Source organism: Fringilla coelebs (genome assembly GCF_963513975.1).
Source record: "Fringilla coelebs genome assembly, chromosome: 2".
NCBI lineage: Eukaryota > Metazoa > Chordata > Aves > Passeriformes > Fringillidae > Fringilla > Fringilla coelebs.
Window position 1 is genome coordinate 28,808,810 of NC_140029.1, and position 126,051 is coordinate 28,934,860.

A 126,051-nucleotide genomic window follows, 5' to 3' on the forward strand; every position below is an offset into this window, starting at 1 on the left:
TCCCATTAATTCCTATTAACACAGTTTTAAAGGATGAGCCCAGGCAAGCGTGTGTTGTAGGGAGACTCCTCGACACAGCTCAGGTAAGCTGTATGCTTTATAAATTCTGCTTTTAGTGCCTTTTTTTCAGATTCTCCTAACCTAGCAAATAAATCACATTTTTTAATATAAGTGAAATTGAGATTTGTTCAAACTAGATAATGCTTGGAAATTCAGGTTTTGATTATTATTTTTCCTCTGTACTCCAAATTAAGAGTGGGCTATTAATGGCAACACGGAAGTTCCTGCATAATGCAGTTTAAGCTGGGTGCTTTAAACCATTTAAACATAGAGGATCACATTCACCTTTATACAAAGGCACTAAAGTGATAGGAAATAATATTTAAATCCTTTTTCAGACCTAAACATTTTCATTAAAATTATTATTGTATGTGTCTAAGCCAAACTAATCTTGCAAAAAATGACTGAGTACTCTGTATTCAGTACAGAGTATTTACATGGTAACAGATAAAGTGAATGCATCATTTTGCTAGCTATTAAAAATACTTAATAATTCCAGTTGGAGCACTCAGCTGTGAGAGCTGTTTTCCATTTCAGTGAACTTTATGCTGTGGAGAGGAAAGAAATGATTTCTCCACATGGCTGAGCATCAGGTTTCTTTGAGCACGGAGGCAGGCTTGTAAAGGGTAGGTGTTTATTCTTGCTTGTTTCCATCGGGAGTGTTCTCTGACATGCAAATGACCTGCCAGCCGCTAGCAGGCTTTAAGCAGATCTCCTTTAAAGCCTCCTGCTGCAATCCCATGTCAGCTCAGAGCAGCATGTGCATGGATTAGCTTTGCTTTAGCAGGCAGAGTTTAGTTTCTTTAGTGCTGTGCTGCCACAGCTGGGTGAAAAGCACTGAGTGGCAAAAGGGGAAAACTATAAGTTATTTGTGGATCATGGGTTCTCTTGCCCTTTTCCCTCTCTGAATCCAGCTCCACCAGGGATGATTTCCACTTGAAGGTTGAGTTGGAGCAACACTTTCTGAAGTAGTCTTTATAGTTTATATCTGGGAGGTTTTGTCTTGTTTTCTTTAGCAGTGCTCGCTGTCTAAAATAGTGAGAATATATTTAAAAAGTGAGGATGTCCCTACACTTTCAGGCAAGCTGAATGGTGCTTTGGGCTCCATGGGCCTAAGGTGATTCACTCAGCCAAAAACCAAACACATTTTTGAAAACAAAATTTATTTCAGCTAGCAAGAGAGGTAGTTTGTGGGTAAGAATGAGCAGCCAAGACCAGGACAAGGCAGTATTTATCTAAGCCACCTGATAATAGTTAGCTAAAAGGTGCCTGGCAGGTGTCATGTTAAAACTGACCAGAGTATAATCTGGAGTGAAGAGAGAAGGAAGAGAGAAAAACCAAAAGGAAGAGCAGGAGGAAGAAGACTTCTACCCATCTGGAATTTCAGCCAGGATGGCTGAGACACTCATTTTTGGGCAGCTACACATGTTCCTGCTTTATGGAGTCTCTGAGGTGTAACATGAGGTACCTGGGGAGCACAGGGAGCCACTCCCAAGTGCCCTCCACTCCAGTCACACCTGCACAACAAATAGCACTCCTGTCATGTCACCACTCATCTATGCAAAAATGACTGAGTGTTGTGTTGAGGGGCAGCTAATGTTGCAGTGCATTTCTGAAAGGAAATCTGTCCATGACAGCATTGCATAGTTGAACACCAGGCTTCCATAAATAATTAGGAAGGCAAATCTTTGCCTTTTATCTTTGTCACAGTGACTGGAATGCACCTCACTACCCTCAGTGATTGCAATTCATGCAGCACTAAAAACACAAGGTATGCTTTTTACATGCCTGATGTACACCCTTCCACCCACCAGCACTGCTCTTAAATATCCTTTTTTTCTTTCCAAAGATGCCAGGACCCACTGGCAAAACCTGGAGACTGACCAAGTATTTGCTTGAAATAGCAATCTATTGTTAAAAAAGAAGCTCTTCACAAAAGACACGTCTGACATTTCCAAGGAGTGACTGGTGAACTAAAATATTTGGAAAGTGTCTGTTGTGAGCATGATGGAAAAAGGGGTTCAGAATGATATTTTGTAGGCAGGAAGAAGTTTCAGCAAGGACCTTACTCCTCTAAAAAGGGAGGTGCTGATAGAAGCCAATCTAAACCAGGTGCTATATTTATTGTTAGCAGTTTTTATAATAATACCAATAATCATAACAATAATAATAGTAATAATTAATCAATGTGAGATGGGCTGCCCATAGCAGGGAAGTGAAGATGTAAGGATTGAGGATGAGCCCTAGTCCACTCTCATTGTCTTGTGGTGTGTGTGTATGTGAAACTTTCAAAATAACTGGTACCAAGAAGAGGAATTTTGACAATGGCTGCCAGCTTTCATGGGGAAAAAAAATAAATCTTTCTTATCTTTGCATGTTTCCACCTATGGTGCCACCACTGTTTGTTCTCTCTGAGTACCTACAACACAGCTGGCCAGATGTTCTGCACCCCTTTGGCCTTTACCACGACACGGGGGGTGAGAGGAAAACCTTGCAAGAGTTTTATTCCAAATCAGCAGGGCACATTATGGAAATGCACATAGCAGGGTGTCCACGCTGTCCAACCTAACCTGCCCAGGGCACCTCTGCCCCTCCTTGAGCTGCCTCTGTTCCACCTTCTGGAGGCCTCCACTGACTGCAGAAGGACTCATGAAGTTTTATTGATGGATTGAGCTAAAGATCTGAGTCAGGCATGAGCAGAGGAGGCTGACAGAGTTCAGAAAGGCTGTTGAATAAGAGCAAGATAACATTTTGTCAGGACATGTGTCAGAAATTGTATGTCTGCAGCTGATCTTGCCCAGGGGCAGAAGATCCAACTTAGTTTTTCTGTGAATCTGTGGTGTTCAGCGAGTCCCATGGTCAGGAGGAGGAAAGCTGGAGGAAATCACACAGAACTTGAATTTCTCAGGGAGTTGTAACAGCTTAGGAAAAAAAAAAAAAAGATAGCTTTGGGAAAATGTGAAGAGTAGCAGAAATTCAAATTTTGAAATTTGCCTGAGGCATCACTTCTGGAAAAACCAAGCTGATACAGCAAGTAGTGGCTTGATATGAGGTTATCCTTACAACTCTGTGATGTTCATTTTCACTAGAAGATGGTGCTAAGTGAGGAGGGGAGTGTGTATTTTTTGCTACAAAATTCAATGTCTTTATGATAGACCCTCATGAGATGCTTTTGCAAACTTTGTCCTTGTGCCTGACACAAACTGTGCTGAGCAGAGCTTTTGAAGTCACAGGTAAGTTTTTTGCATTCACCTCAGCTATTTGCAAGCAGAGTTGATCTAACACACAGCAATTTGGATGAATTAGAGGGTTTAAAATGCTTCCCATCACCTTATCCTTTACTGCTCTGTCTCTCTGCCTGTGGAACTATTTTTATGGCCAGATGCTTACCTGTCCTCTTTAAAAACCTTGCTGCAAGGGGTCAGACTGGTAGGCACTCAGGTCTGCAGAAGTTTATCTGCTTGTGGCATCAGCCAGTGTCTCATCCCTTAGGCTGCCCCTGAAATTGTGCTATCTAGGGCTGTTTGCTGATTGGAGAATGTAACTTAAAGGCTGGCTGTTTAAAACAGAGATGGCCTGGGCCATGTGGACAGTTTGGTGACTATTCAGAGATCGTGCACAATTCTTCAGCCTGACCAGAGGCAGGGGGTTACTATTCAGAGACCTACAGTGTTACCAGGTAAAGTGTCTCACATGGACACAAAATGACTGAAACAGGGCTTTGTGTGAAATCATGCAATCAAGGACCAGGAGAAGGAGCACTCCTGCGATGTGCAGCTCCACTGCCAATAGCAATTTCACTGCCAGAAGGGAGCCAGTCCTGTCCTCCTTTCTGAGAAGAGGTTCATCTACTGTATCAGAGCCATTTGCTCATGCACTGGAGAAACAGGGAAAGGGAAAGTATTATTTACTGAGCCCTGATGTTTGGCACTTGTAGAATGTGTGTATTCTCACCTGCAGTATAAGGCAGGATACTCACACTTTTAACCACCTTGCATTTGGGGCTTGATTCAGAGACCTTGGAAACTTTTCACCGACTTCAGGGGGCTTTGGATCTTGCCCAAAAGCTACCCAACAGCCTGGAAGGGCAAAAAGATAAACTGACTCTTTCTGCTGGAGAGATCCAGGAAAAGAGTTCAACAGAGATAATTAAGGGCATTAAGGGAATTTTGGGATTTTTGTTGTTGTTGTTTGGTTGGATTTCGATTCCCCATAGCAACTCATATCTAATGCCTGGATTATTTTTGCTGTTGCATTTCTCTTCCTGTTTTGATTGTAAGGAGGACAGCCCTCGGGGCCATTGGCTGCAGGCTCCATCAGGCAGCTGAAATGGAGCAGCAGGAGCTCCTGCAGAGAAATGAGGTCCCTGACCCAGCTGTCAGCCCGGGCTCCTGAAGGGCCAGGGAAAGCAGGAGGCCCTGGGGCAGGATGGGGTTGCAGAGCTGTCTCAGATGCCCCCTCCCCAGAGCCACGCTGGGCAGATGCTGCCATGAGGGGCAGGAGGGGACCAGCAGCTGGTTCAGCAGCATGAGAATGGGGTGACCCCTGAGCCCGCAGACTCACGGGGAGTCACAAACCCATGGCAGCCCTTGTGACTGTCCCAGGAGCTGGTGAGCAAATCCCAGGAAAGGCTTGATTTGGGCTAATGAGAGCTGTGATTTGTTTTAGTCTGGGTCTGGTCCAAAGTCAGTCTTTTATAATCTGGGTTGTGCAGCCTCCCACTGTGAAAGCCCTATGAGCCAAGCTGCTGATGTGAAACAAGTCTCACATTTGTTTCCTTCCACATCTTTTAGTTTAGAAGCACACAGATGCACTTAACACACACTCTAAAAATAAAATCCTCAGAAGAGTAGGAAAATCAAGATTTTTACTTTTTAATGATTGCCTCTAGCGGCCTGCTTTATGATCTTGCCTTAGAACTGACAGCACACAACTGATCAGCCTTAAAAACAAAACCGAGTTTTCACACCTTGCTACTTTTAAGATAAAATGCCTTTTAATGGCTTTCCTACTAATTAGCTGTCATGACTTCCCAGTCTCTTGGCAGAGGCTCTTTTTAATGTATGTCAATATAATCAACAAGGATTAGGGTCTTTTATTCAAAGTGTTTTGATAAGGGATAAGCAAACATAGTGGTGCTGCTTTCCCCCCACTGACAGCCACCCCCAGCTGTGCTACTTCAAATATCAGATCTGCTGTGTCACCCACCTGCCTGGGCAGGAGCTGCCAGGAGGCACTGAGGATGAGGAGAGCTGAAGTGGCCTGGAAGGTGGAGCAGAAGGTTATTGCTTCAGCCCTGTCACAGAATTCTCTGCTGCTAAAGCACAGTGGAAAGCTCAGTGAAAACCACACAGCACAGCTTGCCACCTGGGATACGGGGGATTGATCAACCTTTCTCAGAGGTGGAGAGTATTGTGCAACTGCCACCATGTCCCTTACAGCTCTCCTCTTTCTCACAGGATAGCCCTTCAGCTTGAGTGAGGTGAAAATAAACATAATGCCAGTAAAGAAAAAAGCCACCTGAGTATAAATTAAAGGGGCCAAAGCCTCCCTAGTTGTTGTTAGTTTCTAAGAATCTCCCTGATCTAGATGTTGCCAACAGTGAGCCCTGGTTTTGTGCTTTCCCCCTTACAAATGGCTTTGCTCATGCAGTATCAAGCACTGGCTGGGCTGATATCTACAATGGTTATTGAGGGAATACACATAACCTCAGTAAGGAGTAACAACTCATGTGGAACACATCCTTGGATGCCCATTTTAAAATAAACATTTACAGCCTCAGTTCTTCAGCAGTCCACAACAGGACCAGCCTAATGCCATAGCCTCAGGATTTGTCAGCTTGGATAACATTTAATGTCAGCCTCTTCTTACTCTGCAAGCTGTTTGATTATTTCTAGCTAACACAATTATCTGTGCTCATATTTTCCATTCAGTCTCAATACAACACTCAGACGTTTCAAACTGATAGTTTAATTAAATTATGGCAATTAGGGTTATTTTAGCTCCAGGAGTATGTGAGGCAAAGATGCTGAGGATAAAGACAGCACTTGTGCTTCCCGGGGAGTGGAGGGATTCTGTTCTGTGGGAATATGAAGCTTTCAGAGGACTGAATTTCATCAGCATTTGAATTCTCTAGAAATCATGCTTCTTTTATGTATTTCAAGTTGGATATTCCAAGATTGAATCCATCAAGATTACTCATGGAAACCTGTTCTTACACATGCAAGCAGAATTGGAGATCCAGCTATTTCTATTTTACTGTGTTTAGGTATCCTCTGTGGAGCCAGCACTGCCAAGACAGCATGCAGCATGGCTCCTTTAGTGCTGCTCCATGTAACCAGCAAGGTGCATTTGGTGTGCATGTGTGTGTCTGCCCATCAGGAACACATGCTCAGCCTCACTACAGGCTGGGCCCATGCACACAGAGCTGCAGCAGCCTCACCTGCATCCTAAAGGTCATGAAGTTCAGCCAACTCTAGCACCCTCACCTTGATGGAGATCCTTGCTGAAGCACTTCTCCAGCTTTTCAGAGATAAAGACTGTGTCCCAAGAAGACTTCCTTTACAAGCCTCATTATCAAATTTCACAATGTCTCATGCAACTTGTGAGGAAGCATCTGTATACTTCTGGCTTTGTATCTTTTGTAGGAGAACAGTCCACCCCTTTACTGAATTGTGGCTTACATAGGAATGGAATGACGGTGGCTTGCCAGTTACACTTAAATCACCCCTACCACCAGACAGGCTTGAAGATAAAGTAAGGAATGAATTTATTCAGGAATCCAAAGATCAGCATTACAATCTCCTTATTTAGAGGCAGCTGTGCATAAATAAAAGTAAGCTTAGAGCTGCAGACAGATTATTCTGTTATCTGTTTTACGCTGTTGAAATGCTCTCAGTCTGCTTACATACCTTTCAGCTTGAAACTTGTCTTTAAGCAAGACCTGGTTCACAGCATGTATTTTATTGAAGGGATGTTTATTAAGGGGTATGCATGTCCTTGCACACCCCTTTTCTCCCCTGGGCTATTTCACTCCCACACATGCCATTGCTTGAACTGGGAAGCATTTGTGCCTGCTGGATAGGTGGGTTCTTCTGCCCAGACAAAATATCTTGGTGCTTACCTTCATGCATGCTGATTGTGAAGGAGAGCTTCTCCTGAAAGGCAGAGCAAGATTCAGGCCTCCTTGTATTAATTTTTTTTTATAGTGAAAACACCAGCTAGTATATATGAATCAGCAAAAATTATTGTAGATATAAACATGTAGTTAATTAGATCTTGACTGTATTGAGACAAGAATTAATGGCAATCTAATTATTTCAGGGTGAAAATGACATGAACATGCTTGGCATGAATTATGCCCATGCAATACCCCAAGATGGCATGCTCTCCTTCAAAGGTGTTGAAGTACTGGATGAGAGACTTCTGGAAAACATTTAAACCAAAAGTAATTCATATTCCATATACTCCATATACTCCATGTGCTATTAACACAATTTTATTTTTCATCTGGTCCCCAAAATCCTGAATTCACATTAGCCAATGCATCAAGCAGTCTCTGTGTTTCATTTTCATATGAGGCAGTGGCAAAAATCCTCACTTCCGAAGTTTCAAAACTGGTCTCAGATGGTAAAAGTTTTTACTTCTTTTGTGAGTACTGCAGGTACCCTTGAAATGTTCACAGGAACAGAAGGAATAATCTTGGGTTGTTTGACATTAGCATGATCACATCTCTGCGAAAAATGGTTGTGACTTAGAAAATAACTGGGTTTTTTTTGCACAAGTAATGCTGGCTGGACAGTATTATACAGAATGGTTGTCCTCAATAAGATCCTGGCATTCCTATTTACAGAGCTACCAAGAAAAAGGTGGGCAATTTGAGCTGCTGACATGTTTAAAAAGGAGCAGAACTGCTCTAGTCACATTGAGAGATGACGCAAGTCATTTTTCATCATGGCAGCAAAGGTCCCACATGTGAAAGGATTCTCAATTCACTCCTCTAACACAACTGTGCCAGAAAGGGAACTTTGAGAGCTGTGCTTCTGGGATCCCTGGCCTTTCTCTACCACACTTTCTCCTTCCTTTCCTCTTACTCTTTGTCCTCCTGCTCATGATATCAATATCATCATCAATATCTGTCAATAGCCAATATCTGTGTTTCTTAAAATTCAATATCCAGAAGGCAAAGTTGTCTCCAGAGCCCTTCCTGACACAAAAGATCAAGACCAGAGCAGGATCAGAGTCAGAGTCCTCAGGTCTGGGATCCAGTCTTACTTTAGGATTTGATGAAATGAAATGCAGAACTGAATGCTCTAAATGCATTTCAGCATGCAAGGCATAGAAAACAGCTTCTCTTTCTTTCTACTTGTTAATCTCTCTTAGTTCTAGACTCATCAATGCCAGGAGGTCTTTCTTTCCATATTTCTTTAGATTTGGCAACTACTGAATATGCTCAGGCCCAAGTTCAATTTAAAATGAAAGGTGATGCCCATGTAGAGACTCTCTCTCTAGAAAATCTCTCAGAAAATCTCTGCTCTTTTGCTAGAGTGTTTTGAGCATCTTTGCCAGATGCTCAATACACTCTAGCAAAAGAGCAGATTCTTCCTAAAACACAGAAAGAAGCAGTGCTGTCTGCTTAGCAGGAGCCAAGTTTAGCATGATCACAGACCAAAGAGAGCTGTGAACTTCTCATCTCTATCTCTGCAGGGTGCTGTCCAGAATGTTTAATATTTGTGCCCAAAAATTCAATGGCAGATTTGTTTACAGAAGAGTTTTCCAAGAGGCGCTTGGGTTGCGCTGAGCAGCTGCCCTGACTGCTGTGACTGGGCATACCTGGCGTGTCTGGGTGATTTATGGATTTCAACTGCTCTCTGCAGCCCTCCTGCCTGAGAGACAGGGGCTGCTCCAGCACGGCAAGGAGCCAGGAAACTACAGCTGCAACAGATGGATGGCCACGGCTCCTGCCCTGGTTTGGATGGCCACAGCTCCTGCCCTGGTTTGGCACACCCTGCCAAAACAGGTCCAGATGTGATGCTTGTGCAGGGTTGGATAGATGGGGAATACCACAAGGACATTTGTCAATGGCAAAGAAAGAGTAATAAAGTGCTCTAGGGAAATAAGGTTAAATGGAGAGGTGAGGGGAATGAGGGGAAGGTGAGAAACGGCAGATGTTTTGAGGAAACATCTGTTAATCCTTGAGGGGAAAGAAGTGGTGGCAAGAATGCTAAGGAGGCATAAATTCAAAGGATTACCTTGCATTTTTCATGGCTTGAGTGGAGAGGGGAGGTTGGAAGGCCACACTGCTGATACTGCAGATGTCTGGGGCAGAAAGGAAGCAGGGGAGACATGTGGTGTGCCAGCCATAACATGTAGGAGGAAAAGAGGTGGTGAAACGTGGAAAGAAATGCACAGAAAATTATGGTAATACTAAGGTGGTCTTGTATTACATTGGATGATGGCTTTCTGAGGTATGCATACACGTAGCATCAGAAAAAGGTCAGCAAATTCATAGTCAGAGTATGTGCAAAAACAAAATCCAGATTGTGCACGATAAAGACTCTAATCTCACTGTCCTTCAGTCCTACTGAATGCAAATGTATCTTTTTAAAGCATTAAAAAAAAGGCACTGTAGGTTTTTTCCCCAAAAATTTAATATCAGAGAGTTATTTGTGCATTTTGATCAGTGTGTAAAAATGTAGCTAGTCTTGGCTGAGAAGGCCTATGTAGCAGAGACATGTCATGTTTTTGCTCAGCATGATACGGTTTTGATTTCTGCACCCCAACAACTTAATAGCTGTACATGTCTGTCAGGTCTTTCAAATTAATGCATGTCCATAGAGCTGATAATTTGTCTTTGAGTTGTTTTTGAAAAATCTGAGCAGCCCCAATGATGTCAGAAGTAGCTATTGTTTAACTCAGGCGCCATAAAGAGCTGTCCTCCTGGTAAATGTGATGTTCTCTGTTAAACTCCACCATAAAATTAATGGCAGTTATAACATTTGTAACTTTTTTAATCTGCCAGTGAAATCACTATGAGCTCTCACAAAAGGCATCACTGAAACACATGAAGCATTAATTCAATCATCTTCAGAGGTTTTTATGTCGTGGAGGAGAAAATGGGGGACCCAACATAAAGAGAAAAGAAGCATTTGAGCTTTTCTGCAGTCCCGTGCAGGATCAGGGTGAGGGGCAGTGTCAGGTGGCAGGTTGGACATTAATCTGAGCACTCGCATCCAGGCTAATCTGGGCTCTACAGTGAAATTCTTCCCATTGTGCTAAATAGCCTAAGAGGTACACGGCAGCCCAAGGCTGCACCTCTGTCAGCAAAGCTCTAGCAAAGATTGAGTTACCTGTTGATTATGTGGTCGGGGGAAGAATATATTCTGTAACAACAACAGCTGCTCTTTGTAAACACAGCTTTTTAATATCGCTGGGCTTGTTTCAAATCACACATGATGGCCTTCAGCAGGCTGACCTGAGCCACCAGGCTTGCATTAAAGCAATATCCAAAAAGGGGATTACTGCCAGACTCCACAATGTGCCGGCACAATACACGGCTTAAACAGTTTTGTGCAAGACTTTAGATTTGTCATCATTTCCAGCTGCATTATCCTAGTTTTTATTTGCATGCTGTTTTGGGAAGTGCCTTTGAAGGTAGTAGAATGTCATAGAATTTTACATTTGAAGTCCTACCTTATAAAGCCTAAGAACATCTCTTGATTACAACGTAGTCATGGGTGCAGACAGGATGATTTTGAGGTGCTGAAGCACCTCTATTTGTGAACCCCTTGCTCAGCATGAGACTTGAGTCAAAGGTGAGGAAAGAGCTATCACAGCTGGTCTTGCGAGATTTTGTTGGGAAATGGGCTCCAGACAGAAAGATCCTTTTACTGGCTGTGGAGGTGTGGAAAGCTCTAAGTCTGCTGGGGGCTGGGGTTTTTTTATTGTCTCAGTGTATTTTTCAGATCTTGCTCCTGAGCAAGATTTCTCTCATAGTTTCCCCTACAAGTGGGAAACCTGAGCCTTTGGGAGAGTAATTTGATTTTTTTTCCAAAGTGTTTGGCACTTGCACCATCTCTGTCTGTCACTGGGACTTGCATTTACTTGCCAGGTTGGATAACATGGATGTGGGCATCATGTCCAAGGTCACACCATGAATTAATGTCAGAGATGGGATTATTATTATTTATTATGGGCAGGCTTGTGATTACACCTATGCTTAAGGCAATCTACAGTTTCTATTACAAAAGTCTGCTTTTGTGTTTGTCCATGCCAAAATAAAACTGCTTAGCGTAAAATTCCTGATCCATACAAGCAGCCTCATACTTGGAGGCAGGTGAAGCAGGCTAGGTTCTTGATTTCTTCATTTTGCTAGTGGCAGCTCCTAACTCCTGCTGCTGGGGTCACAGAACTGTACTTCTCTGAAATAAGAGTTACCTCAGGAGAAAATTCCTCTCTTCTAATAGGAGTCCTGAAAGAATTTTTTGCACATATACTCACTGGTGGAGTTAGGTAGAGTGGGGCAAAGGCATTAGTTCAAACAGGCAGGTAAGTGGGCAAACAGGGCACCAAATTCAGTGTTACCAGGACTGCATATCTCATCTGCTTCAAACTCAGGCAATCACTTGGATCCTTTTGTCACTACAAACCGCAAAAGGTTTTATTGTTGTTAAGTGAAGCCTGCTTAGCTTTGTAAGGACTTATTTTGGTGGATTATGAGAGTAGATTTAGTTTTGGGCTGAAGAAGCCTTAGCATGATCCAAACCCAGCAGCTAAAGCATACTGAGCGAGTATTTCAGCCAAAATGGGAAAGGGCAGAGATGGGGCCATGAGACAGCTGCTGAGAGCCCTGGCCTTTTGTGAGCCATGATATTTGCTTGGCATATAAGTGGAGGAGTGAAGAAGAAATGATTTCTGCTTTTCCAACTTTGTTTGTACTCTGAAAATACATCCAGCACTCCCTCTGGCTTAAGAGTCACCACTTAGTTACTCTTCACTCAGGGCACTTCATTTGTCAGTGCTGTGTCATCAGGTCTGCAAAGCAAACCCTAAGACGTGGGACCATTAAGCAGGCACAGAAAGGCAGCCTGGGGACTGGATACATCTCCCTCAGTGTGAGTGGGACCCAGGATAGAGAGGGGGAGAAATGGAAAATCTTCCTAGGTTTTCCATGCAAAGTTTGGTTTTAGAGGTTTTTGAGAGAGTTGAGAGTCTGAATTTTCAAACTCAGGCTCATCTGCATCATTTACCCAAATGTGGCATTGTTTGTTAGGGGAAGAACTCCCGCCTGTGCTCTGAGCTCTGACAGCCACCATGCCCAAGGGGGGCAAGCTGTGGAGCCTGGGCATGGGACAGAACACACGCCTCAAGCACTTGGGATAAGAAACAGCAGGAAATTCACGGAAAGAAAAGAGAAAGAAATGCATCAAGGTCATTAAATATAATTTGCTTCTGTCTCAGAGAGTTCCCAACCCAAAGCCCGTGGGAATTCAGAAAACTGTTCTGGGATATATATATATATTCACAAGCACAAACTGCTGGCTAGGGGCAAGAAAATAGGCTAGGTCAACTTACATCTCACCCAACAGAGGCATTTTGTGGCACACTACTCAAAGCAAGGGCATCTCATGCTCAGTGAGGCACAGTTCACATAAATTCAGCGACCAGAAATTAGCTGGTGATAAAATTTATTTGAAGGAAAATCTGGTGTGAGCCATCTTCTCTCACCAGGTAGTCAGCAGCAGGAGACAGGCACCTCCAGCCCCCATAGAAAGCACACAGATAACTGGCTTACAGCACATGCCAGCTTTTGATGGCAAAACCTGCGAGAGGTGAACTGCTGATGAGAGCATCCATGGAAAACACACATGTCACAGGGCTCTGGGTGCTTCAACCTGCTCTCAAGCCTGAGCATATCTTTGCAGCAATGACATCTTCTTGGAGCTTCAGCTCAAAACACAGAGCAGAAGGAGAAATCAGGCACAGATGAGGCCTTTGGAAATCACCCTGCTTTGCTGCTTCAAATGAAAGCACCTATGTCTCACCTGTGCTCCACAGTCTGGCACAACAGTGTCAATGAGGACAGCTGCCCACCAGGAGGGAGGTGTGGTTGGGATCCTCCAGGTATTCCCCAGGTGTGGGGAGGGCTGAGCGTGGAGTTTTATGTGCAGGTGTCTAATTTGGAAGGCACTGGTGCGACCTGTGGCTGTGAAGGGCTAGAAGAAGCCAGCAGGCTGACATTTGCTAGCACAGCCAAATCCCCTGCTCATACCAGCAAATGCTTGTTCCATCTTTCTCACTGTGAGAACCTGACTTTGAATGGTTGGCAAAATATTGATTACCAGCACAATCTCCACAGGTGCCCTCTTCCCCTCTGGCTCTGCTGCTAAGTTTCTGGCAGTCAATATCATATGTACAGAACTCACATCTAAATCCCCCAAATTAGATTAAAGGCTCAATAACATCATAACACAGTTTTAATCACTGTGCTACCAGCATGAACCCAAATGTCAGAACAGCAAGGACAGATTCCCATGAATATCTGTTAGTAGAGCTCTTCTTTCAATAAACACACTGCCATTGCAAGCTGGTTAGATTTTGGTTTGTTAAACCTATCCTGAACATTTACATTCTTCTTGGATGCCCACATTTCTGGCATCTTCTGTGACTTGCAGGGAATGGCAGGGCAAATCCTGATTGTGAGGGATTAGTGGTAAAACCTCTAACCTCACTGGAATGGATAGCTAGTGGCACCTTGGTATGGTTTCCAAGTGAGCTGTGCTTTACAGCTTGCAGCATTTCCTTTCCATTTCTAAAGCACATTTGGACTCAATGATCTTAAAGATCTTTTCCAATCTAAAGGATTCTGTGATTATAAAGCAGCTCTTATTGTACATGCACATCCCATTGCCTTGGAATAGGGAATTGGTTGAAATTCTTTCTTTGCTTCCTGCTGTGCCTCAGTCGAGGAAGCAGCAGGGCTGCCCGGGGGCTCCAGCTCTGTGGACATGACAAGGGGGTCTGTGCCACGCAATGCCATCACTGCTGTGGGATAGAGAGCCTCAGCCCCCATTATTTTTCATAAAGTCTATGCCTCTGCTTCTGACAACATCCAGGAATACCTCTCCTGTTGGCCTGCCACCCTTCTGTGCCCTGGAAGTGCTGGTCCCCTAAGAGTGGGGGCATTCCCCTGCCTGTGCCGAGGAAGTGGCTCAGCTGTCACCTGCTGCCAGGAGCACAGGATCAAGGCCTGACACCTTTAGCTTTCTGGCAGCATCCTTCTTCAAGGAGTCCTTTCCCTGGTGAGGGTCCTCGAGAGTAAAGCAACACCCAAAATGAAACTGGGACAGTTTAACCAGCAGGACAATGTGGGGTGACCAGCTTTAGAGAACATTTGCTCTTATCAGAGAGAAAAGCAGTAAAGTTTGCCTTCACAGACCTGTAATCCACCTTCTCAAGTTTTTAGGTTAGGTGTTCTGGAAGGCACCATTTACCCAAGCTGGTCCCTGGTTGCTGGATGTGCACACCAGATGCAAAAATGTCCTGCAGTCGGACTGACACCTGGGGATTAGAGATGTCATTAGTGCCCAGAACATCCTGGACAGGGGCAGGGGACAACCATAATTTACCCAGGTTGTTTCTACAACATCAGCCATACCTTTGAATCATGCAAACAAAAAAATTGGCTAACATGAAGAAGTTGAGGCTTTCCAGAGCTGTCAAAACATACGTCTTAACTTCCCCCTTTTTGCTGCATAAACAGCTTTTCATAACTGTTTATTGTTCTGGGAAATGTGAAAGGGCTGTTTACATGGTAGCTAAAGAAGTATGAGGCAAAAGGCCACTAGATCTAGGACAAACAATACTTTCCCCCGGAATTCTGTGGTATATTTCTCTTATCTCCCTAACCCAAGTTTCTAGGCCATGCTCCTCACCCATGGTGCTTGAAAGCTAGGCATTTCTGCAGGGATAAAAGGAGATGTGTGAAAGCCATTTTCTGCCAGAGGCTTGAATCAGTCTGTCAAACCATGTTGCTTGGCAGAGGCTGAGGACATGCTGTTGCTAGCTTTTTAATGGTAGGATGAATGCCTCAGATGCCCACTTCTCATTGGTTTGGAGTTAAAACCATAAAACTTCACTGGGCTCCATGTCAAGCCATAAATCAGTTTGTCATGACAAAAAGCCTGGCACACAGTTTGTGTTAGCAACCAGCCTCTGCAACTTGACCTACACTTGTTGTCCAAACTGCTCAGAGACAAGCTGGGAGGTGATGCTCTGTCCTGAGGACTATTGCTCTATCAGAGTTCTGAAGAAAAGAGAGAGAAATGGGAGATGAAGGGAATGATGTGTTCTTCAGGACTGTGGAAGTAATAAATTAATCAGCAAAGGAATTGAATCCCTTGTCAAGTACTGCTGTTCAGCCAGGGGGAGGAACAACTTGCAACCTCACTTCAACAGCACAGCACTTCTTCAGATAAGTATGTTGCTGTAGAGAGTCATTTGCCTGCACACAGAATCTGCCTGAGGTTATTTCTTCACCACACCATCTTACGGAGAGGTTTTCCTTTTCCTGCCCTTAAAATACTCCAACTTTGTACCAAGGACCATGTCTCTGCTACACCTTTCTCTGCAGAAGCACATTGAAATGCAGAGATGGATCCAATATTGGCAAGGAGGTAGGCAGGTTGTAACCCCACCTCTACACTGAGCCTTGCTTAGACAGGTTTTCCTCCCCAGCCAGCAAGATTGTCCCCATGGGAGCTACTAGAGGAGCTTTTTCCCACCTCAAATATCTTGTTGGATTGGTTTTTTTTGTTTTGGTTTTTTTTTTTTTTTTTTTTTTTAATGCACCAGTGTCCCTTTCACCCAACACCACACTTACCTTGCAGCAGGAAGGGTATGACAAGCCCTGAGCAGAAAGTTCACCCCTGAGTTACAGTCCTGCTGCTGACACAGACTTATTTTGTGATCTCAGGCTAATCTCTAAAGCTGCTTTCTTTTGTAGTGAGGTGGCACTACAGCTTCCTGCAGGAGGAGGTGCAGGGCAAAAACAAGGCAGGTCACAAGACACAAACTACCCTGCAACAGGGCTGCACACCTGGGGTGGACAGATGGACGGATGAAGGAGTGTTGGAGTTTGTGATAGCCACAGAGCAGTCAGCCTTTCTTAAGGTGTTTCTGTCAATCCCAAAGGCCTGACAAATAATCTGATTGATAAATTAGAGTTGCTCATATCTCAGACAAAATACTGAGCCCTGAAATATCGCCATCTCCTCGGGGTGCCTTGCAGCACCTCCTGAAGGCACTCCCAAATGCAGCTAAGTGATGGGCTGGCACAAGAGCCCTTTCCAGAGGGGCCCTCATGCAGCTCTAGCTGTGATGCCTTAAAAGGCTGGCGAGCACAGAGGTCCTTATCTCCTGCCCATGGCTGCTGCTTTGGAGATATTATATTTATAGCTCCCCCGCAGCGCAGATGCCCAACTGTCTAATTACGAAACACATCGTTTGGGCAGTCCAATAACGAGGCAAGGCTGTCCTGTCCTCTCTTGTTCACAGACTCATGAGCAGAGGCAGCACTGGGCTGTAGCAAGGTAAGACAGTGCCTTGTTTTGGTTTTCACTGTCTTTTGAGCCCTTTTCTCCTTTCCACCTGCAATTTGCCATCACTTCTCAGGGCTCTGCGTTGACCTCTTGAGGGGAGTGCTGCTTTCTCGGGGGAAGAGTGGGCTTTAAGATGTTTGCTCCTCTCTTGCTGCCAGGGCACACACAGAGAGTCTCTCTTTGTATTCCCAGTCTGCTGTTGAGAACCAGGTGCTAACTAACAGCTGCTCTTTAGTTCCTTCACTAATAATACACTGTCATATTTTCATGTTCTCAAGGAACACAACCATATCTGACTATAGTATAGACATAGTTTGAATAGCAAACTGAATTACTTCAGGCAGAAAGCTTTTCATTAGCTTTTGGAGGCTTTTTCCCCTCTATCAGCATCTTCTTCTCAATGTTGAATGTTTGGAAAATGAATAGATAGTGGGGAAAAAAAAAAAAGTGGACAGGCAAAAGGAACATTTTAATTTTTTCTTATCTTTTAGACCAATTTCTAGAGGCCATGAAAGAAAAAAAGGAAAATTGCAGGTGATGGTTGCTGATTTCATGTTTTAAACAATTACTTGCTATGAATTACAGCAGCTGAGGGAAAAGGAAAAAGAAAGTAAAGCACTGAATCTTAACTGTGTGTCAAAGCAGGAATTCATCAAAACTAGCCTGTAAAATAGCAGTAGCAATAACTGCCAAATGCCAATTATCAGGATATTGTTATATTAAATTACTTATAACCTCATCTCATGAGAGCATTAATTTTCAAATGAAGCCAATAAGAGAACATCTCTTTGGAAAAATAAGATTATTTGTGCATGTGCGTGCATTTGTTTGGATGCATTTACAGATACATTTTTTATTATAAATATTCTTATAAGCAATAGCTTTTTAATCCAAGGACCACAAAATATGACAAAAAGGTAAGAAATATTAATTTATTTTCAGCCTTAAAGGTAAAGCTATCACACATTGCACTGGAGTTTGTTTAGTATTCCATTATTTAAGAACTTAAATGAAAGAAAGGTTTTTCTAGATCCTGAGTCCTTCACAGCCTTTGACAGGATCTCAGGTCCCTGGTACCCTGAGGAGCAGGACTCCTTATACCTGACCCAAAGCCAGCGCTTGTAGGAAAGGACAGCCCACTTCAAAGCGCTTGGGATTGAGGCCAGATCTTAGGTGAGGATTTCAAGGGCAGGAGGTCAGATGATTACTTGGTCTAAAGCTGCTGGAGATGCACTGACTGAAGATGAGAGGTGTGTTCACATTGGTGCAATTGGTGCAGCACTTTGGTCTGGTGCCAGGGCTGTCCCTTGGGCTCTGCCATGCCAAGATGTGCCTGGCAGTGCTCCTGCAGGAAACGCAGCCCTGGGACTGTGCCCAGGCCATTACACACTCATGGCCTCTGAAATCAAGTGATCACATCCAAAACACTTCCTAGGGACAGGATTTGCCCTTAGGCCATGCCCAGGAGGGGCAGCCCTACACGTCTGGTCAGCAGACCAGCATGGGTGAGTGGATCTCAGAGCTGGAGAGCAGCCTGGTGTCCTCTTTGATTTATGAGTACAGATATGGCCTCTGGGGTTGTCCCCATGTATCCAGCCTCACCTGTGACAGGCACTCAGTGCCAGCCTTGATGTCCTCAGGTAATATGTCATGTCTGGGTTATGCTGGTGTGGGCTGTGACAGTCAGTGTAGAAGTGCTGAGACAACATGCACAGGGACAGGTTTGCTCCAACTTTCATGTCAAGAACAGCACATAGCTTAAGTGGAAGAATAAAGAAATGTAAAATACCAAATTATCTGCACATGTGCTTTCCTTGGAGCTTTGTGGGTGCCTTGGAAGGCTCCAGACACTGCAGCCAGCCCTTCACACATCTCCCTGTTCCCAGCCATGGCCATCTGGACACTGCACTGTGCGCTGGTCAGATCTGCACAGAGCTCCACCTTCTGCTGCCCAGCCCTGGTGAGATGAGTTTCCTGTTACCTGGAGCCCAAAGGCAACATGTCCCACCAAAGATTGCAAAGATTTAGAGGGACACCAGTGGGACATGGGGCTGCCTTCACTCATCTGGTTATTACAAGGTCTTGCTATTAAGCTAAGCGGATGTGCTTCCGCAGTAAATTCTGCAGTAAAGAAATCGTGTACAAATCTAGTATTTTTTAATAGAGTAGTCTCACTTCTTGCATGCCAGAAATTTTTCCATGTCCTCAAATTCTTTGCCTATCTTCCAAGCCTCAGGCTAAAACAATAAAAATGAGAAAATCATCCTGGTTGGGCACTTAGTGTTAAAATATTGCAGCCACTGGTGTATTGACAGTGTTCTCTTTTAAAAACAAGGAACAGAAGCAGCATTCCAACCATGTACAGCAAAGCATTAGCTTTGAAAAAAAACTGTGTTGGCCAAAAGTCTTTAGCTGGAACAAAATACAGGAACATACATACTAATGCTGTGATTTTCTACAGGATTTGAATTTAAAAGTGAAATTAAACAAAAAGACCCAAAGCCTGTTTCCAAAGTGAAGCCATTCTAAAGGCAATCTCCAACAATGATACTTTGTTCTTACCTAGCATTTAAAAATATGATTAATGGATGAATAACTTTACTTTTTCCCTTGCAAACACCAAGCCATCAGAACAAGGCAGACCTTTGACTGCAGCTGGCAAGAGGCTGTGAGGGGGCAGCCTCATTCAAACTCTTCTTTAATACAGAAAATGTAAAAGGTTATTTTACAAAGGAAAAAACCAGAGAAGGAAGCGGATGTGGATACTGACTTGGGAGTGTAATCATGGCCCCATAGATATCAATGGGAGTTCTCTCAGATGCATCCACAGATTATTTTAACAAAACCCAGATCTCTTTCTTTTCCTCCTAATTTTAATAGTACCAAACTCGTGTAGATTTGTACCAAAAAATTGCATTTGCATATTTTTCCTTACCATTTTTCCTTCTTTGTATGTTGTCTAACCAAACCACAGACATTCTGACACAGTTGTTTTTCAGTGAGATGAATTATTACTGTCTGCAATGTTTTATCTTTGGCTTTATAACACAGTGAGTACAGTTCCATGCTAATAAATCTCAGGCTGTTTCAACAATGTTCATCATCTAACAGTGATCAGCTTTGAGAAGCATAGGTCATATTGCACAGAGTCCTAGTTTTTCCAAAAGCAGCTGGAGCAATTTTGCCTGGTTTTGCTCAACTCCCTCTGACCAACATAGAAGGAGGAGTACCACAGATATTTCAAAGGGATCCATCAACTTCAGAAAACTCAAAAAGTTTCTGCTGCAGGTTGATTTACTGGCTGCTGTTAAAACATGATTACCAAGAATTAGTGACACTGAAAGAGCAAGAAGAAAAAATATTTTCCCTCAATTTCACTTTACATTTTCAGTAATATTTTTTATGAAGCCATTTATGCAAGTTTTCTTTTATAATATGCTTTCTTTTTCCTGCAGTGTCTGTGGAACTCCCATATCACAACAAATTAGAGTAAAACTCTCCTTTAAAAAGGAAAAATAAGTGCTTTGTCATGAGAATAAAATGGGCACATAAGTGGGGACAGAAGCTCTCTCACACACTCCATAAACAAAGCCAGTGGGCTTTCAGATCAGCGTATTCCCTGTCAAGCTGGACAGATTTTCACCAAGATCTTCCTAGAAATTTCCATGCTTTCTGTAGGAAGGAAGCGTTGACAGCATTGACTAGTGCCCCTTTTTGGTAGTCTGTGGTAGGGAAGCAAAGCCCAACATGCCCAGAGAATACCATATGAAAACAGAAATACCTGCAAGTCACAGATGCCATCTCACAGAAGCCCATTATTCTGTTATTTATCCCATTTTTTAAATGCTTGGTATCCTAATTCCCTATGCATGGTTTCCATTGCAACACATCTCCCTGCCTCCAGCCCTGGGTGTAGAAGGCAGCAGGACACTCAGGGGCTTAGAGCACCAATTATAACGCAGAGAGAGATGCAGCAGGGCACTTTTGGTACAGAACAAAACCAGAGGAAGTTCTCAGAACAAATTGTGTTGTACTTTTCAGCTCCAGCACATGAGCCCCAGTCAGGAATTTGGGTGAGCACAGGTTGAACACGCTGTGTGTCATGCCTGGCCTGCAATTCACTGGTATTTCTTCTCTCAACATCCTTTTTGGGGAGAGAAATAGCACTTTTTCCTAATTCAGAAAAAATAAATAAGGGTCTTTTCAGAACCAGGTCTGAGGGCAGCCATGCTTCTTTTCTGCCTTTTTGCCCTGTGTTTACTGGTGCAAATGTAGGGTGGATCTGCAGCTTACTGAAGGAAAAAGCAAAGAGTGTGGGGTGCAGAGCATGCTCACAGAGAAAGCTGGCAGGAGGGCAGTGGGGGCATGCTGGGGAAGTGCTGCAGGCACTCAGGCAGAGCAGTCTGCCTTCCTCACAGGTCTTCTGCCCTCTTCTGCAAGTGAAGTTCCTACTGCCTGCCAGCGCTGTGTTTGCTGCCAGACAAGCCAGCCTTCCCCACATTTTTTTCTGGATGTCCAAGTGTTAGAAACTCTTCCTTGCAAATATGGAGTCTGGCTTCCTGGAAATCCTTCTGAATACAAGGAAGAGTCAGCATCATTGTGGACAGGCTCTTCAGGGACACACAGATGGGCAGTGCTCAGTCATGCCAGGCATTTCCATTGTAGCAGCCCAGCCAGGACTCACTGGACTTTATGGTTAGACATTACGGATAAGCAAAAGGATAAGCATTAGGGATAAGCACTGCTTCATAATGTCAGTTCTGACTCCTCTCTAATGATTCATAAAAGTTACCTATCTTCCAGATAAGTACTCATCTTCAAGACAAGCCATTGGTACAAGTTTTTCTTTCGTTTTACTCACAACATTTGAATTTCATTCACACTGAGACAGCAACTCCACTAGACAGCCATGGGAACATGAACTTGGCAGGAACAAACACAATCCATATTGCTATCAGGCTGACAATAGTTGGTATATTTTTTCAGCTCTGTGTGAAGTGATAGACATAAAATTCACATCAGCAATTAAAGGTTTACTTTAATCCTATTATTTAAAGGGCCTGAGCACTTATAGGGTTCAAAGTAAGCACAGGCCTAAGAAGATCAACAGCAAGGACTCTACTTCAAAGTGCACAATCTAAGCTCGTGTACTCAATCATAATACATGTCTGAGCCTACCTCTCAGACCCTCTCAGTTTATCTGTAGTATATACAAACAGTAGCTGAGAAGAAAAATAATTGTTGCCATACAGAAGGATCTTTCTACAAAACAGGGTGTCCCCAGTCATGGTCAGAATGGAGAGGGTGACTGTTTCTACTTACATCAAAATATTATGAGTCTGAAGTAATTTGGGAGGTGATTTGCAACTGTATGCTTCTTTTGAATATTAGGCAAGTTGAAGGGCTTGGGGAATGATAACCAGTCCTTGGGCAAGAGATGGCTGTAACAGAAGAGGCAAAATGATCTTTTTTTTTGCTCCTGCATTCATTGGGAGGAACTTGGAGAGCTTCCTGCAGCAGAATGCTTCCTTACGGGTATTTCCAGAGGATCTATTTCAAGCTGAAGTGTCTGTAGAAGAGGTATGGAGCAAATAAACAAAATGAATAGGAAGAAAATTTTAGGACCAGATGGTGTTCATCCAACAGATTTAAAGGGACTGAAGGATTAATTAGCTGAAATAATAATAACACTCCATGGCTTCTTATATTAAACGGATTTAGAACTGAGCACCTGAATGTATCCAATACAGCATCAGCCTTTTCAAATGCTTCCAAGAGAAAATGGGAGAAATAGAGCCTGGTAAGACTGACAAATTTAGTAGAAATCACTGCGCAGGGTAGAGAAGATGGGTAAATATGATACATTGGCAGAAATTCAATATACTTTGGTAAGGAGAAATCATGTTCTACAAATCTGCCAGGTTCCTGTAAGATGATAAACAGCATGGAGATACAGGAGGTCTTTGGTTGACAGCATCTGCCTATTTGTCCTTTTCTATGTATTCAATAAGGGCTCTCACCACAAAACCTGAAAAACACCTAAGCAGTAATAGGGTAAGAGGGAAGATATTTGCATGTATGGCATAAAACCAATTGAAAGATAGGTTTTACAGTAAAGAGATTAATAGGACATTATTAGTGAGAATTCTTCTAAGACTGAGAAACCAGATGAGAGAAAAGGATCTTAAGCAAAAAGATGAGTGGGCACCAGAACAGCATCTCATAATGAATGTAGATGAACATAAAACAGTGAACATGGGGGGGAAATGGAACTTTAGCTATAAAGTAGTGGTTCTGAGATGTTTAGCTGGGTGTGAAATTTAGAGGTTATGTAAGTTGACAAAAAAAACCAAACGAAAACAACAGAACACATGCAGCCAAAACGCATACTGAATGTTAAAAGTTTTGGCCACATCACCTGAAAAACTAAATTGTCATATTGAAAAAGTTTGAGAAGGAGTGATAAAACACGAGAAGTACCTTTCATACAGACTGAACAGGCAGACTGGGACTCCCTGTCCTAGGAGAGATGGCTGAGGGGAAATATGATAAAGATTGACAAAGACATGAACAGCCTCTAGCATGTGAATAAAGTTTCTCGTTATATGTCCAAACGTAAGACCTAGGAGCCCTCCTATTAAACTAGTAGGTAAAATGTTCAAAATCAACACAAGGAAGATGGTTCTTCAGCTACACCGAGTAGAGCTACCTACTCATCAGCTTTGATCTTAGCCTGCTGGAAACTGTGAATTCCCTTTCAGGCAATCAGGAGGGAACTGCAAGTTCATGAAAGTGATATGCAGTATGAATGCTGCCCCCAGGTTAAGAAATCCCCAAGCCAAAAGTTGCTGGAGGCTGACAGAGTATTATGGAGAGAGGTCATTACATTCTCTTCTCACTTTCTTCACAAGATATTTCCCTAGAGCAGCCTAACAAATTGGAGGGACCCTGCTTTCAGTGATTCTCATATTGCTGGGGTGTGATCTGAATAACTACAAATGACAAGTTCTCCTGACACTATTCATCCTTTACAGGCATGAATGTTAGACTGAAAACTTCTGTCTAAATCTTCCTTCCTTCTTTCCTTCCTTCCCTCCTTCCTTCCCTCCCTCCTTCCTTTCCTCCTTCCTTCCCTCCTTCCCTCCTTCCTTTGTCACTTCCTTTGTCATTTCTGCCTTTGAAATTAGTTAGGTAAGTTCTTAAGGTGTCTGCCAGCTACTCAGTTTTTCAAACCTGTCTTTGCTCAGAAGTTCCTGAGGCTGTCTGATAAAGAGAAATGGTACTCAAATGTTGCTGCTGGTTATTTCCAGAGGGTGATAACAGTGCAGGGTGATCAGGGGTGCAGGCAGAAAAAGTGCTAAGGGGAGCAGAAGCAAATTATACACCCAGAAGGTTTTGGAGAAGAAGCCATGAGCAGTGGGGCAGTGGGAGGGAGAAAGACTATGGAAAGGGGATTTTGCCTAAAAATGCTGAAGTGTGCTGCTGGGAACACCACAGGTAATGGGAGCTATTTTTTACCAAATAGCAGGTCTCCAGTGCGTTCAGAAACACAGAGTCATTAATTTCTTGGAACAATCACAGTGTGTTTGTTTCATGCATCTAGAATAGGGAAAGATAAATCATGATTATATGAAAATTAATAAATCCTAAATTAAGGGGTAATATTTGCCAGCTCAGAAGACCAGCAGTTACTGCAGCCTCTGCAGTAATTTGACATCCCAGATTCCATCTGCAGGGGCAGGAAACCCAAAAGGCTCTTCCCATCAGTCATATTCAGGCCCCAGATGGCACTCAAGTTGAATCCAGAGGAAAGGAAAGAAGCACTATTATCTGCACTATTATGATTTAGAGTCATATGAAGACCCCTCACCTGTTGTTGAGGTTCTCTCTCTGTCCCTTCTGCAGACATGCCACCAAGGTCTCTACCCTTGGTTACAGATGAACAAACTGTGGAGCTGAGGGGTTCAGTAAACACTTAGAAGCCAAAGAAGTGTGAAGATGGCAAAGACCAAAATGTTTCACTATGGTTTCCTTAAAAGGAAAGGCCCTCCTTAGTGAGGGGAAAGAATGAGAAAGAATGCTAGGGAAAGTAGGGAAAAGACTGTATTCCATAAGGATTATTGTCTTCCACTCTCTTTGTTGTAAATCTTCATGATTTCTGCACGCAGTTCACAGCCTGGTGAGGGCTGTTCAGGGTGGCTGCCCCACATGGCACAGGCAGCTACTGCCTGGGGAGTTGTTTGCTGGGCTGCCCTTATCCTGCAATGGCCTGTATGCATTGTTTTTAATCCATGAGGTCCTGGGAGAGATTTTCTGACGATGCTTGTCCAGTGAATGACCTGTCAATCCTGCAACAGTGCCTCAGCTTTCCAAGCTTTTGGAAACTCATCTTGCAACAAGAGGGATTTTCCTTAGCAGATACCCTTCCTTTAAGCCCTGGGTTGATCCTTGAAGCTTCCTCTGGTATTCTGTCTGGTTCTTCAAGCACTGCTGCACTTCTCCATGATCAGGTTGTGTTCCTCTGCACATCAGTGATAAAAGCTGTTTGTCTGCTCAGCTGGGAGAAAGGCAAGCAGCAGAAAAAGGGACACGGCTGTCTTTCTGTTCGGGTCATCCATTGCAAGCTCTCTCCATCTCCATTGTCCACAGAGAGAAGGCTATGGGAGCAATTATACAGAAAGTGACAGACCACAGGTGTCTCACTGCCATATTCACTTTGGGACACCTCTTTCAGGAGAGAGATTTTCCTGAATGAAACTGGGGCTAACTGGATCAAAAATTCTGACTAACTTTAAAAAATTAATGAAATCTTTGTCCAAACTGACCATAATGGTCTAAAATGCTTTCATCTCTATCCCAGACTGTGCTATCACAGAGGCACACTTGTATTTGAGTCTCAGTCATCCGTCTTATCACATAGCATCATCTTGTCCTTTTAAAGAAAACTTTTCCTATGAAAAACAGGAGTTCTTTGATGCTACTAAATCATGGCACCTTTCTCTAAATTGCTGAAGAAAATTGTTTAACACTGCATGTGAAAACTATAACATATTAAGAAATTAAACATGGAAGTAATTTTTAAACTTTTTTTACAGATTAGATTGGAGTTTCTAAATTGCTGAAGTTTCCTCATTGATTTAGGCTAAACATCAATAGTAGAAGTCTTACATCATCCAAAAGCAGGCAGACTTTCTCTATCTGCCTTGGCTGGGGTGGTTTTAATGGGTTGTGCAAAGATGTCTGTAATTCCCTCATCAGAATCTGTGAAATTCTGATATTACTTACCTGATGTGTCTTTCTACTTGAGGTTTGAGTCTCCTTAGGGGAAGAAAGGAAGATCAGAATATTGCACAAAATCCTGTGATTTGGAAATTGAATTGGGAAAGTAAATACATGCTGAAAATATCTTTTTATCCTTTGCAAATTCCTCATAATCTTAGGGAAAATACATTTCTGTGAGCATTTTACGAGTATGAAATTTCAGGAAGATTTAATATTGCCTCGCTGTTATTTTAGGTTTAATGAACTAAAACACAACCTCTGCATTAGTCCACACTCCTTCCTAAGTCAGAGTGTTAAAAATAGCAGCTCTCCTAAATGCACCCTCTCATATTCTATTGAAGCTTGTGTTACACAGATTCGAGCATCAGAAAGGGGATTAGTTGAATTCTGATAAAGGAACTCAACAGTTTCCAGGATAAATTGGTAGAGTAAGGAATCAGCCAGTACCTTAGCCATTTTCAAACCTAAAAGTGTATATTTTCCCCTCCCCTGCTCTCTCAGAGACATTCTATTTCTCATGTCTCAAACTGGGGGAAATAAAAATATTCCACTTCCAGCTGTCTCTTTCCACTACTTTTCTTTGTTCATTCTTTTCAGCCAGAAAAGGAGATAAGTGCTGAAATTACAGTTATTCCAGCTTCAGCCCAGTAGCTGGAAGTCTTAGTAAAATCATTGAGAAATCCTGCTATGAGAATGGTACTATTTCCACCTTTTTTACCCATGTGGATGTACAGCATTCTATACATAGAATTAACCTGTTAAGCACACAGACCACTGAAGAACAAGCAGCAAATGCTATGTAAATGCTATACACATGAGGAAAATATAAACCATAGGATAAGTCTCTAAATCACTGCATGGAACTTGCATTTCCACTCTTGGTTTAGGGCCCCTTTTGGAAACACTGCCCCTGTTTTCATTGCCATGACCCCTCTGAAGCCTTGAAGATGCCTGATCTCTGCTGGGTTCTTCAGAGAACCAATGAACTAAAAATAAAATATAAAATATATCTATTGAAAAAGAAATGGCTTACATCATAAATTTGTTAGTGTAGGGGCCTTTTCTCCCCATCTCTCTGAAAATTAATGAAATTTATGGATCTCCCACCCACCCACACCTGTTTGAATTGAGTCTGGTGGGAAAGAGGCTGGGGAGGGCTGCCAATCAGTGATGAATATTTGTTTGCCAGATAAATGTGGAATGAGTGATCCTGAAGGGGAGTAAGGGGTCTGAATTCCCTTCACCTTCCCTGGTAGTGTTTGATGGAGTGCATACACCTCATCGTGGGATGAGGGAAGGTGCTGCCTGGTCACCTTCCTCATCTCTTTCACAGCCCCACACAGTCTTGATGGGGCTGCTGAGTGTCCCATAGTGAGCCCACACATGGGTTTTAAATCAGCAGAGGCTCTTCTGCCTTCAAGGAGCCAGAGGTATTATATTGAAATATGCAAAAATTCCCTTATCTTCCTTGAGTCGACCCTGACCTGCAACAGATAAACTAAATCGTTTCAGCTGTAGCCAGTATATATTTAAACTTATAATTGTGAGAAACACTTGTCTTGTATGACCACAGGGATCATCAAAAAAATCTCTGTCAGACTTGCTGCAGTAGCTGTCAATGGACAGATGGGGAATAAAAATATCATGGAAATTGAAAGAAATCAACGCATTCAGAATATTTAGTTTGTTTAGAAAAGTTTGGGACCAAATAGCCCAATTCTAATTAGGTCTTTTTCCTTTTTTATGTGCACTACTAAATCAGAGCTGAGGTAAGAACAGTAACTAAGATGGAAATAAATTATTATTGTCACCACTGTGCAATAGTTTAACCTAAAAGAGAGAAACTATTGCTGCTATTATATTTATGCTCTAGCTAGTCCTTGGTAAAATTCCTAGCAATTTACAGATGAGTTTGGATGTCCTGAGATTTATATTTACAGGCAATGAAACTAACAAACAGAGAGATGAAATCTCCTGTGCAAGGGCATCCAGGAACTCACTGATGGGACTGGAAACCCAACCAATAGTTCTCCCAAGATATAGGGGCAGATCCAAGGTAGCTCATGGGTTCAATGAAATTTTTTCACTCCCTGGTTTAATTCATTTTACAGTGCTGTTGTAAATTCAAGGGAAGAGTCAGGGACTCCCCATGTGGCTGGGGAGTGCAGCAGCTTTGATTTAAATGAGATTTAATTGCCATGGCATCCTTAAGCCTGTATGCTCATTGTCAGCCCTCCAGGGCATGATGCCTGTTTTGAAATCTCAACAGCAAAGGCTGGATCAACTGACAAACAGATCATTGCTGGCCATCAAAATAACCCACATCTGTAAAGGAGAGTTGCCTTCGGATAGAAGAACTAGGAATGGCCCTTCCCACCATTTTAAAGCCATTCCTTTTCTAGATTTGGAGTAACACTGAGACCAACTAGCACATTTCACCCCCATTCCAAATCTGACTACATCTGGCTGCATAAGAGGACAGCAAGTACGGGGCAGGGTTCTGGCACAAGTTTGTCTTGCAGGAGAAACTGTGATCTAACCCATGGGCACATCTACACCACTGCTCAGGCACGTGCCAGAGCCCAGTACCCAAAACTGGACTGCCTGGCATCTTCTGGATGCAAAACAACAGCAAGGCTCTCTTGGGACAATGGGCTTTACATCTTTATCCTTCTGGTTTCCCTTAAAGTTGAAAGCATTCATATTAAAGCACCTCCCTTTGGCAAGCACCAGTCATTACTGAAGAATTACCCTGAAATGCCTCCCCAGCCTACCCCTGGAGCTGCAGACAGCAGCTCTCCCACGTGCTTCTGATCCAAAGTCTTCCCTCTGGGAGGTTTCCCAGGACCCTCATTGTTTTCATCGGCAGAATGTGTCTCTGCTAGAATGGTTGATAAATGAAATTGGATTTTGTAGCAGAAAAAGTGGTTCCTGATACAGTAGGATTAATAGTTCCCCCTCTTCTTACCATGTGCACGCTGGCAAGGCTCTCAGCTGAGTACTGAGCATGTGCTGAGACAATCTGTTCCTTTGGCTTTCTCTTAGAAAAAGATGGTTGGTTTTGGTTTCATTAATTTCCCTTGCTTTTGTTCATTCTCCTCCTGATTATGGGGAAGCTTAGCAAGAAAGAAGGGTGGAGAGAAATTAGACAGGGGTCTGAATGCTCATAAAGAAATACCTGCACACCTGGTCTTGGTAAAAATGTGCACCTCTCCACAAAGAAGGAGAGACAGGTCGTTTCACTCTTCTTTGGCAAGACACTCAGCAGGCAAAATGACCAAAGCAAATAAAGCCTCATACTGATTTTAACCAAGGACTTTATTCTCTCAGCCAGGTGAAGAGCCTTCCAAATGCTTGGGCTTGAGTTGCTGTAAAACCTCTCCTTCTGCAAAGAGCGAGCTCTCGGATTTAGCAAAGCCGTGTTATTAATAAGCATCAGGGGTTTAGAGAAACAAAGGCTGGAGGAGGGGAGAGGGAGCCTTATTTTAGGAAGAGGGCCAAGAAAGACAAGATGTCTAGGAGGGGGAAGTATTGACACCCTTGGAATAGAGAAAGTGTCGAATGCCAGCTGCAGAGCGCCTCAAAGAACGAGAGTCTCCGATGCTTTTGTCTCCTTATATGGTAAAATGATAGCGAGGGGTTTCACTAGGCTGGGGAAGGCAGCAGCCTCTTTCCACACACGCTGACTGCAGAGCTGCGCTCGGCAGAGCCGCTCTTTGCAGCAGAAAGCCCCGGTGGCTGCACAGCTCCCGGCTGCGGGCAGGCCGGTGTGCTCTTTGCACTTTGTTAATGGATGTGAGCCCCTGTCCCCGGTCCAGGAGGTGGCATTAACTGCCCGCTGCTGCTCTGTAAGTAAATATCCCTTTTTTCCCCTTCCCCCCCACTACCCACAGAACACATCTTTGGAGGTGTCGCTTTAAACAAAGGGTGCAGAGAGGACGAGAGGGCTGTTTAACATCCCTGGGGGTTGTTGGGGAAGGATGCGAAGAGAGAGACTGCCGGGTCCCCCTTTCTCCTGAGCGCACGGGCAGGGGTGTGAAGAGGACAAAAAGACAAATTTCTTATCGCAGCAATTACCGCTGCATGTCCGTCAGTAAAGTGACACATCAGCGAGCTGATGAGGCACTGGGTCTTTTCATGTGTAACTATTTTTAATGACTGTATTGTGCTGCGTGTGTAATCCACCGGGAAGGTGATAAAAAGTAGAAGATGGGGTCTTAGATTCCTTACACCTCCGTGCACTCCTGCTGCCGAGCTCAACAAAGGAGCATTTTGGTACTGTAGCAGATGCACATGAAACAAAGGTAGCCTCTCCTCTTTGCAGGCAAAGACCGTGGGTGGATTGTGTATGGGAAAAACGGGGAATCAGCATTGTATTTCTCCTTTTTATGTGGAGAGAATAAATTAGAATACAAATCCCAGTTATTAGCTCTGCATTCCTTCTTTTTGTGCTTCTCTCTGTGTGCATGTGTGTGCAGCCACAATAACCCAGTCCTTACTGTATGCTAACGTGGATTTCTCTGTGTACGTAAGAAAGGAAATACTAACTTTTGTCTGCATTGATGGCTGTCCCAAACTTTTTACTCCCCCCAGGGGATATGGCTTTTATTTAGTTGACCAAATACCTGCATATTCCAGCTTCGCTCTGTATGGAGACACACAGAGCTTTGCTGAGTACAACAAATGTCAGAAAAATATAGATACCAGCAAATCGGTCTGTGATTGCCACTCCCCTGACTCCACTCTAAGAGAGATTGCTAATTGACATTGAGATTGTCAGAGTCAGTGACTGTAACGTTTATTGATGGTTATGTGTATTTGTATGTTGTCTTGAATAGGAATTGTTCTAAAAGGGACCAACATCTGTCTGTTGGTACCATCTATGTTATTAGATACACAAATTCATCCAAATGTGCAAGAATGCTACAATTAAGGTTGTCTCTGGGTTTCTGCTGTGAACCCTATTTTCATCAGTTCATAAATTTATGGGACTCCCAGCTTTCTGGCCAAAATCTTCTGTGTCTTTTATGAGCCAGATGGTAAACTTTGAACATGATTGCTTCAGGCATTTGGATATGGAAGGCCAAAAAAAAAACCAAAAAAAAAAGTGTTTGTTTATTTTACAAGAATTTAAGTCTGTTTTGTGCACCTGTAGACATAACTGGGAAAGGATGGATTCTAAATGTTGCTTTTTCAATAAAACCTGACCAATTCTTGGGGACATATGGAGAAAATTTTTTTTAAAAGGATATGAGTTGCTGTATTGAAAACTCAGTTCCTGACACAGCATAGCATTGCTATCAAAATCTGATCAGAGCACCAATAAAACTGTCTTTTACCCTAGCCATAGGGTAAAATGATCTCTGGCTTGTGAACCAACATGTGGTTGAGGTGAGTGGGGCAGCTGAAAAGACATAAAATGATGTTGTTGAGGAATCAAATTTGTAAAAGTTACTTGGGGTTCCCCCCTGACATCTCCATCTAACTAACACACCTGAGGCTAGGGTGTGGACCAGTTCTTGTGGTCTTTTGAAAAAGCCCAAGAATGGCAAAAGTGCTGGGATAAAATACAGTTGTTTTTGGTTCTCACCATTCTGCTGAATGTGCTCCCACAGAAAGCAGCAGTGCTACATATGCAAGCACCAAGTGGTTTGGATTTACAGGAAAAATACTAGTAGTTTTTGTGAAATCACTGTTATCTCCCAGCAGTGGCTATATTGTGTCAGATACTGTTTGTCCATGTGAAGTTCCTACCACACAGAGCATGTAATGGCAATTCCCAGCTGAAGAACTCAGGAACAAATCATGATCTGTTTCCCACTCCTTAGAGAAGTCTAGGGATAGCACTTTCCCTGAAATCACATCTTTCCTGTCCACACAGGCATCAGCTCTCCCAGATGGCACACCTTGCGTTAGAAGAGAGATCAGATAACTCCTGTGATCACACACAACACAGTCTGCCAGGATTCCATCATGCTTTGAGTGTCAGAAGCCAAAAAAAAGAAAACAACCTCAGAAAATTGGTGACAAAGTACAACTCCCATAACTGTAAGGGTTAATGACAGTTTCTGCTGTGCTGCACTGCAAATTCAAGCTTTCATTCCGAAAGAAAGGGATGAGGAGGGTTGCAAAGACCTACATTCATGAGACACCCTGGCTTAGTTCTCCAGGGCACTGAGCTCTGAGCCTCAGAGCCAAGCAATGTGATACTTGCTGATGTCCTCACCTCCCTGCCTTGCCTCATCTCACAGGGGCCAGAATATTCAGTTAGAGGAAGGTCAGATAAGTGTTAACACCATCAGCCACAAGCAATTCCTGTTGCTGCTGGCCAGCATGCTCACAGTCTTTCAGGGTCCCCAGGGACCGGGAACATTCAGTCTCATCCATGTTTCTCTGATGGGTAAATCCATCCTGAGCATCTCTGGACAAACTCCAAATGGTGTAGTGTTGTAGGCAATCATCTTCCCTCACTTGGGTACTGCTTCAGAGACTGGGGGAATCTCATAATTTGCATTTTTAGACTGATTAATTCTAATGGTGTAGTTTTAATATTTAATTTACATATGCACAGTTATTTGTGATGCAGATTCACCACAAGTGAGAGTGTGAAATGGCAGGGTAATGACAGGTTTCATGAAAATAAATCTTGGATACATTGACAGCCACTGAAGCATTAACATTTCAACAATATTAATTAGCTATATATAGACAGAATGTGATTATAAACCAGTAGAGCCTTCTCCTAAGGATGAACATCCAAATACTCATGCCAGGTGATAAAGTTAATTTTGTTCCTTTCCACATACCCTTCTATATTATACTGGATTATATCAACTAGAATGCTGAATGGTTACTGTACATATAATAATATACCATAAGAAGAATGCAGGTGAGCATAACACTGACATAAGCATATTCACCATTCCCTAAAATTCCTGAATTTAAAGTTTCAAATATGTCAACCACTGCAGAGAAAGGTCTAAGGTATCACTCTGATGGTGTTAGTTCTAGATCCACAGCAAGCATAAATGTAAGGGCTCAAAACCCACCACTGTTTCTTCACTTCATCTTGCATAATAAAGGCAGCAAATTGCATAAAGCCATGAAATACCTGCAATCATTTACATAGATGTGTTTTGTCATTGTTCTGAAGCACCCTTGAGATTTAGAGCAGAAGTGTCTTCAGAGACCAGGATCTTGCCTTTGGTGAATTCCACCTTGCCATGCAGCTCTCCATGGTGGATTCAACATCTTCCTTCTTCAGCTGGAAATAATCTTGCTCACAAAAAGATTGCCTATGTCCATGTCATCAAGCTCTCTATGTCTTTGTGCTTTCTTCTGTACCTCTCACACACCACAGGTGCTTTGGCTCAACCTTAGCAGATGTTCTCTCTGCTCTCCATGTCCAGTTTTGCTCGCTGTGTCCTGGCTGGGCTGGACTGGACACAGTCCTCAGCCACAACCCCCCAAACTGGGCCTCACTGTTTTCACACAGGTGCAATCAATCTGGTTTGCTAAGATGTGCCCAGCTGGATGGGTGTCCCCAAGGTTTATGTAGCCTCCTTTGTCACATTGTGGAAGGCCATGGGCACGGCAGCTGGGCAGGGAAGTTTGGGTACCTGACAGCCCTGAAGCATTCAGTGCCGCAGCAGTTTCATCCAGCAGCTGTAAGATGTGCATTAACCAGTCCCCCAAACCAGGCATGCCAATCATCTTACACACAAGGGGCTTTGTGGTCTCACCTCAGTAAACAGAACCAGAGCCATGCTGCTAGAGGACAGAACAAAAACAAAGCATACTTCTTCCACAGAATCATCCCAACTTTTCTTCTATCTTTTCTTTAAAGAGGGAAACACAGGCTATTTGGGACATTATTCTGTCTAATTTCTCTGAGATTAGCAGTGTTCTTGACAATAAGAGAAAGCTATCCTTTTCTGGAAAAACAAACCTTCATTGGAGTTTAGTGTCTGCAGACATTTAGCTTATACGCTACTTTTGCAGGATAGAGCCAGAAATAATAAAAAGTTTATTAATCTTATACTGTTTTTCTCCACTATAATTTTCTGTTATCTGCTTAAATGCTGTTATTAGAAATGTAAATTTTTATGCTTAAGCAGGATCAAGTACTTGACCTTTCCTCTGAACAAGCATTTGCTTATTTTGCAAGAGAAAGAAGGAGGACAGCAATTACAAAAGGCTTTAAAATAGAAAATAAAAGCAGGCCTTTCCACTTGAACTGTGCTCCTCCTTGCTGTGGGACATTTAAGTCATGTTCCATGTTATTTCAACACTCTTCTTTTGCAACTGAACTGTGTGCAGGAATATGGGTAAGACCATGGACCCTCCAGTCATTTCAGCATCAGCCTGAGATAACTGTACAGCAAACTCTGTGGGGTACAACTTCAAAGTGTCAGTGCTCAGTTCTTCTGTGGCATTTGTAGATATTACTACTGGCCCTTGCTCTACCACTGCTGGAGTTGCTCTAGACTGTAGCAGATCTTTATTGACTGCCAAACACAACAACCCACACAGAAACCACAAGTGGAGAGTTCCTTCTCCGCTGCTGTAACTGGGATTACTTTAGCCAGATGCATGAGGAACCGTGCCACACAAGAAACATTTGCTATTTCTTTTTTTTATTATTATTATTCATGTTCTGCTAAGGAATACAATCTTACCCAACACACTATCCACTTTCCAGTTCATGGCAGGCTGACTGTGCAATCCAGACAGGAGCCAGGTACGCTTTGGTTATCCGCATTTGTTAATGCAGTCTGTCTGGTCAGAAAATTGCACTACAGAGATTTAAAAAAACTCTAAAAACGAGATCAGAATGTTATACCACACACAAAGTAAGTCAGCCATTTCCAAGGAAGGTGAGTCCTTGGAAAAATCCAAATGTAATTTTGAAGAAAATTGCATGGTAACTTTATTAAAAATGAATTTTTTTTTCTTTAAACACCTTTTAAAATTTGGCATCTAAAGGCATGACTGGGATATTTTACTGGGGGTCAATATTTTATTATTTTATGTTATTCTTACTATTATTTTCTATGCTATTTATGTTTCTATGTTATTTATGCATTTTCTATGTTCTATTTATGTTACTATTACTATTATTACTAAACCAATTTTCCTGGGTTTTGATGAAGAAAAAATGGTCATTCCTGGTTTTTCTAAAGTAAATTAAAAATAAATCAAATTAGGTTTCCCTCTTTTCCCCTTGCATGGCCTTATGGTCTGGTTTGGAAAGATTCTTAGGTCTTCCAAGAGTGTTTTCCTGTTGCTGCAACAAGATGATAGATAATCAATGTGGTAAGAGCAGCTGAGCTGCAGGGAAAAAAAATCACCTCTTGCCAGAAAGACCAGCATAGTTTGAACTGTCAGTTCATGGTTGCAAATAAATCTTTTCATTTTAGCCTTTGGAGCATTAACATAAATTGTTTCCAAATGCTCTAGACCTGCATGGCTCATGTCACTGGAGTTGCCAGACACAAATCTTCCTTCCTCAGGGGAAGAGAAATAAACAGACAGAAAATTCTCCATGTGTACTGTTCTTCTGGAAAAATAGTCAGGTGGGAGAAATGCCTGTATATCTTGAAGGAAGACTTTTTGTTTGCTGTGCAGGTGGCTAACACAACACAACACAACACAACACAACACAACACAACACAACACAACACAACACAACACACTGATCCAGGGGCACGGGGAAAGCCCCAGCACTGCTCAGCTGATTCAGACAACAGCAAGGCCCCCTTTGGCACCTACAGGGGCTTAATTCTCTGTCTCCAGATGCTGCTACAACAAGAGCTCAGAACTTCACTGAATAAACTAAACTCCTACATGGTTTAGACAGTTTCCCTTGGCCTCTTTTTCTCTCTCTTGAGCGTGTGCATCTGCACATCTCCGTGCTCAACACCCCCCATGAAAAGTTTAAATAAGAGATGGACACAACAGCATTTATTAGGCTTTCAGACATAGCTGAAGAAGCAGGCAAGGTTTGCTTTCTCAGTAGTCAGTAGTGTCATGGGATGGGGGAACACTGGATAATTTTTTAATGGCATGATGAGCCTTAATACTTATGTAATTATATGACAACTTTAGGAATTGCTGCCAGTAAAATGAGACTGACCCAATGAGGAAAGAAGAGGAAAGAAACATAGATTTTGAGTCAGTCTACTAACTTTTTGTTAATTTTCCTGCCAATTCTCTCTTCCTGTGAGACACAGTGTGGGTAGTACCAACATTTGGCATAAGCTGCAGCTTCTCTTTTGGGCAGGCAACAGAAAGCTCTTTTCCTTTTGGAGATGTACTTGCTATATCTGATGCTGTAGGAGGAAAACTGAATGGCAGAAAAAATCAATTTCTTCATCATGATTATGTTGAGAGCAATCTGAAAAAGCATAAGTATAGAATGACTACGGTAATAAAATGTAAAGATCTTTAACCACAAAGAGCTGTAATAATGATGAGCCTCTGTCCCACAACGCTTTATGGTCAACAAGTATCAAACACAAGAGAAAGAAATAGATCAATGGCAAGGAGGTTGAATTGCAACTTGTGTTCATCCATAGCTGTGCAAGTCTCCTGTTTTGGTTTTTTTCCACGTAAAGTCCAAAACAGTGCATAAAGCCTGCACTAAGCTAAACAGGAGGGGATTTTATATAACAGGAATTAATGGACTGGCAATGTAAAGGACCATGTGTACAAAGTGACAGGCAAAAATACTGCTCAGTATGATTTTACATTCCTTGATTGTAAGACAACGGTGAAATTATTTGTTTGAAATTCCTTCTAGTATTTAGTAGATAGGACCCATTTGTACCTCACACTTAATTCTCTCTGGAGGAGAAAAAACTCTGTACATTATGCTCAAAATACCACATAGTAGATCATGAGATTCAGTCCAAGACCTGGATTTAAACAGCCTGGAATTTTGGGATGCTTCAACCTAAATTCCAGCTTACTGAATGAAACCACACAAACCTGAATTCCTAACTTTAAAAGATATTGGATCCAAAATTGGTCCCAGATCTAATAAAAGATTCACGTAACTAAAGCCAAAATGCAGATCTTGCCTTTCAGTTTCCCAGATCTCTAGAGCTGTTCCTTAAATCTCACCCAGAGCTGTCCCTGCATTGTCTTCATAGACCAGAGTTCATCCCTAAATCTGTTTGAGATGTAGAAATGAGGACTGCCTCTCCCTGCTCAGGGTGAGGGGGACAATCCCCTGGGATGGTCTTAGAGCACATTTAACAAAACTAAATCTCTTTCAGGATGGCAGGGCTGTGCCCAGGTATGTTCTGAAATAGTGGCAGCAACTATTGAATAATTGCTGAATTATTTTGAATTGTTGAATTATTACATTATTATATGAATTATTAAATGCATCTATTACATGATGCTTGCCTCTGCTCCAGTGAAATGCACCCAGAAGACGATACAGCACTCAAGAGGGGAAGTCCTGTGACCAAGAGACAGGAATGCCCACTTCTAAGGAAACAGTCCTCCTTCCAATCACAAAGCTCTTCTGTATTTTACATTCAGCAGCTTTGGATGAAATGGTATAAACCTGTAAAGGAATCACACTCTATAGTTTTTGCTTTTACACATCAAGACTGCAGAGAAAATTTTCACTCTTCAGTATCTCACATCTACTTTTAAATCAGGGTTAGAAAGAAATAATTCTGAAGAAGGGTGACAAATGCAAGTTCATAAGTGGCTTCTGCTCACATTTTAACTTAGCAATAATGGACATTAAATGGGCAATAAAATCCTATCATTTGGAAAATAAAATACCTAATATAGTCAAGTAAAAAGTACATATTTTTGTCCTAAATACAGATTATTTGAACAAAAGCTATCACTCCTCTCAGACTTAGTCATACATCTGCACATATAACTCAGTGTACATTGGCCTGACTGCATTTTGCTGAGATTACTCCAGAAGGAAATTAAGTCCTGACTAGTTCTTTCCTGGGAAGTCCAAACCTATTATGTAGGTTAGGGGTGTAAACAGGCTCAAAACAGAGAGGAAAATCCGTGATCATGCATTAAATGTTCTGGTAAAGACTGCAGGTGCACTTCAAGAGAAGACTAACTTGCTGGAAGTAATTGTTAAGGAAATGTAACAATTTTTGTATTGTATTGTCCCTATTCTCCTGCCTTATACTTCCATTGCTAGCTGCTGCTGCTGGAAATGGGCTGCAGGGCAGCTTTGGGTGGTCATTGCACTTCTCTCTCCAGCACATCTTCTTACTTTCTGTCTTCTCATCAGTCCTATGATCCTCTCTACTCTTTAAGCACAAAGAGCACCCCACATACTCCCAGTTCCCCTCTGGGATAAGAAAGTTAGTTAGTTCCTAGATCATTCTGAAGGCCAAAGCAAGTTGCCCTGCTAGTCCTGGGTGGTCAGAAGCACTGATAACCAGCTGCCAGGATTTGTGCTTCCTCCAGGCACATTTTGAGGCTTGCTAGGTTGTCTCTCTTCTTTAGCAGTTACTTGGAATTCATAAGACTTTTCAGCAGTTGAGACATCACTTACCTACTTCACACAGTCACCCCTCAGTCTGTGCCAGTCACCACAAAATTCAGCAGTGGATTGGCCATTTAAAAAAAAAAAAGTACCTAGTCATCAAAATAAAGTTTGTCCATTCAGACCCCCCTAAAGCCTTGATCACATCCCAGCTAGACAGAATGAAAGATAATAGTAAAAACTGAAATCCTGGAGGAGAACTCAGGATTTCAGAATGCCCTATGGGTGGATCCCACTGCCAGAGGGAGAGGACAAACTCCAGAAATAATCAACCTGTGCCAAGAACACTAAGCAAGTAACATTTTGTTTAAAACTGAGAGCTCAAGTTGGCAAAAGGACAGCAGATGCTGTAAATGTCACTTATGCATGAAAGACAGAGGTAGCTACTTAAGCTATTAGTACTCAAAACATTTAAGAATTTATAGATCAGATGTGCCTTAAAGAGGAGATGCAGCCTGGCAGGCAGTTAAGATCGTGCAGTCCAGGTGGCATGTACTTTCTGCTTGGGAAATTCCCTTTCCTAAGCAGGCAGCCATGCCCTGCTCCAGCTGTAACTTCCAAACAGATTTCAGGTACAACACATGCTTCAAGCCTCAGGTTAAGAAAGAAGGTGATGACTGTAATGAAGCCCAAAATAAATTGTCCCAGGCAATAATAAATATTCATCAAAGGCATTTGTGTCCTCTTTTCTTGTGTGTGCATCCAGAATATGATAGAGATGTAACAAGACCTGAGGATCAAACATCAATCGCCCCTAATTCAGACAAGATGAAACATCATATTTAGTTTCTTCCACTTGATTTTTCCCTTCCATAATAATTTTTTTACATTTGTCTGAGCCAGCTCCCATTTGTGTCCCAATACACTACAGCTGATGGATAACTTCTTCAGGTGCATCAGAGGAGAATGAGATACACAGTCACCTATCACCCCCACAGTCCCACGCACAAACAGGGATGGAGGGTTGGTGTCTGCCCTGGGGGAATGATTGCCAGACACTGGCCTACTGAAGATGCAGAGAAGGAAGGTGCAGAAGCACATAACTGTGGTGCCTGATAGTCTGTGCAAGACTGAAGTCTGCTAGCAATGTAAACCTTTCTCTTGCCTTATACAGGAGGTGTTGCTTCTGAAGGAAGATTAGCTGGCTCATCCTCTTAATGGACTTGACTCCCTCCATCCCCTAGAGAAACACCTTCTTGTTGCAGACCTGTAGGTCAAATTCCATTTACAAATCCCACGAGAATTCTTCACACTCAGAGTTTAATCCTTCCTCTCATCTGTAGCACTAGGTCTGGCCAAAGATGGGTCAACAGATGGCTAATTTAGATGGGCAGCACTGCAAATTTATAGCCTAGTTTTTTCTTATTGCGTTCATTTATTTGACTGAAAGTCAGATTAAAACTGAGGTACAATGTGAAAAACAAGAATTGCTAAACCTTTCTTGGGGGATTGGGTCAAGTGTAGCTCAGTCTGACATGTGCCTGTTCCTGTCTTTGTGGCAGGATAGCTGGACTCCAGACACCAACATGACAGAACGCTTTGACTGCCACTACTGCAAAGAGTCTCTGTTTGGTAAGAAGTACATCCTGAAGGAGGACAGCCCCTACTGTGTGAAATGTTATGAAAATCTTTTTTCCAACACCTGTGAGGAATGCAAAAAACCTATTGGTGCTGACTGCAAGGTATGTCGGATTTGTGTCTTGTTAGAGAAATCTTGGCAGAGCAGCCTGGATGCAGAGCTCTAAGATCTAGAAGGATCCAGCCTAACAGCTACACAGGAGTTTCTTTTGATGGGAGAGCATGTTTTCTGGACCTCTGTATCTGTTTTGTATCTTTTCACTTGGCAAACCCTTCTTTACCCAGCATGGTAATAGAAATGCACTCCTGTAAAGCACAGAATGATCCGATGCTCTGATGTAAGAAATTCTCTTTAATTCATTGGGTGAGCCTTTCCTCAGGGCCAGCTGGGATCTGAAAGGGTGACAGAACCTGATTGTCCCTACTTTTGGGTCAGAGGGAGCTAAGCCTTTGCTGGCTTTGCAGTGACCACACTTCTGTGGTCATCAAGGGACACACACTCAAGGGGCTAACTTGGAGGTCACAGAAATCCAGCTAATGCTGACACAAGCAATTAATCAGATAGAGTTAGAAAAATTAGCCTTTTAAATACAGAATGATGATAGTGGAGTCTAATTAAAGAATGGGATGGCCAGAGCAGAGGCCTTGCTTGCTTGAATTATGCACTGCTACAACTCTTGGAAACTGGTACAGATTGGTTGTGACCACCTGTAATTCTTTTAAATTAATTAAAACAACTGGAGTTCATACCAGTTTCAACCTGCCTGCATGAGGACAGAGGAGCCATCTAGTGAAGTGTCTACTACACAGCTACCAACAGACTTCATCTGATATACATCTTCTTTGCATAAAATTGGCCTGTTCAAATTTTCACTGACAGAATGATATTGCAGTAGAACTGCAATTTGTATTGCATGGCCATAGGATTCTTCACTGACCCAAGGAGATCTGCTGATCCATACTTCTACAAAGATAAACCAATTCCCATTAGTGATACTACCACCCAATCACTAGTTCAGAGATATAAAAATATCTGCTTACTCATATTGGAAAAAATAGTCTCATACCTTCCAAATTGATCTACAACACCCTATTGGCAAATCAGTAGGAAAGTCCCTTTCAGAAGCCTTAAAAAGGTAAAAATTTTTCACCACCAAGACAGGGAACTGGCAATAATCTGTAAGAAGGTATAAAATTGCCAGCTTTCCTACAGCTCATAAATATTCAGGTTAGAGATGAGATACAGCTGGCCTGGCCTGACCTGAAAAAGCAAAATATTCCTGCCCCGTTCCAGAATGTGCTTTTGTTTTAAGGTCTCTTTCTAATCCCCTGAGAAGATATTTCCATGTGTTGATAGTCAAGAATTTAAAAACTTGGACCAGCTTCAACAAATCTTGGTCAAAGTATTCAGGAATTAATCAGGCTGAACTTTTCAACCCAGATTTATGTATTTAGGGAGTGTGGGTGTTATCCGATATACTGCTTTTCTTTACTTTTAAGTGAAGCACACTCTAAAAACAGATAGAAAAAAAAGAAAAAGCCCCAACTGTCTGCAATCTAAGAATATTTTATCTATGTAAAAACCAGAACTATATGTGAAAAACACAACTAAGAGATAGTAAATAAAGATTTCTTAAAGAGCTATAAAGGGTGCCAGAAAGAAACATGTCCTTTTTTTTGTTTCTGTGACTGCTGTTTGTGCCTGTTCATGCTGTAGCTTTTAAAGCTGTCGAGCAATTTTAGCAAATTCTGATAGATGGATAAAAGTTGAAATTTAAATTCCTGCAAGTTTCCTGAAAAAAATGTGTTTGGGTAGAAAAAGAGATCTTATGAATGTTCTCACTGAGAAGAAAACTAAAGTAGTTTTTCAATGACAGTAATAGACACTAGAGAACACATTTGAGAGGGCCCTTACAAGTGCCTCAGCAACAAGATAAGTTTCAGATGAAGTGTGTGCACGGTGACTGAGCATAATTCAGCCGTGAAACAGTCACAAAAAAAATCAGGCTTCTCCTCATTAAACTGTATGAATATGTAGGTATATAAATACATAAGAAATACACATACACACACATAAATATATGCATTTTTACATAAATCTTTTTACACATAGCATTTACTTTTTCACCTGAACAAAGAAGACAAATTGTACTGTTTGGGAATGAAACCAGTGTGTTTACTGCATGTACCAAATGGACTCCAATTTGTTTGTATGCTCGACATAACCTAAAACTGTAAAATTTGGAATAAAAAATATAACGGGGCGACAGTGTCATGAGAAAAGGTCACATCCAGGCCTCTGCATCGGGCTGCAGTGCCCACACTTACATCCACACTACAACCTGGAAAGTCCCACAGAGTTCTCACAGCAGATTTTCCTTCACAAGTCCCTTCTTGGCCACCATTATTTCTCTTCACTAAGAAAAGCTGCACTGAGAACCAGATGCTCTTAATTTTCTTCTTTCCCACCCTCCCAATTACAAACAAACCTCCTATAACAGACAGGGTTACAACAAAGTGAAAGTACCGGTGCTGAGAAGAGGACACTTGTAATGCTTGAATTCCGACAGCACTGGACTCTGAGAGGATGAAATTGATGCTGGATTTTCACATTGGGTGTTAGCTGTAGCTGTAGCCCAGAAGACAACAATTCTGTAGTGAAACTTACCTTGAACTCAAGTCAGGGGAGAAATTTCTTCACTATCTTTCTAGTTTTTCAGGTAGTTTATGGGTAACTGTGAACTTAACCGAGTAATAACTAATTTGTTCCTTGTTTTAAAGGAACAAGTCTTTGCCACCAGAAAATCCCAAAATGACCACCTATGTCTGAATGACATCTTTGAACATAAGCCATTTCATTAACTGTAAACACTTTAGCTGTTGCTTACAAAGCTTTCACAGACAAATTAAAAGCTTCATATACTGACTGGTAGGAGGCACCAGCAGGCAGTACGAAATACATTTCTCTCACACCTATTACACATTATCCATATGCCAACAGGTTATGGGAGAAATTTACTTTTCTAGAAAAAAATTGGCATTTTAATGGCTAAGTCTCTAGTGAATTCTCACCACACCTACAGTTTCAGGCTTATTTCTGTAAATCCATACATCTTGCACCCATTTGCTTAACTGCTGAAGGGTTACTTTTGGTTAACTCTGGCTTCTTCAATACTTTCCTTGCAGATCCTATGGTATGGAAACCATTGCAAATACAGGAAATACCTTCAGTAATCCTGTGTTTAATGCAGTCCACAAGTTGGCCTTGGCAGGCAGAAGGGGGTGAAAACTCTCTGTGAAATGTGCAAATTAAATTATGAGTGGATTGTGAGATACAGCTACTGTGTCAGCACACAGGCCAAAAATGGCTCAAAAGGTTCATTCTCACACATAAACTAAACAAAACAAAAAAAACCAAAATTAAAACAAAACAAAACAAAACACTAGTAATGAGGACCAGGAAAGAGGAAAAAAATTTATTTTCCTTGTTTTTAATATTTAAACCCTGTCCCAACATGCAGCACTTTTTCAGCTCATTATTGAATCTCAGGCTATTTTTTATAAAGTGAAATGGTAAAAGAGGTGGATACCTTAATATCTTCTCATACATGTAAAGGGCTGAGTACAGCACAATATCACTTGGTTTTACCTCTTCTCAACATACTTTTATAGGTATGTGCCAGTCTAACACACTTAAGTGTTTTGCTACAGGGTATGTGTAGCTAAAACCTGCACAACATTTAGTTGGCATAGCCCATTTCTTACATTCAACCTTCTGAAAAGACCATTGTGGTAAAAAAAAAGCCATGAACAACATACACAGTTATTGTTCTGGTAATAAGCTCTCTAATCTCCTTCTTCCTGCTGGGTCCCTGTTGAAACCCAGAGAAGTTGAAACCCTGTTGTTCAAGAGAAATGGGACTGTATAATGGCTTCAGTTTGCATAGGCTTAAAAAGTCTGAGGAGAGGACAATATAAATGCAGGGTATGAGCAGCCCAGGCTTAACCCAGTAACTGGTAACCCTAGTCTAAGGGGGTCTTCTGGTTTTTTTTTTTAAACACACTTTTCTAAGTCACATGCAGTCCCACCCTAGAGGCCAAATAAACCATGCTGGAGCAAAACTATACAGAGCTGTGGAGAAGCTGTAAAACTTGATCTTTCCAATGTTAATGCCAGTTATCTTGTCAAAGTTTTCTTTGTGGGTGTCATAATGAAAATAAGTGAAAATACAAGAGGAATTAGTTGTATATCACTTGTACCTTCTGCTGGAACAGATTTATTTGGGTTACAATCAGCTAGCATAAACTAGAATTCACATGCCTAAATCTGATGTTCTTTCAGCTTTACAGAGGAGCAGCCTGACATTCAGAAAGCTTAAATGCATAAATGGTTTCACCAGTACCTTGGACTTCCTTGCTTTCCAGATGTGACAGATTCAGAGAGACAAAGCAATATCCATTTCATCGGTCTAATATTCTACCATCAAAGTCAGACATCTTAGACTCTCTCTTCATTCAATGTAGAGTTATAGTAATCCAGACTAGCTAAAGAATATTCAATCCACTTTTTATCTTGGGTACTTTCTGTTGTTTTGCTTCATGACTTCATCCTGATGAAATATCTGCTACTGTCACCTACCCAGCTACTGCCTATAAAATCTTGCCATCATAACTGACTCAGGGATCAAATCTTTCATCTTTGACACCTAATCTTTGTCTTCATTACTCCTCTTCTAAAAGGCATGCACCATCTTCAGGGTATCATTTCATTGATAAAATATGCATACATCACCGCATGAATTTTGGATATTAAAAAATAGCTTGCTGAAAATTGCAAAAACAGGAAATGACAGGTAGTGAGGAACAATAATTGAATACACCATGTTACAAGAGACAGAAGATCAGATCTGTTGTTCTACTTTCTAAAAGGCAAATTTCAGTTATTTTTAGAAAGCACTGTATATTGTACTTTTCTGTTGAAAATATCTGAGACCAGATTTAGGCTATTAGACTTCTCCCAAAGAGAAGAAAAAAAAATTAAGTAACTTCTGAAGAAGATTGGTTTGCATTTGCTATTAGAAAAGACTAAAATATTACAGTAGGAATGTGTGTTGTTTCAAAAGGTTTTAGCTGAGATGAGTAGATGAGCTGAATAAACAACTGTCTGAAAGCTGTGAAGTGGAAGCCTAAGATATTCTACCACAGAGTGCAATCTCAGAGATGAAAATTGTTACTCACAATGATTCAAAAAAATTAGGTGAGTGGCACAGATGTCCAAACAGAAATGTTTAATTGCATAGTCAAATTTTGACACAAATTACTAAAGTTTAACAAGCTACTGCATATCAGGTGAGCTAGATGAAACTGTTTCAGTGTTTCCACCTAGCTGTTTATGAGAACAAGGCTCCCAAAGACAAACTGTTATTTTAGGTTAACCTAAATCTGTGATTTCTTGCTCTGGCCTAAGTCTGCATTGGAGTTACCTGTGACTGTACTGACTGATATAGTACAGCTTATGCCAGATCAGGTATGAACCCTTTGTGATGCTTCACACAACTGCAAAATTGGAATTCATTATTCTACCACTCACTCTTTTCCTTCAGTTAATCTGATTAGTTTAGTGCCTGCAATAAATACACAGTAGATCTTGAGCCAGAACCTGAGAACTTATTTCAGTTGAACTTTTATACTCCCTATTCGTGACAGTTCCAGCCTTACACACTGCCAGCCCAAACCAGAGCCTCTATATTTTGGGGTAGACACCATTTCTAGTAATCATCCAGGCTCTATTTTGTTTGAAGTCCAAAAACACTGTTCAAGTCTTACATGTACAGGCCACCTTAATTTAAATTTTAAAAAGCACAATCCATTGTTTTAGGTCTCAATTTTGAGAAGGACTGTTCCTTTTAAATAATAAAAGGAACTACTGTGAAGAGTATTTTAAACACTGACATGCCCACACTAATCCCTTGGCCAGTACCCTGGATCAAGGGATGCAGGTACAATGTGGTCTTGTATCTTTCAGTACAATCCACATCTGAAATATAGGTAAACCAAAACACAAGAGTCAGTAAAAATTTTTTTGTAATGGAAAAAAAACCCAAAAGAGATCAGACTCATTCCACTCTTAGTGTAAATCTGTCAAAAAAATACCAGAATGCAAGTGGGAAAAAATATTTCTCTTCAGGAGCAAATATCTATGAAATGAGCTAGAAATCAGCAATAGATAAAGCAGATAGGGGAAGTCTATCATACCTATCAGGTTAACAAGTTTTAATCCAACTCAGAAGTGGGGCTTTATTCTCAAAGGAAATACCTAAGTGAAATTAGCTGCTCCTCTGTCACAAACAAAAAGGGTTACCTTTAACTTAAAAAGGGTTGATAGTTGTCACGAGCTACTCTTGGTTATTGCAGAAAAATGAGTTCACCTTTTACAGAACATTTTGTTTTCCTCAAAGCAGCCCCAGCTCCTGGCTGGAGTTCAGATTTGGATGTGTTTGCATTCTCTGAGCTTCCTGTTGTGCAAACTATTCCTTCCACTTACTCTGTGCTTTTGGATTTCTACAGGATCTGTCTTATAAGGACCGCCACTGGCATGAAACCTGCTTCCACTGCTTCCAGTGCAAGAATTCCTTGGTGGACAAACCTTTTGCTGCAAAAGAGGAACATCTGCTTTGTACTGACTGCTACTCCAATGAATACTCTTCCAAATGTAATGAGTGCAAGAAGACTATTATGCCAGGTTGGAATGCTTGCTTTTTGGATTTAATATCTAGCCCAAACCCAGCAATATTTGTGTGAAATGTCTGTCCTTGACTATCTCTACCAGGTCATGCTGAACTATGTAAAAGACTGGTGATGGTGCATTCTAGTCCACTTCCATGACCAAAGCATGTTATGTCTATAAAGGCTGATGGAAGAACCTTCATTCACGTGAAAATTTTGTCTAATTACGCAAAATTTAGCTTTTCTCAGACAGATGAAACATTGGCCAAAGTGCCTGTGAGGTCTTCCTTGAGCACAAAGATATGAAGGAACACAAAAGAGCTGTTTTTTATTTTTAACATGAAACATGAGGTTATAGTATTAGATTGCTAAAACCTGTTCTTCTTACAATACTATAGCATTCTGTGATGATTTGAGGGGTTTAATGTTGAAGTGTTATCAGTGCAGAAATAAAATATTAAAAGGCAATTTGAAGAATCCTAATACACACTCCATTACTAGTTACTTTTTCAGCTGGTTCTGACATTGGTCATCTCAGATAAAAAGAGGAAACCACAACATTTTGCTCCTTGGGTGTAAAAATGAAGGCTTGATGATGAAACAGAACAATATTTAAAAGCAGATTACTATTTTTAAAGTAAAAGAGGGTTGATTTAGATAGATTAGTATAAAGAATAAGTTTTCTACAATGAGGGGGTAAGGTAAAACACTGAAATGGGTTGCCCACAGAGATGGTGGATTCCCCATGCCTGGAAAAATTGAAGGTCAGTTTGGATGGTGTTCTGAGCAACTTGATCAAGTTGAAGATGTCCCTGCTTACTGCAAGGGCCTTGGACTAGATGATCTTTAAAGGTTTCTTTCAACCAAAACTGTTCTATAAATCTATGATTCTATAATATTATGTGTATATATTTTTAGTACCCCTCATCAGATTCATTGCCATTATCAGTGATTTACTGAACACATCTCTTTTTGTCTATTATGCCAGCTATACATTGATATGTAGTAATGGAGGCTGGATTCAGTGACACAGAATCCCTGCTTCTCTTATAATCCAAAAGAGAAGAAATTAATTTTTGTAAGCTTTTCAACTACCCACTGGATAACTTTTGTGGAGACTCTTAGTGCTAAACTTGCCCTCTGCTTTGAGCCACTAAATGCAAAATGTAGATCACAGAATCACAGATTCAGTAGGTTGGAAGAGATCTTCAAGATCATCAAGTCCAACCCATGCCTTAACACCTCAACTAAACCATGGCACCCAGTGCCACATCCAGTCTTTTAAACACATCCAGGGATGGTGATTCCACCACCTTCCTGGACAGACAACTCCAGTACTTTATCATTCTGCATGAAAAACTTTTTCCTAATATCCAACCTGTATTTCCCTTGGTGCAGCTTAAGGCTGTGCCCTCTCCTTCTGCCTGGAGAAAGAGACCAACCCCCACCTGACTACAGCCACCTTTCAGTTGTACAGAGTGATAGGGTCACCCCCAAGTCTCCTTTTCTCCAGGCTAAACACCCCCAGCTCCCTCAGCCATTCCTCACAGGGTTTGTGTTCCAAGCCCCTCTCCAGCCCTGTCACCCTCCTCTGGATGCACTCAAGTGTCTCAATGTCCTTCCCAAACTGAGGGCCCAGAACTGGACACAGCACTCAAGGTGTGGCCTCACCAGTGCCGAGTACAGGGAAGGATGACCTCCCTGCTCCTGCTGGCCACACTGCTCCTGATCCAGGCCAGGATGCCCTTGGCCTTCTTGGCCACCAGGACACACTGCTGGCTCATGTTCAGCCGGCTGTCAATCAGCACCCCCAGGTCCCTTTCCACCTGAGCGCTGTCCAGCCACACCATCCCCAGCCTGTAACACTGCAGGGGGTTATTGTGGCCAAAGTGCAGGACTCGGCACTTGGACTTATTGAACTTCATCCCATTGGATGCTGCCCATCCATCCAACTGTTCCAAGTCCCTCTGCAAAGCCCTCTGTCCCTCTAACAGATCGACACATGCTCCCAACTTAGTGCCATCTGCAAATTTACTAATGAAAGACTCAATCCCCTCATCCATGTCATCAATAATAATATTGAACAGAGCTGGCCCCAGCACAGAGCCCTGAGGACACCACTGGTGCCTGGCCCCAGCTGGATGCAGCACCGTTCACCACCACCCTGGGCCCGGCCATGCAGCCAGTTCCTAACCCAGCAAAGGGTGCTCCTGTCCAAGCCGTGGAAACTTTACTATGATGTGTCCATTTAAGTGATTACAAGCTTGTTCTTTCAGTCCTTCTGCAAACCCAACTCACACTGACTTCAGTCTAGCTGCTAGCAAAACAGGGTTCTCCCTGCTTTGAGTTTCAATGACAACACCATCCCAAAGACAGCGCAGCTGCAAATGTAAAAATAAATTTCTAGACTATTTAAAAAAATTATCCACATCTTCTTTTTCCAGAATTTTATTCTTTCAAGGACTGATTTCTTTGCTCCTTGACACGGTACAGGAAGTTACCAGCATAGAGAGGGCACATTTTTTAGAAGGTGTCTGTTAATAAAATAGAACAAAAATATTCAAGAATGTAAGCATCAGAAAGATGCTTACAATTCACTTACTACTGATGCAAGTCAATTTAAAAGAAAAAAAAAACACCAAACAAATCCTGAACTATGCCTCTCAGCAGAATTTAATGAGATCATAAAAGAAGAAAAATATGCAACTAGTAAACAAAGATGAATTAATGCTTGAGAAGGGGGAAAATGGTTAAACTTCACCCTGCAGTAATAGAGGCAGAGAGAATTGGCATCAAAGGCATTAGTATGGTTCTTTATCATTAGCCAACTCAATCAGCTTGTCAGTCTTCCAAGTATTTGACTTCATGTTTGCAGTTACAGGCTCCAAGAGTGATGCAGAACTGTAGGAACAACATTTGTTTGTTTACCCTTCTGGCCAGTATCAAATATTCTGACTCAAACTGGTACATAGAAATCATACTGTGTGCAAATAAATTTATCTATATAATCAGGCATCTCCAATTTCCTGGAAGGGCTGAGTCCACCTGCCATGCAGTGGACTGAATCTCCAAAGAACACTATCTGAACCCTAAAACTTTGTTCAAAAGAAGTGCATTTATTTCCTAACTACCATTCCACTTTTCTGCTTTCCAATAAAAGGATTGTTTAAATTCCACATTTCAACCATATTTTCAATTCAACTGAAAACAGAGAGAAAGCTTTTTTCTTATTGGAAGGTTCAAGAGAAAGAAAAAATTTAGGATAGGTTCTGTTGAGCTGGAAACAATTGCAAACTTATAATACACCTCAATGAGAACAAGAAAAAGGCTCCTGAGCAGATATGAAATAATCCTTTGTCTCAGACAGAGACTGTATGTCATTGGGAAAGGGAGGCAAGGTGCTTGCCAGGAATTGCATGCCCCATCCTTGACAGTGTTCAAAGCCAAGCTGGATCAGGCCCTGAGAACGTGGTCTAGTGAGAGGTGCCCCTGTCCATGGCAGGGAGTTTAAAACTAGATGATCTTTGAGATGTGTTTCAGCCCAAATCATTCTATGAGTCTGTAATTAACCAGGTACCTTGCTGCTATTTGAAAAAGATATAAAACAGATGTGGAATGAATGAAGTCAGTCTTTAATGAGGAATGGCCTGACCTCCACTCAGCACTAACAGCAACTTATATTGGTGTCTGTCCAATTCCCTTGAATCTTCCTGTGCATTGAAATTCATCATTTGCCTAATAATACCATAAAAAGCCGTTCTAGGCTGTAGCTATTTGCAATAAACCTTTCTCTTCTTTGCAGGAGAAGAGATCTCCAAAAACCTAAAATGGTACCAAATGTCATGCAAAGCTGGTAGGAACATTAAAGGGCCTCTAGCTGACAGCTGCAATGCTTCCTGACTGACAGACAGCAGCCAGGCAAACCAGAGCTGTGAACTGCAGCTATCTCATCCAGAAGTTCACTTGGTGCCCTTCTCTCATTACAGGTACTCGGAAGATGGAATACAAGGGCAACAGCTGGCACGAGACCTGCTTTATCTGCTACCGCTGCCAGCAGCCTATTGGGACAAAGAGCTTCATCCCTAAGGACAATCAAAACTTCTGTGTACCCTGCTATGAAAAGCAGTTTGCCATGCAATGTGTCCAGTGCAAGAAGGTAGTGCTCTTATTTTGCTTATGTGAAACTTAAGGGATTGAAGTCCATCCCATTTTATATCCAAGTAGGCAGAGTATCTCATTTTTGCATGTGTAAAAAGATTAAGAATGAACTGGTTTTAAGAGGTGATATCATTTCAGTTCCACTTACTTGTAAAAGAAAACTCCCTGACAAAGTCAGGAGAAGCAGAAAGTAAATACTTCATCTAAAACATGAAATAAACCAGTCTTTCCCAAAGAAAGGAAGTTGAAACACATCAGGTAATTCCTCCACCATGAAGAAAGGGACAGGTGAAGGAACAGTGATGAGACAAACTCTGGTACATGCATATGAAAAGCAACATACAAAGAGTAGCTTGAAAAACAGTACAATTGAGAGTGAGATTTTACAATATATGCAGAATAAAGTACTTTTAGCATGGGAGCTCTTTTTATAAGTAAGGAAATTACAAAAAAGCACTTCCATGATTTTCTCAAGGTCAACACAAAGAAAAATGATAATCTTGCTGTTACTAAGCCTTCTTCCCCTCCTGCCACCAACAAAAATCTCGTCAACCTTCCTCTTTATCAAATCAAGATACAAACTTGCCACTCTTAAGGAAACACTTGTCTTTTTTTGTTCCTGAAACAGGCTATCACCACAGGAGGTGTTACCTACCGGGAGCAACCATGGCATAAGGAGTGCTTCGTGTGTACCGCGTGCAAGAAGCAGTTGTCTGGACAGCGCTTTACCTCCAGGGATGAGTTTGCATACTGCTTGAGCTGCTTCTGCAACCTCTACGCCAAAAAGTGTGCTGGATGCACAAACCCAATCAGTGGTAGGTCCCTCATGGCTGGTGCTTTTACATTTTGTGGCTGTTTTGTGTGTTGAGTTGCTGCTAAAGGCAAAACTAAAAAAGTCTGACCTGGCACAAGAGATGCTCAACTAAATCTTTTCATGGAACTCCAGCTAGTCATTTTTGAGGTTAAGCAAAAGACAATTACTACTAAGAGAAGTTTTTCTTTTTTTTTTTTTTATTTGTACAACTTCAATACACCTGATGATAACTTCCATAGCCTCAAACCATGCTTTTTTACTAACCTGCTTCTTTTCCTGAGGCCTTCTACCTTCAGAGCTATGAATCAAGTCATGACACATGACAGACTTCTTTTTTAATTATCAAAAATACACCTCTACAAAACATAAATTAACATACTCAGGTGCCATAAAACATTCTGTAAAAAACTACCAGAATTCTGTTGGGTGGCAGGTGCTTTGCTTTTCTTCTGCTGCATGTTGTAGGGCCATTCCTTGGAAGTCCATTTCTGCCGTTATCACTAGGGATAACAGCCTTTCTCATTAACTTTCCTGAAAGAAACAGAAGTATTTGAGGATGAAAATATTAGTCACTACAGAATAAGGGTGGCAAAATTAGCACAGCAACAAACAGATTTGTCACAATAGCATTTTTTCACTGCTGTGTGTCAGATCTCCATGTCAGTCTGCATGACCTGATGGCTGACCTGCTATTGTTTTCTTGTAACAGAACAATTTTTCTTTTCAAACAGGACTTGGAGGAACCAAGTACATCTCTTTTGAAGAACGGCAGTGGCATAATGATTGCTTTAACTGTAAGAAGTGCTCCCTTTCATTGGTGGGTCGTGGCTTCCTCACAGAAAGGGATGACATCCTTTGCCCTGAATGTGGAAAGGATATTTAAAGCTTAAACTAAGCGGTGAGGAAGAAGGGAGGAAGGCCGTGCTTGCAATATATAGCCTGAAACACATGGATGTTCAGAGCTAGCTTTGCCACTCTGTGTTTCACTGTACTATTAACATTTCTTAACCTTTTTCTTTATACTCTCCAAATCTGGAGGGAAAACAGCTTGTGAATCTCTAATATCAGTGTCGGTGTTTAAGATTTCTACCAATAACAAAAACTAATGCAAAACCCATGATGTAAAATTATTTGGCTGGTTTTGACATATCGTACCATTTTAAAGATTTTTTTTTCCTAAAAAATATTCCAGTTACAAGTAAGTGATACAGTTCAAGGATAACGATGGCCACACACAATACATTAATAGGTGGATATCCAGGGTGAAGCCTCCTACCCACTAAAATCAATGGCAAAGGCCCTTCAATTCCAATAAGGCTGGTGTGACCCCAGTGTTCTTGAGCTATGTGACAAGTGTGTGCTGTTAAGTCTATAGAAAGACTGCAAGAGTAGAGTGTGTTTCAATGTACATGGATTTGTGACATGCCATAAAAAGATAATGATGAAACAGTGGAAGTGGGAGTGCTTCATGACAGGTACATATCTTATTGCATGTCTAGCTGGTCATTGTGTCAAGTACAAGTTCTGATCGACAGTGTCAGTATTACAGTTAGTTTGCATTACACTGCACATTGTATTTTTCAAAATAAAACTGTTTAAAACAAAACTGCAATTGTGGTTTAATTGTATTTACATAATATTTACAAAAGTGATTTCACATTCTGAAGAAACACAATGCATACAAACACAACCCTTTTTGGACCCAATTTTTGGGAGTGTGAAGTAAGTTTAGACAATTCTCAGAAGGGTTCTGCTGTACAACATAGTCTTTTAGTAATCGAAGTCAGTGGGAAAACTACCAGCAAAAATGAACAAGCGTGTGAAAACACACACTGTACTGACTGCAGTTGATAAAAATGTGTTTATAGGCTCTAAACTCAAGCCCAAAATATTTTTCTTCTCAGCAAGCAAGGAGGTCAAGACAACTCAAAAGACATCCATCTATCTTTGCAGAACTCAGAAGTTTAACTTCTATAGTAGGGCATGCTTTAATTTTGTTCTCTCTATTGGGATACATAATGCTCTTTGTAGTAGTATAATTTCTGCTACGTTTGCCACAGCAGCAACTGTCATCAACAGCATGCTGGCAGGACAGTAACATCAAAAAGAAATAATACAAAGGAAGATAAAACTTTTCCCAAAGTAAACTGCAAGAAGTATGGCTATGTTATGTGATGCACAGTCCCAGTACACCTTCCAGATGGAATTCATTTGTGTTCAGAAAAAGGAGGAAAGAAATATGCCACACCTCCAACAGAAATCTTCAGATGTGAAATTAAGATTTAGGAATATACTTACTCTGTGTGCTACTGGGTAGGGAAAGTTTGTTCCTTGAGTTTGTCACTTAGTACCAAGTGCAAAGTGCTCACAGGTCATTCCCCTCTTATTAATTCAACCATCTAAATAGATGTATCAGATCAGATTTAGTTTACACCATTTGTAGAACTTGGCTGGCTGACATTTTTGAAGTGCACACTGTGCTAATCAGAACTCAGTGAATGACTAAATTCTATTCCTTGGTGATTTCATTCTATGATGAAAACTGTAGCAACAGCCACAAAAATCCCTCTTTATCCACACCTCTGAAAGGAGGGCAAACACCTCACTTTCTCCTCAGGGGTCTGCCAATCCCCCAGCATACTGCAGCTCTGTTCTAGTGCTTTGCTGAGAGAAGAAAGATTCATTTGAGCAAAAGAGCTAGTGGCCCTGTACTTGGCACTGATGAGAAGCCACATCTTGAGTCATGTGCCCAGCTTTAGGCCCCTCACTACAAGCAGGACAGAGGTGCTGGAGTGTGTCCCACGGAAGGGCAATGGAAAGGGCTGGAAGTTGCTTAGCCTGTAGAAAAGAAGGCTGAGGTGAGACCTTACTGCTCTCTACAACTGCCTGAAAGATCATAGCAAGATCTCTCAGGCAGCTTGTGATAAGACAAGGGGAAACAGCCTCCAATTTTGACAAGGGAAGTTCAGGCCATGTATTAAGAAAATTTTCTTTACTGGATGTGGTAAAGCAGTGGAACAGACACCCAGGGAATGGTGGAGTCACCCACCATCCCTGGAAGTGTTCAAAAAACACAGACATGGTGCTTTGTGACACAATTAGTGCGCATGTGGAATTCAGTTGAAGGTTGGACTTCATGATCTTACAAGTTTTTCCCAGCCTTGATGATTGTAAGAAGGCAGTAGGAGCAGCACAGCTTGCACCTTACCTCCCAAGTGCTACAACAGACAGCCAAATGGCCCAGCTTTGGGGAAAGGTAGGAAACAGGACTGCTACCATGCAAGAGCAGCATGATGCTATTATTCCAGTGCAGTTCTGCATATCCCTCCTTAACACTTACCAACACACACATGCTCCTAGCAACTGGAACTAACAAAATACATCCTAGACTCTAGACCACTGACAGGAAGCCAGCCACAAAACAGAATTCCCATCAGACTGCTATACAAGTGCAAAAACCAGCGTTTTATGTGATACTAACTGCTGCTACAGCTGCAAAGCAGCTACTGACCCTGTCAACCTTAAAATGCTGATTACGTCAAGTCCACTGAAATACAACTGTAAAAAATGAATAAGCTTAATTACATCACAAAAAACAAGGCAGCACTGTTTAGTTTGCTTTTAATTTAATTTAAATAGGATAAGGCTACTTAAAAGACAAGTCTTTACATAAAAAAATGTACATTACATTAAAGTTTGCTGTACTCAAGTACAAAAACTGCACAAGTGTTTAGTAAAAGGGAGAGAACACACCATTTCAAAACACACATTCTTACCATTTTACAGCATTTGAGAAGTGCCTTTTACATCATAACAGTGAATGGAGAACTTCTGTAAAGAACTAAGCTACAGTTTTTGGTTTCAATATAAACCTATGTTAAAACTGTAAACAAGCTTTCTGATCACTACCAAACTTCTTTTACTGGGTTAACTAAGTGAATTCAGAAGCTGATTCTTTTTTTGTTTTACCAAGCCTGGGAGCATTCTTATTATTCTTATTTACCATCTGTATCTAAAACTGATCTAAACTGGCTTCACCCTGAGCCAGTGAGTTTTAATAAAAGTATTTCCATCAACGTAATTAGATTTTTGCCCTGTGAGGCACTACCAATAATCCAGATGAAACACCAAATTTCACTGAATACCAAAATCCATCTTAAATTATCAAAGGAAGGGAAAACAGGTTTGTGGGGTTTTTTTCTAGAGTGCAATCACATGTGTTAATGCTCTCAAGGTATTTCTGTCTTCCCATCCACACCCCTCTTCAACTGTCTGTAGGCTGAGAAAGCACTGGTCTGCATTCCATTGGTTTTCCCCATATTTTATAAATAAGCATGATTGTAACCAGGAAAATAATCAAATTTCCTACACTGGCACATTTTTACACTTATGCATGTAAAAAATATGCCTGTGTACTTAAGAGAACATGGCACTAATCCATTCACTACTTCCTCTCGAAGTTTCATATCAGTCTAGTCACGTATTTCCATCTGTGCATTCCTTGTTTCATGTATCAAGAGAAACTTCAATTTGAAGTAATGCTGTTAAAATAGTTCATCTCTTATTACCACCCTAACTTGCACTGCAAATTCTACACTCCTGTGCAACAAAAAGGAAAAAAAAATTCTGTAGATTATCTTATCAGCAGAATGGTTAGTTTTCTGACCTAAACTAATTACCTTTTTAAAGCCAAGAAGGCTCTAGGGATCACTCTAAATTTCAATAGCTATTTTAACTATTTAATCAGATGTGGAATAAAACTGAATCTTAGTGAAACAATGTGTGAATCACAGTGACATGGAGGAGATGAACTATAATAATCTTGAAAACTAGGAGTGGAGGGTTTAGTGTAGTGTAATATCACCACCTTTTAAAGAAGTAATTAACTACTTGGTGTACAACAGTGGATACTTTTAAGGTGACTGGTGATAGTAACTCCAGCTTTACAACAGGGAGTTGTTAAACTTGTTAAAACTTCACAGCAATCTGAATCTCTGTAAGTCTGTAAATTTTAAAATAATTTTATTTCAACTGTTTAAATGTGACCTATCTATTTGAAAATACAGAAGTAATATTTATGTTTTGAGCACCATTAGCTACTTCATGGCCATGTAACATGCTGGATTTTCTTCTTTGCTTCCGAAGGCTTTAGGTCATTCTGGAATACAAGAAAATATATAATTATTCTTAGAGATACTGTGCAAACAGGAGTCAGTCATTAATCTGGCATATTTCAATCTGGTAGTATTACAGTGTTCAGCTGCAGGCTACTACAACAGCTTTCTATTGCCATCTTGTGGAGAAAGCTAAATATCACAAAATTTCTCTGTTGAAGATAAAAACAGAGCCAATGAATTTAACTACCTGTAAATCATACATGTGTTTTGGTTTTCAGCAACCTACAATTAAATATTCTGAAATATTCAAAAATTTCTTTCAGTTATGCAGCTTAGAAACAGGTACATACTGGAGTCTCAAAACATACTTCTGAAGTTATTTCAGGTTGTCTTCTTAAAATACTTGTTGAAATGGAATTGTATAAGGAAAATTCCCCAAATACACAACTAGTAAAACAATTTACTTTTGTCAAAGAGTAAAACACATTAAAAAAAGAAAAAGAAAATTTGGTCTTCCTTTGTAATGACCTGGATAAAAAGAAGAGGAATAATTGCCAAAGCCTCAGATGAGCTCATCTTTCAAGTCCCCCTGCCCAAAAAAAACTTGTAAAAATCAAGAAAGCCCAAAGCAAAGAAATGGCAGATAAAGTGGAAAAATAATTCCCTTTCATCATCTAAAGTAATAATTTTAAAAAATGTGAGAAATTAGAGTTTTAAAGGTTCACATAAACAGAGAAAATACAGATATATGAGTTTTCAAGAGCATACTGCAACACACTGGTTCAGGGAGCACAATCTAGAGATCATTCCTCTCTTTAAGAGAGATACTGTAAATATCTCTTTTTTTTATTCCTGTAAATAAAATAAAAATTTTTAAACTAACACTTCCAGTGTTAGTTTATTTACAGGAATACTGTGGACTGCAACCATTGACAGGTTTAAGGGAATTAGACCCAGAGACAATGGGGATAGTTCTGTGCTATTCATTACATTTTTCTTGAACGTCAAGGAACAATCACTTGCTTGGAGACACAATTGTCTTTACTGTCATTACACTAAAAATAGATCAGGCTTTACAGCTATCTGCCAAGTACACTGATTCTTCCTGACAGCATCACTTTGTATTCAATAGCACATTTAAATTAAATACAAAGAAGCTGTGAGGTATACTAAACAAGTTTCAAAAGCTCAGTATGTTCACATCTGACCACTACTTGGAAGAGTTCTAAATCCTGAAAGAAGTTAGTAATACTGGTAGTAGAAAACACACCTCTTAAGCATAAATTCCATTCAGAGCCTCAGCCATGATGCTTTTAAAAGCTGCTAAAGCTGTCTTTCACAACAGCCATGTGTTTTGGTACTCATGTTTAATAAAAGTCTGATGGAACATACCAATCCATACAGCAGAATATTACCTGCATTCTTTCATTAAAGGATTTTTAAAAAATATGTTAATATTTTAATATATTATTATTATTAATATGAATGCTTTATTGCATCTCATGAGGCAATATTGAGAAAACAAAGTTCAGTGTCATGTCTTAGGAAAATGCTAATCAATGTAACTGCACAGAGTATATCTAAAGCTCCCTCTGCAGTTCAACTGAGAACAGATATTTCTATTACCTCCTTTGAAGCCCAGATTTATGCCAGATATTCCCGTATTACAGTGGAAATGTGAAAACTCCTTTATTTGTATCATGAAGGAATACAACACAAGTGTTAAGACCTATGTCTGTATTGTGGCATGTTTTTAAGAGATGGGCCATTGCTCCTTACTCATTGACAAGCCCTGTAATCACACCATTGCCAAAACTAACCACTGTTCTTTGTCCCCATCAGGCAGCTACACTACACCATTATCTACACAGAAGCTTCCTACTGACAAGTACAAATTTCTTTCACTCTGGTATTTCCCAAACTAGCTACACTTTACTAATACTCGCTGTTTCCAAATACTCTACCATTACTCCAAAATAAAATAATCCTGAAAACTCTTACAAGGCTCTAACTTTGGTTCCTGTAAATCTCAATAAAAAAAAGAAAAAGCTGCAAAACAAGATACTGCACAAACATACCGGCAAATCAGATTCGTCTTTTGGAACAGACCTCTTTAACTTCACAACAGTAGTTCCTGCTATTGGAGATAAAGGGTAAACCTTCAGACCAGTCAACACACTGCTCTCAGTCTTTGAAACATTGTTCTGCTGAGCCTCATTATTCCTTATTCCCAGCTTAGTGTCCTCTGACAAACTGGAGGCTGAAAGGTATGTTGAGGCATTGGAAGGAGCTGATAATCTCCTAACTGTGTTGGTGGTGCTTCCAGCTGGAGGAGGCTTCAGGCGATCGGCAGCTCCGTTCTCCGTCTTTTTCACCTTTATGCTTGTACTTGTCGAATTGCCATCAAACACAATTAATGGTCGTTTCCTTAAACCTTCCACTGCTGTAACACTGAAAACACAAATCATAAAATTCACAGAAACATAGGTTAGATGATCAAAAAATAGCATATCCATGACATGAGTAGCAGAAATTAATTTTATCCTCCCTGAAGAAAACATATATCCTAAAATACTAATACTAAACTCTGAGATGCTCCAAACTTTAATAAAAATAAATATACTTATATACACTTACATATACTTAAATAAAAATAAAAAGCAATAAAAGTTACTTCCAAAATATAAAGTCACAGGGGCTGTGTGAGGACCAGTGCTCCTCAGCAAGAAGAGTTGTGTGAGGAACTGTGTAGGCAGACAATTATAGCTGTACAACCAAAGGCACTACGCTTCTACCACTGCAGTTACTCTAGAGTAACTACAGAGATAATAAATGGGGAGTATTTCAAAAGATGAGTATTTAAGGAAGGGTGTGCTGCCTTACCTGCAGGAACAGCATCTCATATTCTGATACTTCTAAATTTCCCTGTTTCCACTCTTATTCAAATTCATAATGTTAAGTCCAAAAGATTGTTAGCTAAGGAATAAAAACACTAAGCAAAAAACCCACACCTTTTAAAAGTAAGTCTTCTTTGAACAGAAACTTTAAGTGGATTTAATAACATTTTAATAGTTTGTGCCTTTAAGCTTATGTGTAGTCAGAGCAGACCAGTTTAGTAACCACTGATTCATTAAAAGGAATATTATCAAGCTAATACCAAAACAGTATTATCAGAAAATATCTTGACTGAGAAAAAAATAAAGTACAAAGTCAATATAACTCACACTATATGAATTCAGAGTTTTAAAAATGCAATGCTCAAGAATGACAAAGAGAAAGTGTTTGGAAAGTGCAGATTTAACAAATAAAAAACCCAAACCACCATTAAGAGATATAATATTCCTGTTTAAAAATTTCAATTTTCAGTTTTGATAAAAAGCTCTTTTGCACCTATTTCAGCACACTTACAGTTTCCTATCCAAACACTAACCTCACGCTTCCATCCTCAAGTCCACAGAAGTAAACAAACTGAGGTACTCCAACCTCTTATGCACATGGAAAATAAACTGAACAAAAGACAGCTCGGTGTTTTAGCCACTGCTACAGTTTCAAAAAACACCTAAAAACTGAAAAAACACCTAAAAAAATCCAAATTACTTGACAGAATTTGTTTAGCTCTTCGCAGTTAGAAACCTCAGCAAAGCTAAAAGAGACTCAAGACATCAACAAGCTGTAACACTGAAAAACTATAGGAATTTCCATCCACCTTTCCTTACTATTTACTGCTGAACATATCAGAATACCACTCATGCGTATCACATGTCAAAGTCTTGGGTAGGTGGAAGGTAGAGTGAAGAGATTCAGTAAAACAAACTTTTGAAGAAGATTTTGCTTTCTGAGCAAACAGAAACAGAAAGATTTTTAAAACAAGACAGAGTATTTATTTCAGAAAGCAAATACTATTTTTGAAACAGACACACAAAACTGCTGCAGCATGCACCCCTCACTCTAGATAGAGTAGGCCACCCCTGTCCAGAAGAAAGCATAGTTATATATGCTTTTAGCACTTTCCTTAAACACTGCAAACACCACCATTAATTAGCAATTATACAGTGAAACAAAAAATATTTCCTTTCTCCTCATTCCTTGAAATCTACCAGTAACTCATCATCAACACACACTGGGGGACAGAGGAACAATACCAATTCTCTGGATCAATACAGACTGGGAGTGAAGGGATTGAGAGTAGCCCTGCTGAGAAGGACTTGGGGATGCTGGTGGATGAGAGGCTGGACACAAGTCAGCAACGTGTGCTTGCAGCCCAGAAAGCCAAACATGTCCAAAGCAGCATGGCCAGTAGGTCAAAGGAAGTGATTCTGCACCCCCTACTCTGCTCTGGTGAGACCTCAATTGGAGTGCTGCATCCAGATCTGGAGCCTCCGGAGGAAGCACATGGAGCAGCCCCAGAGGATGGTCATAAAAATGATCATAAGGAAAGACTTGAGAGAGTGGAGGCTGCTCATCCTGGAGAAGAGAAGGCCCCAGGAAGACCTTATTGCAGCCTTTCAGTACTTAAAGGGGAGGTATAAGAAAGACAGTTCTGTGAAAAGAAGCTCTATAAGCTAGATTGCATTAATAACATTTAAATGACAAAAGAAAAAAAATTATCTTTCCCTTTTTTCTGTTTTTGCAGTAGTAGAATCTAACACTTCTGACACAGGCAAGCCAATGTGGCATTCTCTGTAAACTGTAACAATATCCAAAAGCTGTACAAGCTTCACTAATCAGAAAAAGATTAAACAAAATGCATTGTCCTAAATTGTCCAAGTCTGTCCCAATAAATGTAAATTACCTTTTCTTCTCACTTTTCAAGTCATTTTGCTGTCTTTTCTTTTCCATCATTCTCCCCCATCTACTTTTTGGCAAGTCACGCTGAGGCAGGGGAATGGCATGCTGAATATAGAGATCAGTGAGCCCATCTTTGTCCATCTTTACATCATTTTCACCTAATATATTTTTCTGTGGGAACAGAAAAAGAGATGTTATTTTTATGACAAATTCAACATTCAACCATCTGAGTGGCATAATTTCTTATGTCAAAATCCAATGTGAAGTATTGCATTGGGCCAGGGTTCCAGAAGTAAAGGGCTGGCTGGGATGATCAGTTTGGAGAGGCCATGAACTGCTCAGTGCCAACAACAGCCTGGTCTCCTACCTTCCTACTGTTAACTTCCTTCATTTTCTGTGTGGATTACACTCAGCCTATCCCTTCAGTGAGGCAATGGGAAACACAAGTTGTTTTGGTCAGTGCATAGCGGTTTCTTTTTCCTTGCAAGTGCATTTCTTCACATGTCTCCTCATGTGCCTCTTCCTGTGTGTCCTTTGGAGTTCCCTGCCCCCAGTGTCTGCTGCTCTTTAAGTGCATTTGAGCACAGGTGCCATGAGCAACGCTGCTTCAAATTCTTGGGTGTGATGGGCTGCTTTCTTCAACAGTGTGGGAGACATGGACCCAGCTGTGACCAGCACTGGGCAGTTATTCACCTTTACCTACAGAGGTCAACCCTGCAGGCCTGCTCCACCCAAAATACTGCAAGTTTTCCTAAGGAAAATAGCAGGCAAAAAAGGGAAAAGTTATGACAGACATATTGTTGTTGATGGCTGATGTTTTCATGCACTCTTAAACATGCTTCCCTGAATCCAACTACAATACCAGAGCTCTTTTTCACATGACTAGAAAACAGACAACTAGAATGTAATGCAAGTCAGACTTTTGGATGTAGAACCGTGTTATCTTCCCCAGTTCCTAAGGAATAATGGAGATCACTTTCATCCCAACATGAGGAAGAAGTTCCTTAGATTACAGATGGCAGAGCACTGGAACAAGCTCCCCAGGGAGGTCGTGGACTCTCCCTCTCTGGAGACATTCAAAACCCACCTGGATGTGTTCTTGTGTTACCTGCTCTAGGTGACCCTCCCTTGGCAAGGGGCTGGACAAAATGATCTCCAGAGGTCCCTTCCAACCCTAACTATTCAGTGATTCTAGGAACCACCAATTAGAACATCAGTTCTTTCTAATCATGTATTGGGTTGTGAATATTGAATTTTTTGGTACCTCATGCCAAATTTATGAAAAACTCCACTAACATCCTACAAATCGAGGTCATTGAGAGCAGGTCAAGCCTCTGTGACCACTGATTCTGGCAACACTTCATGACTTCTGATGTTGGCCTGAAACCTGTCCATATAGAGCAAAAGTATATGAAAATTCTTTGAGCTTATAGAAAACCCTGAAACTTTGATTACTATTGTTTCCTGCACCTGAAATTTTCAGCCAAGGCAGTAACTAGTATTCCAAACAACATCAACTAAATCTTTTAATGGTCCTAAACTGCTTATAACCCACTTTCAAACTCAATTATTTTCCAAGTATCAAGTATCAATATTTACGCATTAGCTTGACTGATTACATATGCTGCATTTCTTTAACTCACAGAACTATTAGGGTTGGAAGGGACCTCCGGAGATGCTCTAGTCCAACCGACCTACCCAGAGAGGGTCACCTAGAGCAGGATACACCGGGTATGGACGTGGCAATTTTAACAGTGTAAAGCTCATCCTTCCACAGCCAATTTTGCTGTATGCAGACACTGTCTCGATTTGGGCAAATTGCTTTTTAGCAGCCTCGGTGTTGAAGCACAGCCCCTTTGCAAACACGGAGACATCTCCCGTGCCAGAGCCTCCTCTCTGCAAGTTCGTGGTGTCCAGAGCACCGACTTGGTGCCTGCTCTCCCCTGAGCGCCGTGACTCTCTTCGTCCTGCCTCATGGACAGCCGCTCCGCCCGGCCCGGCTCCCCGGACGCACCTGCTCCAGGGTGAGCCGCAGGAATTCCTCCGAGAGCAGCTCCGGATGCAGTAACAGCAGCTCCGACTCCGAACGCCCAGACCCGCACTCCTCCTCTCCACCGCCGCCGCCAGCCCGGGCTCTTCCCTGCGCCGCCATCTTCTTCCCCCGGCGGCCCCTTCCCGGACTCCCACAATCCCGCGCGCGGAGGGAAACGCGTCTCCAGAGCAGCCGCGCGCCGCGGTGGCGTCACGGGCCGGAGCGGGGCCGGAGCGGAGCAGCGGGAGCCGGGCCTGCGCCCCGCCGGGGCGGCATCGCTCCGCGGGGCAGCCGGGCCAGGGCAACCATACAAAATCCCACAGAATCACAGAATATCCTGAGTTGGAAGAGGCCCACAAGGATCGTCGAAGTCCAGCTCCTGGCCTTACACAGGACAGCCCCAAGTATTATACCCCATGTCTTGGAGTATTTTCCGAATGCTTGAGCTCTGTCAGGCTTGGTCCTGTGACCACTTCCCTGGGGAGCCTGTTCAGTGCCTGACCACCCTTTGGTGAAGAACTTTTTTCTGATATCCAACTTAAACCTCTCCTGATATGGCTTCAGGCCATTCCCTTGTGTCCTGTCCCTGGTCAGCAGAGAGAAGGGATCAGTGCCTGCCCTTCATGAGAAACCTGTAGAACCATGATAAGGCCTTTTCTCAGTCTCCTCCGCTTGGACAGACCAAGTGTCCTCAGCCGCTCCTCACACGGCTTCCCCTCAAGGCCCTTCACCCTCGTGGCCCTACTTTGGATGCTTTCCAATAGCTTTATGTCTTTTTTTATGTTGTGGCACCCCAAACTGCCCCCTGCACTTGAGGTGAAGCCTCCCCAGCTCAGAGCAGAGCAGGACAATGTCCAGCTGGCAATGCCATCCCTGATGCCCCCCAGGACAGGACTGGCCCTCCTGGCTGCCAATGCACTGCTGGCTCATGTTCAACTTGCTATTGACCCCTGGGTCCCTTTCCATGGCACTGCTCTCCAGCCTCCTGTTCCCCAGTCTTTCCATACATCCAGGGTTTCCCATTCCAGGTGCAGCATGCAGCATTGGCCCTTGTTAAATGTCATACAGCTGGTGATTGCACAGCTCTAATTTGTCTGGGTTTCTTTGCAAGGCCTCTCTGTCCTTGAGGGAGTTAGGTGTTGCTGATAAGGTGAGGTCATCCCCCAGCTGATAGCATAGAACCAACGGGGAGAACATCTGTTTTATTGTCACTCTGTCAGCACACCAGAGTATGAACGCCAGAACTGTGCTATGGAGTTAAACACAACCTCCGTCCTGCCCCTAGCTGCGACACCACTGGTTAACACTGCTTGATAGGCAGCAACAAAAGTCACTTTGTAATTCCGAAGTACAATAGCTGCCTGCCCATTGGAGTCTGTCCCCCACTTACATGTTTAAAAGCAGAATAGAGAATTACAAATGGTTACATGTGTAAATAACCGTGTAGTTTTACAATATAAAATTACAAGGTAATTTGAAGTACTTGATCCGTTTTACAGAATTGCAAGGTACAGACAACAATGTAACGCACGGGGAAGGAGTTGAAGATGCATGCCTATGTACGCTGCTAGAGCCTACATATATGCAGCGCTTCAAAAGGCATAAATTCAAATTTTCAATATTTAAAAATCATTTAAGTGTACAAGGAAGTAGTAACATTATATCATATGGCTTCCTCAAAATTGTCTTCTGGCAGTATATACAATTTGTTCCCTTGCGCTTTTTCTCTTCAGGGAAGTGGCATCCAAGGGGAAGCACAGGCTGGGTGCCAGAGCTGCCCAAAGCCTAACTTTATCCTTCTGTGCCCAGCAGGCACACAGATATAGACTATTCTATTTTCATTTTCTCATTCATTTCTCACTTCAGCCAATTATGTCACAAAATCAATTGAACTCAAGTAATCTTGAAAATGAATATAGCTTCTAGGGTGAATGTTCAGCCTGGATTTTGGTGTTTATTTCAATGAATGAAATTACTTTCTTGTAAATTACATGGATCACCTCCCTCTTCCTAAAGAACTTGTAAGTTCTGCCTCACAGAAACATATCCTTGCTAACTGAATTAGTGGTGCTGATCAAGATTTTTACCCTGTGATTTTCTTATGTTACTATTTACTTTGTAGGCATTTATACCCAAAATTATAGTTCCTCTTTGATTAACCAAAGCATGTTCTCTCACAATAAAGTTTTGAAAGAGATTAAATGCAAACAGTCTGGTGAAAATATGTTTCTTTTCCAATTGCTGTAAAAATAATAGAATTTTAATGAGCTATATTTTTTCATAGATTTGTTGAATGATCCTATTGAATTTCATAGTAGAGTTATTTTTTGTAATTTTTTTGTTAATGCAATAGGGTAATTTTAAATAAACTATACCAGGCACCATTTTCTATTATTTTTCTTTTTAAGATTTTACAATTAAAAAAAAAAAAAAAGCTTTACATCAGTTCTGATACCTTGCTCTTTACTTTGTTCATTAGCTGTATGTGTTGTCCCAAAATAGCTTCTTTCACCCAGTGAGCAAGAGGCCGTCCACACAGAGAACTGAGATATTTGAATTCTTTACAGTTCTATGCAGAAGGATGTGCTGGGCAGCAAATCCACAGAGCCAGCATGATGACCATCTAAACTTGCCACTTACGTATTTTAGCAAACAAATGCATTAATGTTCATTGACTACAAATTACACAGTTCTTTCGTTAATTAGTCTTCTATTGGTCAATGATTCCCTCACTTCTCATGCTGATTAGCCTGCAGAGTCTTCCTCTTCTCTTGAGCTGGTTGGTTTCTTGGGCAGTGATTCCTCCTGGAATTGCCTTTTACCCAGTCGGAGCTTATTTCAGCAGAGTTGATGAGCGGGCTTTGTTAGTTTCTTCCTTATCTTGGGAATTTTGCCAAACGTATTTGTGGCCCACAAAGTCTGCATTCTTTGTGTCCACTATCAGGAGCACACCCTTCTCGCTAAGCTGTCTTAGCCTCCTCCTAGGTCACTGAGGCACTTCAACAGAGCAATTCTACTGATAAGAAATTTATCTTTTTAATGTTTAATAGTTGAGAGTTATATATTTATTTATTTATATAAATAAGAGTAGTAGTATAAGTCTCTTATATGAGACATATAATATATAAAATACTATATACAAACAGCGTTATTGTAAGTCTCGTAATAGATATGAGACTTTGACTATCATTAAGTCAAATTTGAATGAGAACACTTTCTGGGAACCTGAGAAAAGCATCTCCCATCTATTTATTTATTTACATATCATCTCCTATTTATTTATTTATTTATTTATTTATTTATTTATTTATGTATTTATTTATTTATGTGTGTCTGTGTGTATATATCCCAAGGCTTTGGACTCTCTTATGTATGCATTTTAAATATATATACAAATAAATATATGCATATAAAGATTAGATATACTGAGATAGATAGATAGACAGACAGATAGATAGACAGATAGATAGATAGACAGACAGATAGACAGATAGATAAAAAATAAATGTATTAGTCTCTTCTCTCGGCTGCAAAGTTGTGGAGCCCCCCGAGGCGCCCCGGGGGTGCATTCCCGGCCGGTGCAGCCGGGCTCTCCCGCACGTGACCGGACGCGGCCTCCCGCCGCTGCCCGTGCCCGGTGACGCGGGCCGGGGGCGGGGCCGGCGCCGCACCGGAAGCGGCGCGTCCCCCCCGCCCGCCGCCGGCGGATCCCAGCGCGCCCCGAGGCGGCCCCGGCCGCCGCCACCGCACCGCGAGGTCTCGGAGCGGCGGGCCCGGCTCCGCTGTGCGCCGGCAGGTGCTGCGGGAGGGCGGCGGGAGAGGCTCCGTGTCCGGGCGGGCGGAGGCGGGCGCACCGGGGCCGGCCGGCGGCGGGCCTGGCTGCGCGCTGTGTGTGTGAGGGGACGGGCAGCGCATCCCTGCCCTCCCGGGGCTCCGCGGCTCGGGAGAGTTGTAGCCACAGGTTAATTCGAGCCCGCGCACGGTGTAGGAGTGCGCGCAGGTGAGGGAGCGGTGCGGAGGTGAGGGAGGCAGGGTGTTGCTCTCCAAGGCAGGGAGAGCACAATGTAATGCAAGGTTATTGCTTAACTGGAGCGGGGGAGAGCTGCTTCCCACTGCTTGCAGGAAATGAGTGCGTGCGGGTTGTTATTGCGCTTAAAAATCAGTGCCTACTAGACTGATAATTTTCTTGACTCTTGCTTTATTTTTCTCTGACAGGAAAACATCCCCATTATCTTGTTTTCCAGGCTTCTTACATCTAAATGTAATATAAGAAATACTCTCTGTAACTATGGGGTGGCCTCTTGCACTTCAAAGGAACAGCATGTTCTGTAGAACCTGTTCCTTTGCAGTGTTCACTGGCCCCTAAGGTTTCATTAATGAGAACAAGGGAAATGCTAAAAAAGAGGTTATGTCCAGGTCATGCATGTTGGCACTGTTTGTTCCTAAAAGCTTTTTCTCGCATTTTTTTTTTATTCTAGAATGAATGTGTTCATTTCTTTGTTACCAGACTTATGTAGTACTATAGATTTTTTGTTCTTTCTGTTCAGGAGTCTGGTTTTAGTCTGGTGACAAAGAAATCTGTTCAGATTTCTTTCATACTTTTAATTCCCATCAACTTTGATTTAGGAAATTCTTTTGGACTTTTTAACACATCTTTGTCGGGAGTAGAATTCTGCATTTCTCTCAGTGGCACATATTAACATTTTTACTTTGGACTGCAGGAACATTAACTGAGCCCTTGGCAGCTTCAGGTATGAAAGCTGCCTGACCTCTGCCGACGGTAGTTTATCACTTCAGGCTCCAAACAGGCTCTTAAGAACTGTTGGGGTTGTTTTGGCAGTCAACGTTTGGGCAGTCCTCTCTAACTTAAAATGCTGTGTTTCTTTTGGTCATGTTGGAGAATAAGGTGGCTGTGTTGCTAGACTTGCATTATCATTTTATCCTCAGCTATTTCTCCAGTGCTTCCTGGGTTTGTTTGGTTGTTTGTTCAGTTCGTTTTTTTGTTGAAGGTCATAACACTAATTTACACTCCAGGTGAGGATGGAACTTGAAAATGTCATGGAAGCCCAAACTAAAATCTTTTTAACTTCTGGTAAAAACCCAAAAAATGAACTCTGAAGTATTTGGCATTAATGCTTACTACTGTATCTTGGGAATATGGTTTGCTTCTAACCATAATCTTAGTTTTATATCATTTTAATTCATGATTACCTGCAAGTTGTGTACCTTATCTTTTCTAACTCACTTATAGAAATTTTAGACCATAGTTTTTAGTGTTCCCTTGTAAAAACAAAGGGTTTTGTTAGATGTAGTAATTGGTAACTAAATTTGTTTTGACTGTCTTTAGTTTCAATTTTGTTTACAGGAGCATGTTGTTGATGTTGGTTTCTCTGTTGGTCCACAGAGATTTAATTTGCTGTTTTGTATCACCACTGTAAGTGTGGAGCAGAAGTAATTGTGTATGTTTGAGATGTTTAGTGTTGTGCCTGTGTTGGCTCAGTGACCATTACAGACTAGTCATGACAAATTAAAAAGTCATTAAACAAGGCCAGCATTTGCTCTTCTTTGGAGTGTTGAGCACAGTTGTCTGCTGGTTTCTTATAAAAATAACACAAGTCTGGAGTATAATAAAATTGCATGGATTGTTTTTAAAACAGTATTATCTGCTTCATAAATTGCATCTGTCCCTTGACAGTGCTTGATTAGAGAAGGGTAGGTATAGTTTGTAGAATAAATATTAGAAGTGCTGGTTAGCACTTAAAGACAGGCTTTTGGAATTATTATGGTAGTGGAGAACAGAAACACCCTGAATTTCTGTGATACTGCGTCTTGAGCTTAATGAAGGCTTTATGGTCATGCACTCTGCATATGTTAAAAAAACCCCAACAAGCTACAGACCCAACCCAACAACTTTTGCTATGAGTTGGATGATACCTTGTGTAAGTTATTATTGAACTGGCTTGGAAAGTATGTATTTCTGATTGCTGGAGATGAAGGAATGTAAAATATGTGTTAAAATGGAATATACCTGTGATATTTTGTGAAGGGGCTGCGTGTTAATAGGCCTACAGTGGAATGTAAAGCAGCATGACCTGTTAACCAGTACTAAATGCCTTGCAGCCTCTCAGGAAATCTAAGTCCTGAAGCTTGTCAGTTTTCATGTACAGGTGATAGAAACCTGTGCATGACAGGTTTATAAGTAACTAAGTACTGGCAATAACCTCTTATAGTGCCAGTGTCTGAGAGAGCCAATAACATACTGATTACTTGTGGAGAAAGCATCACTTCAGAATAGCTGGGTGCTGTTGTGAGTCTGTTTCAGAATAGGTTAGAAGTGGAAGCATACAATTTGATTTATTTCTGTTGTTATTAATGTGCTTGCTCTGGCTTGTGTAGTTGGGTTAGCAATATAGACTATTAAAAATGCACTAGGTAAGTTTTTGTATAAGTGATGTTAAATTGCTTTCTCTGATATTTGATTCTGTGTGCAGAGGTAAATAGTAGTGTTTTTTTCTCTTTGATTAGATCACCCAGAAGACACAATGAGCGTTAAAGCTTTCAAGCTCGTTTCTGCTGTTGAGCGGGAGATGTTAATGGGAGACAAAAATTACATCAACATCGAGTGCATTGAGTGTTGTGGGAAGAACCTCTATATTGGAACCAATGACTGCTTTATCTATCATTTCCTGTTGGACGAAAAGGTATCCACAGCTGGAAAAATAACTTTTGCTGCCACCAAGCAACTACACAAATACCTGGGTTTGAAGAAGCCTGTGAGCGAGTTGAAAGCAGCCTCTGCCCTCACGAGACTGCTCGTGCTTTGTGACAACACGATAACACTAGTGAACATGATCAACTTGGAACCTGTTCCCACTGGTGCTAGGATCAAAGGAGCTGTGACATTCACACTGAATGAAAACCCTGTGAGTGGGGATCCTTTCTGCGTTGAAGTTTGCATTATCTCGGTCAAGCGTCGGACCATTCAAATGTTCATGGTGTTTGAAGACAGAGTCCAGATAGTGAAGGAAGTGTTTACTCCAGAACAACCCTGTGCTGTGGCTGTAGATGGTTACTACTTATGCCTTGCCCTTACTACACAGTATATAATTTTGAATTACAATACTGGCGTCTCCCAGGACCTATTTCCTTATTGCAGTGATGAGAAACGGCCAATTGTGAAAAGAATAGGCAGACAAGAGTTTCTGTTGGCTGGCCCTGGAGGCCTAGGTGAGACTAAGGATTTTAATTTTTTGCAATTTTTATAACTTCTCTTTATTTCTCTGAACTTCTGAAGCAAAGCTTTACAAATTAAGTGTTATGCATAATAATGGTGATTTCTTTCACAGGTCTGTATTGGAATGCTAAGAGAAAAGGGGGGATGGTAATTTTTTGATACTTAGTACTATTATAACTCTATAATACTATCATAACTAAAAAACCTCACTAAGCGTTTTTTTAATAATGCACAACATTTTATTATTATTTTTATTCTCATGATGTATCATGAGATACAAAGCTTGTATCTTGCCGCCTCTAGCAAAAAAAATTGTTGGGTACCAAGTGAAATTTCAGGGATTGATAGACAGTCTGTAGTGACTAGGGGGACTGGGTTTGTGGACATGGCTATGGAATTGTTCAATTAGTGCAGGTGATTTAATTTTTTCCTCAGTTGCTATTCAGAGCAGCTCGTATGAAGTCCATTTTATAGATTTTAACAGATTTGCAAGAAGGTATGTTGTGCTACAGTATTAGTAAGAAATTTTAGTGGAAGTAAGTTGCATCCTACCTCCTATAATAGTAAATGCTGTCCTAACTGTAGGTGTTAGCAGATACTACCCAGTTTTTACACTCTCATTTGCTTAGTATTTTTCAGCTCTGTTAGCAGAAAATGATAGTTTAAGTATTGCAAAACCAAAGTTAAATCATGTGAAATCATGCTCTTGTCTAAGAGATGACTGTAAGGACTACTGTAATCTGTATAAATGGACAATATGCTGTGAGGTCAGTAATCTTGAGCTTTTTTTGGAAAAGCTGCAATATCCCAGAGCTGACAGACCACAGGCAGAATGCTTTCATGCTGTTTGCCATATGACAGGCTTTCAGGAGACACTGTTTATATATTTTCCCTGAAGCATTAGGAATACCGTGGCACAAAGTTCACAGCTATTTAGGTTCTTAATTTGGGTTTTGGTTTTTTAATATAGATTACAAAGAAAATCAAGTGTGCAATATAAATTCAAAAGAAATTCCAAATCATTGCTTATATTGAAGTTTTGCTTTGTGACCAGAATGCAACATGTACATCGACTCACCAGCTTTTCTCTAAAGAAGTAGACTCTCAGTAGAATTTGAGTTTATGTGAGTTAAAGGTGTTCCAAGATGAATTTGGGGTTTTTTTTCAGATACAGTGCTTTTTTAAGTCATTTTTGGCTGCCCACTTCCTATTGAAGCTCTTAGTTCTTTTAAATATGGACTTGCATTTTTTGGACATTAACTGTTTTAGTAGTGCTAGGGAAGTTAAAATTTCTACACTGATTTTCTGAGAAGATTCCATTCTTAGTTTAAGTTTTAAATTTTTTTAGGCATGTCAAACCAGATTCTGTTCCAGTAATTTCTCTTTTCTTTTTTCTTTGAGAATATAATTTCAAAAGCACAACTGTATTTAGTTAGGAATCAGAATTTTCTTTAGTCTCAATTTTGCTTTTGTCTGGTGTATTGTAAGAGAGATACATGAAGAGAAGGTTACTTATAAAGTACAACATCCCTGTGTAAGTAGAGTGTCAGATATAGGAGATCTTAAGCAAGTGCACTTGTGCTACTGTAAACATGCTATAAACCACTCTTTTCCTCATGATATGGGCAAAGTCTTTCTTGTACTGCCTCAGAGACCTTTTATAGTATTTGCTATCACTGTATAGTTTTTCCTTGCTCAATTCACCTTTTTTTTGTCTCCTCTTCCCTATTCCCTCCCCAGTGATGTTTTGACTAAGTATTATTCATCTTGCTGGTCCTCCTTGGTACACTTCCTAGTGTATTTAACATTTGTCTATTTGAAGTTATGAAGGTGGTTGGGCACCTTTATACTAGATAAGCATTGTGTATCTTGGTGTCTCAGGTGGGCCTCTGCTGTAGAATGCATGGACTTGAAAAGACTTGATGTAAATCTTCAGTTCTAATTTTGTTTGCTTTCATATGTCTCATTGATCATGGCATGTTGGTTTGGCACGTGGTAGAGCATCTATGCTAAGTTCAGCCTCTTTTACAGAGGTGGAGATATTCTGCATTAATATATTTGTCTTTAGAGTGTCTGAGGTGACACTTATTTGTATTAATTTTCTTCAGAGTTAAACTGGAATTTAGATTGGCAAAAAACAAGTGCTTAAAATGATAATCAATGTAAAACATCTGAGTTTATTGTGTATGTAACCTTTTCCTTTATTTGCTCATTGGATTTTAACTGATTGTTAGAACTTTTCATAGCAGATAATTAGCCATTTGGCACTTAGTTGTCTTTACTTGCAGTTAGTATTTAGTGCTTTCTTTCAAAAGCAGGAGGAACTTCATTTTTGGTGCTTCACTAATTAGTTAATTTAAAATTGGAAATCAGTCCTTTCCGATATGTATGAAACTGCTTACCAAAATTCCATTTTTTAGTTTGTGAAGCTCTTGTTGCATGTTTTTGATCAGATTTCCTGTTGTACAGAGGCTTTAAGTGCTTAAAATTACAGTGGACACTTCTTGATATTGGCACAGGATATGCTTCCCAACACCAGCTGGAGGAACTTCCCCAAAAGGTCTGAGGTGTTGACTCAGGCTGAGCTCCCAGTGGAGGGTACAACTCCTCACACCATAGGCTCAACACTGTGCCTCCTGCCTCGTGCTGAGACTGGACCAAGGAAAAATATTGGCCTTGCCTGTATGCGTGCTTGGTTGAGAATTTCTGTTGCCAAGTAAATGAGATGCAGTGGGAGTTCAGCAGAGTACATGGCACCAGAGATGGCAAAAAGGAAGTTGAGCCCAGGCATGAGGCTTCAACCTCCAGCTGTACAGAGGGGAAGGACAGGCTGGGTCTCTGCTGTTCTGTGATGTCTGACACAGGAAACTCATGACTTCTGATAATGGGAAGAATTCTCCTTCTATGCTTGCTGATCTACATCTATATATAGCATATATATATGCTCACTGCTTAGAGCAGCAGATGAAAAGCAGGAAGTTCTGTCCAACAAATCATCTGAGCCTGTACAATGCAGTAGCACCAGGAGGAATTAGCAAATAGTAGTAGTGGGGAACTCCCTCATATTGGAAATGGGGGTTTTCTCATCAATCCTGCTGGTAAGAAAACGTCTTGAGGAGGCGTACCTGGATTGTGCAGATCACCAATGGACTGTACAGCTTTTGGTGATGGGTTTTGTCTTTTAGGACTATGGATCCTTATTTAAGGAAGAGATGGAATCCACCAGGTCAAGTGAGGTAAAAGTGGTTTTCCCATCTTGACTGAGCAACATGGTGAATTGGATTTAGGCTAGGCATGGTGGTAGACTGTGTTGGCAAACAAATGAGTGCAAGGTGGTGTGATAAGAGACCTCATAAGCAGCAAACAGAGCTGAAAAAGTTCAACTTCAGGCATATGCAGAGAAAGAAGTAGTGGAAGCTCTCTCACTTTTTCTGGGAAATCAGCACAGCTGTGTTTTAACAGCTGAGATGTGAGTTACCCTTTACATGGGAGGAGTAGAAAGATGTGGTGGGGTGTCTTGGAACAAAGGACGAGGCCAATAAGAGTTTATGGATTTGGGTTAGAGAGCAAACTAACAAGGGTGAGCAAACTCATTGTGATAAGTGCCTGAAACAGATCACTTCATCAAGAAAAAAATGTAGGTAAGACCCTCTTCGGGTAACAGGAAGAAATCTGTATTTGCAGGCCCTGGTTTTTAGGGTACACTTGAACCAGTACCTTCTAAAGGGGCAGCACAGCAGCAGACAAGGAGGCCAGGAATTTTCCAGAGTGCGCTGATAGTGGCTGAAGAGATGATGAAGGGGTGTGCTCTGTTGAACATCAGTGTGTTATCAGCATTGTTCTACTCAATCCAAAACACCAGCTGCTAAGAAGAAAATTAACTCTCTCCAAAACCAGGGCAGAGGCCAATGTCCATCTGGCATTGACTGTGCTGAACGCCATGAAGGGCAAGAAAAACAGCTTCTACAGGCATATCAGCAGCACAGGAAGGCTAGTGGAAGCCCATGTTAAATGGGGTGGAGGGCCTGATGCTAAAGGGCATGAAAAAGACTGAGGTGCCTAATGCCTTCTTTATGTAAGTCTACTGGTATGACCTTCTTTCAGGAATCATCATCCCTTAGGAACTCAGCAGAGAAGGATCAGGTTATGGGACAAATCCATGGGATCTAATAGGATGTTCTCATGAATGCTTGAGGGTGATGGTCAATGTCATTGTGAGGCCAATTTTTTTATCTTTGAAAGATCATGATGATCAGAAGATGTTCCTCAAAACTGGAAGAAAACAAATGTTTTCACTCCTGCATTAGGTGATCAAGAGAAAGGAACCAGGGAAGTACAGCCAGCCCTACCCTGATCCCTCAGGAAGGTGATCTAAGAAAATCCTGGAAGCTGTTTCCAAATATACAAAGGGCAAGAATATGATTTAAAGTAATCCATGTGGATTTAAAAAGGGGAAATTGCCTGACCAGACTGTCTTCTGTGATTAGAGGCCATCTTGGCAAATGAGGGGAGCTGTAATCCTGTGAAGTTTAGCGAGGCTTTGATGCTCTCTGCCATGACATCCTTTGTAGACCAACAGAGGACGAATGAGCTGGAGAAACAGCTAAGGTGGATTGAAAGCTTGGCTGAAAGATTTGTAGTCATCAGTGCAAAGTGCAGCCACTAGTCTTGTACCCCAGGGGGCCAATGTGAGATCAATACTAACATCATTTTAACAACATGGGTGGTAGGGAAGGGCATACCTTCAACAGTTTGCAGATGATTCAAAATATTTCTGTATCTCTTGGTGCTGAAAACAGTGTAGCTTTGTTTCAACACTTGTATTCCGTAGGTAGCCTATGCAATTTTTAGTATGGAATTGATTGCCGGCCTCATCTCAGGTTTCATCAGCTGCATTCCTGTACTATAAAAAGGCTGTGGTTCCTGTTGTAGTTATGTTTATTGTTATCCTTAGGTGAGAGCTGGATGAAGACAGAAAATGCATCATTCTGCCACAGAAGCTCTAGCTATTGAAGGCAGAGGGATGTAGAGAGACATTGACTGGAATGCGTACCTTTTCACTTCCATAAAGGATTTTTAAATTACCTAAAAAAGAGCTTTCTCATTAAAAAAAAAAAAAAAAGGGGTTTATAATTATTTGTGTTAGAACATCACAGAAATAGAAAAGCCTAAGAATTAGTCTTTCAAATATACTAAGCCCTAAGTTTACTACTGGTTAACATGTATTTAGTAAAGGTTTTCTCCCATGTTTTGAAGTAGGGTTATATCATGGAATAACAACTGAAAGCCTTTAAAACTGGACAGTACCTTTTGCCTGACATAAAATTTTACTGCTGAGTCATAAGAATATCAAGATCTATAGAGTAAATTAGGAATTAAATTTTACGAGTTAGAAATTTTCTGTAAGGTGCTCTGGTTGAAAAGCTGATCATTGTAGTGGAAAAGATCCCTTAGTCAAGGGGAAAGGGCTGATCATTTGAAAGCCACTGTAAGGGATCCGAAAGCTTGGTCTCTACACTGTAGTTCTGTAAAAGTCTACAATCTTCTGTTTTGTTTTCTCTGTTTTATTTTTTTTCCTTTCATTCCAAGAAGGTCCTTGTACCCAGCTCGTCTTGCCTTATTATCCTCTGTTTGGAAGAGATTTTGTAAATTGAATAACATAATCTTTTAATCTCTTCGGTTCTTTAGAGCTCAGACTTATTCTGCCAGCTGTCAAGTGGCTCACTGCTGCCAAAGATCAATTTTCATGGGCATGTCTTTTTAATGGCCTGAGAATTCTTGGTTTAAGGGGTATGAATTCATATTTAGAACAGAAATTTACACTGTGCTGGTAAATATTTATGGAACTAGGCCTGAAAATTGTGACTGAAATTTCTCTTCAAATAATGTCTCAAAATTGGGAAATATCTATATGAATAGAACCAGTGGCATGTGGTCCTACAGCAATTTAAAAGTTTGTTAAGCTAGGAGAAGAATGGAGGACAGAATAGACATGAGGAAAGTAAAGGACCTTTTCATTGTTAAAAAACACCCTGCAAATTAACTGAAGCTTCCATCTGGTTATTCTGAAGACAGCATAGGAGTTATCACTGTAACAGAAAATCTTTACTCTGTGCTGCTTTATACACAGCCTCTGCATTTTTTCAAATGATTGAAAATGCAGATGCTTCACAGGAAGTGACTCACCCCAAGGAGCTGGGCCCTTGTTCTCTGAAAAGGCTGGCTGTAACAAAAGTGAAAAAGTGTAAGTAAACAATTGTGTCCACTAAAATGCTCTGTAGTCATTGGACACTACAAGAACAAACATATCTGCATTGCCTGATAGGTCAGGTGGTGCAGGTCTGCAGCTCCTACTGAGGCAAGATTTTTTGAAAGCTGGGTCTCAACAAGTGTTACTGTTCTGGTATGAATTCAAACTACATGGCATAATTCCTTTAAGAAAGCTCTTAAATTTACTAAACTTGAATAATTCTTGCTAGTTTGTTTCAGTATTCATCTCTTATCTGTTTTTGGCATTGTCTCTTCCTGTGTTGAAATAGAATTAAAAAAAATTGAACTGAATTAACCAACATCTCTGTTAGGTCCAGGGAGGTGATGTGTTGTCATCATGCTGCCTTGATACTGCACCTGCTCTGAGACTTTCCATTGCTGTACCTTGGTACCCTGCTTTGTGTTGGGAAGAGCAGTCTTCAATCCTCAACTAGCATGAGCCTCAGGCTTTGTTTTTCCCTTTTTTAGGCATGTTTGCTACTGTAGATGGGATTTCACAGCGTGCCCCAGTGCACTGGTCAGAGAACGTGATTGGGGCAGCTTTGTGCTTTCCTTACGTGGTTGCTCTCGATGATGAGTTCATTACGGTGCACAGCATGCTGGATCAGCAGCAAAAGCAAACCCTGCCTTTTAAAGAAGGTCACATTCTACAGGACTTTGAAGGTATTAAAAAGGACACTTTGTTGCATCAATAATTTTGAAACTACCACTGAAGTCACTTGGGTTTGTTTTTTAAACAAAGTATAAAACAAGTGTGTTGACTGTTGAAACTTATGTTGCAAGTGCTTTCCTCATTAGATTCCTTGCAGATCTCAGTAATTCAAAATTCCAAGCTTCTAACAAAATGTATGCTCATTAAATGTCCTGTAATTGTCAAGTTAATTTTTGTGTAGGAGGCTATGGAGTTAGAGCTTTTTCTTGTAACTTGATTATTTCTTTCAAAGGAGCCATGTTAATTTAATGCTACAACTCAGTAGTTGTGATCTACAGGTGTTTGTCCCTTGACTATCCTGACAAAATTCTTACATATTAGAAGGGAATACAAAAGAAAAATAATTTTTAAAATATCTGTGTAAGAGGTTTAAAATTGGGTCTTTCACATAGAATTGGTAACCAGAAAAGTGCAAAAATTTCTATTGGTCTGTTCTTCAATTGAGAACTCTTAAGTGTGGAATGTACTATGCTACTAATTTTTTTTTTTTCCAGAAAAACTACGAACTCTAGCACTGTGAACTGTATATTTCTTGCTAGATTTGATGTATGGCTTAAAATTTTCAAATATAAGCCTGGGGAAATACTTGTTAGTTAAAAGTTCCTGCTCTCTGGAATCTGGACAATAATTTCAGTGGCCTTACCAGCTTAGTTCATCATGAGTGACTCTAGTCAATTTTTCTTACTTTGAGTGGAACAACATCTGCTGTAACTAAATAAATTTACCAATATCTCTCTAATTCTGAGGTGGAATTCATAGGTAAACCATACTATCGAGTAAATGTGGTAGAAGCAAAGGTCACTTTTGGGACTTTAACCCTGTTTAAGTTCTTATATCTTAAATTTTGATTTATATGTATTTTAAAGCTTACTTCTGAAATTGCATTTTCCTGCAGAGGCTGTAAATTGAATATATCTGTTTGTTCTGTCCAGGAAAGGTGATTGTTGCTACTAACAAGGGTGTGTATATCTTGGTGCCACTACCTTTGGAAAAACAGATTCAGGATCTTTTAGCTAGCCACAGAGTGGAAGAAGCCCTTGTTCTAGCAAAAGGAGCTCGAAGGAATATTCCAAAAGAGAAATTTCAGGTTTGTCCTTCCTTTAATTTTCATGAAAACAGAAATTTCACAGTAGGGACGTGTCTTCCATTGGTCAAGTGATTGGAGAATGTGTGGGAGGAATTTACATTGTAGAGAAGTTGTAATACCTTTTACGATTTCAGCCTGAGGAAATAGGTATTCTGCTTAATTAAAGCTAAATTGTTTTGTACTAAATTGTACTAATTGTTTTGTGCTAAATAAAGCTAAATTGTTTTGTACTTGTAGAAGCTGTAACTTTGGCAGGGTTGAATGCTGTTGTTCTTTTGGGGTTTTGTTGAATTTTTTCAACTGTGTAACTTGAGAGAATTGAAAACAAAGCAAAACCAGAAATCTAGTGACAGAAAATCCAGTGAATGCTTCCTTGGTACTAGATTCAGTTATTATTTGCTATTGCTGTTTAAAAATGTATTCTTTATTTCAAATTGCAATTTTGAAATTTTACTTTTTTATCAAAGATTCTCACCATATCCTAAACTCCACAGTAGCACTTAACTTCAAAGTTAGGTGATGGGAAAGCTTAAGCAAATGCATCTTACTTCCAAGCTCTTACAAGTAGTGCTTGTACTGGTGTGTAACTCAGATTTAAAGGGTTTTGTGTGGCACAGTGTCTTAAACTCTTTGATTACAGAGTCGGTTAAAGATTTGTACTCATTCCCTTCTACCCCTGATTTATATTGCCACACATATTCTACTGTATTTTCTCCTATTTAGAGACTTGTAAAAAGCAGCATGACATCTCTACTCATGGAGTAGCTGAATGAATATTTGACTTAGTTTCTTTCCTATTGTAAAAGCAAAATTTGATCTGTAACCTGCATAAAATCTGTGGTTTTCCTTTTTTTAATATACTTTGGAGCATTTTGTTGCCATTAAAACAGTTGTGTTACTTTTGGTTTGTTTAGAGAGGTATGCATGACTTTGTAAGATACAGGATTGCAATGGTTCAAAACTATTCTGGCTGTCAGGATCTTTTTTGGTTTTTAAATTTCAAGAAGCTTCTAATTCCTTTTCACTTCAGTTTCAGTCAAGGCCCAAAAGGCAATCATTAAATGAAACTTGTATCAGCTTTCATCTTGATCCTTAACTCCTCTCTTAAATGAGCAGCTGGGAGACTGCTGGAACTATATAGCTCATTGAGAAAAGTGTTCCCATCCTTTTGTGAAGGTCCAACTACATGAAAGTATTTGAAGCTTAAAAGTATTTAGGCAGCTACAGAATTCAGCTTCCAGCATGTTTTGCTTTGCATCTTCACTTCCTACTTTTCCCTTCTAATTTGTTTAAAGAAGCAAACACAAATCTTGTTGTGAGGGTGGGATACATAATCTAATCAATGTCTTCTATGTGTGATGATCTATGATTCTCCAATTATTTCTTTACAGTTCATGTAGGTTTAGTGTGGGAATGACTTTCTGTGTTTTGCCACTGGATGAACTACAATTCATTATCTAAAATACATTATGTAGAATCCCATTCCTCCTCAGTGTTCTTGCATTAAGAATTTTTCAGCCTTTAAAATATGTTATTTTCTTTTCACAAATATCTTAAGTGTGCAAAGTTGGTCTTCCTGAAATTAGTTTCCTAGAATATTGTAAGTTCTTTCTAACTTAGTGTGCTTTTAAGGGTATTCACTTATTTTAACTCAATGCTACAGCTGAAAACCAGAAAACATAGTTCTTGCAAGCAAAATAGCTGTTCTATTTCTGGAGTGTATTTTCAAATTGATATTAAGCAATTATCAAATTCTTGAATTGATGGAGTTTCCCACTGACTCCTACTAAAGTGACTCAGCTTGGCCTAGTTGTTGAGACATTATTTCAGTTTTTCAGAGCTTGTCTATAGCTGGAAATGTAACATGTTGAGTTTGCTTTCCAAGGGGACTCTATACCTGATATTGTCATTACAGGTTTGTTATGGGCACATCAGTCTTTCTTTGCTGTAGTCTTGTGCAATGAAAGTCTGATTAATCTCAACGAAATTGCACGCCTTACATATGTTTTTGCAGCATTTCTGTGATATACTTTAACTGACCACACAGTCACTTATTTCTAACTCCTTTTTGAGAGCTATCCTCAGATAGCTATCATATCTATTAGAAAATTGGTATTTTCTAATAGGTATCTTCTGGTATCTGTTTGCAAGCATTACTGAGTCCTGAGCAGCTCACACTTCAAAGGCATTATTTGGCCATCTTGTACTAGCAGCAGGATGGAGCGCATAGGGTTGGCATTAAGGCACTTGATCCAGCCACGATAATCTCTCCACACATGATAGTGATTATTATTGTGTGGTTCATGAAGTACAGTGTTCCCTTTGTCACATGATGCAGTTTTCAATGGCTGATGCCATCTTAGGTGTCCCCTGAACCTAGGGCGCTGCTGGGCAGATCTTGAGGACATGGGGGTTTTGCTGTATATATATTCTGTATTACCAACATATATAGATATATGTTTATGCTGTATAACAGCATAAGCATATATCTATATATGCTGGTAATACAGAATGGTGGTGGAATAGCAGCAATGAAGTACTGTACTCTCAGAACGATTTGTACAGTCAATATTTAGTTATTGAAAAGTAGCAGGTCTTCTTAGAAGCTCTAACCTGTTATTTGACTTGTGGTTCCTGCAGACTGCAAATTTAGCTCTGCTGTAACATGAACATTTCTTTGTTTTTGAGCATCAGGAATTCCTGCTGGGTAAAAAATGCTAATCAATAGTGCTCCAAGGAGATGGATACCTCTGCTGGATATAATTTTTGATAGAATACAAAGGCCTTTCTACCATGCTACCATGAAATAACTGAATACTACTTATTAATTTTTCAGGACAGCTGACGTTTGCAGAAATCATGGTTGATGGTAGTGAAGACCTTGGTTAGATTGACACACATCTTGCATAGGTATCTCTCTCTTTTTTTTTTTCTTTTTTCCTTCCTAATTCTTTTTAGTTTAAAAAACATATTAACTGCACCCAAATCTGACCAAAAGACAAAGTGGCTTTCTAGAAAAATTCCTTTGGACAATGTAGTTGGTAATTCTGACCATTTTAGAAAGGATTTTTTTAGCAGTTGGGAGAATTAAGACTTCACTACAGCAATCACAGCTTCAGCAGTTATCTTCCTTTTTCCTATTGCTTTTTCAGATATGAATGAATACAAAACTTATGTAATGTTTTGGTAGCTACTGGTCAAAAGTAGCTTCAGTCAACAGTGCAAGTCCTGTAGTGGTTCAATACATTTTTTAGTCCTTTATAATTTCTGAATAATTTTGACTGGATGTAGCTTAGTACCTTTTTAAAAGAAACCAGTTCCAGATCTGAGAAACAGATCTGGAAGAACTGGAGGTTTTTTTCCTGTCATAAACAGAATTTAACTGTGTGTGTTTGACATGTTGGTCTAGCCCATTCTTAAAAATCTGTGAGAAAGGGAGTATTGGATTTTCCATAATCTGTTCTGTTTTTCTCCATAATCTTTACCCTAGGACATCTTAATATCTAGTGTTTATATTGTCAGTTAAAAATCTACCTGGGTACTTCCCATCTCATCATTGCATCTTAAAAAAGTTCAGAAAGTGTCTGTCTGTAGATATTGTACAATTTTTTGTTGCCTGTCTTTAAGGGAGAATTGAAGATATGTCAACATCTAAATGAAAGTAAATATCACTTTATCAGTTCAAATATAAAACTGGTTCCTTCAGCCTATAGTTACACAATCAATGTGAACTCTTTTCCACTTTTTGTTAAAAAGATGCTGTACAGACTAAACTCTGAAATTAAAGCAGTGCTTTCAGTGAAATTAATTCAAACTTTATTACAAAATCATAATTGACAAAATATGTACATTTTAGTGATCACTCTATTGCAAAAATTGAAAACAGGCTTTGTGGGGGTAAAAATACCAGCCTATCTGCTTTTGATACTAATCAGTGGGGTGAGAAGTCTTTCTCTGGAAAGTCAGGCTGGATTTTAACATTTTTCTGCTGCCATGAGATGCAAATATTTGCAGAATTTAATCCTTCAGCAGTGTCATTAGGAAGGTGACCAGGTAGGTATTCATCGCTTCACAGATTACTGTGTAGTGGTGTAATAACACTGTCATAAATCCAAAATATTCTGGATATTTTGTGAGTCAGTCCCCTAAAGAAGTTTTACTTTGTAGCTAATTAAATTCTCTTTTGGCTTTAGTTAACTCTATTTTTAATCATTACATTGAATGTAAAGCATTAGTTAATAAAAGATGTCATGAAGTATTGTTTGTTTAATTTTATATTGTTATATTTGTCTGAAAAACGGTGCCTGATAACATTACTCTCTGTTTCCCCTTCTCTCCTATACCTTGGGGAGGTAAGAAAAGGCCCACAGCCTTACAAAGCATTTTAGAGACTTGCTAACAACTGAGATTAAATATTTCCATTAGACAAACCATTAGTAAAGCATGCAGAAACTAAGTGGACTGAAGCCAAGCTTTTTTGTTGGTAAATCCATAACCTTTAATCAAGGTGAAAAATCATCAGAGTATCAGTCCACTGTACTTGAGGACTGGTGCTCTTCAGCAATTCCTTCTTGGAATACATTCCTATTGTATTGTAGTTTCTCTGAGTATTTTTATTGAAAATGTTTTTTTAAGTCTGATATTAGTACCAGCCTTCATGTACAGTGTGAAACATTAAAAAGCTGTGGATTCATGAGCAAATTGAAGGAAAAAACTGAGGACATGAGAAGGTAGCTGGGTGTATTTGCCAAAGTACCAGTGTTGTCACAAATGGGAATGCTCTGCAGAGCCCAGTTTAGGTTCCTTGCTTTTAATACTTCTCTTTTGCTGTTGGAAATATTCTGAGCACAAGGATTTAATTTAATCTTGTAATTGGTAGTTGGTTGACCATTCAGATTTAATAATTACCTATCATTTAAAGTGGTTTTTGTGTTCTCTTTCTACTGAGCTTTATTTAAACACTTTTTTGTCTAGATGTGACCTGAACAGGAAAGTTTGATAACAAATAACTTTCCATATTATGGTTACTTGGTCTTTAACCATATGTTTATGGTACATTGCACAATGTATATATTAGATAAGTTGAGCTGTTTTGGAAGAATTTTTTATTTTTAAAAAAAAATCAAAGTAGGAAAACTGGCAGAAAGTCAAAAATATGGCCATCAGCTGGGGATGAAAATATAAGAATTGCCAGCAGTTTTGTAGCAGAGAGATGAGACAGCAAGAAAGTGGCTGCGTGTGGTTAAGTGGGCCCATCTTTATTTTTTGCACTTACTGAATTGTGGGGGTCTTCAGAGATAACCATTGGCTTTTATGTTTGCAATTAACTCAAGAAAAAACTTGAAGCAAGTCAGTGTGATGTCAGTTAAGTCATTATTTGAACAAGAAAACTTAAACTTGCTGTTTGTTGACTTTGCTTTTAGTAAGTACTCATGAGCATGTTGTGTTCATGCACATTTGTGTAGGAAATTAGTCTGGGCAGCAGATTCAATATATTCAGGTACATAATTTAAAATGTAGAGGATCAAGGTTTATTTTGCTTGTGCCTTGTCAGGTGTGGCTGAAGATTATTTGTTTGTTGTTTTTTGGCAGGTAGCTATTGCAGTAGTAACTAGCACTACATAAATACAAATATAATAAACCTTTTTTTCCCCCTCCTTCTTTTTTATAGGTAATGTACAAACGAATCCTGCAGCAAGCAGGTTTTATACAGTTTGCACAGCTTCAGTTCCTTGAAGCAAAAGAACTCTTCAGGTAATTGTGTGTCAAGAAATTCAATAATTTACCTTCTTTAAATAAGGAGTTAGTGTTCTTGGTTTGAAAAACTTAGTTGATTGAATGTTTTTTGATGTAGATGTGAGTTCACTGTAATAAAATGGTTTTGTTGGGGTTAAGAGCAAAATAACATTATAAAAGTTTTTTAGCTGAAGAGTTAATGCAACTGATTTATTTTGGGATGCTAACACATAGTAGCACTAAGAATTCGAGTATGGAGTATATTTGAATATGTATTTGTATGTATGGAGATTTTTTTACTTTATGCCAGTGAAGGTCAAGGCTTTATCCCCGAATCTGTGCTGTGATTTACAGCATGAACATTGCTTTGTTTTTTTTTTTTTTTTGATACTTTTAACAAAAGGTATAACTTAAACATTAGTTACAATTTAAATATTATTGACACAATTGCACTATTTTTTATGAGGATGTTGGTACTGAATTTGCTTTATCACTTATTCTGCTAGACCTTTTCCAGAAGACAGATTTGTTCTTGAAGTCTGTACTAACCTTGCCAATTTAGCCATTTCAGCAGTCACTTGTTTATAAATTGACCTTGATACTCCACTTTCATTCAGAAAATGCTGCTTGTTATCTTTATTCTACCTGATAATTTCATTTCTGCTAGTCATGCCTCATTCTGTGATGCAGCACTGTCCGTAGTTAGTGGAATGCATGCTGACCACATAAAATAACTCTCCTTGTTATCTGCTGAAATTCACTTTAAATCAGTTTAGAGTCTATGGAATAGGATTAAGGTTAGACAATTTTCAGTATACCGTAAGCATATTTACAGTGTAGGAAAAAAGTTGTCCTTGGATTTATGGAAATGCATTGAGGAAAGTAAAGTTTTGAGGAATGTTGCTATTGGTGAGGAACTTTGCCATTTTACTTCCTGCTTGCCAGTATGATGAGAGACACTGGGCTTGGATGAGCAGTATACGCTGAGTGAAAATGAGGGAATGACAGGAAAGGCTTGAACAGCATTTAGAGACAATTTTTCTGGCCACAACCACTTCCTCTGTCACGTAGTAACTGTTGTCACTAGTGAGAAACTTGCAATCTTTCTCCACCCTTATCTTTCAGACACTTGTGTATCTGACCTCTGGGTTGTGGATCTGAAGCAGAAGTACAAGTGGTGCATAGTTAAGAATATTTTAAGAACAGTGAAATGAGGGAAATGTACCCTGTGAGGGATTCTACCACCTTGTGGAAGGAGCCAGGATTACTTAGGCATTCTCCATCCAACTATCAGACCATCTGACAAATAAGCTTTAATGAATAGAATTATGGGAGCTCCTCTGTAGAAACAAACGTGCTTCATGAGAAAATGTGCTGTTCAGCCACAACTTTTGCAGCTCAGGCAGCATCCCAGGGTGTTCCCTTCCTCTAAAAACTGCAACTCCAAAGCAGAACAGCAGTTCTGCTGATGAATGAATTGCTGATGTCTGCTCAGGGAAGAAAGCCAGAAAAAGTTTCTGTGTTTTTCTTCTGTCCAGCCATACATAAGCTAAGCAGAGTATTTTGGTGACTCTGAAAAAACTTGCTATGGTAATCAGGTTTCTTGATTTTCAGCCCTGGTGGGCACACTGAGTTAGAGTAACAGCTGCATGTGCCCTGATACAGTCTCAATCAATCTTGTTCCTTTTAAACTTACTGATGATCACAGGCAAAATGGGAAAGATAGTGGCAGTCCATGAAAAGAGGCAGTCTATGAAGCTTCCTCCCATCCCAGTGCGTTGCCCTGCAGATGTTTCAACCTTGTCTCAGAAAGCATTTCAATCTTAATGTCAAAGGCAAGCTTGGTTCCTATCTGAGGAGTAGAGGGTGTTAAGCAGTGAAACAGGGTAGCAGCAGTACCTCAGAGATCTTGGTGTGATATATGGGCCTGCTTCTGGCTAAATATGAAGTGAGATTGTCTCGCTACTTGGAAAATATCTGACGGTTACAGCTTAGTAGGGAGAATTATATAGGATTAAAGGTCTTCATTTTCTTACATTATTACCCTTCTTGGATAACCTTGTCAAGAATCAGTTCTATCTTATGCTTAAATTCATAGTTCAAACATAAGGAGGATAATTTTCTTCAGCTAGATTCATTAGCCTTAAAACTGAGTGAGAAGTAACAGTAGAGCTTCTTTGGTCTGACAAATTGTGTTATAAGCAATAACAGAATTGTATTGTGTTATGCAGTTGTTATGTTATAGTTATGCTATTTCATGTTGCTATCATTAGGGTTATACCAAAAAGTGCTTTATAGGAGGTCATTTGCTGAATTTTCCATGCCTTACAGCTACCATGTTTGGTAGATGTCATAGGGAAACCAGTTCTCTTCAGTGTTTACTGGTTTGATATTGCTTGCCTTCTGACCCACTGGATGCTGGAATTTTTCTAAACTTTACTCTTTTTAACAAATAAAAATGTTCACTCTTTGCACAGTATTTCTCACCTTGGAAAGCCTATAGAGAGAATTTAGGTGTAAGTCTCTCCTACACTGAAAAGATTAAAAAAAAATTGCTGGTACTTGTACCTGGAGAAATAAAAATTAGGAATGGTGTGGGGTCTGCATCTTAAATGTGATTCAAGAATATAAGCTTCCAATACAGCCAGTGGGATTTAGGCAAAACAGTTACCACTGTAGGCTTCTTTGGCTTCTCTGATACCTGTAGATATAAGGGTCTGAATTTAGGTGTAAGTTTCCTGAAAACTTGTAGATTCTTCTTTTTGCATTGTTTATGTGTAAGAAGCCTAAAGAGAATTAATATAGAATTGCTCAAAGGGAAGTTGCCTCACAACACTGATGTCTCTGATGTCTCGAGAGTTTGTTTTCTACTGTGTGATCTGTGTTTTGCTGAGCCTGAAATGCTAGAAGCTGAAGGCTCAAATGTGTTTTTCAAAAGAGGTGAGATCCTTTGTAACTGCTCTAAAAGAGTTTTGTCCAGATGTGATGGAAAGATCCACAAGACATCCACAAATCCCAGAGGCCATAAGCTTTGAGCTGAATGTTAGCCATTTGTGCAGATGGGGTCATTGTTTAGTATTTGGTATTTTTTTGAAGAATCTTGTGGATAATGTAGTGCTTTAAAGGAGGCTGCTTGATTGCTGCTTGCCACTGCTGTGGGGAGAACAAAACTGTACAGCTAAACTTGAGTCAGACCTGCTGAGAGAACCACAGGGGATTCACAGCCCAGGCTCGGGGCTAGCCAAAGTTAAAATGGATTCTCCTTTTGGAAACAGATCATCGAGGCCAGAATCTGTGAAGTCAGAGGTAAGGTAGAGGACTACTTCCTTAAGTAGGAAAACTTGGGTAGTAAGATGAAAGGACTCAGAAACTACTGTAGAAGTTGGAAAATGTTTTGAAACTTATTAAAAGTGGCATATTAAATATAACATTTTTTAACATCATCTATTTCAATGGTCATAGTCTCCAACTCAAGCTTAGGGCCATCTCCAAATACTTGACAGCATAGCTAGCAAGGGAATCGATGTTTATTATTGAATTTCTCCAGATTTATTAAGACTACTTTTTTCTACACAAATTTTGAGCAGCCTGTGAATATTATTCAAATTATAGGTTGACTTTTGTTCTAAAACAAATCAGAGAAGATTTATTTGGATTGGAGGGGAAAAAAAATCTCTTTCTTCAAATAGGATTAATTTTCTAGTGTAATGCATCTCAATATATTTAATCTCAGGACTTGAAATTTCAGAGTAGTTGCAGTAGCTAAAACTGCAGTTAGGTTACTGTGGTGAGTTCCTACTGAAACTCAAATATTCTTGGAACCATCAGGTCGTGCCACTGACAGAACTTGCTACTTCTGGGTTATTCTGCCTCTTATCATAATGTAGATCTAAGAATTTCAAAGCCAAATCCCAAAAGAAGGATTAAAAGAAATTTCAACTGCAGAAATCTGTGAAGTAGACCTGAATGCTTTACCCTCTGTTAGAAGTGGGTCTTTCTAGTGCAGAGGTGGGCTTTAGGCAGTAGGAGTTCTCTATAGGAATTGGGAAAACCTGCTGTTCAAACCTCTCTTCACGGGAAGGCTTCCCAAGTTTGTCTGTTGTGGTTACTCTGTATTGGCTATGTTGCTACTCCTGTGCTTTGCAGTCACTAGGTTCTAGAAGAGAGGATGCTGCTGTTAAATTTGCTGTTGCTGCTTTATCCCAGAATTTCCTTCTCCTGGTATAGATTTTTGTAGCCAAGGGACTGTATTAACTTGAAAGCAAAGTTCTAAATGGGGATTGTTGTGGTGATGGCTCCTATTTGTTCATATTTCCTGGGTGGTTTTAGAATTGTGTCTCTGGCAAGAAGTGAATGATGCAGGGCATGCCTGTAGTGAAGGGATGAGCCTGTTTATGATGATCTTTCACACTTTATTGCCTGTAGAAATCTGTCGCTTTTCTCATTCTGTGTTATCATTTGTTTCTTTTTGGAATTCATTCCAATCAATGTTGTGAAGAGAAAGTCTTTGAATTGGCTGATCACCAGGTAGTTGCAACAAAATAACTAAACAGGGCTTCTTTTAGAGAACTGTCAAGTTAATTTTGATTTTTTTTTTTCCAGCAACAATATTTCCTGCACTTCAGTAATGTTAATTTTTAAACATGAATTCTGAATAAAAACTCTGACAGTGAAATAAAATATTATAAAATATCCTGATATTTTATAATATCAGGATATTTTATTTTAAAACATCAGGATGTTTGCTTGCTGTTCTTCTAAAGCAAGGCCTGGAAAGAGGGTTCACTCTAGCTGTGAAAATTAGGGATTTTTTGCCATGTGGGGAAAAAAATTCTTCTGTCACAACATGCATTCTTTAAAAGCTTGAGGAATTTCAATCTAGGCTGAAAGAAAAATGTTTTTGTGGCATATCTATGTTACAACTTGCTGCTGAATAAAAGTGTAGGGTGTCCTTCACACCTGAAGTGGAAAAGCCACTCTGGAGGAGCCTCCATAGATGTACACCCAAGGCCTCTGCCTGTACAACAGACTTATTGGTTAAATGGATTAGTATCTGTGGTTACTTACAGAGCCTCTGTAAGAAGTGAGGAATCTGGTGCTTTTCAGGGTGGGGAAAATGTTTTCATCATGCATACATATGTTCTGAAAGCTTTAGTTTTGTACAGGAAGTTGCTGTTGTCTCCAGAATTACATTGACACAGTCTTTGTGGCTTGCCTAAAAGGGTTCACTTTTGCTTTTTTTTTTCCCCCTTTTTTTTTTTTAATTGTTGCTGCCAACAGAAGACTAGCTCCCATAATGTATGGATGAAGTCTAGGGCAGTCCTAGGACTGCTGTAGGGCTGTTCAGCTGATTTTTGTATATGCCAGAGAACCGCTGTGGAAGCTTACAAGCAAAAGGCTGGCCAGTCTCTGAATTCTCAGAGCTTTCAATGTCTAGAGGAGGAATAAGAAAATTCAGACTGCCTAACTAAACTAACATGCAAAAGCAAGAGCAAAAAGCAAAAGGAGCAATATGTACTGTGCCGACTGTGGGGGAATGAGGAGGCTGATAACAAAACAAAACTTCGCTTTTCAGAGCCAGGCTTGAAGGCACAGAACATAATATCCAGCATAAACAGAACTGACAACTGGGGATACAAGCCTCATGATGTTACCCTAGGGCATTTTTGTCCTGGTTTCGGGCAAATTTCGGAGAAAACCTCCAAAGGGGGCCCCTCCAGAAAACAAGCCCACACGGCCCCTCCCCTAAAGAGATAGCAAAAAATATTCCAGAAACTGCCTACATGCTAGTGTCCTGACTAAGCATATGTGAGCACACATTTTTTTGTGCCTATGTATACTTTTTCTTTCTTTTTGCTTCATCTAGTTTGACACTGTAATTGCAGAAGCGGCCAGCTTGATGTCCGGGAGCTGATCTCTCTGTACCCCTTCCTGTTGCCTACTTCCTCTTCATTTATCCGGTCTCATCCCCCTCTGCACGAGTACGCGGACCTGAACCAGCTGACCCAAGGGGACCAGGAGAAGATGACAAAATGCAAACGATTCCTCATGAGTTACTTGAATGAAGTCCGCAGCACTGAGGTTGCAAATGGCTACAAGGAGGATATCGACACTGCTTTACTCAAACTCTATGCAGAGGCAAATCATGAAAGCCTGCTGGATCTCCTAGTTTCAGAGAATTTCTGTCTTTTAACAGATAGCGCTGCCTGGCTGGAAAAACACAAAAAGTAAGTGGATTTTTTTTATTATTGCACCTTCTAGACCAGAGGGAAAATTGCCTTAGATTCTCTTGGCTTATTGAACAATATATGAGTACTTGTAGTTCCTGTCCTTACACTTGTCCAAAAGAAAATTCAGTCTGAATTAACATTGTTAGCATTTAAAAATGTTGGTGAAAAGCTATTACTTGACTGTCTAAGGTAAAGGAAATGCATTGTCTTATTCCGGTAAATGCAGAATTCTACATGAAAGTTTCTGTATCCAACACAAAAATAAAGAACTGGTACAAGTTTGGGAGAAAAAAGTTTAATGTTCGCCCTTGAGATAATCAAGAGTGGAATGGCTGCAGTAATTATACACAGACAGAATGAAAAGATGCCTTAAAGCATGCACTACCTTAGGTAAAAGCTTTTAACCAGTTAGTGGCCTTAAAATTGCAGTTGCTTTATCAGGGAAAGAGCTCTTGCTTCTGAATTGCAAACTTTGAGTTCCACTGATTGACCAAAAAAGTGTTTCCTTAAGATGACTGCAAATGACTTCAAAACCAGAAATGCCAGCAGGCAGAGAATGAATTATTAAGCAGGAAACATTAGATAGTAAATGTGTAAAATACAAGCTGCAGCCTTATGTAGTATGTCTATTTTGGTTTTCATTTCTTTAGCTTTAAACTGTCTGGTGCAGTAGCAGCAACTATAGTGGTGAGGAAGAGTCTTTAATTGTGATTATATTTGGGGTGATTTAATTTATTTCAGGTGTTTTGTTAAAACCTTTTGGTAAGTGTAGTTTGCATGGCATACTTCTGCAAGTGTGAATTGAATGAATGTTAGAACGTTGTTATGTGAGGACAGCCATTAAAGAACTTGGCTGTATTTTTCTTAGAGTACACAAAAACCACTCTGTAGTTGTACTGTACAAAGCTCTCATTTGTCTGACCTTACTCCATGACACAGTAAAGAAAAATAAACACATAACAAAATATGATTTAATGACAGCTGATGAACTATTGGAGGACTAGTTCCTTGGAGGTGTGTGTAATGTCTGTACATAAAATTGACAGAACAGCATTGGGTACATGCTTGGTGCCAGCTGGATCTGGTAACTTCAGAATGTCTTGGGGACAGGAATGATGGAGACACACTTTTAGGGCAGAACTTCTTTGATTCATAAAAACAGTGTAGACAAGGCCAGATACATGTCATTGTAAGCCATTGTTTGTTGTACTCTGTGCTAATCATCCATAATGAAATTAGTGGGAAAGTTCTAGCAATTTTAATATTATCTTCTGTTTCTTTTCAGGTATTTTGCACTTGGTCTCCTATATCACTACAATGGTCAGGATGCTGCAGCACTTCAGGTTAGAATAAAGCTTTTAGTGTCACCTGAAAACCATTCCAAAATACTATTTTAGCTCTAAGATAAAAATCTGAGGTCTTAATTTATCTGTTTGAAAAGTTGTGATGTGTGTTTATAAGAAACTTGAAACTTAAAACTTCCTTGAATAAATTAATATTAGATGTGAAAAGTCTGAAGAGCTTACTGAAGTTGACAGCTACTTAGATACTTGTATGATCTTTTAAATCAAAACTGTACATACCAGAGCATATGTTTATGCTCCTAAAAGATGGACAAAAGTGCTCAAATAATCAAGCAATCACTTTAAAATATATTTATGGGACCCAAGCAGCATGCCCTGTGCTGATTGATCTGTATACACAGCAAAACAGCATTATATTCTCATGGCAGACATCGACGGCAACTGAGGGTTTATTTGCTTGCCTAGTGAAGAAGAGTGAACACATTCTGTGAGATCTGTGGGTTTCAGATGGGTTAGTAATCCCTTTGGGGACCTTCCATCTGATGTCACTAATACTAGCAGTGGCCTGTACAGTGCAGATTAAATAATTCTGTTCTTCCTGTCTGAAAAACTCCATCTAGAGAACTTAGAAAGTTCTTGATGTGTCTCAGACCATATCCAGTATATTAAGTTTGCCTTATTTTGCAGCTTTTTGAGCACATTAAACACAGTAACCCAATCAAATGCATTCAGGTCAGTTATATAAACAGTAAGAATGGCCTGAAAAGAAAACAGGTAAGGGCACCAAAACACATCTGTCATGTGCAAGAAATCTTGGAAGAATTTTGATGCTGCAAAAAACTAGGTTTATTGGTAAACTGGTCTGCTAGGTGTAGCACATTTTAATTCCAATTATAATGTATATAAAAATAATATCACCTGGTACTTGTAATTCTTCAGTCAAGACGAAAGAAAAGCAGAACACCAGTTTTTCTTCTAAATTGCTTGTATAATTTGCTTTTCATCTTGCTCACATGGAACACATGAAAAATATACCATGTGTTGGAGAAAAGGACTTTTGATAAAAGCTTTCCTTGTGATTAGTGTACCTCCTTTAGTCACTCTCAGAATGAGAGCCCACATGATATGGGGTCTGAATTGGGTGAATATGGCAGATGCAAGAGAAGGATGTGATGGAAAAAGTGAGTAACCAGCAATGTTCCTTGCAATTGGTGTTCTTGTCAACTCTTTCTAATTCCGCAAGTCTTGGACTAAGTCTTTTAATAGCTGACATAAATTTTGAGCTGGAAGAGCTGGTACATGTTTTAAGCACTTTAATATGTGTGTTTTTCTTGCAGTTATGGGTGAAAATAGTTGATGGAGACATTCAAGATTCTACACGTTCAGACCTCTATGACTACATAGTAGACTTCCTTACATTCTGCTCAGACCAAGAGCTAGTGTGGAAGTATTATGAATGGATTTTACAAAAAAATGAAGAGGTTTGTGATTGATACATTTTTAACAGAATATCATTATTTCCCTGCAGTGGTGTTTGGTTTTTCCTTAATGTTGGTTTTTCTTGATAGCTGATTGGACCTTGTGCAGAATATTTAATGCCAGTTAAATAGTGATCATCAGAAGAAAAATGGCAGGTTTCTCAATTCATCCAAGTCCCTCTATCAGCAAGTGCTAGTGACAATTGCTTCTTTTTATTCTGAAAACAAAGTTTAGGGCATGAAAAATACAGCATGTCTTCTGTCTTCTTCATATTGAGCAAGATAATTTTAAAATCTTAAAATAAATAAATCACCTGGCAGATCAGCTGTTGCTGCTGCCTCTTATTTTAAAGAGGACGGGTGATATCTGTGTACACCAGGACATGGGAGAGATAGCCTCCATTCAAGGCAAGATTTCATTGCTAGAAGAATTAACTTAGTCTGCCAAAATAAAAAAAAAAAAAAAGTGTAATGTTTCGTGCTGCATCAGACAGTCTGTGCTGTTGGAACTTGTCACTACTTGATTTATATTAATTTAAGCATAGCTATTTGTGCAGTGGCAGATTTCTAAGCTTTTGGTTTGGTAATTACAGAAATCTCTTGCTCTGTCTGTATCATCACATGTGAAAAGGCTTAGAACATTCTGGTCTCTAATTTGAGCTATCCTGCTACAACAGCTCTTGTTCTGTTGTGCAAATCCATTCAGTATTTTTTGTGGAAGTTGTGCCCAAGCCAAGGTTTATAGGCTGGACAATGTATTCACAACAAATTGAGGTATGCAGATAGAAGTGAGTGAGATCAAGATAAGCACAGGGTAGTGTAATCCTGTAGTGCTGAGCAAGGTTTGGTGTTTGTCTTCCTGAATAATGTATTAACAATAGTGCTATTCCTTTTTCATTTTAAATATTTAGTTAATAAAATAGCTGACATTGAGTTCCTAAATGCAATAAACTCTTTCTAGGTCGGTGTACAGATTTTCACTAAAAGGCCTTTGGAAGAACAGGAAAAAAACAACATTAATCCAGATGATATCATCAGTTGCCTTAACAAATATCCTAAAGCACGTGTCAAATATCTAGAACATCTAGTACTGGAAAGAAAAATACAGGTGAGTTCTGTGAGAATGCTAAAAGTAGGCATAGGATTCAGAATGCAGATAATGATCAACAAGGCTGAAAATAAGCAATATTTGGAAGAAATAGGCTTAATATGAAGTCTTTCAAGTGTACTCAGAGTAGGCTAGGAATGTTTTTAAGATTAAAGTAAAAGATGAGGAGTGGATTTATTCATTATTTTGAGTTTTGCAGTGCTTGTGATAGCAAAACAATTGCTTATGTCCCCTCAGACTTAAGGGGTTATTGCATACTTTTCTGTTTTGTTCACTTGATGAGGCTCAAATCTTCTTCTGGTAAGATCATAGAAAATTATCAGCAACAGGTTGATCCTATTGCACTGTGGCAGCAATATATTAAAATTGCTGATTCAGTGTTTTACAAATGAAAATGTTTTATTCTTTCTAGAGAGATTTGAACAATAAACAATCAAATTAAACCATGCACCCATCACTAGAATGCCAAATGGCTCTTGATTTTGAATGCTCAAAAGATGCATTCACAAGTCCTAAGTGACAGTGTATTACACTTTTGGGGGCTTTAGCTCCATACAAAAGCAGCCAAATGTTGTATTTGGATATGAAGCATTTTAAGCACAAGAGAAGTTCTTTAACCCAGAAATAAAGCAAGGAAATGAACAGTGAAAGAACTCTGCAGAGCTGATGGTCAGTGCATTAATTCACATTCTTCAAATGCACATCAGATCCTTCGTTTACCCTTATTGGTGTTGCAGGTGTGTTACACCATGACTGATGAATGTACATGTCTCTGATGTCATGGATATTTCCAAACAAACTTTTTGAGTTAAACACAATGCCTTGTAAAATATTTGTGAAAATACTTTACAATTCAATCTACCTACTAGTAAAAGCAGGGTTATAAATCAATTTGGTCTTTAAAAATTATTAGATTATTGTGAATGTTTTAAACTTTCTCACTAAATCAGTCAAATCATCAGCTTATTTTGATAAATATTGGATAGTGGATACCAAAAAGAGCGCTGTGCCTTCAGAGGGCTTTTCTACCTCTGGTGGCTTTGTCAGATTTCATTGCAGAAATAGAAAAGGTCAAAGAACATACCTGATTATGAGGAATCCTGTATTTACAATGTAGTAAGTAAATATTCATCACTGTTATTGCTGGGGCCAAGAGATTTGTAAACTGAGCTAACATTGTTCTATTTATCTGTAGAAAGAAAAGTACCATACTCATCTAGCTGTCTTGTACTTGGAGGCAATACTTCAGATGAAATCTGTGACCACAGATAATTGTACAGAAACAACTGAACTGCTGTTGAAACTTCGCAGTTTGCTTCAGAAATCTGATCTTTATAGAATTCACTTTATTTTAGGTAGGTTGCATGTTACCTGTTATAAATGCTGTATGTGATTTCCAGCTGGACACAAAATAATAGTTCTCTCAAGTACAGAAAACTAAAAGATCTAAGGTTTCTCTGTGTGTTTGTTTGATAGGCTGTATTTCTAACAAACACAGGTTAATTTAGAAAGCATGTATGTTGGTGTTATCCTTGGGAGACCATAGCTCCAGTGGTATGTTTGCCACTGCACCAGAGACAAAATAACCAATTGGCCAGAGCAAATATCTGCATACAATTTTCTTGATAGTCACCTTCTTTTTAATGATGAGCATGGAAATTTTGCATGACATGACATGACAATCTTTTGCAAATGAGAGACCTGCAACTTTATTTTTTAAACAGCTTGCCTCTAGTGAATGGAAGTGAAACTTTAGGGAATCTAATTGCCAAGGACTTGTTACCCATAACCCTGAAACTCACTCTGGGGTTCATGTTAAATAAAAATATGAGCATCTTTTAAGGTGAAAAGTGCAACGTACATGTTAGTGTTGTTATAAGGCAAGCAACAGTTGAGCTAAACATTTTCCTTGGTCAATGCTTATAATGGTTAATCGTTAATGTTTCATCCACTGGAATGCAAACATACAGTGCAAATAAGCAACCCAAATGTTTACATCTTCTCTAGTATGGAGGATTATGGCTGAAGAATGATGAAATAGTGGATGAAAGGGAAATGACTTGTTATTGAATTAAGAGATGTGAAATGATTGTTTTTGAAATTCAGTAGGAAAATATCCAGTGTAAGTGGAAATAAAAATTGCTGAGTAGCAATTTTAATTATTATTTAAATAATTTACCAGAGTTTAATGTTTCCTTTTCAGGCAGCAAAATGTTATGTGATGGATATTGTACAAATAGAGCACAGTCGTTGAAACCCTTGTTCTTTTTCATCTTTCAGTCAGTTTTTAAACAAATTTTCAGGGCACGAGTTGCAAAATGGGTTATTCTCTTGAAATCCACATGCTCCAAAATAAAGGATTTCTTACATGACAATTCTTACATTACATGAAAGTGAGATCAGTGCAAGCTAGTGTGTTCCTCCCTGATAACCAAACATTTTGGTGAGGAAAAACATTGTATTTCCATGCATTTTACACATTGTATTTTCCATGCATAGGCCTTTGCCAAATCTTTATCACTTTTACAATAATTAGATTATTTTCTACTTTATTTTGAAATGCCAGATGAACTTGCCATTCTACCTGCCTACTGCTGACACTTAAACTTTAAACTAGATTAAGGGTTTGTAGTGTCCTTTTCTTAATGGGAAGTACTATTGGATTTTTATGGAGTTTATTCTCCATAAATTGTCCTCCTGTTATATTGGGAAAAGCAGAGGTTAAAAATATTGCAGCTTCATCTTACAGTTTATTGTACATGGTAGCAGTGTCTGCTAGAATTGAAAAGACGTCAGTGACCATGGTTGATCACCGATTATTTAGTAATTTCTTTGTCCCATGTTTTGTGGTGCTCTTTTGTTAGAGATGTTTCCATACATCTGAGCATCCCTGTATTACAAGCATCTGCCTTCTCTACAGTTGCACTGGCTGGGAGAGGGAGCAGTTGTCTCCTCCACTGAGCAAATATTGCCTTGTTTCTCATTTAACAGACAAAATCCAGGGCACAGACCTTCATATGGAGAGTGCAATTTTATATGGGAAACTAGAAGAACACGAGAAGGCTTTGCATATCCTTGTCCATGAGTTGAAGGACTTCCATGCTGCTGAAGAGTACTGTATGTGGAACTCTGAGAACAGAGACTCGCAGTACAGGCGGAGGCTTTTCCATCTGCTGCTGTCAGTGTATTTAACTCCAGACACTTCGGACTGTGCGCTCGTCATGGCTGCTGTGGATCTCCTCAATAACCACGCGGCGGAATTTGATGCAGGTCTGGTTTTGCAGGTGGTGCCTGACAGCTGGTCAGTGCAGCTCCTCTCCCCATTCCTGGCTGGAGCAGTGAGACAAAGCATGCACACAAAAAGAATGACTCAGGTGGCTCTTGGCTTAGCACAAGCTGAAAACTTAATCTACAAGCACGAGAAGGTAGGTCACTGGGGTGTTTTTAAATAAAAGCATTTTGAAGCTTTACAGTTGAGTCCTTTGATATACAGTAATCAAAAGAAGTTTGAAGAATTAGTACAAAAGCTGTCTTCATGTCTTTGGCATTTATTAGAGGTTTTTTTGCCATGACTTCTAGATTCAAAATTAATTGTATGTTTTCTCTGTAGAACAAGGGAAAGTAGGGGCCTTGAAATAGGAATAACCTTGGTGAGCTTCTGGGATGAATATGAAGTAAGTCTGGGATTTGCAGATTAACAAAGTTCTTGCAGAAACTTTAGCAAGTGCCAGTTAGTATTTCTTTCACTAGGAGGGAGTGTCAGAATTTCCAATTCAATTTTTTTTTACAGTGCCGCCTGTCAAAATTTATTAAAGTAATTATCCAACATTTAGTATTAATTGAAGCTTGTTAGTAGATTTTGTTAATGGCAAATGTAGTTGTAAAGCTTTCTTCTATTCCTAGCTAGGACAGTGTTGCTTAGAGTTCCCAGCAGATTCTTAAAATTCTTTTTGTTTTATCCATTTGGTATGGTTGCAGTTATGCTCCATCATTTCCCTTCCTTTCTTGTTAGATTCACATTTGGAATTTTTCCCCCTCTCTTTTAGGTTAAACAAAAAGGAGCCCCGATTCTTCTTTCAGACAAAAAGGTGTGTCAGGTGTGCCAAAATCCTTTCTGCGAGCCTGTGTTTGTAAGATACCCTAATGGGAGTATGGCCCACACGCACTGTGCTGCAAACAGACATCTCAATTCCAATGTGACTCATCACTCTCCCAGCTCCAGCAATCAGACTTGAAATATTCCCACAGTTCCCCTGACTTATACCCCATTGAAAGTGGGCTGGAAAGAAAAAAGTGCAGCTACTTTAAGTATAAATCAAGGTGGACAGCTAGTTTTTGGGTTAATGGGAAGACTTCCAGTAAATATAAAATACTGCTACTTATCTTTTTGATTTCTAATGAATGTAGATAGAAAAGAAAATTCACTACCACACATGGAGAGGTGCAAATATGGGCTCTTCTTTGAATAGGAGTAAACACTTAAGAGAAAAGGAGCCTTTTCTTCACAGTGAGGATGAATGTTACGGAGTGAAAGCAAACAGTCATTTTAAGAATTGTCACTTTGCACTGACTGTGGTGTTGATAAATTTGTGGAGGGGAAGATGGTATTTATTGGAGTTGGAATTCTTGAAGAGTGATGGGATGTGATTGGCATCATGCAGCTTACTATGAAGACAGAGATGTGCATCGATTTTAGTGCTTGCTGCAGCATGTCTTCTTTTGGGCTGGATTATCTTCCACAGGATCACATTATCAACTTCAATTTTTCTGCTCAACAAAATGTTGTCTTTTGATGCACTTTTTCGTACCTCCCTCCCATCCACCTTCTATATGGAATTTAAATGTAAGCACTGTTCTGTTTGGTTTCTGCTCCTGCAGTTACTATAATGTACTGAGTGGAAACCAATAACCTCAATCACACAGGTGAGCTTGGAAGAAGAAAGTAAGTTTGTCTGGTCAGACTGTAGTCACTTTTATATGGGGAAGGGGCCCTGACTTTAATACTGATTTATTTATTAATATGCAAATATGCTGTACATACAGTTGAATAAATGGATCTTATCGTTCTAGCATTTCTTTGGAGGATTAAGATGTAGCTGATACATAAATGTACAGATGATGTGCTAAGTGTTTGCTATAACATAACTTAGGCAGGTTGGAACTCCACAAAAATAGGTTTTAGTGCTTATGGATGACTTTGTGCAATCAAAACCACAGAGAGAAGGTATAAAATTGTAAGAAATCTACAGAAGTGCACTACAGGGGTACTGGGTTTTTTATATTCTATTAAATATTCTGTGAACTAAAATTTTTCAAATAACACAAACCCTTTACTTAACTGCCCTCATATGTATTCACATTGCTATTTAACAATTTTAAAGTTGATTTAAAAAATGTAGCTTCCCCCAAGAGAAGTTAGAAAATGACAACTTTAAATAAACTTAAGTACTGCAAAGTGAAAGCATTTCTTTGAATTCTATAAAGCTGTAATAAATACCAGGCTTACTGACCTGCATGCAGTTGAGTTAGTATGGTTGCTCCCTGTTTCAGAATTCCAAATCAGTGGAGGTTTTCAACAAAGTGGAGTATCTGCTTGGTCGTTTCTAGAATCACAGAATAAGCTGAGTTGGAAGGGATGCATCAGGATCATGGAGCCCAGGTCCTGGCCCCACACAGGACACCCCAGAGTCTCCATGGGCCTCAGTGTTGTCCTGATGCAGCCTCCTTGTACAGAAAGGCTGGCTTAGGAAGCTGCCTTTGATGTACAGTGCTGCCTCCAAGAAGGGGCAGCCAGACCTCAGGGGAAGAAGATATCCATCCAGGGGAAGAAGATATCCATCCAGGGGAAGAAGATATCCATCTCTTCTCACAGAAACATGCAATGGTTTGGGGTGAAAGGGTTCTTAAAGATCATCTATTCCAACCCACCTACCAATCCAGCCCACCTTCCACTAGACCAGGTTCTTCAAAGCCTTATCCAACCTGGCCTTGCACACTTCCAAGGATGGGTTGTCCACACCTTCCCTGAGAAACCTGTGCCTGAGCCTCACCACCCTCACATTAAAGAATTTTTTCCTGATATCTGATCTAAATTTGCCCTCCTTCAGCTTAAGGCCGTTCCCTTTTGCCCTATCACTACATGCATCTGTACCAAGTCCCTCTTCAGCTCCCTTGCTGTCTCCCTTTAGGTTCTGGAAGGTGCTATAAGGTCTTCCAAGAGCATCTCTCCAGGCTGAACGGCCCCAACTCTCAGCCTGTGTTCACAGGAGAGATGCTCCAGCCCTGTGATCATCACTGAGGCCTTACTCTCAACTCATTCCAACAGTTCAACATCTTTCTTGTATTGTGGGTCCCAGAGCTGTACTTGAGATGTGGAGTGCATAGATTCAAAGGTTTTTTGCTTTAAAGCATTCTCCTTGCTGATTTTGAAATTAGGAAAGTATAACTGTTGTGCTGAATTTTGTTTATTTTGAAAGTGCGAGTAAGGAATTTTGTAGTGCTTTGTACTAAGACATGCAAGTCACATTTAGTGAGAGGCACTTTAAAAGAAGTCAAGTGTGGCCATATCTGACTCAGTTCTGGCATTAGTGATTCTGCTGTGGCACTGGTATAAGCAGAGTCTCTATCTTGTAGTCATGGCTTTCAAACATTGTGTATAAAACTGGCAGTAATGGTATAGAAAATTTGTTGTCCCTTGTCCTCAAAATACTTGCTGATAAGAGTGGAAGTGATTTTTGCAAAGACCCTGCAAACCTTTTGTGTATACTAGCATGTATTTCTTAAGAAATACTTCCTTTTGCTCCAGCATCCTGAGTATGCTCTTTTTTTCTGTTTACTAAGGAGGTACTAAAACAGACCCCTCTCCATGATTGAGAGTAATTTTACCCACTTAGGAAGGATGAACTACTGCTGCAATGGAATAAAAATCATACCATTCCAGACCTCAGGAAAGTTCTCAGTTGTTGTTGCAAGAAAAAGTATGTCTATAAAAGATTAAATAATTCTTTATTAATAATCAATATCTTTTTGCAGATATATACTTTGGCTAAAATGCAGCAAAGCCAGTAATTGTATATACAGAACAAATAGAGAAATCAGAAAAATGAAAGCCAGCATTTCTGCAATTAAAAAGTAATTGATATTTAAGTTGGGGGCATCTAGTTCTTTGAAACCCACTCCCCTGAAAATGTGGACTGGAAAAATTGATGCATTGTTACCTATTGCTTTGTTAAATTTTATACTAGAACTCATTTGAATGAATTAATGTGGAAATCCCACAGTAACAAAGGAAAAAGCGAAGAAAGCCAGTGTGAGGCTGAGGCAGAGCAAGAGCTCAGCAGGGAGGTGGCAGGTGGACAATGCTCTTCCTGTGTGTGTCCAGCACGTGAGCAACTGGAAATATTCCCAACCAGAGGAGATGTCAGCTCACATCAGAGTGCTGTGTGGTGCTCTGGGCTTTGTCACCAGGAAATTTTTGAAAGGTCTGCCTTCAAATTTCCTTAGGTGGGACAACTGAACACCCCTTGGGTAAGAGAGCTTCATTCTGGGGAACCTGAGTTCAATCCTTCTTTTGATTTAGCACTGTCAGTTTGGTGATTCTTATGTACCTGAAATCCTGGGCCAGCATTGCTACTCTGGTAAGTTATGGCTGCAGCAGCACAGAGGGAGTGAACAGGGAAGGAACCAGATTTGGGTGTTAATTGCTGACTGCATATGTGAAGGGGGAGAGGCAGGAAAGAGGAATATTTCTCTGACCATACTTCTAGTTTGGAAACAAATGCTTTTTGGGAGTTAAAGCTTGATGTGATGTTTTTTTTATCTCCAGCTAGGGAATGTGGAGTCTAAGACCTGCCCTTGGAGAGTAGAGATTCTGCCAGAATATTTATTCTTAATTTAGCTGTTGCTAAATTATTTGAAAGTCATCTCCCTCACTTTTTCCAATGAGCCTCCTCCAACTTTGTATGTGTCAAAACCAAAACAGTAGTGCAGATTTTTTTTTTCTAATGTGACACTGTGTCTGTGATTCAGGACATAATAAATGAGATTAGTGTCTCACACTGATGCCTCTGCAGATATCAAGACATGTTTGTCTAACATGTAGCCTCCAGTTACTGAAATATTGCAGCTCTGACTTTTTTTTCAGCCATTCACTGCTACAGATGGTGGTACATACAAAAAACACTTGTTAAACTTTTCTCTACACTTTCATATCTCCACACTTCCTCACGTAAAAATTACCTATGATGTGTGTGCATCATCATATGCAGTTTTTCTCTCTTTCGGTCAATAAGAGGAAAAATCCTAATAAAAAAATTGTTCAGAATCTGGCACTCTGCTTAAAATAAGATTCATGGCTGTATATTCATGAGAAAGAATTCAGTTGCATCTTCATTTCTTTTAAGTGGATAAGTAGTCACATTGAGGTCAGTATTCTTGTAATATTGTCAAAGCCAGGGGAAAAGGAGCCTTGGAGGGTTGTTACACAGAGCACACCAGAGATGCCTATGAACTTGTTCAGGCAGCCCATACCGAGGTGGCTCAGGTGTGCAGAGGAGTCCAGGTTACAATGAGAACTTCTCTCTTTGCTCCCCTTGCTCCCAGTCTCCAGAAACTTTCCAGCCTTTGTTACCTGATTAATGTCACTTTTCTAGCACTTAACTGGCATGGGTACAAATCTTGAGAGGTCTGGGGGGACTCCTGAGCGGATCTGTCCTCAGTAAAATGTCACTTTATTACTCAGCCACATGAAGCCCTACTAATGGGAGGTGTGGAAAGGTGGTGGTAGGGATGGAGTATGAGTATGTTTTCTGACAAGTTTATTACATGTTTAAACACACAAGCATTATCCTGACTGCTGAGTCTTTATAACAACAGCAGTTCTTCACAGGACTCCTGTCCTGAATGACATTAAAAATATTTTGTTTTATGCAGTTCTATCAAAAAGTAATTTTTTATTTTATAACTCTTCCTGGTTTGCTGCAGTCTCTATTCAGCATGACTCTAAATGTTTTATTAACATCCTGCTGTTCATAACAGGCAGCAACTAATACATTTTCATTGTGAGCTCTCTTCCTATTGACTATACTAGCTAATTAATTTTTCTCTTGCTGTAGAACACTTTGGGGCTTATGCCTTGTGAACACTGGTAGTTAAATGTGCTGCTACTTTTTAAGGAAAAAGAAGAAAAGTTAATAACATTCTGTAATGTATGATTGATTTCAAAATTGAAGTTCCCCTGCAGTAAATTTCTTCAGATGGAAATTTGTACCGTTAAGGCTTTTGGACTTAGTGGTTATATTGGTGAACACACACAGCAGTATGTGGAATGTACAAATGTATAAATATGTCAATTTTTAATAAAATAAAATCTTTTAATTACATTTGTCATGGATTCATAGATACATAAACCCTGGAATGTGAGTGTCCAAGTGAAGGGAAAAGATTATCTATTGATGAATAGAGGATTCATCAGGGTGACTGACAGAAGGGTCAGATCCCTGACACGTGGAAGTGAGGCTGATGCTTACATACTCTACAGAAGGCAGAGGTGTTGGTGTTCCTCATCCTCCTCCTCACTGCTCAGGACTAATGGCCCTGGCTTCAGGCCCAAAGGACCAGCTGCTGCCCAGTTCCACCACCGTGGCACTGTAGGACAAGGAAGCCCCAGGAAAGGACGGGTGGTAAGGGCTGGTGAAGAGTCTGTGGTAAGCCAAGGAAGCTGGTGTGATCTCTAAGGGGAATGAGAGAGGAATGCAAAGGAGAAGTGCAGAAAAGGAGTGGTTAGGGCATGCAGGTGTGACCTAGTTCAGGTGCTCTCCAGCCCCACTCTGCCAGGCAGTGCAGGCATCCCCTGGATGCTGAGGGCAGGTTGTGTGCACAGCTTAACTGGGGATCCAGAGGGACTAAAATCCAACATAGCTGGAGCTTCAGGAGAGGGTTCTTGTTTTGAAATTCAGATCTGTGGTCACTTGGAAAGGGGTTTCAGCCCCATCAGGTAAAGTTTGTTCCTTTGGCTGAAGTGAAGGCTGTGCGTGCTCAGGGTGCTCTTACAGAGGGTGTTTGGGAAGAAAAAATTGAGTGTAGCATTATGCTGGAAAGAATGAAAAACTAACACAACAAGCATGGCTTTATTAGCTCAGCCAGCAGGAAATACACTCTGGAAAGTCCTGGTTTGCATTGCCCCATCCATCCATCCAGCCAGCCAGCCAGCCAGCCAGCCAGCCAAAGGTAACACAGAAAGCATTAAGCCCCAAACCCAGTCATGACTCCAGCCCTGTGGGATTTCAGCTAGTTTTGCCTCTAGACAGTGGTTAGAAAATGGTCCATGCTAATCATCCAGATGGCAACTCCTTCCAAGACAAATAATCAATAGAGTACAGCTGAGCTTAAGCAGAAATGAGTCCCAAAGGTCCAGTTCACTGCAACAACTGTAGCTGCAGGACAGCATAGGGTCAAAGAGGCCAGGGCTGCCAGAAGAAAGCTGATGGCTGAACACATGGCAGCTTTTCAGTAGATAACAAGGCTGATTACAGTGCCTCAAAATCCAATAGCAGTCATGAACATCATTACCAATGCCTATAATTGCCAATAACCCCCTGAAGATATTGTCCTGTGACCACTTGTCAACATGGTATTTGCACTGATTGGGGCCTGACTATCCCAGTGCAAGTTAAATCCTAGAAAAATCTAGGCTGGCTGGGTTCTTTGGAGATGGTGCTGTCCATGCCCAACTTGATGCAGGGTATTCCTGTGTCAGGCTATTTGTCTTGTTTTAAACCAGTCCTGACAAGCTTGAAACCAGTTTGGGAAGGGTCCAGGTGTCTTCTTGGCATGTGTTTGCCAGAGGCATGTATTGTTTAAATATCCAAAATACTCTTTGTTAAAGAAAGGTAAAAGGCTAAAAGGTAAATATGTCTTGAATAAATAGTTTAGTTTGTTTTGTGGTTCAGTTTTTTTAGGTTTTTCGGTTGGTTGGTTGGTTTTCTGGTTTGGTTTTATTGTTTTTTCTTTGGTTGGTTGGTTTGGTTTTGCTTTTGTTTTTTGGAAATATTACAGAAAGACTAAATAAGCAGGGGATTTTTAAAAATTATCAAGTTACTGGTGGCAGCTTCAAGATTATGCACTTTGTGTCTCTCTAACCTGGAGAAGTATATTCAAATAAAATGCAAGTTCTTTACATCTGTTTGAAAGTCGCAGACAGCATGCAAAGATGTTTCAATCCTTTTAGTCCCTCTAACATACAAGGTTACTCTGCAGTGTCATGCCAGAAAGCTCCCAGAGCGTGACAGAAGTAGGGGTTTTTCTACTTGAATCACAAGCAGTTGAAGATGGAGAGGGAGGAGTACAGGATGGATTTGTATCTGCTCTTTTAAAAGATGTCGTTCACTGGGGATTTGTATTTGCAAAGCGAAAGAAGGTTTTCATTCCTGTCCTTTTTTTGATCCATCTTTAGGTTTTAACTTGTCATATCTCATTTCAAAGTATCTCTGTGGCCTTTTGTGACATGCTGATTTGTCAAGCAGAAGTTTTAGTGTTCCTGCTTCAAAACCTTCCTGAAATCTCTTGTTCTGGGAAGCAGCCACTGAGTACATCCCCTCCAGATACTCCAGTCAGTGTGTCAGGAGCACTTCTCCTCACAGTTGCTGGTTCTGTAATGTGAATGGCCATACAACTGTGCTGGTGTCATGGTTTAAGCCCAACCAGCAGCCAAGCCCCACACAGCTCTGTGTAAGCCCTGCTCACCAATAACACAAACATCTCTATGTTATCAACCCTGTGTTCTACACAAACCCAAAACACAGCCCCAAACCAACCACTGTGAAGAAAATCAACTCTATCCCGTCCAAAACCAGCACAGATGGTCAAAACTAAGAACTACAAACCAAAGAAATCTCAATCCCAGAGGAGGGAGGAGTCTCTTGTTAAGCTGCTGTTAATTATCAATGCCTCAATACCCTACACTTTTGTTTTTCCCATCTGCCTGATATCAAATCACAAGAGTGTGCAATGTTTCATACAAATAATCACTTGTGCTGATAACTTTCCTCCCTGTGGACAGGAAAAGGGGGAGATTTTCTTGATTGAAGCCATGCCATGACAAGATTTGAAGGCAGCCAAAGAGAAGACCTGACAGGGCCTTTTTTCAAAGCAAGTGCTCTTAAGAGCATCAAGTGGGCCCTGACTGCAAAAGCCAGGCCTCATGAAATCAGGAACCAGAACAATTGCAAAATGGAAAAAGCTCAGGAGTTAAGCAGGGAGAAAGTTTTAGAGGTTTGCAAGCAAATTCCCCACCTCGTGTCTTGTCAAGAACAAACATCAATGACTTCCTAAATTGCAGAGCTCCCTCCACAGCCCCTTCTCCCTGCCCTGGAATGGACCACACTCCTCCATCTCTCAGGGGCTGCCAGGCTGCTCTGTCCCCAGGCTTCTGTGGGTCCCTGGCCACCTTCCCTTGCTTGGCCACCCCTTGTTGTTCCATGTCTTCCCAGCTGCAGAGCTGTGTGGCTCCTGGGGCAGGGCAGGCTGGGCCCTGCCTGGGGCGCTCCCTCTGCCTTGGTTGAACGACTTTTCCCCTCCAGTCTTGGATCAACTTCATACACCTTGATATTAGGCTTTAGTCAAATGCTAGAAGATAAAAATGAGGGAAAACTAAACAGAGATTCCTGACTTTATTAAACAATGTTGCATTAAATAAATACAAAGCTGTGCTCTAAGACAACAATTCATGGTCTCTTAACTTGGTAGCAATATCTTTTTGTGTTGAAATGTTTCATGCACCCACTACTTTAATGAAGTCTCTGTGATGAAATGTTGTCTTTAATGATTTTACTAAGGAAGCAATATCTAATACATTGACTTGCTGTTTTAATGCCAGAAAGAGTCCTGTCACATTCTGTCCAGCTCTGCAGAGGTCTGAGGGAGCTAAGGGGACAGCCCTGCTGCCTGTGGACTTGCATCAGACAATAAATAGCAAGTCTCTCTGGTAGGCTGGGGGACGTGGAGGAAAAGATGAGCCCTATCCATATTTATTCATCATCTCTTATCTAGGTACTCGAGTGCTGCATAACCCAGCACCTAAGTGTTGTGTGCTTCCTGCAGCATCAGGTCAGATCCATCCCAGAAAACTCATAAAATGCCTTGTTCAGGTAGTCTTAGCAAGGAAAATCATGAAAAACTTAGCAGCTTTGACATGCTTGTTTTATGCATCACTACCTGCCATGGTTTTATGCATCAATACCTGCCACAACTGTCCTCCTGCTGTCAGAGCACTGGGAATGCTCTGATATACAAAGTTTCTTCCTGTTCTTTGTAACATTTAAGGTGCACCCAAAGTAGAAAACGACCTCATTTCCCCTTGAATACTGTCATGCCTTACCTGTGATAGTGGTGGTTCTAAAACTGCTCTCACTGATTGTACTTTCCAGTAGGTGATGTAACCACAATGTAAAGAAAGCAGGCAGCACCAGCTCAAGTGTGAGTTCTCACCAGTATAACCAGTCCTTGCCAGTATAACCAGTCCTTGCCAGTATAACCAGTCCCCTCCAGCATAACTTTGATCCCAGCAGATGCCAGGTGTTATGGAGGGAGAGAAGCAGCTCCAGCACTGTGGTGGGCACAAAAGTCAGAGGCAAGCATGCCAAGCTGTGCAGCAAAACCAGCTGATTCCAAAGCTGTCCTTTACTCATCCTTTTCTGATGGAGGCTTTTTTTGAGCCAGGCCCAGCAGCAGGTGGGAGGCTGGGCATGGAAAGGAGACATCTACAGTACCCACACTGCTCTTCCTAAAGTGCAGTGGCAAAGAGATGCACCAAAGATAGGTACCAACTTTATTGCCATGCACCCTACAGCAGAAAAATAACAATATTATAAAAAAAGAAAGATTGACTCACAGCTTTCAGCTGTCTTGGTGATGCTCCAGACAACTACTCTTGCACTTGAGCTGTTTCCTCCATCAAATTACCCAACCTGCCCTTAGGAGCAACATGTGTTGATGGCACCAGTGAAGGTCACCAAACAAATCCACACAATAAAAAGGACTGGCAGCTTCAGCTTAGATAAGGAGGCAAGTACCATGCAGAGGAAATGTTTATTCAGGTCATGCTTGTCACTGTCTGTGGATTCATACCAGAAAATTTTAAAACCTGGATATGTGCCCCAAAAGATGAGTACATTTTTGCTCTCATATAATCATGGAAAATAAATTTCCAGCCTTAGCTGGAAAAGAGCTCTAACACTGTGGAGTTATGCTAGCAAGAGGCCCCTCTTCTTGCTCCCTGCTCCTTGCCCTAGACACCTTTTGGGCATTTCTATTCCAATTGCTGTCTCCACCACCATATTTTAAAGTGTGTGGTCTTGTAATAATATAAGTTCCATTCCTGCACAGCCAACACATAAAGCTGATTAATTCAGCCTTTCTGAAATTATGCACACTGCAACAATATAGTGTTTCACCCCTTAAATAGTGTTTAAAAAAAAGGTCACGTTGCATTCTCCCATCAATAGTACTTTAGAAACTCTGGAAAAAAACCCATGCCCACAGAAAATGTCAGGGGTCTCATCCAAGTGCCCTGAGCTTACAAGCCTGAGTTTAAAAATGAACTTGTACTGAACAGTTGTCAGTGCTTTAAGTAGTTACATTTATTATTTAAGGTTCAGTACAATTCAGGATGTTTTTTACAAAGAGAATAGAAGAGGACAGCCACAACAGAGCAAGAGAAAGAAAAGGGAGGGGGAAAATAAGGTTCCCTCGGCGCTCACTCAGCTTTTGGGATTACCTTCAGGGCTGGAGGCACCCATTTATGCTGCCAGGGCACTGAGAATGGTGGTCCAAAGAGCCAAGTGAAATCCCTCCCCTCTTTGTCTCCTCTCTTCCCTTGGCTTACCCCATCTGCAAGTCTTGGGCTGCACTCTCAAACACAGTGGTCCTCCTGTCACTCTGACCTCTCTGTGCTGGGCTGGGAAGGGACAGGGACAGGGACTGTACCTGATTCATGATGCTTTTGTGCACAACCACAGCATCACTATCTCAGTGAGATGACAAAGTTATTATACCAAGCAGATTCACTAGAAAGGTGACTTATTTACAACTTTAAAATATATACAAAAAGGACAATAACGAGCCTACTTAATGATCATGAAACAGATTTAATGCCATTTAATTACTGCACCTGTATGAAAAAGCAGAAAGAAAAATATAATTAAACTCCAGAATTAGAAAGAACAGGAAAAACAGTCTAATAATAGCTACTTCACCAATAAACATAAAGGTTATAAGTGGAATCCCCAGAATTTCAAAGTCAAAATATATTTGTAAAAGTGAAAAGGTTAGAAGGCAGAAAAATAATAATCAGGCAGCAAAAGGTAAATAATCCATTAATCATGCACATCTGCCGAAGCGACTGAGCGAGCGGGATGCAGGAGCTGCGGGGCGGGATGCTCGGGCTGCGGAGTATAGGGGGCGGTGCCCGGCAGCACACAGCGCACCCAGCGCCCCCAGCGCCCTCAACGCATCCAGTGCCCCCAGCACACCCAGCGGCCCCAGCGCACCCAGCACATCCAGCGCATCCATAGCACCCAGCACATCCAGCTCATCCAGCGCACCCAGCGCATCCATAGCACCCAGCGCACCCAGCGCATCCAGCGCACCCAGCGCACCCAGCGCATCCAGCGCACCCAGCGCATCCAGCGCTCCCAGCGCATCCAGCGCATCCAGCGCCCCCAGAACACCCAGCGCACCCAGTGCACCCAGCGCATCCATAGCACCCAGCGCACCCAGCACATCCAGCGCATCCAGCGCCCCCAGCGCACCCGGGCGCATCCAGCACATCCAGCACACCCAGCGCCCCCAGAACACCCAGCGCATCCAGCATCCCCAGCGCACCCAGCACACCCAGCGCCCCCAGCGCATCCAGCGCCCCCAGCACACCCAGCGCCCCCAGCGCCCCCTGCACATCCAGCGTGCCCAGCACACCCCGCGCATCCAGAGCCCCCAGCGCATCCAGCGCATCCAGCGCATCCAGCCCAGCTCCGGCAGCGCCGGGAGGCGCCCGCCCTGCGGCAGCCGGGAGCACCGCCTGCTAGCGGGAGAGAAACAGTCATTAGAAGCAGGCACCAGGAACGGCTCCTGTGGGAATTGCTGTGCTTATAGGGGAGAAGCATATGGTAAGAGGCAAAACTCAGCAGGCTGCGGCTGGACAGATGCCTGTGGAAAATCAGGAGTGATGCAATGGAGAAGGCTGTAGGCAAAGAAAGGAGTGTTAGCCAGCCTTTAACCAGCTAGACATGGCAGCTTCACTCTGCCACTCACCTTCTTCAGCCTCCTTCCTGCAAAAACAATGTCGGGTCTCTGACATGAATGAAAAAGAAGGGCGTTGTCTTTTCACTGAGGTTGGCAGCTTGCTGCATTTCTTTTGGATACGTTGGGGGTTTAAGTCTGTAAAACCCATTAATGACCCCGGACACCTTGTGCAGAATGGTGCCAATGGATGAACCTTTTCAGATCTGTGAAGGAAAACAGATTCTGTGCTGCTTCATGCCTGAGCACAGCATTGTCTGGCCCCACAGCACAGGCAGGGATGGGCACAAAAATGAGGCTCCCACACACCTCACTTCCCACAGCTGGGAGCAGCTGCTGCCCTGGCACCCACATTACTGCATCCCTGACCTCCAGGGTTATATGTCTGTTGAGGCACTCTACTGAAATGTGAGATGTCTGTTGAAATGAGAGCCACTTTATCTTATTCTGCTCTGAAGCAGGAGGTGTTCTAATGTGGGTGTATCATTTGGTCACCCTTCCCTGTGTCTCTCCTGAAGTGGTCCTGAGCTTGTGAAGGAACATTTGTTCCCTGGTCACTTGAATAACTCCATGTCTTGGCCCAAGGTACGGAATTGCTATGATGCTCATTTTGCTTTGTGCTTGGGTGCTTTCCCTGGCAGCCCAACTAAATGTGTGTTCCTGATTGCAAGGCAAGATGTATTCTATTGCCATCTCTATGGCAGTTGTCTGGTGTCAAGTGGGCAATTTCTCCTTAACCCTCTCCCTGAGGGATCACAAGCACTCCTCTCTTGGCAGGGGACATCTCCTGATAAGAGGCTATTGAATGTCACCACATGACTGATAAGAACTGTAACATCCCATTGTGAGATGCTCCGCCCAGAGGGAGGAGCCAAGCATTCCTACCCAGATATAACCTGGAGGATTCTGACACACCAGCACGGCTCTTCTGCACTGGACTCCCCAGAGGAACAGCAGCTGCTTCTACTTCCACAGATCTGCGGAGGAAGAAGACACCCCTTTCCTACAGGACTCCCTTGCTCCAACAGAACCACGCCTGACACTCCAGGAGGACTGCAGCCCCTTTTCCAACTGGACTGCTACCAACACCCTGGGTGTCAGGTGGAGTTCTGACTCTGACAGTGTTGTTCTAGTGTATTGCATTGTTTTATTTTATCCTTTTATTTTTTCCCTTCCCTATTAAAGAACTGTTATTTCCTGCTCCCATATCTTTTGTCTGAGAGCCCCTTAATTTAAAATTCATACCAATTCAGAGGGGTGGGGAGGGTTTGCATTCTCCATTTCAGGGGAGGCTCCTGTCTCCTTTAGCAGGCACCTGTCTTTTCCAAACCAAGACACTGTGACACACCCTGCTCTGAGGAGGTTTGCAGATCATGTGTTTCACTTTTGGATGGCAGAAGGGATGAGATACCACCACAAGCAGGGACCTCCTGATACAGTAGGGCAGGAAAAAATGTTACCAAAAAGGTTGATATTGAACAAGGAGTGAAATCAGATAATTCCTGTAAGACCTTGCTCTCTAGGTCTTAGAGAATAATGCCTTTGGATGAATTAGAGCACACTTACAAAAAATACTTTCTTGTGCCCATTTGTGGTCCAAATTCACAGTAAGAAGGTTGATCCTTTCATAGAATTGCAATGCTGAGGTGCACAGAGGACCCTGGTTTAGCAAAGCTGACTTACATGGAAAAGCAATATGATTTTACAGTGCTTTGTTAACCAGCATGGAGATTTTTCTCAGAGAAAGGTAGAGATCTGGACTTGGGAAGCAAAGGTCTTTGGCACAAGAACACTTTGGCAAGTGGGGTTTTTTTCCTGAAGAAAATAGCTCCTTTCAATACTCTAAGCAATGCAGAACAAAATATTTTTTCATCAAAATTCTCTGGACTCTTGAAACGTTAGAAATGTGAAGCTGAGTTTCATGCAAGTTATTGGGCTGAAAACATGCACAGGGGGCCATTGAGAACCATTTGAAGGAACATTTTGAGTTTAGACTATAAAATAAACAAAGAGGAAATAGGTTTGTTTCTTGAGGAAGAAGGAATTTAGTAGTTGTCCTGTAATTCTAGCTGCACAGATGAGCTCCAGGCTCCACTGCAAGAACACATACCAGGCTACTCAATGGCCCACAGAAATATCTTTAAATTTTTTTTAAAGAAGCTTTTAAAAAAATACTTTAAAGTCCAAGCTTTCTGGTGTTTGGACTAAGAAGGCTGAAAGTGTATCAAATTAATTGATGACTGCTAATTTAGATCCCTCTACTAGCACACAGACATATTTGTGCTCAGTCTAGCTCCTGGATATTCTCCATACCAATGCTTAAGGCAAATCTTGTTATTGAATTGAAAACTGATAAAAAGCTTCATTTTTATCTTACAAATTAAAAAACAGGATGTAAGCAGGAGGTACCCCAATTTATCTACATTTCACCTTCAATTGCAAGCAAGTCTTGATTAAACAGCCATCTTAATTCAGATGACATTAGAGAAATTATTTCGAAAAAAATAGTTCAGATGATTTAGAACAAAGAAGCTTGCCTAATTCAAGGAGTTGATGTAGATACTCTAATAAATGAACTAAAAAAAAAAAAAATCAAGCCCACTACCTTGAAAGTAAGATTGTTTTTTCCTCTGTATTAGCATTGCTGTCCTAAGCTGGTTCTCCTTTCCAGAAAGGTGGAACCACTGGAGGTTATGATTAATTAATAGTTTAAAAAGATTTTATATTGAAGATTCAGAATTTTAAAAGTCCATAGTCTATTCAAAACACAGCTGGATCATGCAGACCTGTGAAGCAGCTATGCTAAAAATGCCATTGTTACAAAGCCAAAGGGGAACCCCTGGTGTTCCACTCTGCTGTAGGGTGGCAAAGTTGCTACAGTGACCATGGCAAAAAAGGGCTGATAAACTGCAACAGCTGTGGTTTTCCTGCAAGCTTCAGATGACAGCTTCACACACTGCTCCTGGGCTGGAAAGAGCAAAGTAGGACAGTGTGCATTTGGTGTGCATGTGTGTTCCCCTTCTCACCAAGTTGACAGAAAAATATGTGCTGAAACAATTTAAGAGGAATCTGCTCTTCACTGAAAAATTCATTCAAATAACAGAAAGTTCAACACAAGCAAAGTAACATGGAGAAATGTTTTTGTCCATTTTCAAGATCACATGTCATAACCAGTTCATATGATTAATATCAGTGTAGCAGAAACTTGTTTCTATGGGGCTTTACTAATACTCAACCACTGCCATTTTGTATTTAACAATAATTCCTAAGCCTACTTCTCTACCTGTGAAAACACAGCAAGTCTCTTCTTGTAGCTCTGGTAACCTCTTCTGGATCCATTAACTTTGCCCACTTTCCTATCACTTCTCCCCAGGTCCTTTGCCTCTGATGCAAATAATTCCCAGTGGAAGATGCCCTATGAACAAAACCAGCTTTTAATCCCTGAATAAGGGCCCATGCAAATGAGATGCTCAGCTAAATAAATCCAACCAGTAAAATAATGTCGTGGAAACAGACCCCCATAACCTGCCTTTGCTTTTACCCACCACTTGTCAGACATGATCACAACAATAGCAAATTAACTTTAGGGGAGAAAACACCCTGACAGGGCAAAGATACTTGGGCAATATTCAAATGAACCACTTAACCTTTTGGAACTAAAAGCTTCCTGCAATAATGACACATTAGTCATTAACTCAATATGTGCTTTGTTAAATATTAGACAAGAGCTCACATTCAATTTAGCTCTCACATATACTCAGCAACAAAGAGCCATCTGTGCTGACTACAATCTCCAGGATGGGAAGTGTGCTGTGAATGGCACTCCAGCCTAGGAAAACTCTGCTGTACTGGGGAAAAGTACACAGCAGCCAGTATAGCAGGGGAAAAGGTGATCCAGAAAGGAGAATAATCCTCTCCATAAGGCTGTTCTCCCTCCTCAGTGCTACTGATCCTGTGCAAGCACAAAGGAGAACTGAAATAAAGAGCTGTGTGTAGCTGCTGGGCAAGCAAGGGAAAAGCCCTGCCCAAAGCAGGGCATTGCCTGTGACATCCCCAGGGATTCCCCAACAGGCTGCATCTTCTCATTCCTGACACTGGCAGCTGCCTTTCACCAGGTCACTGGATGGCACAATCATCACACCAGAGGCAGGGCTTGCATGTGGCCCTGAGGCGCTGACTTCTCTTGAAGCTGGGGAAAAAAAGGGGAAGAGAATGATAACTTTAAAATATTTGCCCAGTTAAGTATGTGGACAAAAAGGCTGCATGAATGGGACCTGTATAAAAAGGGTTTTGAGTTCCTCCCCAAGTACAGAAAAAAAGGAAGAGAAGATTTACTGTCTATCAAAAATTAATTTTTGTCTTCTTGTGTTAAGTGCAGAAAATTGTTGTGTACCCTCCTTACCCGCTGGCTTTCACTTCCTTGGCCCCTCCTGGCTCCCCAGTCACCTTGACTGATGTGCAGTTGTCAGCTGGTAGATAAAGTCAGCTGGGCTTCATATCTTCTCCTATGCTTGACATGAGGTAAAAAACACCCTGACAGACCTCTGCTGGTCACCTGATGTTAGCCCAAAGCACATTAGTAGGTTCTCAAACAAAAGTCCTTCAAAATACCTAGGTCTGAATTTCATTTACTGTATGATAAAAAAGACTTCAAGATGAGCTCCTGGCCTATAAAACACCCCATTTCTTTGTTTTAAACATGTGCATTTATATATATATATAAATATAAAAATTATTATTGCTTGTCTTCAAATAAGAAATATTAGTTTTCTGTCACCACATGTGCTTCAACTGCCTAAATGTTTCTACTTGTTCCACATGAGCTCAGGAAGTGCTTTAGACAGCTCCTGACCAAGACACAGTACAAGTGTTATCTTGTTTAGCTTTAATGACATTGCTCTGGGCAAGGTCAGATATTTCATATTGTTCTGTCAAGAAAAGAAAACATATAAGCAATAAGATCAGAAAGGGTTCAGGCCTCCTGGGAATCCTCCCTGTAAAGATCACTACAGCAGAGTCTCAACAGGAACAGAGACAAAAATATATAGCAAGAGAAACAATGTTCCACAGCATAAATTTATATTTTCAATAATTTCTAAGACTTTAGAGACAGAAGAATGTTTTTTTTACAATTTCTACTGAATTACAATTTCTACAGAAGGCTTCTCAACCGCACTTGAAAATTCAGAGGATTCTTCAATTTTACAAGTTCCTGATTTGTGCCATATAACCAAATAAAGTAATTCTTATTTGAACAACTCAGTTAAGTTTCTGGAAGTGAACTAAGTTCACTTAGTTAGATTTCCAACTAAATCCCTCTACTGTGAGCCATGATTTCTGGATATTTAGGGTTTCTGTGTGAGTTAGTTGTTCCCTTCTTTCCAAGGACAGAAACAAGCTCTACTGAATCCTGGAAAGCCTACAGAAACTTTGCAGTTGCAGGCCATAGAAGTTTTCAGCTGGTGCCTTGTCCTTCTGCTGGAAGATGTAAGACAGAAACATGTATGTTAAAAACAATTGAAAAACAGCAAGAAATCTGCTACAATTTGTCCTGTATTTGTTACTGCAAAGATTTTTCTCAACTACTTCTCTATAATATCTTGCCAGACACGGTGAAGAACTGAGAATACACTGAATGCCAAAACATAAAGCTGAACAGTTCTTGTCACAGTACATTATGATATGATGATAGTGCTTTTTCTGAATTGTTCCATTAGAAAAGCTATTCTAAGGGGGGAAAATCTGTGGTTAGCAGTCAAAATATTAGGAAGAATTCTTAGTAAATGACACCTTTAAAAGTCTACTAGAATAGCTATGGAGATTGCACACATATGGGAAAAAAAACCCCCAAACTAAACAGTACTTGGGTTTGACTGACAGATTCAATCTACGTTAGAGCTGCATAGGTGAACAGGAAAAGATATTTTTTAGAAATATTTATGGAATTGGACAATAATATACTGGGTTAAAGTATAACTTTATAAAGTAAAGGTAACTAATAAAATGAATCTGTAACTGAGGATACATGCTTATACTGATAAATATAAGCAGGACCCTGCCAGATAATGAGAAGCTGTGAAAACATCAATCCAGCTTCAGTCATAGCCTGGAAACAGGACCTGAGACAAATGTTTTACTCTAGGTTACAAATGAGCACAGTGAATTTTAAAAACTCACCCCACTTCATGCCCATGAGGGGTTATTTGGGTTGTGGTGACTGGTTTTACGGATGCACAAGTCTCTGCTCCCTATTACCATAGCACCTGGCATTAAATTCACAATCACAAACACTGAAGTTCAGTAGCAAAGAAAAACCAGATCCCAACAGATTTCTCTACTACCTGCAGATAATCTCTCCTTTCTGGAGAAAGAAAAGCAAAGCAAAGCTGTCCTGTCAGAGCCAGCACAAGATGGTTATTGCTTGGAGAGGTACTGCAGGGTTGGATGCCAGGGAATCTACAGACACCATCCCTCTCTGTCATTAATCCCATGCAAGCTCTCATGGGGCACTGCCAGGCTCAGGGTTAAGGTCTGGTCAGGAGCTTCAAGAGTGTGAAACACTGAGATTTGGAAACTGAACTGGGGGCTATCATGGCAGAGCACTGTCCCCCCTCTGTGATTGCTGCTGGTCAGCCAGGGGGACTGGTGCCCAAGCACTGACCCTCTTCATTCAGGGTATTTCAAGTGAGGGGAATGAAGCAACCAGAATTAATTCTGGTTATTACTTAGGGTCTGGGTATTTTCCCCATTTAACAAACCAGCACCCCATGTATGTGTGACTTGATGATGGTATAAATGTTACTACCTCAAATCTATAGTTATATAGACTATATCTTAACTATATTCATTGTTATATTTGTAGTGAATTGTATTGAATCACTTTGTAAATGTTAAAGTACTCAATGACTAAGTGCTGCTAACCCCTTTTGCAACCTTATCTTTGCACCCATATCCTTGGCACCCTTTTGCATTCCTAGCTTCCATGTAAATCATTCCAAATTTCTTCAAACTTTATCATCCTATGGATGCTTTAAATTGTCCAGTAAGTAATAGAGTGAACCTTGCCATCAAAATTTGTAAGTCATATTTTCACAAATTCATACTAAACCCTGCTTTTGCCAATACCTTTGATAGTGTTTCTTTAAGTGGCCAAATCACTCAATCATGACAAAAATTCACCGCAGTAAACTCAATCAGGCCCAGAGGAGGATCCAAGCAAGGTTTTCCACAGCTTTGCAATGAGTTTGCTGCTCATTTCTGAGCTGCTCAGAGGTGGCAAACCAGCACCAGCTGCTCCAATGGGGATCTGCCTCCCTTCCCTGCACTGACCCTTTCAGGAAAGCGGGCCAGAGCCACACCCAGGGAGCTCTGCTGGCCAGCTCTGGGGCTCTGGGGCTTGGTGGGGGACTCCCACAAGGTCTACTGGAGGAAAGCTTCTCTCTGTGTACATAACTACATATGGGGCATGGGACATTTGGAAAGGATTTTCTTCTACTTTGGGACATTCCTGCTAGTCCTCAAATCTTGAAAAGGTGGATTTCAACTTTGGCTTAAATATGCACTATGTATTTTAACAATGCATGTACAACACATATTTTTACATATATATATATGCATATGCACCTATACGTAACCATAGAATTGTCATTACTAATGACTGATTCCTACAGAGAAGCATTGTGTGGATGTTTCATATAAGTGTAACAAAGTTTTTCCAGATTTGGGGGAGGGGGAAAAGGGGGAGAGGATAGGGAAGGAAGAGAGAAACTGCATGTGAACATTTTTGTTTGGGGGGATTGAAGGCATTTAAGGGACCTTTACAAAAATCACATATAAGAGACCTCTCGTTCATCTTGCAAATAGTACAAGAGCTTGCAGGAAATGATAATTATCTCCTACTACCACTTGCTGGTACACTATAAAATATTCTTTTAAAATATCTAATGCGTTGAGGTGTGTCAAGTAGCTTTTTCACCACATGATGTGTGATAAACAGGATATCTCTCGTAATCAGAAATCTAAAGCACGCGGGATGTAAAGTTTAAAAGAGCAGTGTTTTTCCTTAAATGAATGTAATCAATGTGCTTATTAGTTTGCTGCGGCAGAAGGAGGGAGTGGGTGGGTGTTTCAGAGTTGGCACATGTCTATTTGGCAACAGTGAATAGCCTGAGTGTTTATAGAGAGAGCTCTGTGGAATCCCTAGATTCTGCAGATTTTCTTACCAATTTTGTCTCAGATAATTAAGGATTTTAAATAATAAAAGAAAAAGTTAAAGAGGAAGTATGAGCTCCAGCTGGATCAAATAAAAAATAATAAAAAAGAAAGAAGGGTGTTTAAATTCTCAATATTGCCTTAAAACTAAAAATCAGCACTAAGGCACAATTTGGCTCTTAAAAGTAACTATGGAAAACTGGCACCTGCTTCCTCAACAGATCTCCTCCCTGGGTGTATCCAGAGATATATCTTCTTAAACTAGTGATTTTAAAAAGTTTCTACAGCTGTTGGACCTGCAAGACACAACCCATAAATGGGACAGGACTGAGCTAGAGATGTTCTGGTCCATACCTGGCCAAACTTACTCACTTCACTGACTCTGCAAGCAACAACCCCAATGTCTCGAAATCCCACCCTCCCCTGCAAGTAAGGACAAAAAGTTACAGCAACTCTAAAATGAAAAAAAAAAGTAAGTTTGCACAAACGCAGCCGAGTTGCTCTCTGGTCATGCCAGGGAATAACTGTGGCAGACCTCCAGCTGGACAAAGCTTCTCCTTCCTGCTTGACGGGCAGGACAGCTGAGGCTTAGGCACAGCATCACCTGTGGGAGGAAACTTCTCGCTGCAACAAACTGGCCACGGTGTTAGTGCCTCTTTCATGCACACGGGAGCCGGCTCGGGCACTAGTGCTGACATCAGGGAGGAGGGGAAAACACAGAGAAAGGATGTAATTCAGTTTTGAGGAATGATACCCAAGCAGTTTGAGGAATGCCACCCCAAGCAGTGGTCATTCATGGCGTCTCCAGCATTGCTAATGGCAGCAGAAACAAAAGGTCTGACCTGGCCTCCTGCCCCACCTTTCCTCCTTTCTATAGCTCAGCCTCTCATCCTAGAAACACAATTCTCCTTCATCTACAGCTCCAAAATGCCATAGGCCAGTTTCAAGCACCAGCTAAAAGCTGTGTAGCCATTTAAAGTTCAATAAGTTCTAAAAGCCAGTTGAACTGAGACCCCCCTCGGGGGTCTTGTGTCAGGCTTGGAGCAGGTGAGGAGGTTGTGCTGCTCTTCTCTGAGAGCAGCAGCTCTGGTGTCATCAGACACAAAGACAGCTCAGGACACAGCATGAGGGCTGCAGCAGAAGCTACAGGCTGCCTGAGAGCAGCCATGAGGATGGACAGACAGGGCCAGGGTGACTGACATTAGCATGCTCATATCTTGGACACTGTAATGAGCTAAACAGATCTCCTGTGCCATTGCCTCTGTTCAGGTATCACCAGACCTGAGCCTGCAGCCCATGGTCAGGCATTAAGCAATTTCTTCACAGTCACATACAAGCTCTGGAAAGGGGCAGGACCTGAACTATGTGCTTGCCCAGCATCATAACAACTTCCTAACTGCAACTTCATTCTGAATTGTTCCACTCCTTATAGCTAAGTCATAACCATAGCAGAGTTGTCAAATAGCTCAAGGAATAATTTATTTCTTTAAATCAGAAAGAATAACGTATCTTCCCTAGTTCTAATAAAGGTAAGTGCGTAATACCTGGATGCAAATGAGTGTTCATGTATACATGCACACAGTACATTGATCAAACATTACTTTATTATTAGGTGTTAACATTGGGTTGACCACAATCTGTTTCCTGATTCTACTCTGACTAAAAGATTGATACTCTTTTGCAGTTTGCTCTTTTGTCAGTTATATTAAAATAAAAGCTAAGCAGTACCAGCAGTAACTCAAAATAGGGAAGTACCTGTATATTGTAAAGATGTTATATTTCATTTTGTCCAGTCAGTGACTAAACAAATTAGATTATATTCAATAAAACAAAATATATTTCTTAAAATGCATACCTGCACTTTGCCCTTTTTTCTTTTTAAAATTTAATGTTCAAAAGTTACACTGAGCCACTTAACCATGTAACACCAAGGCTATGTGTAATCTTAATTCAGACATCACAGGTCTGTGCCAGACCCCCATGAGGGAGGCTCCTGCTATCATGAAGGCAGCTCATTCTCAAACATTGGCATCCTCCTCCTTCTCCCTAAAAAGAATTGTTTTTACACCCTCTCCAAGAGCCATGCTCATGCACTGGTATCAGACCCAATGTCCAATGCTAGTTTAAAGTAATCTCTGCTTTAAAGCCATTGCACTGAAGCCTCCCTGCCTTAGAGGCATCCTCCCTCCTGGGGAAACGCTCTCAGGGATCCAGCAAGGGACCCCAAAAGGCACAGCAAGGCTTGCAGCTCTCTCAAGGTGTTCAGTGCTCGATGCCACATCGAAATGGGTGGTCACAGCTTCCAGAGCCTCACCAGACTCTTCTGATCAACAGCTGCAGAGCATGGAGGAGCCCCTTGGCTCAAGACATTTCTATCTGGTGTATGCAGAGGGAGAAGGGACAAACCTCCACCTCATTCACTCTCCAGTGAACTGGAAAATCTGAAGGAGTGCAGCCCATAAATCACACTGTGCAACAGGCATTGATAGGAGTTCACCAGAGGGATCTTAAATCCTTAAAAATGTAAGGACCTCATGTAAAGGTTTCCACTGACTTCAGATCAGGTCCTGAGCGTAGCCCACAGCAGGATATTATCCTTAGGCAAGTCCACAATAACATTCATCTGGAAGAGTCAGGCTGAGGAAAGAGGTGTTGCTCATCCTGAGCTGTGGGGTACATCCAAAGCCCCATCCCACATCCTTTCTCAGCACACACAGCATCTGGATTGAACACTTTAAACTGTATCCTTCAAAGCACTTTCCTAACTATTCAGCTTTGGCAGTGACCATTTTCTCATGAAATTTTGATTACCCCTACCATTTCCATGACCATCTATTATAAATAATGGCCATGCACAGAAGTGCGTAGGTGAAGCACATTAATTTTGATACTGCTCTGTGATGGGGGCATGCAAAGCTGCTTCTTTGGGAAGGTCCCTCCTCCCCTCCTATTTTGATTTTTCTGCTTCTATACTTGATGACTAGCAATAAAAATGGGTAAACAAAGATCCAAGGGAAATGAAACTACATCTGCAGAACATTCAGAGCCAAAATACACAAGGTGGATAATTTGCATGCTGTATGTAAAAAGTAGTTATGCAGCTTTCTTCCTACTCTTTACATCTCCATAAAACATAATAATAGATTTCTAATTATACATCCAAATAATAGGCAAGCTGCAAGATGCTGGGAGAAAATTAGAAAGGGGGAAAGAAACTAACCAAAGGTACAGATGTAACGAGGGTAGTGACATTTCTATAAAGACGCTTTAATGGTTGTTAAGTAGTCATTTTGAAACAGAAAATTTTTAAGTGTCCTAATAGGAGTTTTCATTTTCAAACAATTTGCTGTGCAGTTAAGTGATGTCAGACTACAAGCTGCAATCTACTACAATGACCAAAGAAGAGCTGTTTTCACACCCATCACAATATATAATTGATTCCTAAATTGGCTTTCTACAAAAGAAACCAATCAGATTTATGCCAAATTTAGGCAGTGGATGAAGTCTTGACTTTTGATGTTAAACATCTGATAAACTTTATGCTAACATAACATGCTACATTAAATGATAAGTTCCTTAACATAAAAATAAGCTCACAGTGGATCATGAAACACAGCCAGCGTCCTCTTTTTATTGGCAAATAAAATCAGCTGCATTGCTGTACGGAAGGGGTACATCCTCTGCCCCGACACAGTGTGAGAGTTTCAGCCAGCAGTTCCTCCCTCCCACAGTGAAACGCTTCCCTGACTTTGTCCTGCCAACCTGAGGGCAGCCCAGCTGCCAGGTGGGGGTATGTGGAACCCCATCCTTCATGAATGAAGGGTGATATCCCAAATAGCTGAAGCACTAGACACCACCACTGCATCAGTCAGTGCCACAGCTTCCACAATGAAGAGCAATTCACCACCTGAGGTGGCTCCTTTCCTAAGGCTTCTCCAGACTTCAGCAGCTGGCATGATTGGCCTGGTGCTCCTGGAAGTTCAGCTGCCCCTGACTCTCTGCAGCTGCTCTCTGCTGTTCTGTCTCCTGCCCAGTTTTTTTTCATATTTTGGAGCATCTTCATGGGCAGCTGTTCTGCACATTCCTGGTCTGAGGCAGGAGTCTTCCAGAGGTGAAGTGTATGCTTTGCACTCAGCCCAACAATATCAGCTCAATCAGCATACCTGGTGCAACCTGGTGCAAGTTAAGGCAGAGATCACACAGAAATCTGGCTGTTAGAGAAACAAAGAAGCAAATGTCTTTCTAGTGAAATTTTCTAGATATTGTTTTCCTTTCTCATTTTGCCTTAGTCAAATAAAATCATTGAGGGATCTTCACAACTTGAGTACAAATGAGTCTTACAGCTTTGGAAGCATGACTTAGAGAAAAAAATGATCTGCCCACTTGCTTAATCTCTGAAATTATACAGAGTTCAGAGGTAATACAGGAAGAGGAGTTAGAACAGGTCTCAAAGTGACTTTCTCAGGGAAGGAAACTCTTTGAGGGAAGCTGAATGTTAAACTGTGTCAGCTCTCCTAGCAGAAGCAATGGCTACCAACATCCAAGAGATGCCAGCACACATGTCAAGGTCTCACCAAAGAACATGCTTTTTAATTCCTAAGAACTTAACTGCAGCTGAGTGAAAAGAAAATTCCTCACTACCTCATGGGCAATAACAGCTCCTACATCTCTATTACATGAGCAGGGGCAGCCCTTGCTTCAGCATTGCTGGGGTCCCTCCCCACCAGGACACTCCAGCCTCAGTGAGCTCTTTCTGAGCTTCACTTCCCTCTCACAGCAAACGCAGACAGCAAACACACCAGCAGCATGCCTGAACTGCAACACACCCTGCAGCAGCTGCCTGGGGCTTTCCTCAGCTCTCCCCTAAGTTTATGACTGAGATGGAGGGGTCCAGCTCAGGTTGAGCATGACAGGTGACACGTAGCAGAAAGGTGTAAGATCCTGACAGCCCAGCTGCCCTATGGTTTTACTTGTGAGCTGAGCAAGGAGAATATTGTCCAACCCTGTGCTTGCATTCCCCTTTTGCAATGAAGTTGAAGGAAGCAGACGTTTTGTCTCACACAGCCCTGTCAGTATTCATGTCACAGCCTTCTGGGGCATTGCTGCTCCTGCCTAAGAGCACTCTGTGAGGATTTTGCTGGCTCACCTCACATTTGCAGCAATGGGCATGCCATGCTCAGACCAAGTGTGAAGAGAGTTTTGTAAGACTGAGACACAAGGTCCTTTACAAAGCAACGACCTCTTCTTTCTCTGTTACAGTCTGTAACAATATTCCTACCATTTTATTGTTGACAATGGATAATCTATAGTCATTCTTGCTTTGTAAAGTATTTTCCTGTAAAACCTCAGTTGATGCTATAGAAACACAAGTTAAACCAACAAAAATATATTGTTGATATCTCCACCAGTACAAAAGCATTACAGCTGCCACTGCCCATATGCAATCTAGCACTCAAGGAATTAGATATATTTGGCCAAAGTTTTAGTGGTGCCACCAATCCAAATCCTGCAGGGCTACTCAGGGACTTGAAATAAGTACTGTACCAAGACATGTTGTAATTTTTTGGTAATAATTTCTGCCCTGGTTAGTTAATTGTTAGTGCAATAAATTTTTTCTTAGCATGATGTCAGTTACAACAGTTACTAAGGTAAAGTATTGCCAGGCCAGCAAGGAAGTGTCAGGACTGGTTCTGGAACCAAGAAGAGTTTGCTTTTGTTGACTTCAGAGGCAAATCAGCACTTTTAGAAAGATTTAACCATCTTGTACCTCCTGCTAATTATCTCTCAGTCTGAAGTTGCTTCTGTGATGTACTAGTTAGCTCAGGACATGTGACAAGCACACACTACTCTGCCTGCATTATTATGTCACTATCATCAGCATCTGAATGTGACATTTATTGAAATGATGAAGAAATAGTCAGGACACACCTTGAATGCCTCAAAGATTTAGTGTGTTGAAATACACTGTGCTGGGAGTGGAGCACTCAAGGTTTTCTTCCTTCCTTCCTTCAAACTGAGCAAGCCCCCAGCAGAGCATCCATCACAGCTGATGGGGCTGGTAACTAGGAGAGAAATGGCAGGTGGACTGGAATTGCCCACCAGACTTTAAGATTTGGGTATTTAATACTGAGAACTAACAGTGAAGGTGATTTCTGACACAGTGGCTGAGAGCAGATACTAAGCACCTTGAAATCTAAACCCATTACTGCCCAATTGTTTGCATGTTTTGTTCTGCTCCCACAGTTTATGTGGGCAGGTACACAGGCAATAATTTATGTTTACTTGTTTGTCTGGACATTTAGTAAAATACCACAACCTATATCCACTGTGTGCTAGCACAACATTAAAAAATGCTTTCAATTCCAGCCCACAAAATTTTATCCATATAATATACCAGAGAATACTGAGAAAATTAATTCCAATATTTACAAAAATTTTATGAAGCTGTACAGATAAAACACAGTTTCAATAACGAATCTCTCTCCCTTTAGTCAAAACTGATATCTGGCATTTTATTTAAATAATTATATTTATTATGTTATGTATATGTTTGGTATGAGATTTCTAAGGGTTGGACATAAGGCAGAAATTCTTTACAATGAGAGTGGTAAGATACTAGAACAGGTTCCTCCAAAAAGCTATGGCTGCCCATCCCTGGAAGTGTTCAAGGCTGGGTTGGATGAGGCTTTGAGCCAAG

The 126,051-nt window shown here is 40.8% G+C and overlaps 3 protein-coding genes across 6 annotated transcripts; 2 read left to right on the plus strand and 1 right to left on the minus strand.

The window, feature by feature from the left end:
• The first annotated feature begins 16,578 nt into the window (after nucleotides 1–16,578).
• On the plus strand, nucleotides 16,579–53,348 carry FHL2 (four and a half LIM domains 2). 3 transcript variants are annotated; one of them, XM_084226693.1, is made up of 6 exons: nucleotides 16,579–16,649; nucleotides 39,986–40,160; nucleotides 46,624–46,798; nucleotides 50,769–50,938; nucleotides 51,569–51,755; nucleotides 52,486–53,348. In XM_084226693.1, the coding sequence occupies exons 2-6, from the start codon at nucleotides 40,005–40,007 to the stop codon at nucleotides 52,635–52,637; spliced, it is 840 nt and encodes a 279-aa protein (XP_084082819.1). In that variant the 5' UTR covers nucleotides 16,579–16,649; nucleotides 39,986–40,004; the 3' UTR covers nucleotides 52,638–53,348. The 3 variants fall into 3 exon arrangements, with proteins under 3 accessions (XP_084082819.1, XP_084082818.1, XP_084082817.1); XM_084226692.1 differs by having other exon boundaries at nucleotides 16,600–16,649; nucleotides 39,981–40,160; XM_084226691.1 differs by lacking the exon at nucleotides 16,579–16,649 and adding an exon at nucleotides 22,115–22,193 and having other exon boundaries at nucleotides 39,981–40,160.
• A 2,021-nt stretch (nucleotides 53,349–55,369) lies between these two features.
• On the minus strand, nucleotides 55,370–63,817 carry LOC311151154 (ashwin). The gene is made up of 4 exons (XM_084201388.1): nucleotides 63,674–63,817; nucleotides 61,664–61,830; nucleotides 58,950–59,322; nucleotides 55,370–56,912 (listed from the first exon to the last, which is right to left on the minus strand). The coding sequence occupies exons 1-4, from the start codon at nucleotides 63,809–63,811 to the stop codon at nucleotides 56,856–56,858; spliced, it is 735 nt and encodes a 244-aa protein (XP_084057514.1). The 5' UTR covers nucleotides 63,812–63,817; the 3' UTR covers nucleotides 55,370–56,855.
• A 3,573-nt stretch (nucleotides 63,818–67,390) lies between these two features.
• On the plus strand, nucleotides 67,391–104,218 carry TGFBRAP1 (transforming growth factor beta receptor associated protein 1). 2 transcript variants are annotated; one of them, XM_084227191.1, is made up of 12 exons: nucleotides 67,391–67,487; nucleotides 70,217–70,918; nucleotides 77,664–77,858; nucleotides 78,840–78,994; nucleotides 84,666–84,748; nucleotides 90,616–90,957; nucleotides 92,246–92,303; nucleotides 93,602–93,745; nucleotides 94,704–94,850; nucleotides 96,046–96,205; nucleotides 97,842–98,275; nucleotides 98,897–104,218. In XM_084227191.1, the coding sequence occupies exons 2-12, from the start codon at nucleotides 70,234–70,236 to the stop codon at nucleotides 99,083–99,085; spliced, it is 2,592 nt and encodes an 863-aa protein (XP_084083317.1). In that variant the 5' UTR covers nucleotides 67,391–67,487; nucleotides 70,217–70,233; the 3' UTR covers nucleotides 99,086–104,218. The 2 variants fall into 2 exon arrangements, with proteins under 2 accessions (XP_084083317.1, XP_084083318.1); XM_084227192.1 differs by lacking the exon at nucleotides 67,391–67,487 and adding an exon at nucleotides 67,566–67,691.
• Nucleotides 104,219–126,051: the final 21,833 nt, after the last annotated feature.

Bases quoted from the DNA above. Each gene is read 5' to 3' on its own strand.
- FHL2 (XM_084226691.1), top strand. From the start codon at position 22,119: ATGATCTTTTTTTTTGCTCCTGCATTCATTGGGAGGAACTTGGAGAGC. The intron at 46,799-50,768 runs GTTGGAATGCTT...CTCTCATTACAG, and splicing joins CAAGAAGACTATTATGCCAG to GTACTCGGAAGATGGAATAC. The intron at 51,756-52,485 runs GTAGGTCCCTCA...CTTTTCAAACAG, and splicing joins ATGCACAAACCCAATCAGTG to GACTTGGAGGAACCAAGTAC.
- TGFBRAP1 (XM_084227191.1), top strand. From the start codon at position 70,234: ATGAGCGTTAAAGCTTTCAAGCTCGTTTCTGCTGTTGAGCGGGAGATG. The intron at 78,995-84,665 runs GTTTGTCCTTCC...TCTTTTTTATAG, and splicing joins TTCCAAAAGAGAAATTTCAG to GTAATGTACAAACGAATCCT. The intron at 93,746-94,703 runs GTTTGTGATTGA...AACTCTTTCTAG, and splicing joins TTTTACAAAAAAATGAAGAG to GTCGGTGTACAGATTTTCAC.
- LOC311151154 (XM_084201388.1), bottom strand. From the start codon at position 63,811: ATGGCGGCGCAGGGAAGAGCCCGGGCTGGCGGCGGCGGTGGAGAGGAG. The intron at 59,323-61,663 runs GTAATTTACATT...TTGTGTTTTCAG, and splicing joins TTGAAAAGTGAGAAGAAAAG to TGTTACAGCAGTGGAAGGTT. The intron at 56,913-58,949 runs GTATGTTTGTGC...CTTGTATTCCAG, and splicing joins AAGACGAATCTGATTTGCCG to AATGACCTAAAGCCTTCGGA.